At 34.9% G+C, this 144,179-nt stretch overlaps 3 pseudogenes; 2 read left to right on the top strand and 1 right to left on the bottom strand.

Moving 5' to 3' along the window:
* Positions 1 to 4,259: 4,259 nt before the first annotated feature.
* LOC137839016 (uncharacterized) lies at positions 4,260 to 23,916 on the top strand (annotated as a pseudogene).
* Positions 23,917 to 33,931: 10,015 nt separating this feature from the next.
* On the bottom strand, positions 33,932 to 104,132 carry LOC150023167 (uncharacterized; annotated as a pseudogene).
* Positions 104,133 to 122,254: 18,122 nt separating this feature from the next.
* Positions 122,255 to 123,475, top strand: LOC150023166 (uncharacterized; annotated as a pseudogene).
* Positions 123,476 to 144,179: the final 20,704 nt, after the last annotated feature.

The following is a 144,179-nucleotide window of genomic DNA, read 5'->3' as shown; positions in this document are numbered from 1 at the left end:
AGAAGTTAGTGTGTTACTAAAATAGTGTGTTTCAGCTTGTGATCTTGGTTCTTTGAGGGTTCAAAAACTAAGAGGTTTTGTAAAGATTCCTTTGCTTTATGGAATCCATCTTGGTATAAAGTGGGACTAGATGTAGCTCTTATTGAGTCAACCAATATAAAATTGTGTATGCTTTTCTCCTTTCTTGATCACTGCTTTAAATCTGAAATCTGAAAATCTGTGATAAAATAAACCTGATATTTCAAAATTGAATATGTTGTTTTAACTGTTAGGTTAAATCATTTCTGGTTTTCAAGATTCTGATAAGGATTTAATCTTTCTCAATATTAAAATTACCTTTAACCTCTGTTTAAGTAATACATGTGTTAAGATTCAAATAAGCAATCTAGTTCAAAATTCTATCATTTTGAAACTGTTTTCAAAAAGATTTTGAAAGTTGCTTGTTGAACTTAATTTCTCCACTTCTCTTCAACATAATTGTTTCAAGTGAAATCTTTTTTAACTGGTTTTGTTAAAGGTATTAGATCGAAAATCAAATTGAAACGTCTTGTATTTCTTGGTTTTAATCATCAGAGTGTTCCCTTGTTAACTCTTATGTTAAAGGACTAACATTGTCATTAATAATTTCTTTGAACAAAAGTCTTAAACTGATAAAGAAATCAATTTGTTCATTCTAAAACCAATATGTTATATTTCTGAAACTGCTTCTTAAAATCAAGAAATAAGTTTGTCTTTTATTAAACCAATCTGTTCTTTTTCTGTCAGGATTTCTTAAATTGTATTCTTTGCAAAAAAATTATTAGTCCAATTCACCCTCCTCTTGAACTTAGACTCTAATAATCTCAACACTATGATCACTCACAACTATCCCCCCCTTTAACCATCATTGTTCTTTTACTTGGGCAATTAGCAACAATGTGTTTAAAACCTAGACATTTAAAGCATTTTTTACTTGAGATTTTGGTGGGTGATTTAGGAGTAGAAGGTTTATCTTTAGAATCTTTATGATGTGGGGTGGTTTCTTTCTCGAAATTGGAAGGAGAATCTTGGTTTTGAAACTTGTTTTTCCCCTTCCAAGATGATTTGTAAAAGCCATCATTATAAGTATTTTTAAAATAATTTTTCTTCAAAACTTGTGATTCAACCTTGATGGCTAGGTGAACCAATTTTTCCAAAGAAGTATACTCAAACAATTCTACAACATCTTGTATTTCTTGTCATAATCCACTCACAAATCTAGCAATCTTTGACTCTTCACTTTCATGGAAATTAATTCTAGTCAAAGTTACTTCTAAATCTTTAAAATACCCGTTTACACTCCTAGATGCTTGATGAAGTCGTTGGAGCTTCAACAAGAGTTCATTCCTATAAAAAGGAGGAACAAAACGCACACGCATGAATAATTTTAAATTATTCCAAGAGACCACGGTTGGCCTCTTGTTTAGCCCAATGTCCATTACAGTTTAATGCCACCATTGCATGGCATAGTCCTCAAATTCTAGGGAAGCTAACTTAACCTTTTGGTCCTCTTCAACCTCATACACATTAAAATTTATTGTTGAACAAGATGCTTTGATGTCTCCAAATCCAAGTGGAAAGCTTGAAGACCTTGTTGCTGTGTGTGTATGTGTGTTGTCTAGTTGTTTGAAACTTGTTAATTCAGTCCTTAAGATGATCCAAGTTTATTTGAATCTTTAACCTTTCGAAAAGATGGGTTTTCTAAAAGGAAGGGAAATTTCAACAGGTTGAAATTTCGAATGAACAGGTTGTTTGACACTTAGTAGATTTTAAAATGATTTGGAAAAGCTTTGTCTTTACCTTTCCTGTCAAACAAATTTCAACAAGTTGAAATTTCGAATCAACGGGTTGTTTGACACTTAGTGGATTTTAAAATGCTTTGGAAAAGCTTTACCTTTGCCTTTGCCTTTGCTGTCTAACAAAAATCAATCGATTGTTTATCTGAAAACCTTAACAAAATTTTGTTATGTGATTTTTCTGTTTTAAATGATTCCAACAACTTTTGGTTTTTTTTGTTTTAACTGTTTTAACCATTTGATTGAAAGATAAAAAGGTTGTTTTACTCTCCTATGAATTAACAAAGTGAGAGAGATCAATCAAAAACAGTTTTCAAGTTTTCAAAGAGCTTTTGGATCATCTAAAGTGTGGAAGAGGATTGGGTCTTGTATTCTAAACTTTGATCTTGTGATTTACCCAGGTGTATTCTAAACTTTGATCTTGTGATTTACCTAGGTGTATTCTATTCCTTTCTTCCTTCATAATTGTATTTTTGTACTTGTGTTTCCAAGAAGTGTTGTGTGTTCTTGAAGGGATCAAGATCAACATTCTTAGTGTCATTTTTTCCAAGTAGTGGTGTGTGTTCTTGAGGGGTTCAAGATCATCACGTTTGGTGTGTGTAGCTTGTAATCTAGGGTTGATTACATAGTGAATTCTCAATGGTTTATGAGGACTGATGTAGCTCTTGGTTAAGACTGAACTAGTATAAACATTTTGTGTGAATCTTCCTATCCTTACACTCTTTAAACAGCTTTAACTATGTTTTTATAAACTGCTGATAAACACAACCAATTGTTTTGCAAAAACAACAGGTTGATTTTCTGCATCAAGCTTAAAAACAATTTTATATTTGGCTGGACAGATTTTCCGTTGATTAATTCTTCATAGCTTTTCACTTTACCTTCAATACTTAAGAAAATCTTTCAAAAACAATCCATCCCCGCTCTTGTTCTAGCCCTATAATTCTAATCTTGAAACTCATTCAAGTTTTCGATCCTAAACCTTTTTTAAATGGCTGAAAAACTACCCTTTGGGGAGGGTACTTCAATAAATAGGTCACCTCTGTTTTGTGGACTGAATTATCAATTATGGAAGGTTAGAATGAAAATATTTGTTGAATCAATTGATAGAAGAATCTGGGATGCTATTGTAAATGGCCCTTTTATTCCTATGCTTGAAAAAGATAAAGTTTTTTCTAAAAAACCTTGGTCCCAATGGATTGAGCATGAAAGTAAAAGAGCTCAATATGATTGCATTGCCAATAACATCATCAATTCTGCTTTGAATTCTTATGAATTTTTCAAGGTCTCAAAATGTGCATCTGCAAAATGTAAGAAAGTATGGCTTTAAACTAGAGGCGGTGAATGGTCTAAAGAGGTTTTTCGCAAACTTTTAAGCAAAGAATGAAATTACTTCGAGAAGCAATTGATAAGGAAATCAGTTTGCCAAAACACAAACCAAAAACAACAGCACCAAAAAAACAATTGGTTGTTTCGTAGAAACAATCGGTTGTTTATACCAGTTTGCAAAAATCAAAACTGAATTTAAAGAGATTAAGGATAGAGAGAATGCACACAGAGGTTTATACTGGTTCACTCTAAACCCAGAGCTACATCCAGTCTTCTCAGAAACCACTTAGGAAATCCACTAAGCAATCAAACCTAGATCACTTACAACACAACCAAAGAAGTGACCTTGATCCCCTCAAGACACACACTTCTCTTGGTCAAACACACCAACACTAAGAATCCTGATCTTGATCCCCTCAAGAACACACAACACTTCTCAGCAACACACAGAAATTTTCTTTCAACAGATACAAGGATTACACTTGTTACAGAACTAATCTGAAATCAATACAAGAGAAAATCCTATCTCACACTCTTTGATCAAAACTCAATCTCTAAGCAATCTCAACTTTTCAAAATCTCAATCTCTTGAAAAACTCAAATTTGTTTTTCTGTATATATTCAAAGTTGTTGTTTGTTATTAAATCTTAACAAACTATTCATTGCATTTAAAGATTGGTCAAAGGATTAAAAACTGGAGCGTAAACAGTTAAAAAAACATTTAATGCTCAGTCAAAGCACAAACCAGTTTTTTGTTATGGTACCAAAACAAACAATCGATTGTTTCCACGAATCAATCAGTTGTTTTGGTTTTGACAGCAAGTCAACCATAAAAACACATTTCAACCTTTTCTAAAAACACTTAAGTATAAAACAATCGGTTGTTTCGACAAAACAACAGGTTGTTTTTCACTTAGTTTGACAAACACTTTTCTTTTAAAAAGATTGAGAATGCCTATGCTTTGGATTCAATCAAGAGTGGATTACATATTAAATCTACACCAGATCCTATATAAAAGGACAGCTCAGCAACAGCAAAAACAACCAGCCTTTCATCATCCTTCAAAGGGTTTGGATTCTTCAAAGCTTGAACACACTTGGTTCAACACAAAAGAGATGTGGGACATCCTTAAGGTTACCCATGAAGGCACAATTGATGTAAAGAACAACAAGGACAAAAACCAGCCATCAAACAGGTACAATAGCAAGAATGTTAATGAATTTAATTCTACAAAATACAATTGTTTTGGATATGGTAAATAGGGACACATCAAGGCTGAATTTCCAAGCAACGTGAGCAAAGAAAAAGGAGGTTACAAGAAGTATAAGAAGAAAGGCAAATCAAGAAGAATATACAATGATGATTCATCTTCAAGTTCTTTATCAAAAGATGATGAGGAAGCCAATCTTTGTTTCATGGCCAAGGAAGAGTCTGAATCAAGCATTGTAAGTTCAAGCTTTTCCATTAATGTTGAAAATTATAGCCAACTTCTTTATGCCTTCAAAGAGACTCATGAAGAAGCTAATAGGTTGGCCCTTTTGAACAACCGGTTGAAAGGTTTAAACAACTGGTTGGAAAATCGAGTCAAAACTTTGGAAGAAAAGTTTAACCGTTCAAAAACTGATTTTGAAACTTTGGAAATGATTTATCAAAACTCTTCTTGCGAGTGTGTTGATTCTAGCTTTTGTGAAAACTGTGAATCTCTTCAAAAGAAAGTTCATTATCTTTCAAAAATTGTGGACAAGTTTTCCAAAGGTCAATCGATTCTTGAAACTGTTCTTGCTTCTCAAAACTTTGTTTTTGGCAAGGTTGGGTTGGGGTTTAATCCAAAAAGCAAGAACAAACCTTTTTCAAGTTTCTTTGAAAAACAACCTGTTGTTTTGTCAAAACAACCTGTTGTTTTGTCAAAACAACCAGTTGAAATTTGTCATTACTGCATGAAAAGGGGTCACACTATTAAATTCTGCAGCATAAGGAGGTTTTCTGTTCCCAAAGGTATTTTGAAATGGGTTCCTAAGGTTCCTACTAACATCATTGGACCCAAATTTATAAGAGAGCCAAATCTTGCTTCTTAACCTTTTCTTGTAGGTATCCTTGAAAACCAAGAATTACATTGGGTGTAAGGAATGAAGTCTCAACGGAAAAAGCCTTAAATTCAGTTATTGTGCCTGCACTTTTCAAATGTGTACATCTAGCACGGTTCTTTGAATGTTAAGAGACATCCTTGGCACATGCATAGTGGTTAGTCAAAAGAGAAACTTCAAGAATAAAAAGAGTATGTGTGTTTTCATTTCTCAATTTATGTAAGTGTGCCTTGTGAGCATATGCACATCTCAAAGTCTTATTTTTGGGTGAATCTATTGGGGTTTTCTGTGCAAAGGTATGAACAAATTGCATACTGCATTTTTCATCAATTTAAAAGGTAATTTTTTGGGTTATGAAAAATGTTCTCTTTGCTGTCACAGTAAAACAACCAATTGGTTTTACGAAACAACCGATTTTTTTGCCTCTGCCACCTCTGCATAATGCTGTCAAATTTGCTTGCAGATGGTTAAACCTATTTCTCTTTTTCAAATCTTGCTTTTGGAGAAATATACATCGAGTGTGCCTCAGAATCTGATAATAAAAGAATATATCCAGTCGTTTACTTGAAAGCTTTATATCATTTTCTATTCTTGAAATGTCAACATTGTTTGTACTGTTGAACTACTGTACTTGATGCATTATGTTGTTGTTGCTCTGCACCTGAAAGCACTTAAACACTTTACTTTTTTTGGCTTTTCTGTTAATGTTGTATATGCATAACTATGGTGCTTTATTCTGATTTATCTGTTGTTGTTATAACTCTATGCACACACTGATTTGCATTAATTTTGCACTAATTTACACTGCTTTTACTGGTCTTTATGCTTATGGCTTATGCAGAAAACTGGTTTGGTGTTCCTTGTTATCCTGCTGCTATACTTGCTGTCAAACAAATTTCAACATGTTGAAATTTCGAATCAACAGGCTGTTTGACACTTAATGGATTTTAAAATGCTTTGGAAAAGCTTTACCTTTGCCTTTGATGTTAAACAAAAATCAATCGATTGTTTCCATAAATCAATCGATTGTTTTTCTGAAAATTTTAACAAAATTTTGTTAAGTGGTTTTTCTGTTTTAAATGATTCCTACAACTTTTGGTTTTTGGTTTTTTGTTTTAACTGTTTTAACCATTTGATTGAAAGATAAAAAAAGTTTGTTTTACCCTCCTTTGAATTAACAAAGTCAGAGAGATCAATCAAAAATAGTTTTCAAGTTTTCAAAGAGCTTTTGGATCTTCTCAATGATGGAATAGGATTCGGTCTTGTATTCATAACTTTGATCTTATGATTTACCCAGGTGTATTCTATTTCTTTCTTCCTTCATAATTGTATTTTTGTACTTATGTTGCCAAGAAGTGTTGTGTGTTCTTGAGGGGATCAAGATCAACATTCTTGGTGTGGTATTTGCTAAAGAGTGGTGTGTGTTCTTGAGGGGTTCAAGATCATTACTCTTGCTGTGTGTAGCTTGTAATCTAGGATTGATTACGTAGTGAATTCTCAGTGGTTTCTGAGAACTTGATGTAGCTTTTGGTTAAGAGTGAACTAGTATAAACATTTTGTGTGTATCTCTTTATCTTTACACTTTTTAAATTTCTTTAACTCTGTTTTTATAAACTGCTGATAAAAACAACCGATTGTTTCGTAAAAATAACAGGTTGATTTTTTTGCAGCAAGCTTAAAAACAATTTTATATTTTGCTGGACAGATTTTCCATTGATTAATTCTTCATAGTTTTTTACTTTACCTTCAATACTTGCGAAAATCTTTCAAAAATTCACCCCCCCCCCTTTTGTTTTAGCCTTATAATTGTAACATGTTCTACCTTAGCTTCCCATCCTAGATATACATTTGAGTCAATATCCCCATTAAAACTAGGTAATTTTACAAAAGGAAAAGAAGTCTTTGGTGGTTGTGTTGGTAGTGCCTAGATCCCCCCTTTTGCACTCTCCAATATTCTTCTTGTTCTTCACTTGCATAGTGCATACGGTACCTTGTAGTTTGTTTAGGATCCCGCCTCCTTTCTCTAAGTAGTCTCTCTTAAGTATCCTTTAGCCTTTGCATTCGTTTCACTAGTTGTCACATTTCCTCATCTTTGTAGGCCAAACTCCTTTTGTCATCCTCAAGCTCCCCCAAAAGATGTTCCTTTTGAGGAGATTGTGGTTTAAAGACTCTCTCGAAGACAAATGAGTCATAATTTTGAACAAAAGAAAGCAAACAATTAGTAAAAATAACAATTTAATGCACTCACTCACGTGTATCACTCAACTGTTTAGTAAAGGATGAAAAAAAAATTAAATTCACTCAAGGAATATTTGAACTCCAAAAGGTGTACACTTGGTAGCAACACTTCTAGTGAAAGAGGTCAAAGCTCTTATCACCCGCTCACCAAAGAACCCCCAACAAAACTAAAGAAAGATTTGAAGACAAGCAAGAAAAGATAAATGAAAGAAAGCTAGACAAATTTAGAATTTAGATGATGACAAAACTTGTAACAAGACAAACAATAAAAGTATTTATGAACACTAAAAGAAACTTAAACTTTTGACTATGAAGCTTTGATTTTCTTAGAAATTGTAAAAGCAAGAAGGATAAAATTCCAGAAATATGAAAACAATTGGCCACATAAAAAGAATCCTCTTTTTAGCAATTTTGAACTTGAAAGTGAACTGCATTCAAATTGTTTTTGTATTTGTTTCTATGGATTTAAAATGTCCACATTCTTGACATGCATATTTTTACTTCACTTTCAAATTTTCACAAAAAGAATGGTATTTAATTCATATGATCAATTGAATTCTTTGTGTGGAGCTAAATCCACTACCACTTAAACAAACTCTAATTACTTTTAGTTCTTCAAAATTAGAAGCAAAGTAAGTACAATGGGTGTAAAGACTCCTAGAAAACTAAGAACATAAGACTCGAGCAAAAGAAGTAAGGTAAAAAGAATTAACACAAATAATTCAAAAGCAAAATTTAAAGTGCTTAATGAATAAAAGGTGGAATTGTAAAGACTGAATTGAAAGGTGATGAATTGTAAAGTGGAATTGAAATTGCTGTAAGATAAAAGCATAATTAAAATGTGTTGGAATTTTAAAGTAGAAATCAACTCAAAAGCAATTAAACACAAGATAACCATGCTCTAAATACCACATGATGTTAGTTGATTTTAAGATTGCATATTTTATGGGTTAGTCTTTTGTTTATGAGTTTTGAGATTAGCAATCATGGTGAGTAACGCAAAGAAGATTCCCACTGGACACGAACTTAACCAAGTGGTTAAGTAAGTGTGAAGGTGCACTTCTAGAGGGAAAAGTTATACAAACCACATCAACCAGCAGATGACTAAGAAGAACCATATATAAACAAAAATATTAGAAGTTCTTCCTTCTTGTCTTTCCACAAGAGAAGTTATGTAAATAAATTGGGCTCACTTTGGGGGGCCAAATAGAAGAGTTAACTAGAGTAGGGTATGCTTAGTAATTTGAGTAGAGTGTGCTTAGTATTTTGGGCTTGTGCCAAGCCCACCTTTCATGACAAGTGCTTCTAGATTTAGGGTTTCTTTGACCTACCTTCTAAAAGGCTTCTCACAAATGACAACCTTACCCCTCTATCTTGTTCTCCAGGATTCCTCATGTATTCACACATTGAAATTGATTATAGAAAAGAAACTTTGTGTGAGTGTTTAGTGAGTCTGAGTACTCCAATTCTCTAGGTCTAATCTTGAGCGTATCACACTTCAAGTGACAGTTCTACACCACTCATTTTGGAGCTTCCCACCCTCCATGTGGCGTAACACCATCTCCATATTCATAAGTTTTCATTCTCTTCATCTTTTCCCTTTTATTCCTTTCGCCTCTTTTTTATTCCATTTGTTTAATTCTCCTTCTTTCCATTTGGTCATTTCTATCTTATGTTCTTTAACTATGCACCTCATCATCATCACACCATATAATTGTCTTTTTCTCTTTTCCCTCTAGAAGTGAACATTCACACTTAACCACTTGGATAATTTCATGTCTAGTGGGAATTTTATTTGGATTTCTCACCGTATCTTGCTTAAAATAAAAACTCATAAAAAAAGTAGAACCCATAAAATGTGCAATCCTACATCATAAAGAGAAAACACAAGTATGGTGATTATGATGATGAAGTTACGGAAATAAAAGACATGAAAAGAAGCATAAGATGATGAAGAAAGACAAACATAAATGAATAAAAGTATGGAAGAATGGCGTAATGAAAAAGAAAGAAAAACATAAAGGTGGATAGATTAATAGATGCTTATGGAATAACGAATCACGCCACTTGGAGGGGGAGGAGACTCCACAATAAGTGGTGAAGAGTCGCCACTTGAAGTGCACAAACACCCAAGATAAGACCCAATTTCTAGCAGACAAAGCTCACTAAACACTCTTTTCCTTTCTATTTCGAATTCAAGTGTGAATTACATGAGGCAAAATATCATTTATATAGGAGAGAGTGACTTAGGGAGCAAGAGTGAGAGGGGTAGCGGTGTCATTTGTGAGAACTAGGTGAACTTTGTCATGCAATGAGGGCTAGGTGAACTGGAAGGTGGGTCAAAAAAACCCTAAACCTAGGTGAACTTGTCATGCAATGAGGGCTTGGTTATGTCCGTGTTTAACAAGGTGTAAAGGAAGAATTTGGGAAAATGATTCTCTCCCAACATAGTTGGAGGTTGATGCGTACTTGTTTTCTGATATTCTTTGGCTTTGTCAGACCCTATCTTTCTCGAGCTTTATTTTGGAATTCTCGTAATTCCTTTAGCTACATAAATTTGGATGTTGAGTTCATCAAGGTCAGTTGTTGACTCTTTGCACAAGTTGTTGACAAACGGATTTGGTCTCAATGTTGTCACTATATGGTGGAGGGCGACCTTAGGACTCAGATTTCAGATGTTCAAAGCGATTCTTCCGAACCTTTTGATATGATTCCACTAGCTAGATATAGATGATTCTTTGACATCTTATGGAATCAACTTGAGTTGGAGAAAGAATAGGCACTTTTAATAGAATTGGATCAATTTTCTATGTTTCAAGAACTCACCAAAACTTGCACCAAACACCAAACTCACATGGAAGATCCATCTATTGCCAATTGAACCGATTAAAAGGTGCACAAATGTAAATGAACCGAATAGAAAGCTTCAAATACATAATTGAGCCGGACAAAACAAGCTAGAAAAGAGAAGAGCCGAATATAAATGAAAAGGAAGCAAAACACCGAATAGAATGAAGCTAAGACATGTTTTATAGTTCGTAAAGCATGGAAAATGAAATGGAAGATGAAGGAGAGAAGAACTTAGGAAGATGGAGAGCTTGGTTAATGGTCACGCCACTTGAAGTGTGAAGGCTCCAAGATAAGTGAGCAAATGCCGCCACTTGAGAGAACCAAGGCACTCAAGATAAGACAAGGTATAGGAGAAGACAAAGTTCTCACAATTCTCTCTCAATTTGAGTAGAGTTTCTCTATAGCCAAATTCCAATCTGAAATGTGAAGGACCTAAGTCCTCCTTTTATAGGAGCAAGGGCCGGTCATATACAAGCTTATGATAGAAGCTACCTAAACTACTCCTACAAACACGCCCCTTACTAAGCTCACTCCTCTAGCTCACGCTCCCTACTAAGCTCACACCCCCAAGCTTCTATATTTTCCTAAACTAAGGCCTAGAGATGCTTTTACAAAAGAGGTGTCTAATGTTTCCCTCTAAGCACCTTTTATTACACAAGAAACTATAAAAAGAGAAAACAACCTTCCATTATTTCCTAATGCCTTGAACTTGCTCCTTGTAAGCCTATGAGGTGGGCTAATGACTCCTTGAGCGTCTATCTCTTCTTGTACTTGTTTATTGGCTTCCATTTCGTCTTGATCTTGATATCCATCATACTCCCCGAGTTGGAGAGAATTCTACCACGAATTCTGGAGACCTACAAAAAAAGGAGTTAGATCACTGATATTAAATGTATGTATCAGGCAAATCTAACTCATAAGCATTGTTATTAATCCTCTTTAGGACTTGGAAAGGTCCATCACCACGAGGCATTAGTTTGGACTTCCTTTGAGTAGGAAAATGATCTTTCCTCAAGAGAAGCCAAACCCAATCACCCTCATCAAACAACAATGCTTTTCTCCTTTTATTGGCAAGTTCAGCATACTTGCCAACCTTCTTCTCAATTCTCAACTTGATGTCTTTATGCAAAGTTTTCACAAAAGAAGCCTTTTCATCCCCAACTTTGCACAAGACATCCTCAAGTATGGGAATAGGAAGAAGATCAAGAGGTGTTAAGGGGTTAAACCCATAGAGAACCTCAAAAGGAGAATGTGAGGTGGTAAAATTTACTACACGGTTATAGGCAAATTCAACATGGGGTAGTAAATTCTCCCACACTCTAGGATTCCCGGAAATGAAGCATCTCAATAGTTGTCCCAAAGTTCTATTTACCACTTCGGTTTGACCATCGGTTTGTGGGTGACAAGTGGTAGAAAATAAAAGTTTAGTACCAAGCTTACCCCACAAGGTCTTCCAAAAGTGACTCAAGAACTTGGAATCTCTATCGGACACAATAGTTCTAGGAATCCCATGCAAACGCACCACTTCTTGAAACAAGAGGTTAGCAATATGACACGAATCATCCACTTTGTGGCAAGGAATAAAGTGAGCCATCTATGAAAAACGATCCACTACCACAAAAATGGAATCCTTTCCCGTTGATGTCTTGGATAATCCTAAGATGAAATCCATACATATGTCAACCCAAGGCATTGAAGGGATAGGGAGAGGAGTATATAAACCATGGGGATGCATCCTAGATTTAGCTTTGCGGCAAGCTATGCATTTATCACACAAGCTATGAACATGTTTTTGCATATAAGGCCAATAGAAATGTTCATGCAACACATCCAAAGTTTTAGCAACCCCACAGTGACCCATCAAACCTCCCTCATGTGCTTCTCTAACAAGAGATAATCTAATAGAGCTTTGAGGCACACAAAGACGTTTTCCTTTAAAAAGAAAGCCATCTTGGATAAAAAAAATCTTTGTGTCCTCCTTTGAGACACTCTTGATAGAAAAGAGAAAAATCAAGGTCATCATGATAAAGATCCTTAATGTGATCAAAGCCAAGAAATTGAGAACCCAAAAGATTTAGCAAGGCATATCTTCTAGAAAGAGCATCTGCCACAACATTTATTTTGCCTTGCTTATGTTTGATCACATAAGGAAATTGCTCAAGGAATTCCACCCACTTAGCATGCCTCTTGTTAAGTTTGTTTTGGCTTTTCAAATATTTAAGAGACTCATGATCACTATGAATCACAAACTCTTTAGGAAAAAGATAATGTTGCCAAGTAAACAAAGCTCTAACAAGTGCATATAATTCTTTATCATAAGTGGAATAGTTGAGATGACTCCCCTTCAATTTCTCACTAAAATAAGCTATGGGGTGGCCCTCTTGAAGAAGAACAACCCCAATGCCTATACTTGAAGCATCACACTCAATCTCAAATGTTTTTGCAAAATTAGGAAGGGCTAAAATGGGGGCATTAGTCAATTTTTCTTTTAAAATCTCAAAAGCTTTTTGTTGTGCTTCTCCCCATTGAAAAACCACATCCGTTTTTACTATATCATTGAGAGGTGAGGCTATTGTACCAAAGTTGGGTACAAATCTTCTATAAAAAGAAGCAAGTCCATGAAAACTTCGGACTTCATTCATACATGTAGGCGTAGGCCAATTTTGAATGGCCACCACCTTAGCTTGATCCACATGGACCCCTTTGATACTCACAACAAACCCTAGGAATTCTATATGATCAAGTGCAAACATACATTTAGCAAGGTTAGCATACAAATGTTCCTTCCTAAGGGTTTCTAAGACTTGTCTAACATGCAACCTATGGTTATTCAAAGATAAGCTATAAATGAGGATATCATCAAAATAAACAACAAACTTACCAATGAAAGGTCTCAAAACATGATGCATGAGGCGCATGAAAGTACTTGGAGCATTAGTTAAACCAAAGGGCATAACTAACCACTCATATAAACCAAAGTTGGCCTTAAAAGCCGTCTTCCATTCATCACCCGGTTTTATACGGATTTGATTGTAGCCGCTTTTAAGATCAATCTTTGTAAAAAATTGAGAACCATGCAATTCATCCAACAAATCATCAAGCCGAGGTATGGGATGCCTATACTTAATTGTAATGTTATTGATAGCCCTACAATCCGAACACATTCTCCATGTGCCATCTTTTTTAGGGACAAGGATAATAGGCATAGCACAAGGGCTCATGCTATCTTGGACCCAACCTTTTTCAATCAAAGCCTCAATTTGTTGGCGAATTTCCTTGGTTTCACTTGGATTGGTCCTATAGGCCGGACGATTTGGTAAAGAAGATCCCGGAATCAAATCAATTTGGTGCTCAATCCCTCTTAAAGGTGGAAGGCCGTTTGGAGGATCTTGAAACACATCTTGAAATTCCTTTACCAAATTATCCAAGCAATGAGGACTATCAACAAGTGGTTCTATCTTAAGAGGTCTAGGGATAGCTAAGAAAATAGGATTGTGAGCCACTATCTCCCTTTGGACCTCATGCCTAGACACAAGAAGTGTAGGCTTAGGACTTTTTTCTTTTTCACTCTCCCTCTTTTTCTTCATTAGAATTTGGTCCTCATGGACTTCTCTTGGAGAGAGAGATTTCAAAGTAACCTTGTGACCATGGAAATCAAAAGAAAGTTTGTTGGTAAAGCCATCATGAAAAACTTTTCTATCATATTGCCAAGGCCTTCCCAAAAGAACATGTGTTGCTTCCATGGGCACAACATCACATAATACCTCATCTTTGTATTTTCCAATAGAGAAATGGATGAGGACTTGCTTATTCACAACTATTTCCCCTACTTCACTAAGCCATTGCAATTTGTAGGGCTTTGTATGAGAGATAGTAGGCAATCCAAGTTTATCTACTACTCTTGTACTAGCCACATTAGCACAACTACCCCCATCCACTATTAAAGAACAAATGTTGTTTTGAATAAGACATCTTGTATGGAAAATATTTTCCCTTTGACTTTCATCAAAAGGTTGTGAAACTTGTCCAAGAAGTTTTCTCACAACTAACAAATCTCCTTCAAGTGGACTCTCACTCTCATTCTCACTAGATGCCCTAGAATGTGAAGAATGCCTAGGTGAATCCAAATCATGCTCACTCATGACAATGCCATTATGCACAAACATATTCCTTTTAGAAGGACAATTAGCCGCAATGTGACCATAACCCATACACTTAAAGCATTTCTTACTAGACGATTTAGTTGGTGATTTAGGCATAGAAGTAGAAGGCTTAGATTCCTTTGGTTTGAAAGAAGAATCTTTAGAAGGAAATTTAGAAAAAGACTTTTTGTTCTTCCAAGAATTGTTGTAGTAACCATCATTGGGAACATTTTTAAAAGTATTTTTCTTAGCAAGTTGGACTTCCACCTTCATTGCAAGATGCACCAAAGAACCCAATGATGAATACTCTTGGAGCTCAACAATATCTTGAATATCCTTCCTTAGACCACTCACAAACCTAGCTACCAAAGCTTCCTCACTCTCACGTCTATCTACCTTAAGCAAAAGCATTTCTAATTCCTTGAAATAAGCATCCACACTTAGCGTGCCTTGTTGAAACCGTTGGAGTTTCAACATGAGGTCTTTCCTAAAGTGTGGTGGCACAAACCTAAGGCGCATTTGATCCTTTAAAGAGTTCCAAGAGTCCACGGGAGGACCCTTGTGATAGATAATGTCCTTTACAACACCATGCCACCATTTCATGGCATAATCACTAAACTCTAAGGTGGCTAGCTTAAACTTGTATTCATCTTGGACCTCATGGATCTCAAAAATTTGTTCACATTTAGCCTCCCAATCTAGGTACACATTAGGATCATTATCCCCATTGAAACTAGGAATTTTGACCGAAGGAAGCTTAGCTTTTGCGTCTTGGTAGTATCCATCTTCACGGTGATGCCTATCTCCATGAGCATGAGGTCTATATCCATGAAAGTGGGGTTGAGGTCTCCTTCTTCTATGTTCCTCTTCACGGCCATGATCATTGGAAGAGCCTCTAGATGAAGGTCTATGAAAATGACGTTCTCCATGGATAGAATGAGAGAACCTAGCTTGCTTCATTTCAATGCTTTGCAATTTTTCCTCCAACCGTCTAATAGCTTCATCTTGGAGTGTAATGGTTCGCTTTGCCTCTTTTAATTCACCAAGAACAGAAGCTTTGCTAGGAAAATGCTGTTTGTAAGACTCACCACTGGAATATGAAGCCATTTATAAAAGAAAACAGCAAACAAAGTTAAGAAAACAAGGTTAGCAAAAAGAAATTAGAACCAAAATGCTGAAGTGAAGTGTCACTTAAATCACTCCAACGAAAGAATACTCCTCTTTACCAATCTGATCTTGAGGCCTTGAGTAACCTCAAATGAAATATGTCAAAGCAAGAGCACACAATCTCAAAGCAAATCACCACAAAACCAATGAATAATGAAAGACAAGCAAGAAAAGGTATAAGTAAGAAAAGGCTATAACAAAAGGAATACTAGATGTATGACAAACTCAAAGAGTATTGAAGAAAAGACAAGCAAGAAAATAAGGTACTCAATGAAAAAGAAGGCACACAAAAGAGACCTAAAGAAAAGCACTAGATTAGATGAAGAAAACAAAAAACAGAACTACTGAAAAAAAAAATTATGCAAACTGTGCTTGATGTTTACCGATTTATCTGGAATGATATAAAGCGAACTGGATTATGAAATTGTAACCACAGAAAGTTCAAGATCTTAGCTCAACAATGGCACTGGAATTAATTAAAAACAGTAAGCCAATTAATTGAGATAAATTTTCCAAAATCACTGCCAGATTACCGTATTTTTTTCGGCAGAATTACACACTTTTTGTTTTTGATTTATCATATTTTTTGTACTTTGAATTTTGAAGTACTTCTTTTTTTTCTACTCTTTTATAACACTTTAAAGAACAAAAATCCAGAATTTCAGAAATTTCCAGTGAGTAAATCAATTGCAATAAATCGAAACAGTAAGCACAATTTCTGAAAAACAGAGGAATCCTTATAGGAATGAAAAACAGAATTAAGAACTAGCAAAGACATAATGGAAATTATGTATAAGAACTTGTATAGGTCTAAAGTACAAGTATGAACTCAATACTAAAACAGAAAATGCACAAAGGATCAAGACACAAGTTCAAAAAAATTGTATTACACCAAAGCAAGAAACAAAAAATACAATAAAAGTACTAGAAGTGATGACATTCTTGGAAAAACATGACTATGACAAAACTTGAATGGATTCAAAAAGGAAAAGACACAAACACATGATAGGCACAAATAACAAAACAGCAATAAAACTCAAAATTAGCCTAAAAACAAAAAGATAAACAACAAGGATTATAGAGCTCTTGAATTAAAAGTGCAACACAACTCAAAATTAAACAAGAACAAACCTAAACTCTAGATACCACATGATATGATTCCACTAGCTAGATATAGATGATTCTTTGACATCTTATGGAATAAACTTGAGTTGGAGAAAGAATAGGCACTTTTAATAGAATTGGATCAATGTTCTATGTTTCAAGAACTCACCAAAACTTGCACCAAACACCAAACTCACATGGAAGATCCATCTATTGCCAAATGAACCGATTAAAAGGTGCACAAATGTAAATGAACCGAATAGAACGCTTCAAATACAGAATTGAGCTGAACAAAACAAGCTAGAAAAGAGAAGAGTCAAACATAAATGAAAAGGAAGCAAAACACCGAATAGAATGAAGCTAAGACATGTTTTATAGTTCGTAAAGCATGGAAAATGAAATGGAAGATGAAGGAGAGAAGAACTTAGGAAGATGGAGAGCTTGGTTAATGGTCACGCCACTTGAAATGTGAAGGCTCCAAGATAAGTGAGCAAATGTCGCCACTTGAGAGAACCAAGGCACTCAAGATAAGACAAGGTATAGGAGAAGATAAAGTTCTCACAATTCTCTCTCAATTTGAGTAGAGTTTCTCTATAGCCAAATTCCAATCTGAATTGTGAAGGACCTAAGCCCTCCTTTTATAGGAGCAAGGGCCGGTCATATACAAGCTTATTCTAGAAGCTACCTAAACTACTCCTACAAACACGCCCCTTACTAAGCTCACTCCTCTAGCTCACGCTCCCTACTAAGCTCACACCCCCAAGCTTCTATATTTTCCTAAACTAAGGCCTAGATATGCTTTTACAAAAGAGGTGTCTAATGTTTCCCTCTAGCACCTTTTATTACAAGAAACTATAAAAAGAGAAAACAACCTTCCATTATTTCCTAATGCCTTGAACTTGCTCCTTGTAAGCCTATGAGGTGGGATAATGACTCCTTGAGCGTCTATCACTTGAGCTTCTACCTCTTCTTGTCCTTGTTTATTGGCTTCCATTTCGTCTTGATCTTGATCTCCATCACCTTTCTATAAACTATCTTAAGCGCTTACCTTTCACTTGTCGAATATTCCCAAGGACGATGATTGTCAAATGATATGACCATCACGTTGCAAACTGCATTCCAAATTTAGCTACTAAGATTATGATAGACAAATAAGAAACTAAAGTAGTTTTTTCATAATAAAGTTTTTCCAAAACTTTGTGTAAGAATTGTGTAACAAATAAAAGGGTCATTTATTAAAAAAAACACATATTAATCTAAATATTAAAACAAGTAAAACATATTTAGACACTAAGAGTCTAATATCTAATAATTTTGACTTACTACTATATAACAATGAGTCTTTGTTTTAAAGAGATTTAATGATATAAATATGATTAAATTTGAAATTACTCCTTATAATATATTATGTCTTACTAAAGTGTTAATGCAACTGTACCTAATATGTTACAACACATTGGACTCATTTCTACTTACAAATGTATATGTAAACACAGGCATGGAAACTTAAATTAAATCCGTAACATAGAATATAAAAACTAAAGAAATATAATATCAAAATTACAAAACAATGTCAAGACGAAGATTGTTCTACAATAGTCTTAAATAACTTTTAATAAATACAAGATAAAAATGAATTAAAAAACACACAACAACCATTATACTTAATGAAAAAAAAATCATGTTTTGAAGTATATTTTCTCTATCTTAGTATTTATATGTATTTATATAAGTGAGAGAGAAAAATAACTTTATATTATTTATTGTATAAAGTCACACTCCTAAAATCTTAACAGTACACTCTATTTAAAAGAATTATTCCTTAGTTTCCTCTTTGTTTATCTATACTCAATTATTAAAAGTAAAAAAAAAAACACTTAAATTTCAAATCTCAAAAAGGATTATAAAATAATAGTAATAAATAATTTGTTGTACTTTTATTTGTCAAGAATTACATTATATACTTCTCTGTCTGAAATAACATTGTGTATTTGTTTATATTTGATTTCGATTAAAATAAAATAAAAATTAAGAGCTTTTTAGAAGAAAAAAAACCTTACACATAGTAACTATCATATTTTATTCTTGTTTTGTAAATCATCTAAAAAATTACCATTATATATAACTGTTCTTGCCGGCTCTAAGTCGGTCAGAGTATGGATAAGCTCTTCTCGGATTCCTTTTTGGTGGTCAGTCAGCTAGTGGATGAGGAGCTTAGGAATGACCTCCAGGTTTCAGCAAACCGATCTTTTGGGGATGAGGGGGGCTCCACCTGCGATTACACTCCGACGCTCAAGTCAGTGAGAGCATAAAATATAATGTGTATGGTAAAATATACTGCAAAGATGCAAGTTAGATACTCCCTGTAGGTGATTGTCTATTTATAAACATACATGAGCTTGGATTTCTGACATTGGTCTTTCCTGGCATTAATGTGTCATTTCACAGTAACTTTATATAAAATCTGGATATAAAGTATATAAATCGAAATAGTTAAACAATGTAATCAGGGATACTGGGGATAATATTTATTACGTTATCAGGGATATAACATTTATATTCATTACGCTATCGGGAATATGATATTTATATTTATTATGCTATCGGGAATATGTGTGTAGGAAAAACGTTATACTTTCCTTTAGTGGAATTTGTCCCTTGTTGGCGTTGCGCAGTACTAAGCCAAGGCCAAAACAGGTTGTGTTTTTGGGCCTGTTAGGTCGGTTCGCGACCCATGCCAAGTTCTCACTTCCCCTAGATGGGCCCTTAGTGAGCTCGGCCAAATACCTACCCAATTCGGGACAGGACAATAACTATTTCGGATTGTTTCTTTAAAATAAAATGTGGTTGGAAGAGAAACATACCATTCCAGAATGAGATTATTAATTGAAAAAACTTGAGATTAACCTATGTCAATAGTAGGATTATAATAATAAAAAAACAAGTATTTTAAACTTCGTTACTTGTGCCTCTATGGGTATAAACTAAATAAACATGATTTAAATTTAGCTCATCAGGTACACAATTTAGATGTAGCATGTCACATAATGCAATTCTTTGCATTTGTTCCCAACTAATAATATAATTTCTTTAATCAAATAAAAAATAATAATAATATAATTCCCTCAAAAGGGAGGGAAGTTGCAGAATGAAGAGCAGGTGCAGTACAACAAAAGTAGTAGAGAACAAATTCTAAATCTAAAAATTCTGATTCAGAACACATTATTTGCGCCTCTTCTCATACTAATGATTTCAATTGAATTCAAATTAATTGCAAAATTGAAGGAAATTTTGATAATATGCAAACTTCACCCCACAAAACTGTACACAACAACTACTGGACACAACAAGTATTATCTGAATCTCATCCTTAATGTTTTGGAGGAAGAGGGTGTTCTCTTAGTAATAATAGAAACCCCAATTTGTTGGTGGTGGTGGTGGCTGAGATTGAAGACATCTGTGGCAGAATTATTGAAGAGATTGGTGACATCAGCAAGAGGCAACCTCTTAGGCTTTCGTGTACTGCGCTTCTTGTTCTGGAAAGATAGGGACTTAATGTGAGGAACTGGGGTCTTACCCTTATCCTTGTTCACATGTGAAGCTCGGATACGGTGAAAATCAGGCCATTTGTGCTTCCGACACGTCGCCAACACAGATATTTGGCAGGTGCGTGCACGACACGGTATCGGACGCAGCTGTATGGGCCGGATACGGCCTGTTTTCAGAACACATCGGAGGAGACGCAGTCCACTCTTTGACACGCCGGAGGGGGATGCGGTTCACTCTAAACCCTTATTTCACATAAAATCTTAACTAACATCTCAAATAAAAAATTTATTTCACAGAAAATCTTAACTAAAATCTCAAATAAAACTCTATTTCACATAAAATCTTAACTAAAATCTCAAATAAAACTCTTATTTCAGAAAATCTTAACTAAAATCTCAAATAAATTCTATAAATATGAATTAGAACAAGTAGTATAGCATTGGTGAACCATAGAAGACGTAAAGTGGTGAGAAGAAGAAGAAGAAGGAAAGAAAGAAAGAAAAAGGACTACTTGGTGGAGAGAGGTAAATAACTATCCTTAATTTTAATATTATAATATTACTTTCACACTGCTCAATTGTCCATTCAATAAATTCATTTGGGTTCCAATGTTAAAATTCTTAAATTTTTTTTCTTTGCCATTAAAATGCATACCTACTACCATTGTTACAGAGAGAGAAAGGTAATAAGGTATACTCTTTCATATAATTTACATACAATACAATATTAATTTGAATTTAATTTTTTTAATTGAATTTTTAATATTTTCAAATAATTTATATATAATTATATTTATTAGGATTATTTTTTATTCAATATTTTAATCAGCATTGTAGATCTGAATAAAAATACAGTAATTTTGAATTTAAGTTTTAATATTTTCAAATAATTTATTATATAAATATATCATTGTAATTATGAATAAAGATACAGTAATTTAGAATTTGTGTTTTTATTTAATTTTTAATATTTTCAAATAATTTAAATATAATTATATAATATTATGTATTCTTATATAATTTAAATATTTTATTTTAGTTTTTAAATTACTAACATGAAAATAATTTTTTTATATTTTAAATATTCACTTAAATTTTTATTAAAAAAATAATATTTTATAAAAGTAAATTAAACTTTTAACCTAAAAATATTAAATATTGAAGATAATTTATTTTCTAATAATTATATTGAAACAAAAAATATAAAATAACCTTAAATAAATAACATAATAATTGAATATTTTAAAAAAATAAAATATATTATAATTCATCTTTAATTTCTTACATATTTTATTTTTTATATTTATAATTTGATTTCTATTAAATGAATTTATTTGATTTCTATTTAATGAATTTATTTGATTTCTATTAAATTAATTTATTTGATTTCTATTAAATGAATTTATTTGATTTTTATATGTAAGTAAATCTTTTATATTTAATTTATTTTGTTATAGGAAATTAAGATGAATATATCCAATCAAAGGAACAAGAAGATGAAACAAAACCTTTGTGGAGATATGTTTCAAAGTTTAGGAAAACTCCTGGTGGTGAAAATAATATGATCAAGTGTAGTTTGTGTGATTTTTCATTCAATGGATCTTACACTTGAGTAAGAGCTCATTTGTTAAGAATTACAAGGGGAGGAGTTAGAATTTGTGCGAATGTGACCCCGTCAAAACTGGTTGAGTTCAAGAAATTAGACAATGAAGCATCATTGAAAATAGAATATTCAAAAAAGAAGAATGTTCCTTTGCCACCTGTATCTGATGAAGGAAAGCAGGCCAACAACAATGATCTTAACCCAAAACTGAAAGGTTCTTTACAAGCTGCTTTCAATATTCAAGCGAGGGATACTCTTGATTGTGAAGTTGCGAGGATGTTTTATTCTTCAGGACTACCATTTCATTTAGCAAGAAGTCCTTATTATAGGAGTGCCTTTTCTTTTGCAGCTAATACTTCTAATCTTAGTGGGTATGTACCGCCAACATATAATAAACTGAGAGGTCCTTTACTTTCATAGGAAAGAAGACACGTAGAAAACCTTCTGCAACCTATAAGAAACTCATGGAATCAGAAAGGTGTAACCATTGTTACTGATGGGTGGAGTGATCCTCAAAGAAGACCACTTATAAATTTTATGGCTATCACTGAGAGTGGACCAATGTTTTTGAAGTCAGTAGATGGGTCTGGTGAAATAAAGGACAAAGATTTTATTGCTAAACACATGAGAGATGCAATTATGGAGGTTGGGCCAAAAAATGTGGTACAAATTATAACTGATAATGCATTTGTATGTGAGGCAGCAGGTATGCTCATAGAATTAGAATTTCCTTCAATCTATTGGACTCCTTGTGTAGTGCACACCGAATCTTGCATTGAAAAATATATGTGCAGCAAAAAATACAGAAAAAAATAGTGATACTTATCAACAATGGTCTTGGATCTTACAAATTGTTGATGATGCAACCTTTATTAAAACCTTTATTATGGGGCACTCTATGAGATTATCAATGTTCAATAACTTCAACTCATTGAAGTTGCTTTTTGTTGCTTCAACAAGATTTGCTTCAACCATAGTCATGCTAAAATGGTTTAGAAGTTTGAAGAAAGGGCTCCAAGAGATGGTTATTAGTAATGAATGGTCTTCTTACAAAGAGGATAATGTCGATAGTGCACAATTTGTGAAAGAAACTTTGTTGAATGATAATTGGTAGATGAAGGTTGATTACATACTTGCTTTTACTACTCCTATTTATGATGTACTCAGAAAAACAGATACGGATATGGCTACTCTTCACTTAGTATATGAAATGTGGAATTCAATGATTGAAAATGTGAAAGAGGTCATATACCATCATGAAAGGAAGACAGAAGTTGAATACTCATCATTTTTCGAGGTAGTCAAGTTAATATTAATTGATCGTTGGACTAAGATTAGCACATCACTTCATTGCCTGACTCATTCTTTAAATCCAAGGTAATACAATATAGTTATATTATTTTATAATTATATTTTATTAGTACATAATATTATGTTAATTTATGTTTTTATATTTTTTATGTAGATATTATAGTCATGAATGGTTAAGTGAAGATTCACACAGAGTTGCCCCACATCTAGATAAGGAACTTACTCAGGAAAGGAAGAAATGTTTTATAAGGTACTTTGATGATGCGGATGTAAGGAGACAAGTAAATATAGAGTTTGCAAACTTTTCAGATGGAAGAGAATATTTTGCCGATGTTGACTCTTTAAGGGATAGAGGTCAAATGGATGCAAAATCATGGTGGATTGTTCATGGAGTTCATGCACCAACACTTCAGAAGATAGCTCTTAAACTACTTGGACAACCATGTTCTTCTTCTTGTTGTGAGAGGAATTGGAGTACCTACTCCTTTATACATTCTTTAAAAAGAAATAAGATGACACCTAAAAGGGCAGAAGATCTAGTATTTGTCCATAGTAATCTTCGTCTTCTCTCAAGGAACTCCTCACATTACAAAGAAGATGAAACTAAATTATGGGATATTGCAAGAGATGACTTTTCATTGGATGACAATGGAATTCTCGATATTGCTAGCATATCTCTTGATGAACCAAAATTAGAAATTGTATTTTTTAATGAAGATGAATAAATGTAAAAGTTAAACATTATGGTTTACATAAATACATCTTTTTTTTATACTATTTTATTAAATGTTTTTCTTGATTTTTTTCATATAACAAAATATATTACTACATTTTAATTTATACATAGTCGTGTCCTGTTTCCTATAATTTTCAATTTAGCCGTATTTTTGTGTCCGTGTCGTATCCGTACCCGTATCCGTGTCTGGGCTTCACATTACTGTTACAAAATGGAGGAACATTTTCCTTGTTACCAAGGTCGGAAATGATAGTGGCAGTGTTAAAAACCTCCATTTGTAACAAAGTAGAGGTTGTTGTTTAGGAACAGAAAAAGAGAAGAGTTGGTGTGATTGGTTGATGGTTGGGGGTTGGGGGTTGTGGGGGTGGTGGTATATATTCATTGTTGAGTGAAACTAAAAAGAGGGAGAAAATGAACATAGATAAAAGGGAAAACTAGATATGTACATTTTTTGTATCCCATCATAACACACTTTTCTTTATTTCTATATGTTCTGATTGACTATTTAACCATCAATTGTCCTAACAAATATGCTAATCAAATCACAAATCGTCCCTCAAATCTGCTAATCAAATCCTAAAACTTTAGGATGTAACACATTCTTGGACATAACAAACGCAACAACAGTAGTAGCAACACCACCAGGCATGCCTCCACCAACCACAAAATTTCATCCGTCACGCGCAATAATTTATTGGCTAAATCATTAAAGCACACAAATTCATTGGGGCAATAACCTTAAAAAAAAAACCCTTCCTCAGATACTAATTGTGCAACACTACCCTATCCAGAATACAAATTTGTATTCTGAATTGTACAATATGGAACGTAAAATTTTATTTTGGATTTAAAAACATTTTCATATTGTATCGTCTAGCATAATGCATTATGGATTGTAATCCATAAGATAATTCTAGATTAGAAAATACCTTCCAGATTATACAATCCAAAATTCATCAGGCTATGCAATACAATTCATAAGGTTCTTTTTAAATCCAAAATTAGTTTATTGTACAATCTAAAAAGTCATTTTTTTTAAACGTATTCTGAATTGTGTACTTTAAAACATATTCCTAAATCTGAAAAAACTTTCAGATCGGACAATTTGAAATAAAAAAATCTATTATGAATTGTAGAATCTAGAATATAATTTTTTATTTTAGATTGTATAATTTAAAATACATCAAATATAATATATTTTAGATTATATAATCTGAAAAATTTCTAAATTCTACAGTACAGAATTGAAAAAAAAAAGCTTGGATTTAGAAGAAATTTGTGAAATTTACATAATTATACTGCTGCAGAAGGAAATTATGGGGTGCGTGGAGAATTTACCAGAGTAAAATTTTGTCATGGGCCAAAACCCCAAACCAAAAACCGGGTCGCAGCTGCCTATATTTTGACGAGCTTTTATTTTTCCAACTAGAATTATATTTTTATAATTAAATAGCATTTATCAGTGACAAAACAAATTAACATTTAGAGTAAATATTAATACCAATAAAAAATAGAGTAATGTTTAATCAATTCTAATCCGACGATATGGACGAATTGGATTGACTTTATTCGTTAAACGTTGAAAATAAAATAAAAGACGTTCAATTTTTGTTGTTGTTTAATCTTTCAAGAAGCAAATTCCATATGATCCCTTAATTGGCATATCATATAAAAATTAATTTTTCTGATTGTAATGTTTTTTCGTACCTTTAAATTTTTATTTCATTTATTTTTTAAAATTTTGCTACGTGTAACTTTACATCCTTTATTTTTGGTATTTGTCAGATTTGATACATAATGTTTTTATTTTAATTTTTTTTTTAATTTTGTTATGTGCAAGTTTTCATCCTTTCATGTTTTGGTATTTGTTTATTCATAATGTTCTCGAATGGAATTTGAACTAAGAGAACGATTTGAACCACTCCTTGGTGGGTCGGTTGGTTTGCACCTCACTCCTTTCTCTCAGCTGAACTCCCACGCTCTCGCTCTCCCAGTCCTCCTCCTCGCTAGCTCCGAACTCGGATGGTACCTGCGAAAGGTACTCTGATACTCAAGTCAGATTTCAGCACTCGACACTCTGTATTTAGGATTAGATGATTGCGTACTTAATCCTTTGGGATTTGTGCTAATTTATATGATTATTGTGGGTCATTTGTCGTTATTGGGCCTAATAAAAAAAGATTAACAAGCTTTGGGTCATTAATCAGTTTCGCTGTTGGTCTGGACCGGGTGTCGAGTCAAACGCTCGGTTGTGCAGATCCTACCCGTACACTTGTCCCCTAGGCTCGAGGATGCTCAATCCGAAGAGTCTTTATCTGAGGTTGTTGTGATGGTTGGGCTTCCCGAGGTAGGACGTGACGTTAGTGGCGCCAAACACGTGATGTGACACATGATGATAACTTAGGCTTTTTGGCGCCATTCGGTGTGAGCTATTGGATCAAGGAAGATCCAATCAGTTGAGATGGGAGTGGCACTCAACCTTCCTCTCTCTTCAAAGGCTATAAATAGTGGTCCCCCATCGTTCCGTCTTACTTCTCTCTTGTGTTGAACCAAGGGTGTTCAAACTTTTAAGAATCCAAATCCCTTTGAAGGATGTTGAAGGATAGGTTGTGCTTGTTGTTGCTGAGTTGTCTTAGATAGGATCTAGGGCAGATTGAGTATTGTAATCCACTCTTGATTGAATCCAAAGCATAGGCATTCTCAATCTTTTTAAAAGAAAAGTGTTTTTCAAACTAAGTGAAAAATAATCGATTGTTTTGTTGAAACAACCGATTGTTTTGTCGAAACAACCGATTGTTTTGTCGAAACAACCGATTGTTTTGTCGAAACAACCGATTGTTTTGTCGAAACAACCGATTGTTTTATACTTAGGTGTTGTTAGAAAAGGTTGAAAACTGTTTTTCAAATGGTTGAGTTGTCAAAACCAAAACAACCGATTGATTCGTGGAAACAACCGATTGTTTGTTTTGGTACCATAACAGAAAAATGGTTTGTGCTTTGATTGAGCATTAAATGATTTTCTAACTATTTACGCTCCAGTTTTTAATGCTTTGACCAATCTTTAATTGCAATGAATAGTTTGTTAAGATTTGATAACAAACAACATCTTTTAATATAAAATAGTAAAACAGATTTTGGTTTAAAAAAAAAAACAAGTTTTTAGATTTTGAAAGAGTTGAGATTGCTTAGAGATTGAGATTGATCAAAGAGTGTGAGATAGGATTTTCTCTTGTATTGATTTCAGATTTGTTCTATAACAAGTGTAATCCTTGTATCTGTTGAAAGAAACCTTTGTGTGTTTGCTGAGAAGTGTTGTGTGTTCTTAAGGGGATCAAAATCAACATTCTTAGTGTTGGTGTGTTGACCAAGAGAAGTGTGTGTCTTGAGGGGATCAAGGTCACTTCTTTGGTTGTGGTGTAAGTGATCTAGGTTTGATTGCTTAGTGGAATTCCTCAGTGGTTTCTGAGAAGACTGGATGTAGCTCTGGGTTTAGAGTGAACCAGTATAAATCTCTGTGTGCATTTTCTCTATCCCTTAACTCTTTAAATTCAGTGTTTATATTTGCAAACTGGTATAAACAACCGATTGTTTCTGCGAAACAACCGATTGTTTTTCTGGTCCTGTGCTTTTTGCTTTGTGTTTTGAAAAACTGATTTCTTTATCAAGATATTCTCGAAGCAATTTCATTCAAGGCTTAAAAGTTTTCGAAATCCTTCTTTAAAGCCATACATTCTAACATCTTGCTCCGAATTCCAAGACCGATACATACTGGCAAGGTGTTTTCCCTTCATCCCGAAAGCTTAGTCATGTCCTCCCTTGGCTCTTCGTCTTCTTCTTCTTCTTATTCTTCTTCTTCTTCTTCTTCTTTGTCTTCGTCTCAATCTTTCTCTTCTCCCGGTTCCTGCACGACCTAGCCTTTTTCAGTCCGGGAAATTCAAACATTTCCCCTCGCAGAGACCTGTGTAAGGGTCAATGATCCAGAGGATGCTGCCGACCGGGCAGGTCCTGCCGAAGAGTCGTCCCATTGTTCAAGATTTGAATAGGTCGATCCCAAGGTGACCGAGTTCATCATTGTTTATAGGGATTCGTCCTCAATTGGCTCCTTTATGGACAACCATAATATGTTGCAGCTGGATGCCGCTCAGGACATCTTGGTTATCGATTTTTGTCTTCCGACCGATACCATCTGCATGGGTCGGTCTACCTCTGGGGGTCCTTTCTTCTTCATTTACTCTTCTCTTTTTTATGATCTACATGTCGCATTGTCTTTCGATGATTTTACAATGGTGTCCTTCAAGCACTCAATTTTGCTCCTTCACAACTCCACCCAAACACATGGGCCTCCCTTTAAACCTTTCGCCTCAATTGTGATATATTTTGTCTCCGTCCAACTCCATCCACTTCCTCCATTATTATTCATCCGATCTGACTGGCCCCGTCAGTTGGTTGTCTCTTGTCAGCTGGTCGGGTAACAAGCTCTTCGCCCTTTTCACATCCTCTTACAAAAACTTCAAGGGGAAATTTCTCAATTTTTTTATTAAGCCCTAGAGTAGGGAGCTCTTTACTAACGAGCTCGGGCAGTCCAAATTCCCCTTGTATTGAACCAAGACCCTTACTCGCATCAAGAAATGGCCTCGTCCGATTGCCAGTGTCGAGGAGCGGGAGGTCTATGCCTTATTCGATAGCTTCCTGAGAAGGCTTCCTACCCGAAAGCTCTTATCTGTATATTAGTCATCCAAGCGGTGGAGTAATTTTCAAGGTATGCTTATTTACTTTGTTGCTTCATTTCTCGATCGTCATATTATGTTAACTGATGAGTCTTTTTTGTTGCAAATATCATGACAAAAGAAGCTCCTCAGGCGGTTGATGTGCTCACTGCTTTTCATAATAAGTTGGTCGGTATGGCTAGAGGAAGCTTAGAGAAGGTTGCAGCCGGCAACCCCTCCACTGTCGAGGTCCCGAAAGAGAAGAAGAGGAAGAGGAGGGACATTGCAACCACCACCCTATCCCTGTCCATGACGACCCCCTCATCCTTTTCCAATTCGGGTTAAGGCCCCCTCGTCGACTAAGGCTTCTCCAACCGAAGTTGCTGCTGTCGGCCACCCCTTGGTGCTCTTTGGGGGAGACTCCAAGTTCTCAGGGGCGTTTGGATCGGGCTGACACCAATCGAGGAGAATCTTTCATCGATTCCTGAAGAAGAACTCCTCTTGGTCGCCATCAAGTTGCACTACCAAGGAGTTGTGATGTCAAGAATGGTCGTTGATACTCGCAACTGGAAGGTTGAAGAGATATCTCAGCTGGAGCACAAGCTCTCGAAAGCCACCACCTCTTTGAAGTCATCGCTGGAAGCGGTGACAGCTTACTGTTGGGTTTAATAGTGCCAAAGTTCAAGAGGGGGGGTGAATTGACCTTTTAAAACTTCTTCGCAGAAACAGTGTTTAATCCAGTTTTACAGAAAATAAATCGATTTATGTAAAAATGAACAGATTTATTTCAGCACTGTTTTTGTTTGAAAAGCTTTTAATTCAGCAAGATTAATCACAAGATCATGCAGTGAACATTTTCAGCAGCACACACACAAATATCAGATTTGAAAAACAGTGAAACACAAAACTGCAAGCTTCAATTTCAAGCAAGTGATTAAGGTTCAATTGGTAGCATGCTAATTAATTGAGTGATCTTTGCAAACAAGCTGTTTCAGTGGCTTTTAACAGACTATGAATGTTCTTCTTGATGTTAAGCAATTTTCCAGAAATTAAGAACACTTAATCACAGAACAGCAAGCTTTAATTTTAAGCAATTGTTTAAGGTTCAATTAATGACGTTGACAGTTTTCTTGAGCAACCTATCACGATCAATCTGTTCCAGTGGCTTTTAGCAGATTTTATATGTTCTTATCAGATTAAAACAGCTTTTTCAGAAATCAAGAACAGTATGCACTGTGCCCAGAAAGAACAGATTTATTTTCAATTGAACAGATTTATTTCTTCGCTGTTTTATCAATTATGCAGAAACGAAATTGCAGAGAGAGAGAGAGAATGAACACAAGCAATTATACTGGTTCACTCAACCTGAGCTACATCCAGTCTTCACCAACAACAGGTGGAATTCACTAACACACAGTACAATCAAGTACACTTCCCACTGTTCTTGAAACCTACAAGAACTTAGGTACTCTTGCTGAAAAAACCTATTTCAGCACTCATACACACACATCCACTCTCCAAGAACACCTATCAAGAAGAGGATTCAACCAAACTTTTGCAAGTAATAAGAAGTGAAACGACTACACCTGATTGAGGTAACAAAGATCAGCCTTAAACCAGTAGGCAAGATTGCTAGAACAGTAGCTGCACCTCACACCAAGCTTTTGGAACCAAACCAAGAACAAGCACTTTGTGATTTTTGAAATCTTTGAAGAACAAATGCTAATCCTTGAAAACACTTAACTCTCTGCTGTCAAAACTTGTTTTTTGTAAATGTATAAACTGTTTGAATCGTTATTTAACTCAGAAACAAGTTTGCATTTTATAGACAACCAGCTTATAACAGAATTTTGAAAAACAGTTAAAGCTGTTATAAAATGAACAGATTGAAAATAAAATGAACAGATTTATTTTCAAAAGCAGTTAGAGAATCTGTTAAGTGAGGAGACTTAGTCAACCATTCTGGTGCTGAGATAAAACTGAAAAACGTTTAAGCATGACATGGCACCAGAGGCAAAAAGAGTCTATTCATTTACAGATGAACAGATTTATTTTTCAAAACGAAAACAGAGGAAGTTTAACTATTTGAAACTCAGTCGTTTTGAAAAGAAGAAGACTTAGTCAAAATACCTGATGCACAAAATCCAATTTTTACAAGACTTTAGCCAAGACATCAGTGAAGAAAATGAATCTGTTTATTTGGAAAAGAACAGATTTATTTTTATGCAGTAAAACGTGTTTTTGTGTAAAACATGTGAAAAACAGTTTTAGAAAACTTATGCTTGTTCTTATCACATGGCCAGTGATTATGAGGTGAGTTACCCAGCAAAAAGCTACTCTTAGACAACCTCTAAGCACTAACTAAGACACACTTAAAGCAAAGCACAAATACATGGAAAGTACATACAAGTCTTCATCAAACACTACATATAAGTCTTCATCAAACATAATCTTGAAGGGGCAGCAACCATCTTCAACACTTACGAGTAATGTTGGGTAGGTCGGGATGAGGCCAAGCTTGAGTTGAGTAATGCGGGGTGCGTTAAGGCTATGGCTCGAAAGGAGGCCGAGAGGAAGAAAGTGTCAAACTGGAGAAGGCCATGGAGGCGCTAAGGGTGGAGAACTCAACCTTAGAAGCCAAAAAGGCTTTTGTGGAGGACGAGCTCTACACTGAGCAAGGGAACATCATCTTGATGTTGGGCGAGACCTTCAACCAGGCTGTTCGACAGGACCACTTGTTGTATAAGGGTCCACCTACAAATGGTGCCATTAACGTCGACAAAGATGTTTATGAGGGTCGGATGGTGAACTTTCTTGAGTTAGCCGAGGTCCGGGCATCGCCGTCGAGGACTGCTAATGAAGATGTTGAAGAAGAAGACCACTAGGTTTAGTCTTTAATGCTTTTTTTCCTCGGGGTTGGGATGTGGCCACGGGTGTGGTCTCCTCATCTTCTTTGATGAATGTCTCGGTCGTTAATCCTCATTCCTGTTTTACATAATGCACAAGTTATTATAATTAACCTTTTAACTGTTAATCGGTCAGAACACCCGTAAATAAGATTTATCTTGCTTAAGTAGTTGAATGTTGGGCAATATGACAAATCGGGGTGAGCGTTGTTGATCACACTAAGTCTTTTGGTGTCAGGAGGGAATATTGTTAAGGTATCATCCTTGGCTGAACCGAGTCTTTAGGTGTCGGAAGGGAATATCAGTTAAGGTATCATCCTTGGCCGAATCGAGTCTTTAGGTGTCGGGAGGGAATATCGGTTAAGGTATCATCCTTGGTCGAACCGAGTCTTTAGGTGTAGGGAGGGAATACCGGTTAAGGTATCATCCTTGGTCGAACTGAGTCTTTAGATGTCAGGAGCGAATACCAGTTAAGGTACCATCCTTGGCCGATTCGAGTCTTTAGGTTTCGGGAGGGAATACTGGTTAATGTATCATCCTTGGTCGAATCGAGTCTTTAGGTGTCGGGAGGAAATACCAGTTAAGGTATCATCTTAATTAAAACCTTCATAAATACTAATAATTCAACAATTTATACACAAATTTATAAATTTATAATAAAAGAAAAGTTCATTCATTCTTAAATCAAAATTGAAATGTCATTTCAAAGTATACCAAACTTATATATTAAATTGTTACAGATATGGGAATACACAACTAGAAATTGGGGAGGGGTATAAGTCCATCCAGGGTGGAAAATATGTTCTTTGCGCTTTGCGGGAAGCCTTCCAATTTGCGAGAGCTAATTCAGAAAAACCATTAAATATGTTCATTATCTTTGTCCTAATGGAAAGTGAAACCATCTTTCACTATTTTTGGTGCATTTCAGTCCTCAAGAACAAACTTGCAAATGGCTATGATTATAATTTTGACTGTCTTGAATATGTAGACAAAGAAGTTCCTCCTAATCAGCAGCCACTCCTTGTACCAACATGCTTTAAAAAGATCCATTATGGGAACACATAGGTTTTGCGGTATACAAGAGCTGTTCTATATGCAGTTGACTTATCAAATAGAACATATAACTCACTCTCAAGCCTCATTCCAACACGGAACTGCTGGAACTTGTTTGGAAACTGTCACTGTAACATAACAGTATGACTTGTGTTTGTCTGCCCAGTATTACTCCTGGTCCTTCCTCGAGGTAACCTGTTCAAAATTTCCAATTAACATTGTAATTATAGTTCCCCTCACACTATTGTTTTCAATTAGGAAAAACCTATTGTAGAAATTAAGTGAAAATAAATAGAGTTTTTACTCAATCATTCATATAAAGTTTAACTTCATGATTTCTGATTGATTGCACGTAGAAATTAAACTCAATAATACTAATTACCTTAAATGAGGTTTTGTTTTTCAGTTAACACATCATAAAAAAAATGTTCCTAGATTGGAATGTGGTCGTAAGTTATGTGCACAAGTTATCACTATGCAAAAAAAAACTTTTTATGACGGTTCTACAGGACTTTTTATGACAGTTCTGATGGCGACATAGAATCAGGAGTCATAAAAACTCTGCACTTTCTATGTTGGTTGAAAAACTGACATAGTAAGTTGACTTACTATGACTGTTGTCTGTGAATCGTCATAAAATGTACAAAATACCTGTCATAATATGTTTATCCAAAACTTTCTATGACTGGTATTTCTAGAACCGTCATAGAAAATACGACGTACTATGACAAATATTCAAAAACCCGTCATAGTAAGTGGTTTTCTATGACAAATATTCAAACACCCGTCATAATAAATAAGTTTTTTTTATGTCATCTATTGCAATAACCATCATAATAAATTTATTTTTTTAGAAAAACAAATGCTTTATAAATTTTTCAGCATTCATTAATAACAATGATTTACATATAAATTTCAGACAAACTCATTCATTAATCAATTTTCTTCCATTCATTATTAACAATCACCTACATATCAATTTACATAAAAACTCATTCATTGATACATTTTCCCCATTCATTAATAACAATCACTTGCATATTAATATTATCCAAACAAACCCTTTCATAGATTAATTTTCTTTCATTCATTAATAACAATCACCTGCATATCAATGTTATTCAGACAATTGCATATAATTTACAGACAAATCCATTCATTGATCAAATTTTCCCCATTCATTAATAACAATCACCTGCATATCAATGTTATCCAGACAATTGCATATAATATACAGACAAATCCATTCATTGATCAAAATTTTCCCCATTCATTAATAACAATCACCTACATATTAATGTTATCCAAACAATTGCATATAATTTACAGACAAATTCATTCATTGATCAAATTTTCCCCATTCATTAATAACAGTCACCTGCATATCAATGTTTCCAGACAATTGCATACAATTTCCAGACAAATCCATTCATTGATCAAATTTTCCCCATTCATTAATAACAATCACCTGCATATCAATGTTTCCAGACAATTGCATACAATTTTCAGAAAAACTTAATAATTGATCACTTTTACTCTATTCATTGATAACAATCACCTGCATATCAATAATATCCAGACAATTGTATACAATTTACAGACAAACTCATTCATTGATTAAAAAACTAACAAAATTTACATCTTATCATAAACACTTAAAAAGAATGAAGCCCAATGCATTTTAATGTCTTCTATATCTTATCCTTGAATTGGGATGGATCGTTGAATAAATACAAAAATAATTGACTTAATCAATAAAAAGTGAAATTCACAACTAAATAATTAAGGTATTTGAGTAAATTTTCTATTACCTCTTTCCATGAATCAGTAATGTTTGTAGATATGATTGTGTGCATGTGCTTCATTACATAATATCTACACTCATAGCTTCCCGATTGATGTGAACACTGCAAATTAAAACATAATTATAAAATATTTATATCATAATTAAATAGTGGTGGGACAAATAAATTACATTGGGTGCAATTAATTGTATCTTCTTCCTAGCTACATGTGGAAGTCCTTGTAATCTCCAATGAGCCTCTAAAGCCCTATAGAAAGGTAGACATTCGTTAATTCATATTAATCATTAAGGTAGGAAATATAATACAATAGAAAACTTACGCGTCTAGTAAATGTTTGATGGCCAAAGTGTTTGTTTTCTTATGCAATGAACACAAGATAACCACGAGAAAATGACGAGGAATAATGACCAACAACTGCCAATGACCCCTACAAGTTATAATAATATTAATAATAAATAAGTTCCAAATTAATTAATTGTAATTTAAAATTATATACTTACTGATGCAAGTAAGGTGCTAAATACACTTCTTTGCCTACATTTTGAAATGTCTCTATTAAGTATGTTTGCACTTCACTCGCTTTATTTCCTACATTCTGAATGACAACTGGGTCAAGAAATCCATAAATATAAGAATTCTTCTTCTCGATGCAGAAGTGATGTAAATACCTTAAACATTGAAAAAATAATGTTAGAGTAAGATATAAATATATTAAACTATTTTAAAGGTTAATGAAAGTATACTTACAACAGCCAAAGTTGTAGAACCGATATAGATAGTTGATCGGTGCCAGTAACAATCTCACAAATATCCTTATGACATCTAAAAAAAAGGGACGCTACTGGTCCTGCCTACAACATCAAGAGGCATATCTAATTGGACTATTTGCTTTCCAATTGTCACTACCATTGCACCAAGTTGTTGAAGAGAAGACATTTGTGATCCTTGAGGGTTGGCAACTTTTGAATTTTTAGACTTATCCTAAATTTAAATAAAATTAGTAAAAAAATATAATTCATGTGAAGATATTAAAAAGGATAAAAACTACCTTTACTACAATCGGCTTTGCCAATCTAGTTGGCCAAATGATAAAATTCCCAGGGACCTGTCCTACTATTTGAACCTCCTCAGTGGGCACAGGAACTCGAGCAGAAGAATCTCGAACATCTATAACCACCACCCGTATCATATCATCCTTAATCGTCTGGTGGTTGGATGGTCGATCCTAACTTATAGATTTTACCTAAAACCACATAAATATATGAGAATAAACAAAATATAAACCAAAAAATATAATTGGAATAAAAAATACCTAAGGCCACCAAATGTTGGGGAGGATCATCAACGTACAATTCGCAGTCAACAGGGATATCAACACCACCATCCTCTGATTCTTCAACAGTATGACAACTTCCCTTTGTGCTGACAAGATTAGGGGAAACCTCTGGAGGTGAAGGGGCAGTAGGATGTTGAATGGACACTCCCATGGATACTAACTCTGCTCGCATTTCCGACAACAATTCATCCCTCAATGTGGGGAATAAGTCCTTCTTAAACTCATCTTTGAGAAGTTTCTTGTCGACCTCACTAAGTTGTGATAAAGTAACATGTCGAGCTGGAGTACCAAAAAATTGTCTAATGCCTATCCCTCGTCCAGTTCCACGAACACGTCCTGGATGCTCTGGACGACCAATGGCAACTGCTAATATGTCTTCACGTCCTTGTGTAGCGAATGTTCCTTAAGATCTTTGCTCCACCAAGTCATCCTACAAAAAAAAAACATTTTAATGTAGATTTCAACACTACAAAACAAACATTTTAATTTATGTCATGAGTTACTTACAATCCACTCAGCTATGATCCACGTTTCTTCAGATGTGTAATCTCCTGATAATTTTTTGCGAGCTCTCTTCCACTTTTCGTGGCGGAGAGGTGGGGGTATCAAACTCAAACTTGACTCATCAGTGGGAGCTGAGGAACAAAGCAAGGCTAGTTGCCAAAGGCTACAATCAAGAGGAGAACATAGATTATGGTGAAACCTTTGCCCCTGTTGCAAGGTTGGAGGTTGTGAGGCTGCTGTTGGCTTTTGCTTGTATGAGTGGTTTCAAACTCTTTTAAATGGATGTCAAGAGTGCCTTCTTGAATGGCTACATCAATGAGGAAGTGTATGTGGATCAACCACCGGGCTTTGAAGATCATCAACATCCCAACTATGTCTTCAAGTTGAAGAAAGCTTTGTGTGGACTGAAGCAAGCTCCAAGGCAGTGGTATGAGAGGCTTAGCAACTTTCTGCTATCTCATGGTTATGAAAGGGGAATGGTAGACAAGACTCTCTTCATCAAAAAGTCAAATTCAGAAATAATTCTTGTGCAAATCTATGTTGATGACATCATCTTTGGTGCTACACAAGATAGTTTGTGTGCAATGAAAGGTGAGTTTGAAATTTCTATGATGGGAGAACTGTCTTTCTTTCTTGGATTGTAGGTTAACCAAACAAAGGATAGGATCTTTCTATGTCAATCAAAGTATTGCAAGGAGATTCTTAAGAAATTTGAAATGGAGAATTGCAAAGAAGCAAGCACTTCAATGCCATCAAGATGCTACATGGATGCTGATGCTGCTGGAAAGGGTGTAGATCAAACCAAATACAGAGGATTGATTGACTCTTTGCTATTTCTAACAGCTAGTAGGCCGGACATCATGTTTGCGGTGTGTCTTTGTGCAAGATATCAAGCAAATCCTAAAGAGTCACACTTCAAAGCTGCAAAAAGAATTCTGAAATATCTCAAAGGAACATCAATTGTTGGGTTATGGTATCCTTCTCACTCTCTAATTCATTTAATTGGTTATTTAGATTCTGACTTTGCAGGTTGCAAGCTAGATAGGAAGAGCAAAAGTGGTGCTTGTCACCTTCTTGGCTCAAGCCTAATCTCATGGCATAGCAAGAAGCAAGCATGTGTTGCTCTCTCTACTACTGAGGCTGAGTATATAGCTTCTGAGAGCTGTTGTGCACAGATTTTGTGGCTCAAACAACAACTAGCAGACTTTGGATTACAAATCAGCAAAGTCCCTTTGATGTGTGATAACACAAGTGCCATCAATCTTACCAAAAATCAGATTCAGCACTCAAGGACCAAACATATTGAGATAAGGCATCATTTCATCAGGGATCATGTAAGCAATGGGAACTGTGAAGTGAAGTTTGTGGAAACCAAACTGCAGTTAGTTGATATCTTCACTAAACCACTACCAAAAGAGAGGTTCTTCTTTCTAAGAAATGAGTTAGGTATCCTTGATCTAAATATTCTCTTTTAAATATATTTTGATACATGTTAAAGTCTATTTGTGAAGACAAATAGGGGGAGAATTAATTGGTTCTTGTGTATCCTTATCTGAAACTGGTAAAATCTATTAAAATCTCTAATATAAAACTGTTTTCTGCTGTTGCTGATAGAAACAACTGATTGTTTCGAGTAAACAACCAATTGTTTATCAGGAAATATGCTTTCAATGTGTGAAAATCTAACCTGCTGATGTAAGAAGCATTGGACTGTATATATGTTATTCTTGCAGGTACTGCTTCAGATTCAATCAGATCAAACACAAGCACCAGGGATTTGTCTTCATCAAATAGGGGGAGATTGTTGAACCTAGTGGTGTTCAAGCTTTGAAGAATCCAAACCCTTTGAAGGATGATGAAGGCTGGTTGTGCTTGTTGTTGATGTGTTGTCCTTTTAGATAGGATCTGGGGTAGATTTAATATGTAATCCACTCTTGATTGAATCCAAAGCCTAATTTTAAAAGAAATTTGTTTTTCAAACTAAGTGAAAAACAACCTGTTGTTTTGTCGAAACAACCGATTGTTTTATACTTAGGTGTTTTAAGAAAAGGTTGAAAATTGTTTTTCAAATGGTTGAGCTGTCAAAACCAAAACAACTGATTGATTCGAGGAAACAACCGATTGTTTGTTTTGGTACCATAACAGAAAAATGGTTTGTGCTTTGACTGAGCATTAAATGTTTTTCTAACTGTTTACGCTCTAGTTTTTAATGTTTTGACTAATCTTTAAAGGCAATTAATAGTTTGTTAAGATTTGATAACTAACAACAACGTTTATTATATACAGAAAAATAGATTTGAGTTTTTCACTGATTTTGCTTAAGAGAAAAAGTTGAAATTGCTTAGAGACTGAGATTGATCAAAGAGTGTGAGCTAGGATTTTCTACTTGTATTGATTTCAGATTTGTTCTGTAACAAGTGTAATCCTTGTATCTGTTGAAAGAAACCTTGTGTGTTTGCTGAGAAGTGTTGTGTGTTCTTGAGGGGATCAAGATCAGCATTCTTAGTGTTGGTGTGTTGACCAAGAGAAGTGTGTGTCTTGAGGGGATCAAGGTCACTTCTTTGGTTGTGGTATAAGTGATCTAGGTTTGATTGCTTAGTGGAATTCCTTAGTGGTTTCTGAGAAGACTGGATGTAGCTCTGGGTTTAGAGTGAACAAGTATAAATCTCTGTGTGCATTTTCTCTATCCCTTAACTCCTTAAATTCAGTTTTTATATTTGTAAACTGGTATAAACAACCGATTGTTTCTGCGAAACAACCGATTGTTTTTCTAGTGTTGTGCTTTTTACTTTGTGTTTTGAAAAAACTGATTTCTTAATCAAGATATTCTCAAAGTAATTTCATTCAAGGCTAAAAGGTTTTCGAAAACCCTCTTTAAACCATTCACCCCCCCTCTAGTTTAAAGCCATACATTCTAACACCTATTACTTATCTAAATTCAGGGATTAAGAAAGAGCAAATTTGACTACTCAATTATGAACAAGAAATGGAATTTCGTTGGAGAATTGTTTAGTATGAAAACAGATAGAGATAATAGCAACATGGGATGTCATCCTCAACTTTGTTGTTGGTTTGTTGAAATGGGGGCAGGACCATGCATATAAGTGTTCTCCAACCATAATTTGTGATATGATTCCACTAGCCAAATAGAGATGATTCTTTGACATTCTATGGAATCAACTTGAGTTGGAGATAGCTTAGGCACTTTTAATAGAATTGGATCAATGTTCTATGTTTCAAGAACTCACCAAAACTTGCACCAAACACCAAACTCATATGGAAGATCCATCTATTGCCAATTGAACCGATTAATTTGTGTATAAAAGAAAAAGGACCGAATAGAAAGCTACAAAACTGAAATTGAACCGAACAAAATACAAGAAATGAAGAATAATCAAATAGAAACAGCCAAGGAGAAGATAAACCGAAGCAAATTCAGAAACAAGCTGAAATACCGAATGAAAATGCTAGAAAAGTAAACTGAGACATGTTTTAGCTTCAAATGAACTAGGAGATGAAAGAAAGAAGAACTTATGGAGATGAAGGACTTGGTTTGGTGATCACGCCACTTGGATGGTGAAGGCTCCAAGATAAGTGAGCTAGTGTCGCCACTTGTTGAAGTTCCAAAGGCTTCCTTAAGGACATAGGATGGTAGATGAATACTTTAAAGATTTTGAAACAACTTTGACTAAAATGAATATGCATGCTAATGAAGAGTCAAAGATTAAATGGTTTGTACGTGGTTTGAAAAGAGAAATTAGAGACTTTGTAGAATTAAATGAGTATTCTTCTTTAAAGAAAATGTTTCGCAAAGCCATCAAAGTAGAATCATATCTTTTGAAAAAAACTTTCAAAAATACTCATGATGATGATTTCTACAACTCTTCTAGGAAGGATGCAAACAAAATTTCTACTCAAATTTCTCCTTCCAATTTTTCCAAACAAACCATGTTTCCAAAGAAAGTTTCTACTACAAATCCTTCTACTCCTAAGTCACCTACCAAAACTTCAAATATCAAATGTTTTAAATGTTTAGGTTTTGGGCACAGCTCTTCATTGTCCACAAAAGCAAATCTTAAAGATAAACCAAGACCTAACTCACCCACCTACCACAAGTAAAAATGAAAAATACAAAGAAGGCCAAGTTGACATAGGTCTTATACTTTCACATCTAAGGTGTTTTCCTTCCTTATCTTTTTCATTACCGAAGGTTCTTACTTCATCACCATCTTGGTTAAAAAATGTTAGGGATGATTTTTTCATACCTCCTAATGGTTGTCACCATTTAAGAGGCCTTTTTCCAAAAGATATCACCATTCCCAAACAAATTTTTCCACCTTGGTCAATTTATAGAACTTCCTTTTCTGAACTTCCTATGCTTCTAACTTCTAAGTCATGTTTGCCTTTTTATTCAACTTTTAATTGTAAAAATAAACTGACTTTGTTATATGCAGGGATTCAGAATTCGTGGACGAATTCTCTCCAACTCGAGGAGTATGATGAGAATCAAATAAAGGACGTTTTTATTAATGAAGGAAGAGGACATTCACCCTCACATTTGAAGTTCTTCCTTCTAGTCTTCTCAAAATTAAAAGAAGACATAAAATAAAGATGAGGCCCAAGCCCAAGAAGGCCAAAGCCCAAAAAGCCCAAGTCCATCCCATGAGGGGCAAGGCCAAGCATTAAATAAAAGAGCATCATTTGATTTACTCTTGTAGGAGGTGTGGATATTAAATAAAGGAGTATGAATATGTAAAATAAAGTCACATTGTCCATGTGACTTAGGAGAGTAGGTGTAGGTGTAGTTTTTAGGAGGTGTCATAGTAGAAAAAGGTCACACCTCCCATGTGACTTGTTTTTGGTGGGAATTTCAAATGAGTTTTATTTGAATTTTCCCACCTATTTTTCAGCACCCTCACACTATAAATAGAGGTGTGAGCTCTTATAAAATTCAGAATTGAAATTGGTAATAGAGAAACTGTACTCAATTTGAGAGAGAATTGTGAGAACTTTGTCTTCTCCTTCACCTTGTCTTATCTTGTCATGCAACAACATAATTTGAAATCGAAGATTAAATAACTCACTTTAGGAGAACCCCATGGCCATGAGGGAGCAGGATATAGAAAGGATGTCACTTCTACTAGTGGAAATTGTGTGGTTTGCTTGAGAAACCTACATCTCCACTCTGAATTTTATGTAACTTTTGAGTTCCATTCTATTATCAGTTACAATAGAGTTAACTTGGTTTTCTCTACAAACTCCACAATTTAATTACATCCAATTGGTAATGGTCTTTTTAGCAAGTTAATTGTGTTTTCTTTTTTCATATAAAGCTGTTTCCAATCAGTGATTTTTCCTCTAACCCGAGCATTGCATCTGGACTATTTGATTCAACTTTATGCCAAGCTCTGCAACCATATCCTTTGTACCGACCTATCCTCGGACATCGACGTTAGGGATCAACATCAGACCTCGCCAACAGAGGGAGAGATCGGACGTTGGTGGTTTGAACAACTATATTGGGCCACGTAAGGTGGGCCCCATAATTATACTAGTTACAAGTTAAAACATCAGATATGAGAGGAAGCTCTAAGACACGAAGGATCCATGCAGGTGGTGTGTATAACACATTCAGGCGCGACACGAGTAAATAGCCCTTGGAGGCGCTAAGGCTCGATTAGGGTTAGGGTTTCCAAGGGAAGCTACATGCATGACACGTGAATACTTAGGGCACCCACACAACAGATGGCCCTAGAGATTTGGTGCACAAGTTGGTACCCAGGCGGCCATTCTATTAATCGTTGCACTCCAGTTAAGGGAAGTCTTATGTGCCAGATTACGCTAAGATTACGTAATAGTGACGCAGGGACATTCTCCAAGGAACCCTAAACATGGGTAACAGAACAGAGGTTGTACCGACCAGGTCATCGAGTGTGATGATGTGTCTAGCACGTGACTATGTGGGGCGTGCTCAGCAAAACATGTGGACAAGAGAAAGATGAATAGTTCAGAAGTGAGCATAGTCGCCGATTCGTGGAACTGGCGTTCTATAGTAAACATGGTCGGATGTCGTCGGGGTTGCGTGTCATCGACGTAGTAGATAATGGAAGATCAGGTGGTCTGACATCGCCACAAGAAGCACATCTCCGAATCTTCCAGTAAGCTTAGTTAAAGCTGCTGGAGGCTGAGAAGAGTAAGTTCAAGCGTATAAGTTCAGTAAGATGATTGTTGCGCCGGCATGGGGCGTGAAGGTCGTGTGGGTTGAAGGGAACAACTTGCCCATCAGCGAAAGGATTCCCAGAGTGGACATTCGTTGGTGGCAAGGTTTCCTCAGCTAGAACATGCATGGCGTAGCAATAAGGAGGGTGCCACTTGCGACAAGCGATGTCACAAAGATGGTGCACTTTGTTGCATCCGATACTCGCCTAGTCAGGTGGTGTTCCAGAGTGTATTACATGCTAGATTACTCCTTGAATAGGAGACTTAGCCGCGCGACTGGTTACTACACATAAATAACACTCAAGTTACCCCAGCCCAGATGACGACATGTGTAGGGTTGGATGCTACCTGTTACCCCAACCCAGATGATGACACGCGTAGGGTTGGATGTAATATATAAATGACGCTCGAGTTACCCTAGCTCAGATGATGACACGTGTAGGGTTGGGTACTACCTGCTACCCTAGCTCAGATGGTGACACGTGCAGGGTTGGATGCGAACCACGCGTCCAAAGCGTAACTGCCTGGAGAGAGACAAAACCTAACTATAAAGGTAAACTTAACAGAATTTGCAGGGGTACGTTTTCATTACGGCTCATTGTTTTGGGTTGAGTGCACTTTAGTACGGTTCTGCAGAGTATAGTTTTCTCTTATTTTTTGGGTGTTCTTGTCACTGACTTGAGCGTCGAAGCGCCACCGGCCGCAGAGGCGCCACCTTGTGTTTTTCAGGTTCTTAGAGAGGCTATCTGTGGTGTGGACTTGAAGGGCACGTGGTGCCAAGCTGGTGAGGAAGATCGTGACGAGGCAACGCTCTTGCGCTAGGTCAACTAGCAGGATCATAGGTAAACCCTAGTTTCAACCTATATAAAGGGTGCTAAGAACCCTAACAAGGTACACACTTTCTAAGACTGAAACTACTTTATACATTTATTGTTTCTTTGTCCTAATACTGACTTGAGTGTTAGAATGCAAATGGCCACTAAGGCGCCCTTTGTCTTTGCAGGTGAGAGGTTTCTTGACCAAGAAGGCACAATTCTTAGGCAAGATTGAAGGGCGAAAGCAGCTGTTGGAGTCAACTGGCGAAGCGAGTCAACCGGCAAGAACATCCTTTAACTCAAAAATCTTCAATTTTTTGCTATTTAATTTTGGCTTTTCTTGCTTAAAGGTTGTGTTGTGTGTACTATATATTCCTCTCATCCAGAAATAAGCAAAGTTAAGAAACAATAAGTAAAAGTAGCTGTAAAAAAAAAATCATGTGTGAATTTGAAGAAGTCAAGAAATAAGTCCAATTAAGCAACAACGTTTGTTATGCTAAACCCACAAATATTGGAAGCCAGTTTTCCTGCAATACTGGTATAGTGGTGTGTGTTATGTTAGTCCAAGGAACATGTTCTTTTACAAAGACAAACCATATTGTTTCTTCTAAAGCTGTCTAATTCAATTATGGTTCCACCACCAATGGTTGGACAACACTGAAGTCATTGATGCTACAAAAGTCATCAATGCATGATACACATTATGTTGAAATGCTGACTCGGGTTCCAAAAACACAGCAGAGAACACTGAATTCAGAATTAAAGTATCAGCTAAACAAAACCTTAAGGGTGAAAGTGTGTCCTGCACTCCAGAACACTATAATCTAAATGAGACCTCATTTGCCGCTTACCCTCCGACGAATGTCGCTTACCCTCCAATGAAGACCTTAAACCCTCTAACAAAAAACCTAAACCCTCTGACGAATGCCGCTTACATATCAACGACTGCACCAGCAACCGCCTGATTCCAACACCATTGCACCAGTAACTGCACGATTCCAACATTGTCGCACCATCAACCACCGATTCCAACACTGCCACGCCAGCAACCGCCCGATTCCAACATCGTCGTCATGACAAAGTCCAACTTCTCACATCGTTCTCAAACCCTACTTCCGTGCGCTCTCTCTCCCTTAAAGCCAAATTTTAACCCTCTCGAAAACCTTTCCCAAAAATTACCTCAGCAATAATTTACAACGTTACAAAATTTTCCTTGCATGATAACCATCCATGACTTACAATAATGCCCTTTGCCATGTTAAGAAAACATTTTCGTTAAAATAATGGAGCTCTCTTGGACTCAGTTACGTTTGCTGCTTCCTTATATATACCCATCTCACTTCCCTTAACCTCCACAATTCCTTCCATTCTGTTGTCCTTAACCTCCACGTGCTCCTTTGTTGTTCAAAAAAGACTCAATTAAAACCCATCTTCAGCCTCTAACTCAGACCATTGTTGCAGCATAACAAGAGTGCTTCCTTCACTTGGTGCCTCAACATAACAAACAACATCTTTGTGGACTCCATTCGGATAACAAACTGAACTGAACCCTCCACTACTTAAAGAGATTCTACCCTGCTGCTACAAAAACATCAAAACACCCTACCATGGACTCTTCTCCAACTCCCCTACCATCAATGTCTTCACTTTCCACAAACTTTTTGCCAAGAGAGTCCTTTTACAAGAGGTTAAGTTTTAGTAATCGGTTTGTTATAGTCCTCCTCTTCGTCATCCTATTCTTCATCGTACTCGTATATATTTACCTCCAATATTCCTCCTCATTCGACCCCGAATCCGGTGACATCCATGGACAAGCGGCGTTGAGGTCTCCGGTTGTGGTGACGGTGGTGGCAGAGACTGCTGGAAAATGCCCAATATGTTTGGAGGAGGTGGGAGAGGGAGAGCCCGTAAAAAAGATTGCATACTGCAAGCATATATTTCACGCGGAATGCATTGACAAGTGGTTGGAGACCAAGGTCACGTGCCCATATGCCGATACTACGAGACGAGTCCAGAGATGGAGTTGGTGACAGTGTGAGGAGGAGGAGAAGAAGATGCATAATAGGATGAAATTGTCCATTTATAATTGCTCTTGTAATATTTGAAGTATTCATAATCAAATTTTACTTTATATTATTTGTATATGGGTGAAAATCATTTGTGCTTCCTATCTATACTATTTATTTTACCACTAAAAAAAATATCTGAATAAGAATTGAATCTAGGTATAGTTATATTAGATATTTGACTTTTTAAATTGAGTACTAGATAAAAATAAATATATACATCCGTTTTTTTTATCATATTTAATTTTATCTTAAATAATTAAAATATTATTTGTTTATTTTGTACTTTAATGTTGTTTAGGGTTTAGGATTTTTTGTTTGACACTATTTTTTTTCTTTTATTTCTAATTTACAATACTTTTTAATAATAAAATATAGAAATAAAAATAAATAAAATAAAAATATATTTTTAAGTATGTAGGGGCATGTGAAAATATATTAATGTAATATTAAAAATTATTAAAATTAAAAAATTATTATAATATTAAAAAAATTAAAATAAATACAATAAACAAGTATAAATAGTTACATGAGGGTGTATAAATTAAATAAGGGCATCCAAGAGTAAAATATCAGGGCAGCAGATTGGGCCATATAATTATAAATTAAATAAATCTTTATTATTTGTAATTATTATATATGTTATCAATACTATTATTAATGTTAGACACAAACTACAATGGTCATAACACTCGAACCCAAGTTCCTTCACTGACCAAAGAAGTTTTAACCATTACACCAGACTAGTTCTTTTATCATATTATAATTTTTATTATACTTATTATTATCATTAATATTATTAATGTGGGGAATGTGAAAATTTTCTTAAGTATGTAGCTTAAATATAATTTAATAAAAATTATATTAAAAATTTCAAAAATTTAATTCATTTTATTTTAAATTTATACAACAAAAAAATAAATTTAATGTATAAAAGAAATGTATATAATTTATAAAAAAAAACTTTCTTTAATTTATACAAAAAAATTAAATTAAATTTATAAAAAAAATAATTCATTTCATTTATACAACAAAAACTTATTTTAATTTATACAAAAAACACTTAATTTCATTTATTGAACAAAACATATTTAATTTATACAACAAAAAATAAATACACAATATTTTTAAAATTTAAATATGTATTTTTTTTACCCAATTTTATTTTTCTACATCTTTTAATTCTTTTAATTTATACAAATTAAGATGGTGTGTAGTGATGGAGGAGGTGAGTACAAGTCTAACGAGTAAAAGAGGCATTGTGAAGAACTTGGGTTGCAACATAACATAACTTGTCCCTACACACCTCAACACAACGGAGTTGTCGAGAGAAAGAATAGAACAATCATGGACATGGCGAGGAGCATGCTTAAAGCGAAAGGTATGCCAAATTATTTTTGGGTTGAGTCCGTAACATGTGTGATATATTTGATAAACAAATCACCCACTCAGAGTGTTCCTAACACAACTCCAATTGAGGCATGGAGTGGATTCAAACCCAATGTGCAACACTTGAAGGTATTTGGGTCAATTACTTATGCTCATGTTCCCAAGGCAGCAAGATCGAAGTTGGATGATAAGGCAGTGAAGACCATTTTCATTGGATATAAGCATGGGGGATACAAACTGTACAATCCAATGACAAAGAAGGTGATTGTTAGTCGTGATGTTACATTTGCCGAAGAAGAGGAATGGCAATGGAATGCAGCAGTTGAAATGGATTCAAAAAAATAATATATTTACGTTTGCAACGATGATGTGGAAGATGGAGTCACTCTTGAAGCACCTACAGTTCAACCTGAACTTGTAATTCAACCTGAAGTTGCAACACCAATTGCAACTATGATGGAGCGACCAAGAAGGCAGCAACGAAAACCTATACATCTTCAAGATTGTGAAGTAAATCTTGATGATGAAGTTGATGACAATGGAGATTTGGTTCACTTTGCTTTTCTTGCAAAATCAGAACCTGTGAGACTTGCCAATGCCATTCAACACCCCAAATGGCAAAAAGACTATGAATGAAGAATTGATGGCGATTGAGAAAAACAAATTTCATGACTCAAATTGGGAAGGTTGTTCCAAATCAGAATTAAGGGAGGATGTTGGTTATAAATTCAAATTTTATTATTATTAATTCAGATTTTATTACCCTTAAACTATTTTACCGTTATATTGCATTAATGGTCAATTTACAAGAGTGTTAGTATTCCTCTTTTATAGCTACCAGTAATTGTAATTTTATTATATATTATATATATGATTGAGTAAATCAAAATGAACTAATTGAAGGAAATAAGAGAAGGCAAAAGGTTGTAGCAACTGATTGAACATAATTGCACAAAATTGCAAAACTGATCTTATTCATTTTGATTTACTCAATTAAATATATAATAAAATTACAATTACTGAAAGCTATAAAATAGGAATACTAACACGCCTGTAAACTGACCATTAATGCAATATAACGGTAAAATAGTTTAAGGGTAATAAAATTTGAATTAATAATAATAAAATCTGAATTAATTTCCAACATAAAGTACATTAAATAAATCTAAAAAAAATATCTTTTAGTGAAAAGGTAAATGTATATACAAATATATATAAATGCATGTTCTTTTGACCACAATTGTCCCTTCCTCTCTCCCAAAGTTGAGTTTGTTATTTAGACATACTGGCTATGAAGTTGTAGGATTACAAGCTTATTCCCCTGATTCAATACCCCTGGATGTTGATTTTTCCAGTCACGGAGTTCCCCAATCAATACCTGATGTTGATTTGCACGAAGCAGAGTGTTGATTTGTAGCACGGAGCACACTGCCAACGTCCCCACGTGATTTTATTTTTATTTTTATTTTTATTTATTTCTTAAACGTCCCCACGAGATTTTATTTTTATTTATTTCTTACAATGTGACTTTTATTTTTAATTTTTTTCTTATTATTATTTATAATTATTATATATGTTATCAATACTATTATTAATGTTTAGGGTTTAAGGTTTAGGGTTTAGGGTTGTAGGAACTAATTGAAGGAAATAAGAGGAGGCAAAAGGTTGTAGCAACTAATTGAACGTAATTGCACAAAATTGCAAAACTAATCTTATTCATTTTGATTTACTCAATCATATATATAATAAAATTACAATTACTGGAAGCTATAAAATAGGAATACTAACACGCCTGTAAACTGACCATTCACTAGTGCAGACAAGCCAAACGAGTGCGGCTATTTTACATTTACAAAGGCGGTTATATAGCTGCACTTGATCAGCACGCATTCTTAAATCGAAGATTTACAAGAACTTACAATGGCACAAAAAATAACGAAGGCTCATAGAAAACAAGAGGAAGCACGAGAGCATAAACAAAAGAGAAAATGAAGCGTCAGAGAACCCTTCGCCAATGCAAGAAAAAAAACAAAGTTGAGTACTTTTGGCCAGTTTCGTCCCTTCCTCTCTCACAAAGTTGAGTTTGTTATTTAGACAGACTGGCTATGAATTTGTAGGATTACAGGCTTATTCCCATGATTCAATAACCCTGGATGTTGATTTTTCCAGTCATGGAGTTCCCCAATCAATACCTGATGTTGATTTGCACGGAGAAGAGTGTTGATATGTAGCACGGAGCACACTGCCAACGTCCCCACATCATTTAATTTTTATTTTTATTTTTATCTTTAATTTTTATTTATTTCTTAAACGTCCCCACGAGATTTAATTTTAATTTTTATTTATTTCTTACCATGTGACTTTTATTTTTATTTTTTTTATTATTATTATTTATAATTATTATATATGTTATCAATACTATTACTAATGTTTAGAGTTTAAGGTTTAGGGTTTATGGTTTAGGGTTGTAGGAACTAATTGAAGGAAATAAGAGAAGGCAAAAGGTTGTAGCAACTGATTGAACGTAATTGCACAAAATTGCAATTACGTTCAAAAGGTTGTAGCAACATATTGAACGTAATAGCACAAAATTGCAAAACTGATCTTATTCATTTTGATTTACTCAATCATATATATATAATAAAATTACAATTACTGGAAGCTATAAAATAGAAATACAAACACGCTTGTAAACTGACCACTAATGCAATATAACGGTAAAATATTTTAAGGGTAATAAAATCTGAATTAATAATAATAAAACCTTAATTAATAACCTACATAAAATACATTAAATAAATCTAAACAAATATCTTTTAGTGAAAAGGTAAATATACATATATATATATATATATGCACGTACTTTTTGTACTTTTGACCACAATTCCCTTCCTCTCTCCCGAAGCTGGGTTTGTTATTTAGACAAACTGGCTATGAAGTTGTAGGATGACAAGCTTATTCCCTTGATTCAATATCCCTGGATGTTGATTTTTCCAGTCACGGAGTTCCCCAATCAATACCTGATGTCGATTTGCACGGAGCAGAGTGTTGATTTGTAGCACGGAGCACACTTCCAACGTCCCCACGTGATTTTATTTTTATTTTTATTTTTATCTTTTATTTTTATTTATTTCTTAAACGTCCCCACGAGATTTAATTTTAATTTTAATTTTTGTCTTTTATTTTTATTTATTTCTTACCATATGACTTTTATATTTAATTTTTTTCTTATTATTATTTATAACTATTATATATGTTATCAATATTATTCTTAATGTTTAGGGTTTAGGGTTTAGGGTTGTAGGAACTAATTGAAGAAAATAAGGGAAGGCAAAAGGTTATAGCAAATGATTGAACGTAATTGCACAAAATTGCAAAACTGATCTTATTCATTTTGATTTACTCAATCATATGTATAAAAAAAATTACAATTACTGGAACCTATAAATAGGAATACTAACACGCCTGTAAACAGACCATTAATGCACAATATAACAGTAAAATAGTTTAAGGGTAATAAAATATGAATTAATAACCAACATAAAGTACATCAAATAAATCTTAAAAAAATATCTTTTAATGAAAAGGTACATATATATATATATATACATATATATATATACATATATATATATATATCTATATATATATATATATCTACATATATATATATATATCTACATATATATATATACATATATATATACATATACATATATATATATATATATATGTATATACATATACATATATATATATATATATGCATGTGCTTTTTTACTCTTGGCCACTTTTGTCCCTTCCTCACTCACAAAGTTGAGTTTGTTATTTAGACAAACTAGATGTTGATTTTTCCAGTCACGTAGTTCCCCAATCAATACCTGATGTTGATTTGTATGGAGTAGAGTGTTGATTTGTAGCACGGAGCACACTGCCAACGTCCCACGTGATTTAATTTTAATTTTAATTTTTATCTTTTATTTTTATTTATTTCTTAAACGTCCCCACGAGATTTTATTTTTATTTTTATTTTTATTTATTTCATACCATGTGACTTTTATTTTTAATTTTTTTTCTTATTATTATTTATAATTATTATATATGTTATCAATACTATTATTAATGTTTAGGGTTTAAGGTTTAAGGTTTAGGGTTTAGGATTTAGGGTTGTAGGAACTAATTGAAGAAAATAAGAGAAGGTAAAAGGTTGTAGCTACTAATTGAAAGTAATTGCACAAAATTGCAATTACGTTCAAAAGGTTGTAGCTACTAATTGAACGTAATTACACAAAATTGAAAAACTGATCTTATTCATTTTGATTTACTCAATAATATATATAATAAAATTACAATTACTGGAAGCTATAAAATAGTAATACTAACACTCCTGTAAATTGACCATTAATGCAATATAACGGGTAAAATAGTTTAAGAGTAATAAAATCTGAATTAATAATAATAAAATCTGAATTAATAACCAACATAAAGAACATTAAATAAATATAAAAAAAAATATTTTAGTGAAAAGGTAAATATATATAAATATCTGTCCTGTCCCGAATCGGGTAGGTATTTGGCCGAGCTGACTAAAGGCCCATTTAGGGGAAGTGACGATGTGAGAACTTGGCATGGGTCGCGAACCGACCTAACAGGCCCAAAAACACAACCTGTTTTGGCCTTGGCTTAGTATTGCGCAACGCCAACAAGGGACAAATTCCACTAAAGGAAAGTATAACGTTTTTCCTACACACACATATTCCTGATAACGTCATAAATATAAATATCATATTCCCGATAGCGTAATGAATATAAATGTTATATCCCCGATAACGTAATAAATATTATCCCCAGTATCCCTGATTACATTGTTTAACTATTCCGATTTATATACTTTATATCCAGATTTTATAGAAAGTTACTGTGAAATGATATATTAATGCCAGGAAAGACCAACGTCAGAAATCCAAGCTCATGAATGTTTATAAATAGACAACCACCTACAGGGAGTATCTAACTTGCATCTTTGCAGTATATTTTATCATACACATTATATTTTGTGCTCTCACTGACTTGAGCGTTGGAGTGTAATCGTAGGTGGAACCCCCCTCATCCCCAAAAGATCGGTTTGCTGAAACCTGGAGGTCATTCCTAAGCACCTCATCCACTAGCTGACCGACCACCAAAAAGGAATCCAAGAAGAGCTCATCCATACTCCGACCGACTTCGAGCCGGCGAGAACATTTGGCGCCCACCGTGGGGCAGGTAAAACTGTCCCTACTACCACCAATCACTTAAGATATACACATGATTTTGATATTGATTCTGCAAATCTTATTTCAACATTTAAATCTATTGAGAGATTATTCTTGTAAGAAAAAAAAGACGAATTGGAAGAGATTAGACAAATCTCTATAAATAGAACATGAATCCCAAAAAATAAGGTAAGTATTGTTTTATGTAATATATATTTCAGTGACATATTGTTTGCTCTTACCCACTTGAATGTTGGAGTATTGACAACACGTGGAATCTAAGGAGGGTACTTTACAATTATATATTCTTGCTTATTTATACTGTTCAACAGGAATCCTACCGACTCATTATCGCCTTGCACGACCAGAGAATATTATTATCACCCCGTGCGATCAAAATTATTGTTGTCCTAATATAATTGTTGTTATTTGGATCTATTATAATTATCGTTATTTAAATCTGTTGAGATTTTATCCTGAAAATAGCTAACATAATGGTTGTTATTTAGATCTATTATGATTATGATCATTTAAATTTGGTTGTCGTCACTTCGGACCTGAGTAGTCAGATCGAAAAATAATGAGTTTTTAATTTGGTTACTACAATAACGAACTTGAGTAGTTCGGTCGCCACTAACCAAAGTTTTTAATCTGGTCGCTACAATAACGAACCCGAGCAGTTCGGTATTTTGCACAACGAACCTGAGCAGTTCGATAATCTGCATAACGACCCAAGCAGTTCGGTATTTTGCACAACGAACCCGAGTAGTTCGGTAGCCCACATAACGAACCTGAGCAGTTCGGTAATCTGCATAACGAACCCGAGCAGTTCGGTATTTTGCACAACAAACCTGAGCAGTTCGGTAATCTGCATAGCGAACCCGAGCAGTTCAGTAGCCCACATAACGAACCCGAGTAGTTCGGTAGTTTGCACAACGAACCTGAGCAGTTCGGTAATCTGCATAACGAACCCGAGCAGTTCAGTAGCCAACACAACGAACCCGAGCAGTTCGATAGTTTGCACAACGAACTTTAGCAGTTTGGTAATCTGCGTACCGAACCCGAGCAGTTCGGTAGTTTTCACAACAAACTCGAATAGTTCGATCTAAATCTGACACCAAAATTCAATCTGGTGGCGTACATAACGAACCCGAGCAGTTCAGTCAAAATCTGATACCAAAATTCAATCTGGTAGCGTACATAACGAACCCGAGTAGTTCGGTTGAAATCTGACACTAGAATTCAAACTGGTAGCGCATATAACGAGCACGAGTAGTCCGACCAAGACCAAGCATTAGAGTTGTCAACTTGGCTAGTTTAACCACAAACCTTAGACTGTCAGGAATTGGGCCGACGTGGTTGACCCTGAATTTTTAATAAGCTATTCCTTTTGAAAATGAGTTAATGCTAGGAATTAGGTCGATGTGGCCGACCTGCAAGGGTTTAGGCCGAGTTGACCGATCTGCCAGGCGTTTCGGTTTCCAAGTCTGCAGGATCAACGTTCCAAGCCTTTTCGCCTCGTTAATTCAACTCAAGGCTGGGGAGCTGTGTACCGTCATGGTGAGCCAGGTAGCTTGCCGACCTCTCCACATACTCACACTCATGGTGAGCCAGGAAGTTTGTCGACCTCTCCACATACTCACACTCATAGTAAGCCAGGTAGTTTGTCGACCTTTCCACATACTCACACTCATTGTGAGCCAGGTAATATGCCGACCTCTCCACATACGCACACTCATGGTGAGCCAAGAAGCTTGCCGATTTTCTCACAGACCCACGCGAAGTGAAATGTGGACGGACCACTGTCCATCACATAGATAGGAAATTTTCCGACCTATCCATAATGGTGGTTTGCTCGGATAGCCCAATAACGCTTTAGCCTTTACGCCTCGTAGGCTCGGCCCAAGGCTGAGGGGTTGTGTCCTGTCCCGAATCGGGTAGGTATTTGGCGGAGCTCACTAAGGGCCCATCTAGGGGAAGTGACGATGTGAGAACTTGGCATGGGTCGCAAACCGACCTAACAGGCCCAAAAACACAACCTGTTTTGGCCTTGGCTTAGTATTGCGCAACGCCAACAAGGGACAAATTCCACTAAAGGAAAGTATAACGTTTTTCCTACACACACATATTCCTGGTAGCGTAATAAATATAAATATCATATTCCCGATAGCGTAATGAATATAAATGTTATATCCCCGATAACGTAATAAATATTATCCCCAGTATCCCTGATTACATTGTTTAACTATTCCGATTTATATACTTTATATACAGATTTTATAGAAAGTTACTGTGAAATGATATATTAATGCCAGGAAAGACCAACGTCAGAAATCCAAGCTCATGAATGTTTATAAATAGACAACCACCTACAGGGAGTATCTATCTTGCATCTTTGCAGTATATTTTATCATACACATTATCTTTTGTGCTCTCACTGACTTGAGCGTTGGAGTGTAATCGCAGGTGGAACCCCCCTCATCCCCAGAAGATCGGTTTCCTGAAACCTGGAGGTCAATCCTAAGCACCTCATCCACTAGCTGACCGACCACCAAAAAGGAATCCGAGAAGAGCTCATCCATACTCCGACCGACTTCGAGCCGGCGAGAACAATATCTATATATATATATATGTGTGTACTTTTTATACTTTTGGACACGGTCCCTTCCTCTCTCACAACGTTGAGTTTGTTATTTAGACATACTGGCTATGAAGTTGTAGGATTACACGCTTATTCCCCTGATTCAATACCCCTGGATGTTGATTTTTCCAGTCACGGAGTTGCCCAATCAATACTTGATGTTGATTTGCACGGAGCAGAGTGTTGATTTGTAGCACGGAGCACACTGCCAACGTCCCCACGTGGTTTAATTTTTATTTTTATTTTTATCTTTTATTTTTATTTATTTCTTAAATGTCCCCACGAGATTTAATTTTTATTTTTATTGTTTTCTTTTACTTTTATTTATTTCTTACCATGTGACTTTTATTTTTAATTTTTTCTTATTATTATTATATATGTTATCAATACTATTATTAATGTTTAGGGCTTAAGGTTTAGGGTTTAGGGTTGTACCAACTGATTGAACGTAATTACACAAAATTGCAATTACGTTCAAAAGGTTGTAGCTACTAATTGAACGTAATTGCAAAACTGATCTTATTCATTTTGATTTACACAATCATATATATAATAAAATTACAATTACTGGAAGCTATAAAATAGTAATACTAACATGCCTGTAAACGGATCATTAATGCAATATAACGGTAAAATAGTTTAAGGGTAATAAAATCTGAATTAATAATAATAAAATCTGAATTAATAACCAACATAAAGTACATTAAATAAATCTAAAAAAAATATGTTTCAGTGAACAGGTAAATATATATATGCATGTACTTTTTGTACTTTTGGCCACTGTCCCTTCCTCTCTCACAAAGTTGAGTTTGTTATTTAGACAGACTGGCTATGAAGTCGTAGGATTACACGCTTATTCCCCTGATTCAATACCCCTGTATGTTGATTTTTCCAGTCACGGAGTTCCCCAATTAATACCTGATGTTGATTTGCACGGAGCAGAGTGTTGATTTGTAGCACGGAGCACACTGCCAACGTCCCCGCGTGATTTAATTTTGTTTTTAATTTTTATCTTTTATATTTATTTATTTCTTAAACGAACCCACGAGATTTAATTTTTATTTTTATTTTTTTCTATTATTTTTATTTATTTCATACTATATGACTTTTATTTTTAATTTTTTTATTATTATTATTATTTATAATTATTATATATGTTATCAATACTATTATTAATGTTTAGGGTTTAAGGTTTAGGGTTTAGGGTTGTAGGAACTAATTGAAGAAAATAAGAGAAGGCAAAAGGTTGTAGCAACTAATTGAACATAATTGCACAAAATTGCAATTACGTTCAAAAGGTTGTAGGAACTAATTGAACGTAATTGCACAAAATTGAAAAACTGATCTTAACCATTTTGATTTACTCAATCATATATATTATAAAATTACAATTACTGGAAGCTATAAAATAGAAATACTAACACGCCTGTAAACTGACCATTAATGCAATATAACGGTAAAATAATTTAAGGGTAATAAAATCTGAATTAATAATAATAAGATCTGAATTAATAACCAACATAAAGTACATCAAATAAATCTAAAAAAAATATCTTTTAGTGAAGAGGTAAATATATATACAAATATATATATATATATATATATATGCATGTACTTTTTGTACTTTTGGCCACTGTCCATTCCTCTCTCACAAAGTTGAATTTGTTATTTAGACAAACTGGTTATGAAGTTGTAGGATTACAGGTTTATTCCCCTAATTCAATACCTCTGGATGTTGATTTTTCCAGTCACGTAGTTCCCCAATCAATACCTGATGTTGATTTGCACGGAGCAGAGTGTTGATTTGCACGGAGCAGAGTGTTGATTTGCACGGAGCAGAGTGTTGATTTGTAGCACGGAGCACACTGCCAACGTCCCCGCGTGATTTAATTTTAATTTTAATTTTTATCTTTTATATTTATTTATTTCATAAACGTCCACACGAGATTTAATTTTTATTTTTATTTTTATTTATTTCATACCATGTGACTTTTATTTTTAATTTTTTTATTCTTAATATTTATAATTATTATATATGTTATCAATACTATTATTAATGTTTAGAGTTTAAAGTTTAGGGTTTAGGGTTGTAGGAACTAATTGAAGAAAATAAGAAAAGGCAAAAGGTTGTAGCAACTGATTGAACATAATTGCACAAAATTTCAATTACGTTCAAAAGGTTGTAGCAACTAATTGAACGTAATTGCACAAAATTGCAAAACTGATCTTAATCATTTTGATTTACTCAATCATATATATTATAAAATTACAATTACTGGAAGCTATAAAATAGAAATACTAACATGCCTGTAAAGTGACCATTAATGCAATATAACGGTAAAATAATTTAAGGGTAATAAAATCTGAATTAATAATAATAAGATTTGAATTAATAACCAACATACAGTACATCAAATAAATCTAAAAAAAAAATATCTTTTAGTGAATAGGTAAATATATATACATATATATATATATATGCACGTACTTTTTGTACTTTTGGCCACTGTCCCTTCCTCTCTCACAAAGTTGATTGTTTTATTTAGAGAAACTGGCTATGAAGTTGTAGGATTAGAGGTTTATTCTCCTAATTCAATACCTCTGGATGTTGATTTTTCCAGTCACGTAGTTCCCCAATCAATACCTGATGTTGATTTGCACGGAGCAGAGTGTTGATTTGTAGCACGGAGCACACTACCAACGTCCCCGCGTAATTTAATTTTAATTTTTATCTTTTATTTTTATTTATTTCTAAACGTCTCCACGAGATTTAATTTTAATTTTAATTTTTTTCTTTTATTTTTATTTATTTCTTACCATGTGACTTTATTTTTAATTTTTTTATTATTATTATTTATAAATATTATATATGTTATCAATACTATTATTAATGTTTACGGTTTACGATTTAGGGTTTAGAATTGTAGGAACTGATTGAACATAATTGCACAAAATTGCAATTACGTTCAAAAGGTTGTAGCAACTAATTGAACGTAATTGCACAAAATTGCAAAACTGATCTTAATCATTTTGATTTACTCAATCATATATATAATAAAATTACTATTATTGGAAGCTATAAAATAGGAATACTAACACGCCTGTAAACTGACCATTAATGTAATATAACGGTAAAATAATGTAAGGGTAATAAAATCTGAATTAATAATAATAAGATCTGAATTAATAACCAACATAAAGTACATCAAATAAATCTAAAAAAAAATATCTTTTAGTGAAAAGGTAAATATATATATATATATATGCATCTACTTTTTGTACTTTTGGCCACTGTCCCTTCCTCTCTCACAAAGTTGATTTTGTTATTTAGACAAACTGGCTATGAAGTTGTAGGATTACAGGTTTATTCCCCTAATTCAATACCTCTGGATGTTGATTTTTCCAGTCACGTAGTTCCCCAATCAATACCTCTGGATGTTGATTTGCACAGAGCATAGTGTTGATATGCACGGAGCAGAGTGTTGATTTGTAGCACGGAGCACACTGCCAACGTCCCCGCGTGATTTAATTTTATTTTTAATTTCTATCTTTAATATTTATTTATTTCTTAATCGTCCCCACAAGATTTAATTTTTATTTATTTCTTACCATGTGACTTTTATTTTTAATTTTTTTATTATTATTATTTATAATTATTATATATGTTATCAATACTATTCTTAATGTTTAGGGTTAAAGGTTTAGGGTTTAGGGTTGTAGGAACTAATTGAAGAAAATAAGAGAAGGCAAAAGGTTGTAGCAACTGATTGAACATAATTGCACAAAATTTCAATTACGTTCAAAAGGTTGTAGCAACTAATTGAACGTAATTGCACAAAATTGCAAAACTGATCTTAATCATTTTGATTTACTCAATCATATATATTATAAAATTACAATTACTGGAAGCTATAAAATAGAAATACTAACATGCCTGTAAAGTGACCATTAATGCAATATAACGGTAAAATAATTTAAGGGTAATAAAATCTGAATTAATAATAATAAGATTTGAATTAATAACCAACATAAAGTACATCAAATAAATCTAAAAAAAAAATATCTTTTAGTGAATAGGTAAATATATATACAAATATATATATATATATGCACGTACTTTTTGTACTTTTGGCCACTGTCCCTTCCTCTCTCACAAAGTTGAGTTTGTTATTTAGACAAACTGACTATGAAGTTGTAGGATTACAGGTTTATTCCCCTGATTCAATACCCCTGGATGTTGATTTTTCCAGTCACGTAGTTCCGCAATCAATACCTGATGTTGATTTGGACGGAGCAGAGTGTTGATTTGTAGCATAGAGCAGACTGCCAACGTCCCCACGTGATTTAATTTTTATTTGTTATTCTTATTTATTTCTTAAAGGTCCCATGAGATTTAATTTTTACTTTTTTTCTTATATTTTTATTTATTTCTTACCATGTGACTTTTATTTTTAATTTTTTTTCTTATTATTATTTATAATTATTATATATGTTATCAATACTATTATTAATGTTTAGGGTTTAGGGTTGTAGGAACTTATTGAAGAAAATAAGAGTAGACAAAAAGTTGTAGCAACTGATTGAACCGTAATTGCACAAAATTGCAAAATGGATCTTATTCATTTTGATTTACTCAATCATATATATAATAAAATTACAATTACTGGACCCTATAAAATAGTAATACGAACTTGTAAAGTTACCATTAATGCAATATAACGGTAAAATAGTTTAAGGGTAATAAAATTTGAATTAATAATAATAAAATCTGAATTAATAACCAATATAAAGTACATTAAATAAATCTTAAAAAAATATCTTTTAGTGAAAAGGAAAATATAGATACATATATATATATACAATTATATATATATATATATATATATATATATATATGCATGTACTTTTTGTACTTTTAGCAACTGTCCCTTCCTCTCTCTGAGTTTGTTATTTAGACAGACTGGCTATGAAGTTGTAGGATTACAGGTTTATTCCCCTGATTCAATACCCTTGGATGTTGATTTTTCTAGTCACGAAGTTTCCCAATCAATACCTGATGTTGATTTGCACAGAGCAGAGTGTTGATTTGTAGCACGAAGCACACTACCAACGTTCCCACGTGATTTAATTTTTATTTTTATTTATTTCTTAAACATCCCCACGAGATTTAATTTTTATTTTTATTTTTGTCTTTTATTTTTATTTATTTCTTACCATGTGACTTTTATTTTTAATTTTTTTCTTATTATTATTTATAATTATTATATATGTTATCAATAGTATTATTAATGTTAGACACAAACTGCAATGGACAGAACACTCAAACCCAAGTTTCTTCTGTGACCAAAGAAACTTTAACCACCAAGTTCTTTTATCATATTATAATTTTTATTATACTTATTATTATTATTGGTATTATTAATGTGGGGCATGTGAAAATTTTCTTAAGTATGTAGCTTAAATATAATTTAATAAAAATTATATTAAAACTTTCAAAAATTTAATTTATTTTATTTTAAATTTATACAACAAATAAATAAATTTAATGTATAAAAGAAATGTATATAATTTATTAAAAAACTTACTTTCATTTATACAAAATAATTAAATTCAATTTATACACAAAAAAATAATTCATTTCATTTATACAACAAAAAGTCGTTTTAATTTATACAACAAAAACTTAATTTCATTTATTGAACAAAACATATATTTAATTTATACAACAAAAAATAAATACACAATATTTTTAAATTTTAAATATGTATTATTTTTCCCCAATTATTATTTTTCTACATCTTTCAATTCTTTATAAACTTTATAAGATAATTTCTTTAAATAATTTTAAATTAAACACTTAATCAATTTAATAAATTTAGTTTAACTATTTTATATATAAATACTTATTATAATATTATAAATTAAATTAAATTAAATTAATTAATTTTTAGAAAATTTAAGAATTTTATATAACATTTACAAATTTAATTACATTTTTTCTTTTACTGAATTATTATTTTTTAACATTTTTCAATTCTTTTTAAATTGTTTAAGATAATTTTTAAAATAATTTAAAAACTAATTTAATTGACCTAACATATAGAAAAATTATTAAAATTAAAAAATTATTATAATATTAAAAAAATTAAAATAAATACAATAAACAAGTATATATACTATAAACAAGTATGACATAGTTACATGGGTGTATAAATTAAATAAGGGCTACAGATAGGAAAATAAATGGGTAGCAGATTGGGCCAGATAATTATACATAGTCACGTGGGGTGTAGATATTAAACAGAGGTTGCAGAGAGTTAAAAATATGGGCAGTAGAATGGGCTAGAAAATTACAAATAGTTACATGGTGGTTTCTTTATCATATTTAATTTTATCTTAAATAATTAAAATCTTATTTGTTTATTTTGTATTTTAATGATGTTTAGGGTTTAGGATTTTTTGTTTGACACTATTTTTTTTCTTTTATTTCTACTTTACAATACTTTTTAATAATAAAATATAGAAATAAAAATAAAAATATTATTGGTTATCAAGTGAAACTATAAAAAAATTATATGATCAAATATCATTGTTTGAATTGTAAATTTTTTTAAAGTACATTAAATAAATCTTAAAAAATATCTTTTAGTGAAAAGGTAAATATATATACAGATATATTTATGCATGTACTTTTTGTACTTTTGGCCACAATTGTCCCTTCCTCTCTCACAAAGCTGAGTTTTTTATTTAGACAGATTCACTATAAAGTTGTAGGATTACACGCTTATTCCTCTAATTCAATACCCCTTATTCCCTTAATTCAATACTCCTGATGTTGATTTTTCCAGTCACAAAATTTCCCACTCAATACCTGATGTTGATTTGCACGGCAGAATGTTGATTTGTAGCACGGAGCTGCCAACGTCCCCATGTGATTTAATTTTACCAAAATTATTAAAATTAAAAAAATTATTATAATATTAAAAAAAATAAAAGAAATACAATAAACAAGTATAAAAAGTAAAACGAGGTTTAAAAATTAAATAGAGATTGCTGAGAGTAAAAAATATGGGAAGTAGATTGGGTTAGAAAATTACATATAGTTACATAAGGGTATATAAATTAAATAAGAGCTACAGAGAGTAAAATAAATGGGTAGCAGATTGGACCTGAAAATTATAAATATTCACGTGATATGTAGACATTAAACCGAGGTGGCAGAGAGTAAAAAATATGGGCAGTAGATTGGGCTAGAAAAATACAAATAGTTACATTGCGGGGTATAAATTAATTAATGGTTGCAGAGAGTATTATATATGGGGAGCAGATTGGGCCAGAAAATTACAAATAGTCTCGCGGGGTTTTGAATTTAAATAGAGGGTCTTGAGAGTAAAAAATATGGGCAGTACATTGGGCCTAAAATTATAAATAGTTACATGGGGGTGTATATATTAAATCAGGGATTGCATGAGTAAAATATCAGGGCAGCAGATTGGGCTAGAAAATTACAAATAGTCACGCGGGGTGTAGAAATTAAATAGAGGTTGCTGAAAGTAGAAAGCATGGGCAATAGATTGGGTTAGAAAATTACAAATAGTTACAAAGGGGTGTATAATTAAATAAGGGCTGCAGAAAGTCAAATATATGGACAGCAGATTGGGCTAGAAAATTACAAATAGTCACGTTGCGTGTAGAAATTAAATAGAGGTTGCAGAGAGTAAAAAATATGGGCAATAGATTGGGCTAGAAAATTGCAAATAGTTACATAGGGGTATATAAATAAAATAAGGGATGCAAAGAGTAAAATATATGGGCAGCAGATTGGGCAAGAAAATTACAAATAGTCACGTGGGGTTTACAAAATAAATAGAGGTTGTAGAGAGTAAAAAATATGGGCAGTAGATTGGGCAATATAATTACAAATAGTTACATGGGGATGTAAAAGTTAAATAAGGGCAGCAGAGAGTAAAATATATGCGTAGCAGATTGGGCCAGAAATTACAAATAGTCTCGAGGGTTGTATAAATTAAATAGAGGATGCAGAGCGTAAAAAATATGAGCAGTACATTGGGCTAGAAAATTACAAATCGTTACATCGTGGTGTATAAACTAAACAAGGGCTGTAGAGAGTAAAATATATGGGCAGCTGATTGGGCAAGACAATTACAAATAGTCATGTGGGGTGTAGAATTTAAATAGAGGTTGCAGAGAATAAAAAATATGGGGTGTAGATTGGGCTAGAAAATTACAAAGTTACATGGGGGTGTGTAAATTAAATAAGGGGTCAGAGAGTAAAATATATGGGCAGCAGATTGGGCTAGAAAATTACAAATAGTCATGTGGGGTGTAGAAATTTTATAGAGGTTGTAGAGGGAAAAAATATGGGCAGTAGATTGGGGTAGAAAATTACAAATTGTTACATGGGCGTGTATAAATTAAATATGGGCTGCATAGTGTAAAATATATTGGGCCAGAAAACTTCAAAATAGTAACGTGTCGTGTAGAAATTAAATAGAAGTTGCAGAGAGTAAAAAATATGTGCAATAGATTGGGCTAAAAAATTACAAATCGGTACATTGGGGTGTATAAATTAAATTAGGGATGCCGAGAGTAAAATATATGGGCAGCAGATTGGGCCAGAAAATTACAACTAGTCACGTGTGGTGTAGATATTAAATAGAGGTTGCTCAGAGTAAAAATGATGGGCAGTACAGTGGGCCTGAAAATTACAAATAGTTACGTGGGGGTGTATAAATTAAATAAGGGCATCCAAGAGTGAAATATCAGGGCAGCAGATTGGGCTAGAAAATTACAAATAGTCACACGGGGTGTAGAAATTAAATAGAGGTTTCTGAGAGTAAAAAATATTGGTATAGATTGGGTTAGAAAATTTCAAATAGTTACATAGGGGTGTATAATTAAATAAGGGCTACAGATAGTAAAATAAATGGGTAACAGATTGGGCCAGATAATTATAAATAGTCATGTGGGATGTAGATATTAAACAGAGGTTGCAGAGAGTAAAAATATGGGCAGTAGATTGGGCTACAAAATTACAAATAGTTACATGGTGGTGTATAAACTAAATTAGGGCTGCAGAGAGTAAAAATATGGGCAGTAGATTGGGCTACAAAATTACAAATAGTTACATGGTGGTGTATAAACTAAATAAGGGCTGCAGAGAGTAAAATATATGGGGAGCAGATTGGGCCAGAAAATAGAGGTTACTACTGTCTTGAGCATAGTGCAATTTGCTAAAACTAGCTGGAAAATAAATAATAGATCATTGATGAAAAAGTGATTACTTGTTTAAGATACTCTCTTCATCAAGATTAACTTCTGAAGAAAATTCTTCAATTAATGATCTTATGGCATTCTCATCACCAGAATTCAAGCTAATCAGGCGCTTCTCTAGCTCACCAATTTTCTGGTACACCAAAAATGTAAGCATCATCGTTCAAAGTAACACTTAAAACCCCTACATGTAACAAACACCCAGTGACGTGGATGCTAAGAAGCACTTTTAAAAGAAACATTTTGGTGTTTTTTTACTAATTTTTCTCCTTTTTCATAAACATTTGACAAGACATTGTTTCAGTGGACCAATGTTCTGAGATCAATAAACAGAAAATGTAAACAAATCTATTAGAGCTGTTTACCATAGGCCTAAAACAATATTAGGTCTTTTTAAACTAATAATGCATATTTATTATAATTGAAATTTGTTATTATTTTGGATGAAAACTTTATAAAAGAGAAAGTCATAGATTGTAGAGATTAAATATAATTAAACCTCAGAAGGGATAAAATGGGTTGCCAGTCCAGCAACAACTATTTCCTTCCCACTCAACCTTCCTCCAATCAGTGCCAAGTATTCACCTGTAATACTACATGCATGATTACAACTCCGAAGTTTTCTGTGTAATTCTCTAATGAATTTTTCTTCACTTTTATAACCATTTATGCTAACTCAGTAAAATTTTAAAGACACTTCTACTGTCATTGAAGAATAAACAGCTACGAACATAGAAATTGTAAAGAGGGAAACAAATGAAGAGATTCAACTCTACCTAGATAATCTTCTTCAGTGAAGAGTTTTGCTCCACAAATTACAAATTGTTAGAGTTAATTTATCAATCCATTAAGACAGCAAACTGGAATGAAATTCACCACAACTGAAATCTCTAAGACCCAAAAATCAATAGAAGAAAACCATACCAATCCAAACCAATAAGAGAACACTCGATAAATCAAACTCAGAAAGAATGTGAACAAATCCTTTGGCGGAGGCGTTGATGGTGGCGATTTCGGATAATCGCGAAATGATTTCATACAACTTGGATGTATCAAATCCACACGAAGCCTGAAGAAAATTTAACCGCTATTCTAGACAAATTTTTTAGTATTATTATGATTTTTATTATACTTATTATTATTAATAATATTAATAATATTAATAATGTTAATAATATGAATAATGTTAATAATATGAATAATGTTAATAATATGAATAATATTATTAATATTTAATAATATTAATAATAGTTAATAATAGTTAATAATATTTATAATATTTAATGATATTAATAATAATTAATAATATTAATAATAATTAATAATATTAATAATAATTAATAATATTAATAATAATTAATAATATTAATAATAATTAATAATATTAATAATAATTAATAATAATTAATAATAATTAATAATAATTAATAATATTAATAATAATTAATAATATTAATAATAATTAATAATATTAATAATAATTAATAATATTAATAATAATTAATAATATTAATAATAATTAATAATATTAATAATAATTAATAATATTAATAATAATTAACAATATTTAATAATATTAATAATATAAATATTTATAATCATACTAATAAGTAGAATAATAATCATAACTTGACAACAAAATTTGACTGGTGTAATGGTTAAAGCTTCTTTGGTCATTTCTCAAGGAGTTTCGAGTCCCACCTACTGCAGTTTACTTCTAGCTTTAATAATAAGTTTTCATTACCAACGGATGCACATATGGCTTCCTTAAGCCACCATACTCACTATAGTTAAGTTTACTTAACTAGAGTTATGGTAGCTTAAGGAGCAAGCTACCTTCATCTATAAATACTCTCAACCCCACTCATGTATTCAAATTTGCAATTTATTGAATCAAAAGTTCTGAATTAGTACAATCATTCTTTCCCAAATCTTTGTTGCTAGTGAGCCTCTTTGGCCTAGTGAACTTAGGAAGGTTGGCCAAACTTCCTTCCCCTTCATTGCACCATCAAACATCCAAAACCTAGCACGTCTTGGTTATGTTTGAAAATAATATTTGGGGATGAAATGACTTTTTGGTGAGAATCTTTATGAGGTTTTTGAATATCATCCCTAACTTCTTTATCGAAGATGTCAAGTATTTAGAATGGTTAGGTAATGAAAAAGATAAGAAAGAAGAACACCTTGGAGGTGCAATTTGTATTTTTGTACGGGTCAACATGATTGTTTTTACGACGGGAGGTGAGGTATTGATACCCGTTTTATCTTTTCTTTCTTTATTCTTTTTATTTTCTCTTTTTGTTTTCATTTTTATTTGATCCGCATTAACCTCTTTTGGAGAAAGAGGTTTTAACATAATCTTGTGCCCTTGAAAGAAATTTTATTGGTATGACCATCATGTAAAATATCATAGTGCCAAGGCATTTCTATAAGCACTTGTGTGCCTTCCATTGGCACAACATCACATAAAACTTCATCTTTATATTTTCCAATGGCAAATATTATAAGAACTTGTTTATTAACCATTATTTCACCCTCTTCACTAAGCCATTGTAATTTATAGGGCTTTGTATGAGAGATAGTGGGCAATCCAAGCTTCTCCACAACTCTTGTACCTGCCACATTAACATAACTACCCCCATCTATGATCATGGAACATAAGTTGTTGTTGATAAGGCATCGGGTGTGAAAAATATTTTCTCTTTGAGTGTTATCAAAAGGTTTTTGAATAGTACCCAACATTCGCCTTACCACCAATAAGTAACCTTCACAAGGTATCTCACACTCGTCCTCACTTGGGGTTTTTGAAGAGGAAGGGGAACTAGCTATAGATGATTGGGAACTATGTGTTGAGGATAAGTGAAGATTATACTAAACTTGCATGAATAAGTGTTTGATGAAGACAACTTGTTTGAAGGTTTATGAAAAATGTAATTCATGGTCTTAGTTAGGTTTGAGTTGTTTAAATATCCTTTTGCACTCTGAATCTACCTTATATCTCACACCCATAGTGATGAGCTTAAGCACAAAGTATTGTTATTAAAGCTTTGATGTCTCCAAATCCATGAAGATTGCTTGAAGACTAGGTTGTTGCCTGTGGGCATGGGTTCTGGGTAGATTAGAATTTGTCAATCCACTCTTAGCTTAATCCAAAACTGAATCAATCAAGTTCTTTCAAAAGAAAAGTGTTTTTCAAAGTAGTGAAAAACAACTTGTTGATTTATCGTTTCAATCGATTGTTTTACACTTGGTGGTTTTGATTTGAAAAAAAATAAAATTGGTTGATCTCACAATCAAGGCCAATTCAATCGGTTGAATCAAGCTTTCAATCGATTGTTTTTTAAAAATCTTAACATAATTGGTTTAGTTTGGTAAATCTGTTTTCCATGATTCTAAACTGTTTTGGCCCCTGATTAAAAGTCTTAAACGACTATTTTTGAGGATATATAACTAGTGTTTACATCGCTGAAATTAAGAGAGATCAGATTACCAAAAAGATTAAAAGTTTTTCAAGATTGCAAGATTGCTTAAGGCTTTGCTTTGCTTAATAGTGGAATAGGGAGCTGCTGTAATCCTTTAGTATCAGGCGTGATCTTTCTAGTTCTTACTTGTATTTCATTTCATATTTGTTAAACATGTAAGGTACTAGTGTCTACAGTCAGAGGGTGTTCTGACTTGTAGTGTTTGTGTTTCAAAGAGGGTGGGTGTTCTTTAAGGGTTTAAGATCACCTCTTTGGTGTTAGTGTTGTGTAATCTGTGGTTGATTACCTAGTGGAATACCCAGGGGTTTCTAGGGACTAGATGTAGCTCAAGTTAAGAGTGAACCAGTATAAACATTGTGTGTGAATCTATCTATCTCTCACTCCTTAAAACTGTTTGAACTGTGTTTTGATAAACTGCTGATAAAAACAATTGGTTGATTCGCATAAACAATCGACTGATTTTCTGGAATCAATTTAAAATACTTTTGTTTCTTGGCTGATCTGATTGCTTTTTCTGTGCTTCTTCATTAATCTTCATTCTTGTCCAGTATTTTCGAAAATCTTTCATTAAACAATTCACCCCCTTTTGTTTAAAGCCTTTAATTCTAACACAAGGGTCTCTTAAAATGAATTTTAAGAATTTATTTCATGTTTTTCAAAACATTGTTTTACTGCATAAAAATTTAATCTGTTATTTGACAAAACAATTGATTCTTTGGCACTGCATCAAAGTTGCTTGACTTTTTTTGAAATTCAGTTTTAACTCCAAATTCGATTTTGTTCACATTTTCAGTTTTCAACTAATCAGAAAGTGGTTATGTTACTACCAAGAGTATTTTTAAAAAAAAAAATTGTTCTTTTGAACTTTAATTTATTATTTTTGTAATAGTTCTTAACTATTTTTTGAAAATATTTTTTGATCTGAAACCTATAAAAAGGGAGGTTGATCTCAGGTCCAAACACCCTTTACAATTACGATTTGATACAGTTTTCAAGTGTTTTCATTGAGATTTTGAAGTGAGTTTTAGTTTTTGGAAGTTTTTCTTAAAAACTTTAATTGCTCATGTGTTGGTGCCTTTGGCTTGAAATTCAAGGTTCTTTCAAGTGCTGCAGCTATGAGGGTCCTGGTTCGAACTTTTGTGTCTGCAATCAAGATGTTTTCCTTGCTAAAATTTTCCTTTTGTAAAAGTGTTTGTATTTGTACTTCTTAATAGAGTTTGTAGAAGTTAGTGTGTTACTAAAATAGTGTGTTTCAGCTTGTGATCTTGGTTTTTTAAGGGTTAAAAAATTAAGAGGTTTTGTAAAGATTGCTTTGCTTTAGTGGAATCTATCTTGGTATAAAGTGAGACTAGATGTAGCTCTTATTGAGTCAACCAGTATAAAACTGTGTGTGCCTTTCTCCTTTCTTGATCACTACTTTAAATATGAAATTTGAAAATCTGTGATAAAATAAACCTGATATTTCAAAATTGAATCTTTTGTTTTAACTGCTGCTAGGTTAAATTATATTCTGGGTTTCAAGATTCTGATAAGGATTTAATCTTTCTCAATATTCAAATTACCTTTAAGTAATACGTGTGTTAAGATTCAAATAAGCAATCTAGTTCAAGATTCTATCATTTTGAAAACTGTTTTCAAAAAGATTTTTGAAAGTTGCTTGTTGAACTTAATTTCTCCACTTCTCTTCAACAGAACTGTTTCAAGTGAAATCTTTTTGACTTGGTTTTGTTAAAGGTATTAGATCGGAAATCAAATTGAAACGTCTTGTATTTCTTGGTTTTAACCATCAAAGTGTTCCCTTGTTAACTCTTATGCTAAAGGACTAACATTGTCATTAATAATTTCTTTGAACAAAAGTCGTAAACTGATAAAGAAATAAATTTTTTGATTCTAAAACCAATCTGTTATATTTCTGAAACTGCATCTTAAAATCAAGAAATAAATTTGTCTTTCACTAAACCAATCTGTTCTTTTTCTGTCAGGATTTCTTAAATTGCATTCTTTCCAAAAATTTTATTAGTCCAATTCACCCCCCTCTTGAACTTAGACTCTAATAATCTCAACACTACGATCACTCACGACTATCCCCCCTTTAACCATCATTGTTCTTTTACTTGGTCAAATAGAAACAATGTGTTTAAAACCTAGACATTTAAAGCATTTTTTACTTCAGATTTTGGTGAGTGATTTAGGAGTAGAAGGTTTATCTTTAGAATCTTTATGATGTGGGGTGGTTTCTTTCTCGAATTTGGAAGGAGAATCTTGGTTTTGAAATTTGTTTTTCCCCTTCCAAGAAGATTTGTAAAAGCCATCATTATAAGTATTTTTAAAAGAATTTTTCTTCAAAACTTGTGATTCAACCTTGATGGCTAGGTGAACCAATTTTTGTAAAGAAATATACTCAGACAATTCTACAACAACTTGTATTTCTCGTCGTAATCCACTCACAAATCTAGCAATCTTTGATTCTTCACTTTCATGGAAATCAATTCTACTCAAAGTTACTTATAAATCTTTAAAATACTCGTTTACATTCCTAGATCCTTGTTGAAGCCGTTGGAGCTTCAACAAGAGTTCCTTCCTATAAAAAGGAGGAACAAACCGCACATGCATGCATAATTTTAAATTATTCCAAGAGACCATGGTTGGCCTCTTGTTTAGCCCAATGTCCATTACAGTTTAATGCCACCATTGCATGGCATAGTCCTCAAATTCTAGGGAAGCTAACTTAACCTTTTGGTCCTCTTCAACCTCATACACATTAAAAGTTATTGTTGAACAAGATGCTTTGATGTCTCTAAATCCAAGTGGAAAGCTTGAAGACCTTGCTGTTGTGTGTGTATGTGTGTTGTCTAGTTGTTTGAAACTTGTTAATGCACTCCTTACGATGATCCAAGTTTATTTGAATCTTTAACCTTTTGAAAAGATGGGTTTTCTAAAAGGAAGTTAAATTTCAACAGGTTGAAATTTTGAATGAACAAGTTGTTTGACACTTAGTGGATTTTAAAATGATTTGGAAAAGCTTTGTCTTTGCCTTTGTTGGCAAACAAATTTCAACAAGTTGAAATTTCGAATCAACAGGTTGTTTGACACTTAGTGTATTTTAAAATGCTTTGGAAAAGCTTTGCCTTTGCCTTTGCTCTCAAACAAAAATCAATCGATTGTTTTGATAAATCAATCGATTGTTTTTCTGAAAACCTTAACAAAATTTTGTGAAGTGATTTTTCTGTTTTAAATGATTCTAACAACTTTTGGTTTTTTTGTTTTAACTATTTTAACCATTAGATTGAAAGATAAAAAGGTTGCTTTACGCTCCTATGAATTAACAAAGTGAGAGAGATCAATCAAAAACAGTTTTCCAGTTTTCAAAGAGCTTTTGGATCATCTCAAATGTGGAATAGGATTGGGTCTTGTATTCTGAACGTTGCCCTTGTTATTTTCCCAGGTGTATTCTATTCCTTTCTTCCTTCATAATTGTATTTCTGTACTTGTGTTGCCAAGAAGTGTTTTGTGTTCTTGTGGGGATCAAGATCAACATTCTTGGTGTCGTTTTTTCCAAGGAGTGGTGTGTGTTCTTGAAGGGTTCAAGATCACTATTGGTGTGCGTAGCTTGTAATCTAGGGTTGATTACATAGTGAATTCTCAGTGGTTTCTGAGGACTGGATGTAGCTCTCTATTAAGATTGAACTAGTATAACCATTATGTGTGAATCTCCCTATCCTTACACTCTTTAAACAACTTTAACTATGTTTTTATAAACTACTGATAAAAAAAAATGATTGTTTCGTAAAATCAACAGGTTGATTTTCTACATCAAGCTTAAAAACAGTTTTATATTTGGCTGGACAAATTTTCCGTTTATTAATTCTATATAGCTTTTCACTTTACCTTCAATACTTAAGAAAATATTTCAAAAAAAATTCAACACCCCTCTTGTTTAAGCCCTATAATTCTAACAATTGGCATCAAGAGTTAGGTTCTTAAAACTCATTTAAGTTTTCGATCCTAAACCTTTTTTAAATGGATGAAAAACTACCCTTTGGGGAGGGTACTTCAATAAACAGGCCACCTCTGTTTTGTGGACTGAATTATCAATTCTAGAAGGTTAAAATGAAAATCTTTGTTGAATCAATTGATAGAGGAATCTGGGATTCTATTGTAAATGGCCCTTTTATTCCTATGCTTGAAAAAGATAAAGTTTTTTCTAAAAAACCTTGGTCTCAATATGATTGCATTGCCAAGAACATCATCACTTCTGCTTTGAATTCTTATGAATTTTTCAAGGTCTCAAAATGTGCGTCTGCAAAAGAGATGTGGGACATCCTTGAGGTTACCCACAAAAGCACAATTGATGTGAAGAAAAACAAGGACAAAAACCAGCTATCAAATAGGTACAATAACAAGAATGTTAATGAATTTAATTCTACAACTACACTTGTTTTGGATATGGTAAACAAGGACACATCAAGGCTGGGTTTCCAAGCAATGTGAGCAAAGAAAAAGGAGGTCACAAGAAGTATAAGAAGAAAGGAAAATAAAGAAGAACATACAATGATGATTCATCTTCAAGTTCTTCATCAAAAGATGATGAGGAAGCCAATCTTTGTTTCATGGCCAAGGAAGAATCTGAATCAAGCAGTGTAAGTTCAAGCTTTTCCATTAATGTTTGAAATTATAGCCAACTTCTTGAGGCCTTCAAAGTGACTCATTAAGAAGCTAATAGGTTGACCCTTTTGAACAACCAGTTGAAAGGTTTAAACAACTGGTTGGAAAATCGAGTCAAGACTTTGGAAGAAGAGTTTAACCATTCAAAAACTGATTTTGAAACTTTGGAAATGATTTATCAAAACTCTTCTTGCGAGTGTGTTGATTCTAGCTTTTGTGAAAACCGTGAATCTCTTCAATTGAAAGTTCATTATCTTTTAAAAATTGTGGACAAGTTTCCCTAAGGCTAATAGAATCTTGAAACTGTTCTTGCTTCTCAAAACTGTGTTTTCGGCAAGGCTGGGTTGGGGTTTAATCCAAAAATCAAGAACAAACCTTTTTCAAGTTTCTTTAAAAAACAACCTATTGTTTTGTCGAAACAACCGGTTGAAATTTGTCATTACTGCATGAAAATGGGCCACACCATTAAATTTTGCAACATAAGGAGGTTTTTTGTTCCCAAAGGTATTTTGAAATGGGTTCCTAAGGTTTCTACTAACATCATTGGATCCAAATTTATAAGGGGACCAAATCTTGCTTCTTAACATTTTCTTGTAGGTATCCTTGAAAGCCAAGAATTACATTGGGTGTAAGGAATGAAGTCTCAACAGAAAAAGCCTTAAAGTCAGTTCTTGTGCCTGCACTTTTCAAATGTGTACATCTAGCAGGGTTCTTTGAATGTTAAGAGACATTCTTGGTACATGCATAGTGGTTGGTCAAAAGAGAAACTTCAAGAATAAAAAGAGTATGTGTGTTTTCATTTATCAATTTATGTAAGTGTGCCTTGTGAGCATATGAACATCTCAAAGTCTTCTTTTTGGGTGAATCTATTGGGGTTCTCTGTGCAAAGGTATGAACAAATTACATACTGCATTTTTTATCAATTTAAAAGGTAATTTTTTGGGTTCTGAAAAATGTTCTCTTTGCTGTCACAGTAAAACAACCAATTGTTTTATGAAACAACCGATTGTTTTGCCTCTGGCACCTCTGCATAATGCTGCCAAATTTGCTTGCACATGGTTAAACCTATTTCTCTTTTTCAACTTTTAGACAAATATACATCGAGTGTGCCTCTGAATCTGATAATAAAAGAATATATCCAGTTGTTTCCTTGAAAGCTTTATATCATTTTCTATTCTTGAAATGTCAACATTCTGGTTTATGCTTTGTACAAACCTTCTCATCGTTTATTTGTGAGAACAAATAGGGGGAGATGTTTATGCTTGATTTGGTTGTATTGATAGCTTTAAGACTAATGCATTATGTTGTTGCTGCTCTGCACTTGAAAGCACTTAAACACTTTACTTTTTCTAGTTTTTCTGCTAATGTTGTATATGCATAACTATGGTGCTTTATTCTAATTTATCTGTTGTTACTATAACTCTATGCACACACTGATTTGCATTAATTCTGCACTGATTTACACTGCTTTTACTGGTTTTTAAGCTTATGGCTTATGCAGAAAACTGGTTTGGTGATCCTTGTTATCCTACTGCTATACTTCTTGTCAAACAAATTTCAACATGTTGAAATTTCGAATCAACATGTTGTTTGACACTTAGTGGATTTTAAAATGCTTTGGAAAAGCTTTGCCTTTGCCTTTGTTGTCAAACAAAAATCAATCGATTGTTTCCATAAATCAATCAATTGTTTTTCTGAAAACCTTAACAAAATTTTGTTAAGTGGTTTTTCTGTTTTAAATGATTCCAACAGAATTTTTAAAAGATAAAAGGGTTGTTTTACCCTCATACGAATTAACAAAGTGAGAGAGATCAATCAAAAATAGTTTTCAAAGAGCTTTTGGATCATCTCAAGTGTGGAATACGATTGGGTCTTGTATTCTTAACTTTGATCTTGTGATTTACCTAGGAGTATTCTATTCCTTTCTTCCTTGATAATTGTATTCCTGTACTTTAAAGACTCTCTAGAAGACAAATGAGTCATAATTTTGAACAAAAGAAAGCAAACAATTAGTAAAAATAACAATTTAATGCACTCACTCACGTGTATCACTCGACTATTTAGTAAAAGATGGAAAAAAATTTAAATTCACTCAAGGAATATTTGAACTTCAAAAGGTCTACACTTTGTAGCAACACTTCTAGTGAATGAGGTGAAAGCTCTTATCACCCGCTCACCAAAGAATCCCCAACAAAACTAAAGAAAGATTTGAAGACAAGCAAGAAAAGATAAATGAAAGAAAGCTAAACAAACTTAGAATTTAGAGGATGACAAAAATTGTAACAAGAAAAACAATAAAAGCATTTATGAAGACTAAAAGAAACTTACTTAAACTTTTGACTATGAAGTTTTGATTTTCTTAGAAATTGTAAAAGAAAGAAGGATAAAATTCCAGAAATATGAAAACAATTGGCCACATAAAAAGAATCCTCTTTTTAGCAATTGTGAACTTGAAAAGTGAACTGCATTCAAATTGTTTTTGTATTTGTTTCTATAGATTTAAAATGTACACATTCTTGACATGCATATTTTTACTTCACTTTCAAATTTTCACAAAAAGAATGATATTCAATTCATATGATCAATTGAATTCTTTGTGTGGAGCTAAATCGACTACCACTTAAAAAAACTCTAATTACTTTTAGTTCTTCAAAATTAGAAGAAAAATAAGTAGAATGGATGTAAAGACTCGTAGAACACTAAGAGCATAAGACTCAAGCAAAAGAAGTAAGGTAAACATAATTAACACAAATAATTCAAAAACAGAATTTAAAGTGCTTAATGAATAAAAAGTGGAATTGTAAATGATAAAGAATTTAAAGACTGAATTGAAAGGTGATGAATTGTAAAATGGAATTGAAATTGCAGGAAGATAAAAGCATAATTAAAATGTGCTAGAATTTTGAAGTAGAAATCAACTCAAAAGAAATTAAACACAAGATAACCATGCTCTGAATACCACATGATGTTAGTTAATTTTAAGATTGCACATTTTATGGGTTACTCTTTTGTTTATGAGTTTTGAGATTAGCTGGTGAGCAACCCAAAGAAGATTCCCACTGGACACGAACTTAACCAAGTGGTTAAGTAAGTGTGAAGGTCCACTTCTAGAGGGCAAAGTTATACAAACCACATCAACCAGCAGATGACTAAAGAAACATCAAGCACTTCACAAATAGGCCAGTCATCTCAGTATACAAAGTCAGGCCTCACCAAACCTCGAGAGAGCATCAGTAGAAGAAGAAACAGATATAAACAAAAATATTAGAAGTTCTTCCTTCTTGTCTTTCCACAAGAGAAGTTATGTAAATAAATTGGGCTCACTTTGGGGGGCCAAATAGAAGAATTAACTAGAGTAGTGTGTGCTTAGTGATTTGAGTAGAGTGTGCTTAGTAATTTGGGCTTGTGCCAAGCCCACCCTAAACCTACCTTCGAGAAGGCTACTCACAAATGACACCCATACCCCTCTATCTTGTTCTCCAAGACACTCTTTCCTATAAATAGAGTGTCTTGCCTCATGTATTCACACATTGAAATTGATTATAGAAAAGAAACTTTGTGTGAGTGTTTAGTGAGTCTGAGTACTCCAATTCTATAGGTCTTATCTTGAGTGTATCACACTTCAAGTGACAACTCTGCACCACTCATCTTGGAGCTTCCCACCCTCCATGTGGCATGACACCATCTCCATATTCATAAGTTTTCTTTCTCTTTAACTTTTCCCTTTTATTCCTTTCGCCTCTTTTTCATTCCATTTGTTTAATTCTCCTTCTTTCCATTTGGTCCTTTCTATCTTATGTTCTTTAACTATAAACCTCATCATCATCACACCATATAATTGTTTTTTTCTCTTTTTCCTCCATAAGTGAACCTTCACACTTACTTAACCACTTGGCTAATTTCGTGTCTAAAGGGAATTTTCTTTGGGTTTCTCACCATATCTTGCTTAAAATAAAAACTCATAAACAAAGTAGAACCCATAAAATGTGCAATCTTACATCACAAAGAGAAAACACAAGTCTGGTGATTAGGATGATGAAGTTGTGGAAATAAAAGATATGAAAAGAAGCATAAGATGATGAAGAAAGACAAACATAAATGAATAAAAGTATGGAAAAATGGCGTAAGGAAAAGGAAAGAAAAACACAAAGGTGGAGAGATTAATAGATGCTTATGGAATAACGAATCACGCCACTTGGAGGAGGAGGAGACTCTAAGATTAGTGGTGAAGAGCCGCCACTTGAAGTGCACAAACACCCAAGATAAAACCCAATTTCTAGCAGACAAAGCTCACTAAACACTCTTGTAGACTTTCCTTTCTATTTCGAATTCAAGTGTGAATTACATGAGGCAAGATATTTTTTATATAGGAGAGAGTGATTTAGGGAGCAAGAGTGAGAGGGGTAGCGGTGTCATTTATGAGAAACCTTCTAGAAGGTGGGTCAAAAAAACCCTAAACCTAGGTGCACTTGTCATTCAATGTGGGCTTGACACATACCCAATTTATGCTAAGTACACCCCAATTTATGCTAAGTGAACCCTACTTTAGCTTATTCTTCTATTTGGACCCCTAAAGTGAGTCCAATTTATTTACATAAAATTGTCTTTTAAAAAGACCAGAAGACAGAGCCTTCTGGTGAGCCCAATTTATGCTAAGTGAACCCTACTCTAACTTATTCTTCTATTTAATTCTCTGGCCTATGTCCAATTCTTCTTCTGTTGAGGTGGGGCTTCTTTTGTCTTGGATGCTGAGATGACTGAGTTAATTGTAAAGTGTTTGTTGTGTCCTTGGTTATCTCCTTGTCTAATTGGGTTGTATCACTTTGTCAGGCCCTATCTTAGCTCGTTCTTGATTTTGGAATTCTTGTAATTCCTCTAGCTACATAAATTTGGATGCCCTTCTCTTGAGCTCATCAAGGCCAACTATCGACTTTTTGCACAAGTTGTTGACAAACGGGTCTGGTCTCAATGTTGTCATCATATGGTGGAGAGTAACCTCATTACTCAAGTTTCAAATTTTTAAAGCAATTCTCCCAAACCTTTCCATAAATTATTTTAAGGGCTTACCCTTCTGCCGAATATTGACAAGGACAATAAATGTCAAATAATATGGAAGGCTTGTTGTGAACTACATTTCAGATTTAGCTACTAAGGTTGTGACCTACAAATAAGCAATAAAGTAGTTTGTTCACAATAAAATTACACTCCTAAATTATTTTATATCGATTCATCGCATATAAAATTATTAAGAGAGTCTCCTAAATATCGATTCCTCACATATTTATAAAAAATCTATCATTAGGATTAAATGTTGATAGCAATTAACATTTCAAATATATTCCTAACATTCAAATATGTTAAGCATTATCATTTGGGTCAGAAACTTAGACATACTTTTCAGTCAAATCTAAGGATCTAAATCATGATAAACAAGCATTACAAATAAAATGATAATACCAATCATCAATAAAGAACAAAATATTATATTTAAATATCACCTCAATGCATAAGATTTTGAATAGATTACCCAAATCCCAAAGGATAGAATTAGCCACTCATGTTGGCCATCACAAGCATGGAAAGTAAGAAAAGAAGATCCAGGATGTTTCTCCTTGATGGTTGCTTCCTCTAGGGTTTTATATCACCTCATATTCTCCCAATTGATGTTTAGGGTTGTGGCTCATGCCTCATATTTAACCTAGTTGGGGTTGGGCTAAGTGACTTCTCGTCAAGGCATGATTGGGCTCGCTTGGGCAATTTAGAGAAAAAAAGGCATAGCGTGTCTGGAGTGATCTCGCCTAGGCGTAACTCAGCTCACTTGGGTGAGATCCTCTAGGAGATTCTGTCTTAAGCAAGTTTTTGGAGCGTTCCAACTTTCCCTTTTTATCTTATATATTATCATTTTGCCCTTTCATCTCCATTTATCCCTATAATCATGAAATTAACACAAATTTGGGAATAAATCGTTCTGATTCATATTATAATTACAAAATATGTAAAAAGGTATAAATTCATAAATTAGGGGTTATATTATAGTTATCTTATCAATTAATATCCATAAATGTTTGTATTTTAATATAAAATATTACTGAAATAAGGCACTTATCAGTGTTGCAGTGCTTTTTGTACGACCCATTTTCTGTAACACTATAAGTATAACAAATTCTCAAACATATCAATAATCACAATTTGTTTTCTACTTTCATAATGTTGCATCTAATGAAAATTACCAAGGATTCACATAATTAACACTAAAATCTTTCCTTTAAGAATTTTATCAAACCCTTGATGGGCACTCCTAAAAATGAATTTAATGAGCAATTAGAACCTATTCAACCATCTAATTTATCAACATCTTTCAAATGGTATTCAACCAAAACTATGCAATAAAAAATGTACCAGAAATTTAAGACCGTCATCATGAACCCTAAAACCCCCAGACTACAAAAAATGTAATACAAAACAATAATCAATAGTTTGAAATAAGAATTAAAGCATAGAATAGATACAAGAACACTTATATGGCACAAATTAAGCTAGATATTCGGAACTTGGAAGAGAAAAACTTGAGATTTAGCAAATATTTAAGGAGAAAAATTGCAAGTTAGGATTAATCTCACCAAGGGTTTATGAAATTGGGACAAAATGGTCCCTTTCTCATGTTTTTAAAAACACTGTAAGTGGAATCTCGCCTGAGCAAGATTTATCTCCTTTGGGCGAGATTGCTCCAGAGAGCATCCCTCTTAAAATGCCTAACTCGCCCAAGCGAGCTATATCACGCTTGGGCGAGTTTCCCTGCACAAAAAATCTTGAATTTTCCCAAAAACATGGATTTATCAACAAAAAAATCAAAATAGAAATTAAAATAACAAATCAATAATAAAAAAATAAAAATATATATAGGTTACCTCCTAATAAGCGCTTTGTTTAACGTCATATAACTTGATGACTTTTGTACCGACCAGTCCTCGGACGTAGTTGACCGTTAGTAATGATGATGGGGCCACGTAAGCTGGGTCCCACAAGCAGCGAGAACCAGTGTCTCACAAGGCACGTGAGTCAAGGTGTCGAGGAGTGGTCAGGCGTCGATCACCGGGATGTACTGATGTGTCCTGGGCAATATATTGAGGGCGATGAGACGTCAAACATTAGTGACTCAAACAACGGGGCTGGGCCACGAGAAGTGTAACTACAAGAACACATGATTCTTGACATTCTTAGGAACAACTTGAGCTGGATTTGAAAGGCACTTTACTTTAGAATTGGATCAATGTTCTAAATTCAAGAACTCACCAAAACTAAGCACCAACCATGACTTATATGGAAGTCCATGTATTGTCAAATTGAATCAAAACAAAAGGAAAGAAGAACAAGAATTAAAACTGGACAGAATTTAAAAGATAGCTACTGAACCAAAACAGAATTAAGAACACAATGCTGGAAACACAAAATTAAACGGTAGAAAAAGAAGTAAACTCTAGGAATCAAAACTACCGAATGGAAAATTGAAGAAAAGGGAAGAAGAACACTTATAGAAGAAGATGCTTGCTGGATTTTGAGAATTGGAAGAAGCCATTCACGCCACTTGGAACCTTGAACCAAGATAAGTGATGGAGTGCCACCACTTGAAGCTCACCATAGCTCACAAGATAAGGCAAAGAAGAAGAAGACTCAAAACTCACAAATTCTCACCAAATTTGAGTATAGTCTCTCTACTATAAAATTCCAATCTGAATTGTGAAGGACCTAAGCCCTCCTTTTATAGGAGTAAGGGCTGGTCATTTACATAGCTTATTCCCTAAGCTACCTAAAAAACTCCTAAGATCACACCCCCCTTACTAAGCTCACTCCCCAAGCTTCTAGAATTTGCTAAACTAAAGCCTAAAGATGCTTTTACAAAAGAGGTGTCTCATGTTTCCCTCTAAGCACCTTTCTAAACATTATTCTATATTATTTACAATTTAAAAGAAACTATAAAGAGAGATATTTAATATGAAGCCTATTATTTGAGAGTTTGTAGACTTCTTTATCTTTAGGCGTGATCTTCTCTTTGACTTCTTTTAATTTGTGAGAAGACTAGAAGGAAGAACTTCAAATGTGTAGGTGAAAATCCTCTTCCTTCATTAATAAAATCCTCTCCTAGTGGATATCCATCACAGACCACACACCGATTATCAGTTAGGGAGAAGCCTCGATCATGAGGGACCCATGCGTGTGGTGTGGATGACGCGTTCAGGCGTAACACAAGTAAAGAGCCATTGGAAGAGATACGACCTGTGAGGGTCATGTTCCAGGGGTGAGCTGCATGCATGGTACGTGAACAACTAGGGCACTCCCAGGGCGGATGGCCCTAGAGATTAGGTGCACAAGTTGGTACCCAGGTGGTCATCCCGTCAGAGGTTGCATTCCAGTAAGGGAGCCTTACGCGCTAGATTGCCCTAAGAGTGGGTGATACCGGCGCTAAGGCACACCCTCAGTAAACCTAATTTTGGGTGGCAGAAATAGCAGAAACCCTAGAGTATATAAAGGGTAGTGACAAACCTAATAAGGTACGCGATTGATACGCAACACACAGTTTTACGCTCGTGAGATTTGGTGTTTCCTAGTCCTATATTGACTTGAACGTCGGAATGCAAATGACCTCTAGGGCGCCCGTTGTCTCTGTGATTTCAGGTGTTTGATCGAAGGAGGCACGAATGAAAGTAGGGATAATTGGGCATGCGATCGTCGTAGTCGCACAAAGATAATCGAGTCAACATTTGGCGCCCACCGGGGGGCACGATTTAAAACACTGTCCCATTCACAAGAACAAGAAAGATCCATCAAGATGAGAAACACGAGGCAAGGATCCGTTGCACCGAACGGAGTCGAAAGCCTCACCCTGTAACAGATCATGGAAACGATGCAGGCTCTACAAGAAATGGTGGCTGCATCAAGGGCAGATCAAGAGCGCATCTAGATTGATCTGGCCGGGTCACTAGGAAGGAATGAAGAATTGCAAAGAACCAATGAAGAATTGCGCAGGGGGTTGCAGAATCAGGCTGGGGAACGTGAGGTGGAAGATCAAGAACCTGCGATACCACCCAGGGATTTCCCAATGCCATTCTTGCAAGTGATCATGGACACCGTGATACCAACCATGTTCGTGGGTCCTAAAGCCACTTTCATAGGTGTAGAGGATCTAGAGGCTCACCTCACGGCCTTCCATACGCTGATGATGTTGGTTGGACGCTCTAACGCGGTGCGATGCGAACTGTTCATGAGCACACTAGTGGAGACAGCGATGGATTGGTTCATCAGCCTCCCTGATGGCCACGTGACGTCGTTCGCTCAACTTTATAAGTTGTTCAGAGAGCAATACATAGCGAATCGGGCTCCCCCACCTATCTCTTATGATGTTTTTGACGTAAGATAATATCAGGGAGAGTCCCTGAAGGAGTTCCTTAACTGTTTTAGGGCACATGTGGTGAGGTGAAACATCAAGGATGAAACAATGATGGTGCACGCGTTCAGGAAAGGCATCGTGCCAGGACCTTTCAGCGAGTCACTCATCAAGAACCACCCCAAAACTTTCGGCGAGATAAGGCGTCGAGCAGTGGCTCATATTGCTGCGGAGGGAGAAGTCAACGAGAAGCACACGTGCGTTGTTCCCATGCACCCACGAGCACTAGGTTGACCTCAACCCCTGAGTGTACATGAGGCAACGACAGAGAAGAGGGCTCCAACGAAGCAGCAGCCTTACGAGCCCAGAAAGCCCCAAACCAGGGGACGCACAAGGGAGAATGTGCCACCAAGGCACAACTTCGTGGTAGAACTGAAAGACCTGATTGTCATCCCCAATATAGCGGAGAGATTGAAGATGCTCGCTAAGTCCGACAAGAAGTTAGGGCATAACAAGAACGCGTGGTGCGAGTTCCACCAAGCATTTGGCCATCCCATACGCAACTGCTTGACGTTGGGACATCAGTTAGACGAACTGGTGAAGAGCGGTTTCCTGAAAGATTACTTGGTGGAGTCGTAGGGAGACCAGAACATGACCGCACCAGGAGGAGACCAGGGACACGAGACTTGTGCATGGCGAAATCCACACCATTGTTGGGGGTTTCTCAGGTGGAGGGTGTACCGCTTTTTAGCGGAAGAAGTATGCCCGAGCAGTGATGTCAGTAGAGGCACAAGTTGCAGATGAGGCCCTTGACGTCGATCTTGTCTTCACCAAGGCCGACCTTCGAGATGTCGTCCCACATGACAATGACCCGGTGGTGATATCAGTAGTAACTGCAGGGAGGAAAGTACAACGTGTACTGGTGGATCAAGGAAGCTCGGCAGACGTGATGTTTTGGACGACCTTCAACAAGCTGCAGTTGTCCCCTGATCAACTGAGGCCTTATACTGGTTGTTTGTACGGATTTGCAGGAGATCAGGTGGAGGTGCGCGGGCACTTAGAGCTGAGGACCCCCTTCACAGATGGTGTCGCATCCCGTACAGAGAATATCAGGTACCTCGTCATCAATGCCCCTTCCGCTTATAACATACTATTGGGCAGACCTACATTGAACAGGCTAAGAGCGGTGGCGTCGACGAGGCACATGAAGATGAAGTTGCCTGACTTGGGGAGAAATGTGATTACCATCAAGTCAAATCAGAAGGAGGCTAAAAGGTGTTATGAGAACAACCTCAAGACGAAGAGAGGGGTGTTCATGGTCACCACTAGAGCACCAAGTGAAGAAGGGGTCACCCCAGCAGAGATCGCCCGGGAGAGGCGACCTGAGCCAGCAGGGTAAGTCCTGGAGAGGGAGATTGGAGGTAGGATGTTCAAGCTTGGCAAATCACTAGGCCAAGCAACACAGGACCAGATCGCCGAGGTCATAGCACGGCATCTGGATGCCTTCGCATGGTCTGCCTCGGACATGCCAGGCATAGACCCACACTTCCTGTGCCACCGCCTCACCATGGACCCCAAAGTCAGGCCGGTCCGCCAGAGAAGAAGGAAGTTCAATGAAGAGAGGCGGCAGGTCATTAAAGAAGAGACGAAGAAGCTGCTGAGCGCCGGCCACACAAGGGAGATCCAGTACCCTGAGTGGTTGGCCAACGTGGTCTTGGTGAAGAAGGTCAACGGAAAATGAAGGATGTGCGTTGACTTCACCGACCTCAATAAGGCATGTCCGAAGGACTCTTATCCTCTACCAAGCATTGACGCCTTGGTAGACAGCGCCTCGGGCTGCAAGATTCTCAACTTCCTGGATGCTTTTTCTGGGTACAACCAGATCAAGATGCACCCCAGGGACGAGTGCAAGAAACCGGATGTGGCGGGAAGGATGGTACGATGGGCAATGGAACTTTCAGAGTTCGATGTCGAGTACGATCCCCGAGGTCCTATCAAAGGCCAAGTCTATGCAGATTTTGTGGTAGAGCTCTCCTCGGCAGATGCACACCAAAAGGAAGCCAACTTTCGGTGGGTGCTCTCTGTAGATGGGTCCTCTAACCAACAAGGCAGCGGGGCAGGTGTCATCTTGGAGGGGCCGAACGGGCTGTTGATCGAGCAGGCCCTACGGTTCGCCTTCAAGGCCAGCAACAACCAAGTAGAGTACAAAGCCCTCATCGCTGGCATGCTACTTGCCAAGGAGATGGGTGCGCAAAGTCAGTCGACGAAAAATGACTCTTTATTAGTCACAGGTCAGGTAACCGGGGAGTACCAGGCCAAGGACCCGCATATGGCAGTTTATCTGGGATACGTCCAGGCCTTGAAGGGATCATTTGCGGCGTTCGAGTTGGTGCATGTCCCCCGAGAGCAGAATGCCCGAGCTGACTTGCTAGCTAAGCTCGCCAGCTCAGGCAAGGGGGCCAGGAAGATGGCCATCATCCAGGAGACCCTGAAGACGCCTCGAACCTTCACCGCAGATAATCTGGTGGAGGTCCATCAGGTCAGCACGTCGAGAGGGTTAGCGAGGAGTCATCGGTCACTGACTCAGGAGACGCTGCAGACGCCCAAGATAAGCACATATCCGATTCTGGGGGAAGAATCAATGCAAATCTACCTAGTCAAAGGAGGAGAGACATGGTTGACGCCCTACAAGCGCTACCTGGCTGATGGTATACTCCCATTGGAACCCACGAAAGCCAAAAAAATAAAGAAAAATGCTGCCAAATACACTTTCATCGACAGGGAGTTGTTCAAACACAGGTTCACCCACCCGATCTTGGTATGTGTAAGCGGAGACCAATGCGCACGCATAATGGCAGAGCTCCACGAAGGGATATGTTGGAGTCACATCGGTGGACGATCTCTAGCATCAAAAGTCATTCGTGCAGGATACTATTGGCCAATCGTAAGGGAAGACTGCACGAGGTACGCACAATAGTGCAAGTAGTGTCAGCAACACGCTGACTGGCACAAGGCGCCGCCAAAGGAGCTCAGGTCGATTTACAGCCCTTGGCCTTTCCATACATGGGGAATCGATATCCTGGGACGCTTTCCTTTGGCGATAAGGCAGATGAAGTACCTCGTGGTCGCCATAGAGTACTTCACGAAGTGGATCGAGGATGAGCCCGTGGCCCAGATCACAACCCACAAGATCACGCACTTCGTGTGGAAGAACATAGTGTGCCGCTTCGGGGTACCAAAGTGGTTGGTGTCTGACGATGGCACACAGTTTGCAAGCCAACAACTGGGCAAGTTATGCTCAAAGGTTGGAATAAAGCAGGTGTTCACATCGGTTGAGCACCCGCAGACAAATGGGCAGGTCGAGTCTGCCAACATAGTCCTGCTTAGAGGTTTGAAGAGGAGGCTTGAGAAGGCTAAAGGAACCTGGGCAAAGGAGGTTCCTAGAATAGTGTGGGCTTACCACACCACTCTTCAGTCCACCACTAGAGAGACACCCTTCAGCTTGGTGTATGGGTCGGACGCGATGATTCTAGTGGAGATCCAGGAGAGTTCGCCACGCTTCCAGAACTTTGTGCCTGAAGAGTCCAACGAAGAGAGAAGGGTGAACCTGGACCTACTGGATGAAGTCAGGGAGGAAGCAAGAATTCAAGCTAAAGCTTCGAAGAGAAGGGTGAAGTACAAACACAGGTCATAGCTGAAGCCTAAACCAGTTAGAACCCCTTGACTTTATACAGCAAGGGTGAGATCAGCTAAGGTTTCACGTGCACAAGTGTTAGAATGTATGGCTTTAAACTAGACGGGGTAAATGGTTTAAAGAGGGTTTTCGCAAACTTTTAAACCAAGAATGAAATTACTTCGAGAAACAAATGACAAGGAAATCAGTTTGCCAAAACACAAAGCAAAAACAACAGCACCAGAAAAACAATCGGTTGTTTCGCAAAAACAATAGAATGTTTATACCAGTTTGCAAAAATCAAAACTGAATTTAAAGAGTTAAGGGATACAGAAAATGCACATAGAGATTTATACTGGTTCACTCTAAACCCAGAGCTACATCCAGTCTTCTCAGAAACCACTGAGGAAATCCACTAAGCAATCAAACCTAGAACACTTACACCACAACAAAAGAAGTGACCTTAATCCCCTCAAGACACACATTTCTCTTGGTCAACACACCAACACTAAGAATGCTGATCTTGATCCCCTCAAGAACAGACAACACTTCTCAGCAAACACACAAGGTTTCTTTCAACAGATACAAGGATTACACTTGTTACAGAAACAAATATGAAAATACAAGATAAAATCCTATCTCACACTCTTTGATCAAACTCAATCTCTAAGCAATCTCAACTCTTTCAAAATCTCAAAACTTGTATAAAACCCAAATCTGTTTTACTGTATATAATCAGAGTTGTTTGTTATCAAATCTTAACAAACTATTAATTGCATTTAAAGATTTATCAAAGCATTAAAAACTGGAGCGTAAACAATTGAAAAAACATTTAATGCTCAGTCAAAGCACAAAACAGTTTTCTGTTATGGTACCAAAACAAACAATCGGTTGTTTGCACGAGTCAATCGGTTGTTTTGGTTTTGACAACTCAACCATTTGAAAAACAATTTTCAACCTTTTCTAAAAACACCTAAGTATAAAACAATCGGTTGTTTTTCACTTAGTTTGAAAAACACTTTTCTTTTAATAGATTGAGAGTGCTTATGCTTTGGATTCAATCAAGAGTGGATTACATATTAAATCTACCCCAGATCCTATCTAAAAGGACAGCACAACAACAACAAGCACAACCAGCCTTCATCATCCTTCAAAGGGTTTGGATTCTTCAAAGCTTGAACACCACTTGGTTCAACAATCTCCCCCTATTTGATGAAGAAAATCCCTGATGCTTATGTTATATTTGATTGAATCTGAAGCAGTTCCTGCAAGGCACAATTTTAAGCAAAGCATGGAACTTTTGATATTTGGTTAGCACAAAAACAAATACAGAAATTCAGAACATAATATCAGAGCGAACAACAAACAAATATAAGAGCAAAAACCTATAAGGTTTCACCCATACAAACTGTTTTGCAGAAAATAAAAACTGAAACCAAACACAACATATGATATGATTCCACTAGCCAAATAGAGATGATTCTTTGACATTCTATTGAATCAACTTGAGTTGGAGATAGCTTAGGCACTTTTAATAGAATTGGATCAATGTTCTATGTTTCAAGAACTCACCAAAACTTGCACCAAATACCAAACTCATATGGAAGATCCATCTATTGCCAATTGAACCGATTAAAATGTGTATAAAAGCAAAAACACCGTTTAAAAAGCTCAAGAACAGAATTGAACCGAACAAAACAACTAGAAATGAAGAAGAAACAAATGGAAACAGCCAAGGAGAAGATGAATCGAAGCAAATTTAGAAACAAACTAAAATACCGAATGAAAATGCTAGAAAAGTAAACTAAGACATGTTTTAGATTAAAATGAGCTAGGAGATGAAAGAAAGAAGAACTTATGGAGATGAAGGACTTGGTTTGATGATCACGCCACTTGGATGGTGAAGGCTCCAAGATAAGTGAGCTAGTGCCGCCACTTGAGATAACCAAATGCACTCAAGATAAGACAAGGTGAAGGAGAAGACAAGTTCTCACAATTCTCTCTCAAATTGAGTAGAGTTTCTCTATTACGAATTGCAATTCTGAATTGTGAAGGACCTAAGCCCTCCTTTTATAGGAGCAAGGGCTGGTCATTTACATAGCTTATTCCCTAAGCTACCCAAAATGCTCCTAAGCTCACGCCCTCCTTACTAAGCTCACTCCCCAAGCTTCTAGAATTTTCTAAACAAAAGCCTAAAGATGCTTTTACAAAAGAGGTGTCTAATGTTTCCCTCTAAGCACCTTTCTAAACACTATTCTCTATTATTTACAATTTAAAAGAAACTATAAAGAGAGATATTTAATTGAAGCCCATTCTTGAAAGCTTGTAGACTTCTTTGGCGTTAGGCTTGATCCTCTCTTTATTTTATGTCTACTTTTAATTTTGAGAAGACTAGAAGGAAGTGTTGAACCAAGTGGTGTTCAATGTTTTGAAGAATCCAAATCCTTTGAAGGATAATGAAGCCTCTGCTTTGCTTGATGCTGCTGTGCTGGGTTTAGCCTTGTTCTGGGGTAGTTCTTTGTTGTAATCAACACTTAGATTAAATCTCAAAGCAATTAGCATCTCAATTTTATCAAAGCAATATGATTTTCAAATTAAGTTGAAACAACCGATTGTTTTTTCGAAACAACCGATTGTTTACACTTAGGTGTTTTGAGAAAGTTTGAAAACTGTTTTTGAATGGTGTATTTTGTTAAGTAACAAAACAACCGATTGATTCGAGGAAACAATCGATTGTTTGTTTTAAAACCATAACAGAAAAACTGTTTTCTTTGACTGAGCTTTAAATGCTTTAACTAAATACGCTCCAGTTATTAAATGCTTTGACCAATCAGTTTTAAATGCAATTAAGAGTTTGTTAAGATTTGATAACAAACTATATTCTTAGATATATTCTGAAAAACAGTTTTGATATATTAAGAATCTTGAAACAAAGTTTTTCATCTAAGAGTTTTTCAAAGTTTCTGAGATTGCTAAAGAGTTGAGAGATTGATCAAAGTGCTGAATAGGATTCTCTTGTATTGATTTCAGATTTCCATCTGTAACAAGTGTAATCTTTGTAAACTGCTGAACAATTTGTTTGTGTGTGTTGCTGAGATTGGCTGTGTGTTCTTGAGGTGTTCAAGATCAACAATCTTAGTGTTGGCAAAGGAGAGTGTGTGTCTTGAGGTTTTCAAGGTCAAGTTGCAATCATTTAGTTAAGTAATACGCTTGTTTTCAATAGTTAAGATACTTTTAAACTATTATTACACAGAACATTCACTTTCTTATAGTTTCCTAGGTTAACTATAAAACCTTAGATTGTAAATGAAAGAAGTATTATATATATCAAAACACAATTTTAACACATCTCTTGGTTGTGGTGTAAGTGATCAAGTGGTGATTGCTTAGTGGATATCCTCAGGGTTTTTGAGAAGACTGGATGTAGCTCTGGATTGGAGTGAACCAGTATAAACAACTGTGTACAATTTCTCTATCCCTATCTCTTTAATTCAGTTTTGATATTTTGGAACTGGTATAAACAACCGATTGTTTCGCTAAAACAACCGATTGTTTTTCCAGCTTTGTGCTTTTGCTGTTTGTTTTGGAAAAACTGAATCCTTAATCAAGGTTCTTCTGAAGTATTTTCATTCTAAGCTTAAAAGTTTTCAAAAATCCTTCTTAAACAATTCATCCCCCCTCTCGTTTAAGGCCATATATTCTAACAATTGGCATCAAGAGCTTGGTTCTTGAAAGTTATTCAAGTTGATCCAAAAATCTTTTTTCTATGGCTGGAAAACTATCTTTTGAGGAGGGTGCTTCAATCTACAAACCACCTTTATTCTGTGGATTGAATTACAAGTTTTGGGAAGCAAGAATGAAAATCTTTATTGAATCTATTGATCAAAGAATTTGGGACTCAATTGAGAATGGTCCTTACATTCCAAAGTTCAAAATGGAAAATGCTTTCTTTACAAAACCTTTGTCCAAATGGACATATGATGAATATAAGATGGCTCAGGTCGATAAGTCTGCCCAAAATATTATAGCTTCTGCACTAGAGACTAATGAATTTTTCAGAATATCAAAGTGCAAAACTGCTAACGAAATGTGGGAGACACTCAAAGCTGCTCATGAACCAAATGAAACAATGACAAAGAGTCAAGCAAGAAGAAAGAAAAGGAAAAACAAGAAAAGCCTCAATCTTTGCTTAATGGCCAGAAGGGAAGATGACTCATGTAGTGTAAGTTCATCAAACTCTTTAAACTCTGAAAATTATGGTCAATTGCTTCAAGTCTTTCAAGAAACTCATGAAGAAGCCAACCGATTGGCTCTCTTGAACAATCGGTTGAAAGAAAAGAATAGCTGGCTTGAAAACAGAGTAAAGGCACTGGAAGAGGATTTAGAAAACTCAAAAATGGATTTTGAAAATCTGGAAATCATTTACAAAAACTTCTCTTGCAAGTGTGATACTCTAGTTTGTGAAAATTGCGAAAATCTTGAAAAGAAGGTCCACTATCTTGTTAAAACAGTGGATAAGCTTTCTAAAGGCCAATCTAACTTTGAGAGTGTGTTAGCATCTCAAAATTGTGTTTTTGGAAAATCTGTATTGGGTTTTAATCCACAACACAAGCAAGATAGATTTTCAAAATCATTTTCGAAAATGCCAGAAAAACAATCGATTGGACCATCGAAACAACCGATTGTTACATGCTTCTATTGCATGAAAAGAGGTCATTCTGTGCGATTCATTAAAATCAGAAAACATGTTGTTCCTAGAGGGCTTATGAAGTGGATTCCCAAGAAAAATAAAGCTTGTATTGATGAGTATAAACGAAATGGACCCACATTCATAAGGGGACCAAACCTATGTACTTGATAATCTTTTTGTAGGACATCTTGGAGGAAAGAAAACATCTTTGGTACTTGGACAGTGGATGCTCCAAGCATATGACAGGGGACAAATCAAAGTTCCTGAGAATATCCTTCAAGCAAGAGGGTTATGTCACCTATGGAGACAACAACAAAGGAAGAATTCTAGGAAGAGGATCCATAGGAGATGAAAGCATCTTGGTGATTCATGATGTGCTCTTTGTTGAGGGCCTAAAGCATAATCTTCTGAGTATTAGCCAACTATGTGACAAGGGATATCAAGTGATGTTCAAGACAAACACATGTGAAATCTGTCTACCCAACACCAAAGAGGTAATGTTGGTAGGTAAGAGAGTTAATAATGTGTATGTTCTAGATATCTCTACACCATGTTCAATTGGATGTCTTCTATCCAAGCAAGATGAATCTTGGCTTTGGCATAGAAGAATTGCTCATATTCACATGAATCATTTGAACAAGCTAATATCAAAAGATCTTGTGATTGGGCTACCAAAACTCAAGTTTGAGAGGAATCACATTTGTGAAGCTTGCCAAAAGGGGAAACAAGTGAAGAGTTCTTTTAAAACCAAAAATCTTGTCTCTTCATTGAGACCTCTTGAACTCCTTCACATGGATCTCTTTGGACCCTCTAGAACTATGAGTCTTGGTGGAAATTATTATGCTCTTGTTATTGTTGATGATTTCTCTAGGTACACTTGGACTTTGTTCTTGGAATCAAAGAGTGATGCCTTTGCTGCATTCAAAAAGCTAGCAAGAAGGCTTCAAAACACAAAGAACAGCAACATTGGCTCCATAAGAAGTGACCATGGAGGAGAATTCCAAAATGAGAAGTTTGCAAAGTTCTGTGAGAAGTTGGGGATCCTACACAATTTCTCAGCTCCAAGAACACCACGACAGAATGGAGTGGTTGAGAGGAAGAACAGATCTCTTGAAGAGCTTGCAAGGACAATGCTTAGTGAATCATCACTTCCTAAGTATTTTTGGGCAGAGTGAGCACCTCTTGCTATGTGATGAATAGGGTGCTTATAAGGCCCATCTTGAAGAAAACCCCATATGAGCTGTTCAATGGAAGGAAGCCTAACATCAGTCACCTCAAAGTATTTGGTTGTAGCTGTTTTGTTCTCAACAATGGAAAGGAAAGCTTGGGAAAGTTTGATGAAAAAGATGACCTTGGCATTTTCATTGGTTATTCTCTCACAAGCCATGCATATAGAGTCTACAACAAAAGATTGATGACTGTAGAAGAATCAGTACATGTAGTCTTTGATGAGGTAGATCGCCGAATCAGTGAGAACCCAAATATCAGTGCTGAGGAAGACGAACAGAGCATCAGTTTGGAGAAGCTAGATATCTGTGCAGAAAAACAACCGGTTGATTCGCAGAAACAACCGATTGAAATTCTGCAACAGAGTGAGCTGCCCAAAGAGTGGAGGATTCCTAGAGATCTGTCAGTAGATAACATCATAGGGCAGATAAAGGAAGGTGTCTCCACACGTAGCTCCATCTCAAACTACTGCAGGCACACAACCTTTGTTTCTCAAATTGAACCAAAGTCAATTGAAGAAACTCTCAAGGATGAGAAATGGGTTGAGGCTATGCATGAAGAGCTAAACCAATTTGAAAGAAATGAGGTATGGTTTCTTGTCCCTAAAACTAATGAATTGAATATTATTGGTTCAAAATGGGTTTTCAGGAACAAGCTAGATGAGGATGGAGTGATCACTAGAAATAAAGCAAGGCTTGTTGCCAAAGGCTACAATCAAGAAAAGGGCATAGACTATGGTGAAACCTTTGCTCCTGTGGCTAGATTGGAGGCTGTGAGGCTGCTGCTGGCTTTTGCTTGTATGAGTGGCTTCAAACTCTTCCAAATGGATGTAAAGAGTGCCTTCTTGAATGGCTACATCAATGAGGAAGTCTATGTAGATCAACCACCGGGTTTTGAAGATCACAAGTTTCCTAACCATGTCTTCAAGTTGAAGAAAGCTTTGTATGGTCTGAAACAAGCTTCAAGGCAGTGGTATGAGAGGCTTAGCAACTTTCTGCTATCTCATGGTTATGAAAGAGGAATGGTAGACAAGACTCTCTTCATCAAAAAGTCTAATGCAGAAATTATTCTTGTGCAAATCTATGCTGATGACATCATCTTTGGTGCTACACAAGATAGGCTATGTGAAGAATTTGTGGCTGCAATGAAAGGTGAGTTTGAAATGTCTATGATGGGAGAACTATCTTTCTTTCTTGGATTGCAGGTTAAACAAAAAAAGGATGGGATCTTCCTAAGTCAATCAAAGTATTGCAAGGAAATTCTCAAAAAGTTTGACATGGAAAATTGCAAAGAGGCAAGCACTCCAATGCCATCAAGCTGCTATATGGATGCAGATGCTGCTGGAAAGAGTATTGATCAATCAAAATACAGAGGTTTGATTGGATCATTGCTTTATCTCACAGCAAGTAGACCGGACATCATGTTTGCGGTGTGTTTATGTGCAAGATATCAAACAAATCCTAAGGAGTCACACTTCAAAGCTGCAAAAAGGATTCTGAAATATCTCAAAGGAACATCTTCTGTAGGACTATGGTATCCTTCTCATTCTCCTATACACTTAATTGGTTATTCAGATTTTGATTTTGCAAGTTGCAAACTAGATAGAAAGAGCACAAGTGGCACATGTCACCTTCTTGGCTCAAGCCTAATCTCATGGCATAGCAAGAAGCAAGCATGTGTTGCTCTCTCTACTGCTGAGGCAGAATATATAGTTGCAGGTAGCTGCGGTGCACAGATCATATGGCTTAAGCAACAACTTGCAGATTTTGGTTTACAAATCAGCAAAGTTCCTTTGATGTGTGATAACACAAGTGCAATAAATCTTACCAAAAATCAAATTCAGCACTCAAGGACAAAACATATTGAAATAAGACATCATTTCATCAGAGATCATGTGCAAAATGGGAACTGTGAAGTGAAGTTTGTGGAGACCAAACTGCAGCTAGCTGACATCTTCACAAAGCCTTTGCCAAAAGAAAGGTTTTTCTTCTTGAGAAATGAGTTAGGTATTCTTGATCTTAATAATCTCTCTTAAATATGTTTTTAATACATGTTAAAGTCTATTTGTGAAGACAAATAGGGGGAGAATTATTGGTTCTTGTATATCTATATCTATGTCTTATATGCATAAAATGTTTAAATCTCTGAATTTAAAATTGCTTTCTGCTGCTGCTGATAGAAACAACCGATTGTTTCGTGTAAACAACCGATTGTTTATTATGCTTAATGAGTGAAATCCAACTTGTTGCTGTAAGAAGCTTTGGATAGTATGAATGCTTTCTCTGCAGGAACTGCTTCAGATTTAATCAGTACAACACAAGCACCAGGGATTTGTCTTCATCAAATAGGGGGAGATTGTTGAAACAAGTGGTGTTCAATGTTTTGAAGAATCCAAATCCTTTGAAGGATGATGAAGCCTCTGCTTTGCTTGATGCTGCTGTGTTGGGTTTAGCCTTGTTCTGGGGTAGTTCTTTGTTGTAATCAACACTTAGATTAAATCTCAAAGCAATTAGCATATCAATTTTATCAAAGCAATATGATTTTCAAACTAAGTTGAAACAACCGATTGTTTTGTCGAAACAACCGATTGTTTACACTTAGGTGTTTTGAGAAAGTTTGGAAACTGTTTTTGAATGGTGTATTTTGTTAAGTAACAAAACAACCGATTGATTCGAGGAAACAATCGATTGTTTGTTTTAAAACCATAACAGAAAAACTGTTTTCTTTGACTGAGCTTTAAATGCTTTAACTAAATACGCTCCAGTCATTAAATGCTTTGACCAATTAGTTTTAAATGCAATTAAGAGTTTGTTAAGATTTGATAACAAACTATATTCTTAGATATATTCTGAAAAACAGTTTTGATATATTAAGAATCTTGAAACAAAGTTTTTCATCTAAGAGTTTTTCACAGTTTCTGAGATTGCTAAAGAGTTGAGAGATTGATCAAAGTGCTGAATAGGATTCTCTTGTATTGATTTCAGATTTCCATCTGTAACAAGTGTAATCTTTGTAAACTGCTGAACAATTTGTTTGTGTGTGTTGCTGAGATTGGTTGTGTGTTCTTGAGGTGTTCAAGATCAACAATCTTAGTGTTGGCCAAGGAGAGTGTGTGTCTTGAGGTTTTCAAGGTCATTCTCTTGGTTGTGGTGTAAGTGATCAAGTGGTGATTGCTTAGTGGATGTCCTCAGGGTTTCTGAGAAGACTGGATGTAGCTCTGGATTGGAGTGAACCAGTATAAACAACTGTGTACAATTTCTCTATCCCTATCTCTTTAATTCAGTTTTGATATTTTGGAACTGGTATAAACAACCGATTGTTTCGCTAAAACAACCGATTGTTTTTCCAGCTTTGTGCTTTTGCTGTTTGTTTTGGAAAAACTGAATCCTTAATCAAGGTTCTTCTGAAGTATTTTCATTCTAAGCTTAAAAGTTTTCAAAAATCCTTCTTAGACAATTCACCCCCCTCTCGTTTAAGGCCATATATTCTAACAGGAAAACTTCAAATGTGAGGGTGAATGCCTTATTCCTTCATTAATAAAAGCCTCCTTTATTTGATTCTCATCATACTCCTCGAGTTGGAGAGAATTCGTCCACGAATTCTGAATCCCTGCATATAACAAAGTCAGTTTATTTTTACAATTAAAAGTGGAAGAAAAAGGTAAACATGACTTAGCATTTGTAAACAAAGGGATTTCAGAAAAGGAGGTTCTAGAAATCGACCAAGTTGGAAAAATTTGTTTGGGAATGATGATATGTTTTGGAAAAAGACCTCTTAAATGGTGAAAACCATTAGGAGGTATGAAATCATCCCTAACATTTTTTAACCAAGATGGTGTTGAAATAGGAACCTTGGGTAATGAAAAAGATAAGGAAGGAAAACACCTTGGAGGTGAAAGGATAAGACCCATGTCAACTTGGCCTTCTTTGTCTTTTTCATTCTTACGTGAGATAGGTGGGTGAGTTAGGTCTTGTTTTACCTTGTTTGTCATTAAGGTTTTTTGTGGATAATGAAGAGCTATGTGCCCAAAACCTAAACATTTTAAACATTTTATATTTGAAGTTTTGGTAGGTGACTTAGGAGTAGAAGGATTTGTAGTAGAAACTCTTCTTGGAGAAGTGGTTTTCAAAAGATATAATTCCACCTTGATGGTTATGCGAAGCACTTTCTTTAAAGAAGAGTACTCATTCAATTCTACAAAGTCTCTAATATCTCTTCTCAAACCACGTACAAACCATTTAATCTTTGACTCTTCATTAGCATGCATATTCATTTTAGTCAAAGTTGTTTCAAAATCTTTAAAGTATTCATCTACCATCCTATGTCCTTGAGGAAGCCTTTGGAACTTCAACAAGTGTTCCTTCCTAGAAGGAGGAACAAACCTCGCGTGCATACACTCTTTCAAAGCATTCCAAGAAACCACGGGAGGTTTCTTGCGATATATAATGTCCATTACAATTTTATGCCACCATTCTTTGGCATAGCCCAAAAAGGATAAAGAAACTAACCTAAGTTTATCGTCATCTTGGACCTTATACACATGAAAATAATGGTCAACCTTAGCCTCCCAATCTAAATACACATTAGGATCACTATCACCATTAAAACTAGGGACTTTTTCACAAGAAATGTTGAACACTTGGTGATATCTTTGGTCACGGTTATAGCTCTCTTCATGAGAATGATGGTGATGCCTCCTTCTTCTATGTTCTTCTTCACGGCCATGATCATTGGAAGAACCTCTAGATGAAGGTGTATGAGAATGACGTTCTCCATTGATTGATTTAGAGGACCTAGTTTGCTTCATTTCAACTATTTGTAATCTTTCCTCCAATTTTCTTATAGCTTCATCTTGGAGATTAATGGTTCGTTTTGCCTTTTTTAATTCATCAAGAGCAGAAGCTTTGCTAGAAGAATGTTGTTTGGAAGAACCACTGCTGCAATATGAAGCCATTTATAAAAGAAAATAGCAAACAAAACCGCAAACATTGTTAAGAAATCAAGGTTAGCAAAATAAAAAAGAAATTGTAGCAAAATGCCAAAGTGAAGTGTCACTTAAATCACTCCAAAGAAAAAATACTCCCTTTACCAAGCTGATCTTGAGGCCTTGAGTAACCTCAAATGAAATATGTCAAATCAAGAGCACACAATCTCAAAGCAAATCACCACAAAACCAATGAATAATGAAAGACAAGCAAGAAAAGGTATAAGCAAGAAAATGCTATAACAAAAGGAATACTAGATGTATGACAAACTCAAAGAGTAATGAATAAAAGACAAGCAAGAAAATAAGGTACTCAATGAAAAAGAAGGCACACAAAAGATACCTAAAGAAAAGCACTAGAGTAGATGAAGAAAACAAAAACAGAGCTACTGGAAAATATTTTTTTTATGCAAACTGTGCTTGATGTTCACTGATTTAACTGGAACGATATAAAGTGAACTGGATTATGAAATTTTAACCACAGAAAGTTCAAGATCTTAGCTCAACAATGGCACTGGAATTACTCAAAAACAGTAAGCCAATTAATTGAGATAAATTTTCTAAAATCGCTGCCAGATTATCGTATTTTTTTCGGCAGAACTGCACACTTTTTGTTTTTGATTTATCATTTTTTTTGTACTTTGAATTTTGAAGTACTTCATTTTTCTACTCTTTTATAACACTTTGAAGAACACAAATCCAGAATTTCAGAAATTTCCAGTGAGTAAATCAATTGCAATAAATCGAAACAGTGAGGATGTTTTCAGAAAAACAGAGGAATCCTAACAGGAATGAAAAATATAATTAAGAACTAGCAAAGACATAATGGAAATGATGTAGAAGAACTTATATAGATCTAAAATACAAGTATGAACTCAATAATAAAACAGAAAATGCACAAAGGATCAAGTATCAAACTCAGAAAACTGTATTACACCAAAGCAAGAAACAAAAAATTCAATAAAAGTACTACAAAAAGTGATGACATTCTTGGAAAAACATGACTATGACAAAACTTGTATGGATTCAAAAAGGAAAAGACACAAACACATGATAGGCACAATTAAGAAAACAACAATAAAACTCAAAATAAGCCTAAAAACATAAAGATAAACAACAAGAATTATAGAGCTCTTGAATTAAAAGTGCAACACAACTCAAAATTAAACAAGAACAAACCTAAACTCTAGATACCACATGATATGATTCCACTAGCCAAATAGAGATGATTCTTTGACATTCTATGGAATCAACTTGAGTTGGAGATAGCTTAGGCACTTTTAATAGAATTGGATCAATGTTCTATGTTTCAAGAACTCACCAAAACTTGCACCAAATACCAAACTCATATGGAAGATCCATCTATTGCCAATTGAACCGATTAAAATGTGTATAAAAGCAAAAGCACCGTTTAAAAAGCTCAAGAACAGAATTGAACCGAACAAAACAACTAGAAATGAAGAAGAAACAAATGGAAACAGCCAAGGAGAAGATGAACCGAAGCAAATTCAGAAACAAACTAAAATACCGAATGAAAATGCTAGAAAAGTAAACTAAGACATGTTTTAGATTAAAATGAGCTAGGAGATGAAAGAAAGAAGAACTTATGGAGATGAAGGACTTGGTTTGATGATCACGCCACTTGGATGGTGAAGGCTCCAAGATAAGTGAGCTAGTGCCGCCACTTGAGAGAACCAAATGCACTCCAGATAAGACAAGGTGAAGGAGAAGACAAGTTCTCACAATTCTCTCTCAAATTGAGTAGAGTTTCTCTATTACCAATTGCAATTCTGAATTGTTAAGGACCTAAGCCCTCCTTTTATAGGAGCAAGGGTTGGTCATTTACATAGCTTATTCCCTAAGCTACCCAAAATGCTCCTAAGCTCACGCCCTCCTTACTAAGCTCACTCCTCAAGCTTCTAGAATTTTCTAAACTAAAGCCTAAAGATACTTTTACAAAAGAGGTGTCTAATGTTTCCCTCTAAGCACCTTTCTAAACACTATTCTCTATTATTTACAATTTAAAAGAAACTATAAAGAGAGATATTTAATTGAAGCCCATTCTTGAAAGCTTGTAGACTTCTTTGACGTTAGGCTTGATCCTCTCTTTATTTTATGTCTTCTTTTAATTTTGAGAAGACTAGAAGGAAGAACTTCAAATGTGAGGGTGAATGCCCTCTTCCTTCATTAATAAAAGCCTCCTTTATTTGATTCTCATCAGCATAAAATCTCCCCCTATTTGTCTTCACAAATAGACAAAAAGAAGAGATGAAAAAGATAATTGTTCTTAATACATCATAGTTAAAAAGCAGAAGCAGAAAACAGAAAAATTGATAAAAACACCAAAAACACTCGGGTGTTTCGATATATCAACCGGTTGTTTTTCTCTTCATTCATCATCAGCATATTGAAGATCAAAGATCTGGTTTTGGACAACCTCAATCTGTTAATCTAAATTCATAAAGTGTGCATTCATGCTGTTAAACCTATTATCAATGCTCTGGAAGTTGCTGATACATAAATCATGGAGATTCCTTTGGTTCTCCGCAAAGCTATCAAGCCTATTGACCATGTATCTCTCAAAAGAAGACATGGTGCATTCCATCTTCCTGATTTTCAGCAACAACACTAGGTCCAACATCTTGATTTGTTTCATGATGTTCTTCATGTTAAAACTCCATATCAGCAGCATGTTCACCTTCTTCAAGATCAGCAGCAACACTTGATGAGGCATCATGGTCACCATCTTTGTTTATCCCTTTTCCACCTATTTTGGTGAATCCCATTTTGCTGAGAGATCCATTGTTCATTTCTTGAGTTGACTTGACCAACTCTGATGTTTCATCTTCCAGGTTCACTTCAAAATATAACAGAAATTTAGAAATCAAAACAGCATATGGATAGTGATAGTCACTTAACCTCATTGCCTTTTGCATGTTCACTTTGATGATGTGGATCCAATTTATTTTGATCTTCTTCATAATGCAGTAGATGTACACCAGGTCCTCCTCTGTAAGAACAAAATGATTGCTCCCCCTTGGAGTTAGAATCCAAGTCACAATAAGGGCCAACAACCTTTCATCAAGCTTCAAGCCACCAACCGAACAAGTCCTAACTTGAGCATTTTGATTCTTCAAGCAGCTCTTGTAGTATTGGACTTTGTTGAAGTTCTCCACTACACTAAGGTTCCCCTTGTTGATTCCGAGGCCAGAGTACTTTAGACCAGCTACTGCAATCCACACATCATATGTGATCTCCTTATCTACACCTTTTACATGAGAAACAAGGTTGTTTCCCTCAAACTTGAGATTTATGTAGAAAACTCTTATCAAATCTGGGTAGATGTTGCCCTTCATCCCCAAGAAATTTATGAGGGATTGATCTTTGAGGAGCCTTCTGACATTGTCCAGCTTTTGGCTTTTCAGCCAATCAAAGCAAACAACCTTGGGGTTGTTTATCACTTTGGTGCTAGTCTCAAACCTATACTTCTCAATTAGATCATTATCACCAGAAAACCATCCTTCTAGCCTTCCTCCAGACCTTACTGCTCTAGTTTTGACTCTCTTTGAGGTGGGAGGAGTTGAGTTCATGATGGCAGAGAAGAAACAGAGAGAAGCTCACACAAGAATTGCAAGAGATGTTGCAATTGGTTGTTCTTGTGAAAGAGATCAGCTGCAACAGATTTTATAGCAACAACAGAATCATAAAGCATTCAATCACATGAGTGGGTACCAGATTTTCAGAGAGAAAAGAATTGACCAAGCCCTGCACAGAAAACGTTAGAAAAAGCAAAAAATCACATGGTCATCACATGTGATCTTTGACTAGTCATTAAAGCTCTTAAAATTTTCAAGATTTTGGAATATATTCCTTTATGACTGTTGTAACTTCCTTCTGAGCGTGATCAACTTTCAACACAGGTTCATTGACCAAGAATTCTTTCTTTAATTTGATCTGCAACGAATAGAAATTCAAAAAAGAAATTAAATTGATTTCTTCACAGTGTTGTCAAACACAAAACAATCGGTTGTTTCGAAGAAACAATCGATTGTTTTTCTGCAACAATAAAATTGATTTTGAGTTTTTAAGCATGAGCAGAAAGAATTCAAAGCTGATGAAATTGAACATTTTAAAGAGGTTATACAAACATGAAAATGAACTTAAAACATGAATTAAGAACAGAGATAAGGAAGGTCTTATCCTTTATGTTGTTCTTTCAATGAGTCATGTGCTTTTGTGATCAAGAAGCTTCATTTAACTGTTGAGGGCCTTTGGACAGATACAGAACATTGATTCAGCTTCAATGTTGGTCTTTTTCTTCCAAGAACTTGATCAGATGACTCACTCCTTCACACTTCTTTAGATTTCCTCCACAAACATGAGTTCAAGCAACAAGATTTGGTCCCTTCACAAATGTGGGTCCAATTGATTTCTTTTTCTCATTTGGAACCTCACATCCTTTAGGAATCCATTTCATGAAGCCCCTGGGAACAAAAAACTTTCTTATTTTGCAGAATCTAACCAAATGGCCCTTTTTCATGCAATAGAAGCATGTAACAACCGGTTGTTTCGCCTTAACAATCGGTTGTTTTACTGGCTTTCTTGAAAAAGTTTTTGAAAACTTATCTTGTTGTTTTGTGGATTAAAACCTAAACCAACCTTTCCAAAAACACAGTTTTGAGATGCCAAGACATTCTTCAAGAATTTGCTAAATTTTCTGGATAGCAAGCTAAGGTTTTCTTCATCACTATCATCGTTGGATTCTTGTTTGCCTTTGTGCTTGGAAACTTTTAAGGCTATACTCCTTACATGCTTGATGGGGATCAAATAAGAGAGGATTTTACCAATAGAGGAAGAGGTCATTCACCCACACATTTGAAGTTCTTCCTTCTAGTCTTCTAAAAAAATTAAAGAAGAATTAAATAAAGAGAGGACCAAGCTTAAAGCCAAAGAAGACTACAAGCTTTCAAGAATGGGCTTCAATTAATATATCTCTTTATAGTTGCTTTCAATTTGTAAATAATATAGAATAGTGTTTAGGTAGGTACTAAGAGGGAAACCTAAAGATACCTCTTATGTAAAGCATCTTTAGATATTAGTTTTAGAACATTCTAGTTGATTGACTCTTCATAGCTCACTATAGGCGCTAAAAGTGAGACATGTGCAAGGGACCTTAGGTAGCTTCCTTTGTAAGCTTCTTTACACTTTCATGACCGGTCATCCTTCTATAAAAGGAGGGGCTAGAGTCTTCATAAAACAGAATTGATTTGATAACTACCGAAACTCTCCCAAATTGGTGATTGAGTGAGTGAGATTTGTCTTCTCCTCTTCTAGTCTTATCTTGAGTGCATCTTGGAACCTCAAGTGGCGGCATCTACACTCAGCTTGAAGCCTAACATCCTTCAAGTGGCGTGTTCATCTCCAAGAACTCCAACCACATAAGTTTCCTTCTCTTTTCCATCTTATTCATCCATTTCCATGTCCTTATAAACTCTATAAACATTTCTTAGGCTTTTCTTGCACTTTTGTTTGGTTCTTTTGGTTCTTATCTTGTTTTGTTCGGTTCATCTCATTTCTTTACTGTTTTAATCGATTCAAATGATGTCTTTCATGGTTTTGTTCGATTCAATTGATTTCTAGTTAGTTTTAATCGGTTCCTTTGCTTTCTTGTGCATTTCAATCGGTTCATTTGTCAAAAAATGGGTTTCTACATGAGTTTGGCTTGGTTACTTGTGTTTTGGTGAGTTCTTGAATATTAAGAACATTGATCCAATTCTTGAAAAGTGCCTAATCATATTCCAACTCAAGTTGATTCCATATAATGACTATGAAACATCTCTATCTTGTTATTGGAATCATATCAATGCTTGTCTTCGCTTTCTTGAACGTTGAGTCGATTCCTCTCTAACTCATGTTCCCTAAGCTTGTCAAACAAAGAAGCCATACTCAAGGATGTTAGATTTTTAGATTCGGATATAGCAGTTGCCTTAGGTTGCCATGCTCTATCAAGACATTTCAAAATCTAGATGTTTAGCTCTTCCTTTTCAAAGGTCTTGTCAAGGCTCATGAGATGATTGATGATGTGCGTGAATCTTTTCTGCACTTCAGCAATTGTTTCACCTTTGAGCATTCTGAACATCTCATACTCTTGGATTAGAGTATGCTTCCTAGCTCTCTTCACCTCATTTGTACCTTCATGAGTTACCTCTAAAGTGTCCCACATTTCTTTTGCTGATTTGCATTGAGAGACCCTGAAAAACTCATATGAATTCAAAGCAGAGGTTATTACGTTTTTAGCAATGTAATCAAATTTGACCTTCTTACTTTCAGAATCAGTCCATTGAGACCAAGGCTTTTCAATGGAAGATCCATCTTTTTCAAACTTAGGGACAAAAGGACCATTTTCAATTGCATCCCAAATTCCTTTGTCAAGTGATTCCACAAACATTTTCATTCTCACTTTCCAAAATTGGTAGTTCAAACCACAAAACAGAAGTGCTCTGTTGATTGAAGCACCTTCCCCAAAAGGTAGTCTATCAGCCATTAAAAAAATAGTTTTAGGATCAACTTGAATAACTTTCAAGAACCAAGCTCTTGATGCCAATTGTTAGAATGTATGGCTTTAAACTAGAAGGGGGTTGAATGGTTTAAAGACGGTTTTCACAAAATTTTAAGCCAAGAATGAAATTACTTCGAGAAACAAATGACAAGGAAATCAGTTTGCCAAAACACAAAGCAAAAATAACAGCACCAGAAAAACAATCGGTTGTTTCGCAGAAACAATCGGTTGTTTATACCAGTTGGCAGAAATCAAAACTGAATTTAAAGAGTTAAGGGATAGAGAAAATGCACACAGAGATTTATACTGGTTCACTCTAAACCCAGAGCTACATCCAGTCTTCTCAAAAACCACTGAGGAAATCCACTAAGCAATCAAACCTAGATCACTTACACCACAACCAAAGAAGTGACCTTGATCCCCTCAAGACACACACTTCTCTTGGTCAACACACCAACACTAAGAATGTTGATCTTGATCCCCTCAAGAACACACAACACTTCTCAGCAAACACACAAGGTTTCTTTCAACAGATACAATGATTACACTTGTTACAGAAACAAATCTGAAATCAATACAAGAGAAAATCCTATCTCACACTCTTTGATCAAACTCAATCTCTAAGCAATCTCAACTCTTTCAAAATCTCAAAACTTGTGTAAAACCCAAATCTGTTTTACTGTATATAATCAGAGTTGTTTGTTATCAAATCTTAACAAACTATTCATTGCATTTAAAGATTGGTCAAAGCATTAAAAACTGGAGCGTAAACAGTTGGAAAAACATTTAATGCTCAGTCAGAGCACAAAACAGTTTTATGTTATGGTACCAAAACAAACAATCGATTGTTTCCACGAATCAATCGGTTGTTTTGGTTTTGACAGCTCAACCATTTGAAAAACAGTTTTCAACCTTTTCTAAAAAACCTAAGTATAAAACAATCGGTAGTTTTTCACTTAGTTTGAAAAACACTTTTCTTTTAAAAGATTGAGAGTGCTTATGCTTTGGATTCAATCAAGAGTGGATTACATATTAAATCTACCCCAGATCCTATCTAAAAGGACAACACAGCAACAACAAGCACAATCAGCCTTCATCATCCTTCAAAGGGTTTGGATTCTTCAAAGCTTGAACACCACTTGGTTCAACATCATGTACTTGAAAAAATTGGTCAACTTTTGCCTCCCATCCCAAATACACATTAGGATCTCCCTCACCACTAAAGCTAGGTAATTTTACATAAGGCAAATAAGGCTTAGCCACATTTTGGCGCCTTTCTTCATGATTATGGTGCCTCCTCCATTCGATTTCTTCATGATAGCCATAAGAACTTTGAGAAGTCCTTGAAGAATGCCTATGATGATGATGATGTCTTCTTTCTCGGTTTTGATAAGCATCTTCACGGTCCATCTCCAATCTTTGGAGCCTTGCCTCCATTTGTCTTATCATCTCATTATTTTGTGCAATTGTTTGTTTAGCATCCTTTAATTCACCAATGAGGTATGCCTTTTGAGGTGATTGAGGTTTATATGATTCTCCACTAGAAATATTAGCCATGATAATAAAGAAACACAAAACACAAAGAGAAAACAATGAAAGAAAACTTGTTAGCAAAAGAAAGAAAAATAAAGCTTGTTGTAATAGGCCAAAAGAATGCACTCAAACCACTCCAAGAAAATTTTCTTTCCTTAACCAAGCCTCTTTTGTGGATTGGATGAGCTTCAAGTGAAAAATGTCAAAGCAAACCACACTTACTCAAAGAACAATTCACCACAAAACTAGAGGAAACAAGAAAGACAAGCAAGAAAAGGTATAAGTAAGAAAAGCTAAACCAAAAACAGAATAAAAGATATGACAAAACTTGGAGAAGAATATGAAATGAAAAAGACAAGCAAGAAAATAAGGCACACAATGAAAGGATAGCACACAAAAGAATCCTAAAGAAGAGTACTAGAATAGATGAGAAAAACCAAAAACAGTGCTACTGGAACTTGTGTAAAAACTGTGCGTGACTTAAAACATTTAACTAGAACTAAATAAGGCAAACTGGAATGTGAAATTTAAACCACTGTAAATTCAAGATGTTATCTAAAAATTGGCACTGGAATCACTTAAAAACAGTAAGCCAATTAATTGCGATAAATTTCCGAAAATTACTACCGCATCACTGTTTTTTCCAGAGTCAGAATTTTACACTTTGTACGTATTTCATTTATCATTTTTGTTGTATTTTGATTTTTGATGTAATTCTTTTTTTAAATCTTTTTTAACACTTCAAAATACTTAAATCCAAAATTTTAGAATTTTCCAGTAACCACAAAAATTTTGATAAACCAAACAGTCAGCACGTTTTCAAGAAAAACAGAGGAAACCTATTCTGGAATTAAAAAACAGAATTAAGAAACTTCAAAAACACAATGGAATTGATGTATAGAACTAATACAAAAGCATGAACTCGAAACTAAAAATAAAAATGCAGCAAAGGATCAAGAAAAAACAGAAATATAAAATTGTACTCAAATAAAATCAATCAACCAAAATGACAATAAAAGTACTACAAGGAATTGATGACATTTGAGGAAAAAACATGACTAGACAAAACATGTATGGATTCAAAAATTAAAATGACACAAACACAATGATTTATACCAATTAAAACAGCAAGAAATACTCAAAATAAAGCAAAAAACAAAATCAACTAACACAAAAACAGAATCAAAGTGCCAATCAACTAAAAAAAATAATTCCACACAACCTTAGCTCTAGATACCACATGATGTGAGTTGAATCTAGCATAGACACTTTAATACACTTGAACACAACATTATATTTGAAGGAAGACCACAATTCAAGGATCAAATGAGTGCTAAAACAAAGAAAGCGAAATTAACATCGCCAAAACAGAAAGTTGAAACAAAATTGAAGTCAAGGAAGCTTAAGGAATCATCAATGGAGACATAGCCTTCCAAAATGATGAACCAAACTCAAATAAGAGTGCTATTTCCTTGTGAACAACAATTGGAACAAGATTACCGAACAAAATTGAAAAGGAAAGCAAATGAACCGATTAATTTGAAGAACAAACACAAAACACAACATAGAATTGAAAAATAAGCAATTCTACCGATTGAAATTGAAAATAGGTTGCGGAAATGGAAAAAGGAACATGAAAGAAGATGAAACTTATGTGGATGAAGACTTGAATGAGATGGAGTTGGAGATGAAAACGCCACTTGGTGGTGAAAGCTCCAAGATGAGTGTGTGATTGCCGCCACTTGTAGCTCTCCAAAAGCACACAAGATAAGACTAGGAAGGAGATCAAATCTCACAAAGCTCTCTCTCAAATTGAGTAGAGTTTCTTTACTACAAATTCCAATTCTGAATTTTACAAAAGCATGGCCCTCTATTTATAGGATGAGGGTGCTGAATTTGAAAAGGCAAAAACACACACCAAAGAATTCACAATTGGCACCAAAAACAAGTCACATGGGAGGTGTGACTTGCATCCCTACTTTGGCACCTCCTAAAACTATGTCTACACCTCCTTTTAATAACATATGGAAAGTGTGACTTACATTTGTATATTAGCACCCCTAATATCTATAACTACACTCTCCTTTTAAGTTCTACTAAAAACTACAAAAGAAATTACAAATAGAGATATCCAATGATGCTCATTTATTTAATGTTTGGTCTTGCCCCTTATGAGTTCGACTTGGGCTTTCTTGGGCTTGGCCTTCTTGGGTTTGGACTTTGGACTTGGACTTTAGACTTGGGCCTCCATATTAGTTTCGTCTTTCTTTATCTATACTCATTATGAAAAAAACACTTAAATTTCAAATTTCAAAAAGGATTAAAACATAATAGTAATAAATAATTTGTTGTACTGTTATTTGCCAAGAATTACATTATATACTTGTCTGAAATAACATTGTGTACTTGTTTATATTGGATTTCGATTAAAGTAAAATAAAAATTAAGAGTTTTTTAGAAAAAAAAATCAAACATAATAACTATCATATTTTGTTCTTGTTTTATAAATCATCTAAAAATTTACCATTATATATAACTCCTTCAGATTGTTTCTTAAAAATAAAACGTGGTTAGAAGAAAAACGATACCATTCGAAATTGAGATTATTAATTGACAAAACTTGAGATTAACCTATGTCAATAGTAGGATTATAATAATAAAAAAAACAAGTATTTTAAACTTCGTTACTTGTGCCTATATGGATATAAACTAAATAAATATGATTTAAATTTAGCTCATCAGGGTACAAAATTTAGATGTAGATGTCACATAATGCAATTCTTTGCATTTGTTCCCAACTAATAATATAATTTCCTTAATCAAATAAATAATAATAATAATATAATTCCCTCAAAAGGGCACCTTAAGGGAGGGAATTCTGATTCAGAACACATTATTTGCGCCTCTTCTCAAACTAATGATATTGATTGAATTCAAATTAATTGCAAAATTGAAGCCAATTTTGATAATATGCAACCCCACAAAACTGTACACAACAACTACTGGACACAACAAGTATTATCTGAATCTCATCCTTAATGTTTTGGAGGAAGAGGGTGTTCTCTTAGGAATAATAGAAACCCCAATTTGTTGGTGGTGGTGGTGGCTGAGATTGAAGACATCTGTGGCAGAATTATTGAAGAGATTGGTGACATCAGCAAGAGGCAACCTCTTAGGCTTTCGTGTACTGCGCTTCTTGTTCTTGAAAGATAGGGACTTAATGTGAGGAACTGGGGTCTTACCCTTATCCTTGTTCACATTACTGTTACAAAATGGAGGAACATTTTCCTTGTTACCAAGGTCGGAAATGATAGTGGCAGTGTTAAAAACCTCCATTTGTAACAAAGTAGAGGTTGTTGTTTAGGAACAGAAAAAGAGAAGAGTTGGTGTGATTGGTTGAGGGTTGGGGGTTGTGGGGTGGTGGTATATATTCATTGTTGAGTGAAACTAAAAAGAGGGAGAAAATGAAAATTTTGGTTGAGATATGAAAGATGCGAAATTTGTCGATGGCGCTTTTTGTTATATTGTGAATTCAGGGTAGAGAGGGAAAAGTGAAACTTCAAGGCGCCTAGAAGAATCAGAATTAAGAATAAAAGGGATTTTCTTCCTGCACCTGGATTTTCCTTTTACATCTTCGTGATTTCTTCATACACCTCCGGGGTTAGTGATATTTATTTCCATTTTACCCTTAATAAAATAAATAAATAAATTCATAATACCCCCTTTTTATCTCTTTCATATTTTCAATTTTCATGATATTTTAGTAAATGTCAATTGTCAAATAAAGCCTTCTTAACTAGTTCTGTCACAATTGCAGATTGATAACAAAAAAAACTTTTCAATTCTTCTCATTTTCTCATTTTGGAGAGTACATACATCCTTATAAAAGGGAGTGTTTATTGCAAGAAAGAAGAAGAGTGTTCATGTGAGTGTTTACGTGACAAGGCTGAGCACCTAATGCGAGCATTTAATATGAGTGTTTAACCCAATAAAGATGATCTTTTAGGGGAGAGAGATCACTTGATGGTCACCAAAAACATGTAGGACCTCTCATGAAATATTCCAAAGAATACTAGCACCATGAAAAAAGGAATCCTAAATAGATTCAGATTACATCAAGGAGAAGACACACAAAAAAGGAAGAGCGCGAGAGAGAACATAGATAAAAAGAAAAACTAGATATGTACATTTTTTGTATCCCTTCATTACACACATTTTTTCATTTCTATATGTTCTGATTGACTATTTAACCATCAATCGTCCTTAAAAAATATGCTAATCAAATCACAAATTGTCCCTTAAATCTGCAAATCAAATCCCAAATCTTTAGGATGTAACACATCCTTGGACATAACAAACGCAACAACAGTAGTAGCAACACCACAACCAGACATGCCTCCACCAACCACAAAATCTCATCTGTCACGCGCAATAATTAATTGGCTAAATCATTAAAGCACGCAAATTCATTGGGACAATAACCTTCAAAAAACCTCTCCAGATACTTGTGCAATACTTCCCTATCCAGAATACAAAATTGTATTATGAATTGTACAATATGGAATGTAAATTTTTATGTTGGATTTAAAAACACTTCCATATTGTATTGTCTAGCATGATGCATTATGGATTGTAAAATCCATAAGATAATTCTATATTAGAAAATACCTTTCAGATTATACAATCCAAAATTCATCACACTATACTATACAATTCAGAAGGTTCTTTTTTAAAATCCAAATTTAGTTTTCAAATTATACAATCTAAAAAGTCATTTTTTATAAACGTATTCTGAATTGTGTAATTTGAAACATATTCCCAAATCTAAATTTTTTTTCCAGATTAGACAATTTGAAATACAAAAATCTATTATGGATTGTACAATCTAGATTATAATTTTTTTTATTTTAGATTGTACAATTTAAAATGCATAAAATTTAAATTTTTATATTTTAGATCATATAATCCGAAAAGTTTCTGAATTCTACAGTACAGAATTGAAATAAAAAAAACTTGGATTTAGAAGAAATTTGTGAAATTTACATAATTATACTGGTGCAGAAGGAAATTATGGGGTGCGTGGAGAATTTACAAGAATAAAATTTTGTCATGGGTCAAAACCCCAAACCAAAAACCGGGTCGCAGCTGCCTATATTTTGACGAGCTTTTTTTTTTCCAACTAGAATTATATTTTTATAATTAAATAACATTTATCAGTGACAAAACAAATTAACATTTAGAGTAAATATTAATACCATTAAAAAACAGAGTAATGTTTAATCAATTCTAATCCGACGATATGGACGAATTGGATTGACTTTATTCGTTAAACGTTGAAAATAAAATAAAAGACGTTTAATTTTTATTGTTGTTAAATCTTTCAAGAAGCAAATTCCATATGATCCCTTAATTGACATATCATATAAAAATTAATTTTTCTGATTGTAATGTTTTTTCGTACCTTTAAGTTTTTATTTCATTTATTTTTTAAAATTTTCTATGTGTAACTTTACATCCTTTATGTTTTGGTATTTGTCATTTTTGATACATAATGTTTTTTATTTGTTTTTTTTTTAAATTTTGTTATGTGCAAGTTTTCATCCTTTATGTTTTGGTATTTGTCAGTTTTGGAAAATAATGTTTTTGAATGGGATTGGAACCAAGAGAATGATTTGAACCACTCATTGGTCGGTTGGTTGGTTTGCACCTCACTCCTTCCTCTCAGCTGAACTCCCACGCTCTCACTCTCCCACTCCTCCTCCTTGTAAGCTCCGAACTCGGATGGTACCTGCAAAAGGTACTCCGATACTTAAGTCAGATTTCAGCGCTCGACACTTAGTATTTAGGATTAGATGATTGCATACCTGATCCTTTGGGATTTGTGCTAATTTATATGATTATTGTGGGTTCTTTGTCGTTATTAGGCCTAATAAATAAAAGATTAACAAGCGTTGGGTCATTAATCAGTTTCGTTGTTGGTTTAGCCGGGTGTCGAGTCAAACGCTCGGTGTGACGCATGATGATGACTTAGCCTTTTTGACGCCATTCGGAGTGACTCGAACGACAGTCTCTAGCCCGCCTGTCTCCACCATAGAATCGAACTTCCTTAGATTGAAGAACTTCTCACCTGCAAAGACAAAAGGGCGCCTTGGCGGTCGTTTGCACTCCAACGCTCAAGTCATTATTGGGGCAAAGAAACAGTAAGTGAATAAAGTAGTTCTAGTCTCAGAAACAGTGTACCTTGCTAGGGTTCTTACCACCCTTTATATAGGTTGTAACTAGGGTTACTTCTGTTCCGTTACCCATATATAGGGTTCTTGGGAGAACGTCCTTGCGCCGCTATTACACAATTTTAACGTAATCTGGCACATAAGACTTTCCTTTACTGGAGTGCAACGACTAACAATATGGCTGCCAAGGTACCACCTCTTGCATTAATGCTGCAGGGCCATCTGTTCTATGGGTGCCCTAAGTCTTCCCTTGGAAACCCTAACCCTAACGGGCTTTAGCGCCTCCAAGGAACACTTGCTTGTGTCGTACCTGAATGCACCATACACACCCCATCCATGATCCTCTCGTGACTTAGGTCTTTATCTGGTATCTGGGTGTTAACTTCATGTTAACTCATTACTATCAGACTACCGATGTTCGATGTCTTTCTCTCAGGCCGAGGATTAAGGTTTGGCCTATACACAAGCCCCCCAGTCTCGAGCTGTGACTTGTTTAAGTGAAAAGACTAAGTGATCGCCCATGGCGACCTACGTGGCACTTGAGTGACGGGATGTGAACAGTACACCGAAGCGACGTCAATGTGAGTGAATCTCTTTTGTACATCAGCAATGGTCTCCCCTTTCAGCATTCTGAACATCTCATACTCCTCAATTAGAGCATGTTTTCTTGCTCCCTTGACATCGATGGTTCCTTCATGTGTAACCTCAAGAATATCCCACATCTCTTTTACTGAAGCACATTGTGAGACCTTGAAAAACTCATCAGAATTTAGAGTAGATGTGATGATGTTTTTAGCAATACAATCAAATTGAGCTCTTTTGCTTTCAGTCTCAGTCCATTGGGACCAAGGTTTTTCTATGAAAACATCATCTTTTTTAAACTTTGGAATAAAAGGGCCATTTACAATGGCATCCCAGATTCCTCAGTCAATTGATTTCGCAAAGATTTTCAATTTGACCTTCCAGAACTGTTAATTCATACCACAAAATAGTGGTGACATGTTTATTGAATTTCCCTCCCCAAAGGGTAATTTTCGACCATGAAAAAGGTTTTAAGGATCGCAAACTTGAATGACTTTCAAGAACTTAACTCCTGATGCCAATTGTTAGAATTATAGGCCTTAAACAAGAGAGGATGAATTGTTTATAAAATATTTTCGCAAATACTGAAGGTGGATTGAAAGACAATGAAGAATCAATCAATTAGAAATCAATTCAACCAATTAGAAATCTGTTTTTGATTGCAGAAAATCAACTGATTGTTTTTGCGAAATAATCAGTTGTTTATATCGACAGTGTTGAAAATCAAAGCAAAAGCAAATTGAAAGAGTGTAAGGATAAAGAGATTAACACATAATGTAAATAATGGTTCACTCTTTACCAGGAGCTACATCCACTCCTCAGCAACCACTGAGAATTCACTAAGTAATCAAACCTTAATTACAAACAACACACCAAAGTGGTGATCAAGAACACACACCACCTTTGGCAAATACCACACAATTTTCACAACCTCTGAAACTACACAACACCAATTCACACAGAATTACAGTGATCAAGAAAGAAAGGAATGGAATACACCTAGATACAATCAAAGATTTAAGCACAGTGAATACTGAACAATCCTATTCCACACTTGAGAATGATCCAAAGCTCTTTGAAATCTTGAAAACTTATTTGAATGATTTCTCTTAGTTGATTAACAACTAGGAGTGTAAAATAACTTATTTAAAATGCAATCAGTTGGTCAAAACATTTAATACAAGATTCAAAATTAGTTTAAATCATTTAAAACAGATTAAAGCCACTTAACACAATTCTGTTAAGGTTTTCAAAAAATCAGTCGATTGAAAACATGAATCAACCGATTGAATTAGTTTGACAGCAAAGTCAAACAAAGTCAAGTCTTTTCAAATCCTTTTCAAAATACACTAAGTGTAAAACAACCGGTTGAATCGACATTTTAACAAGTTGAATTTTCACTTTCTTTAGAAAACACATCTTTTCCAAAAGGATTGAAATGAAACCACCTTGGATCATTCCAGAGAGTGGATTAACAAATTCAAATACATGTAGACACATACACACAATCAGTAGCAAGGATCTTCATACATTCCATTTGGATTTGGAGAAATCAAAGTACCTTGTTCAACAGGTAGTAACTCTAAGGAGGATATTTTTGGGGATATGCCTTCCTTGGAGAGTGTTCATGAATCTCCCGTTGTGCCTGCTACAATTTTTTCTCAACGTAATTCAACGAACAATGTTAAACAAACTCAATTTGATGATGCGAAACGGGTTATTTCTATGTCTATTTCTCAATATTTGATCTTGCAAAATTTTTTTGAATCTCTTTTAGATGAAAAGGATGAGAAATTTTGAGTTGATTGGGCTTATTGGGTGGATGAGAGAGAATCCTTGAGTAAGGCACATGATAAATAAGTTCAAACCACCAAGAAGTCATGACGTCCTTTAAAAGCTAGAACGAAGGTAATAAGAAGACCTCCAAAGTAGGTCAAACAAAGAAAAAGTAATGGAAATGGTTTGTTTGTTTTGGATTGTTAGAGGTGTTGTTAGTAAAAAATGAGTGGTTATGTTGGGGAGACTTCTCAAATAGATGTGCCCTTGCATTTTGTTTGTTGTTAAACCAATGGTTGCTTTCTCTACTCTCATTTGGCTTCCTTTTTCCAAAAATATAATCTTTCCTTTATAGTAGAGTCTCAAATTAATCAATGATCTCCTAGGTTTTGATGTCTTGCTAACCCTAATTTGTTATCCCTAATTTGTTATGTAATTTCTCTATGCATTCACAATTTATTGTTGTTTTAGGAAATATGCAAGGAAAGGATTTTAATTTTTCTGGTATCTGTGGAGCTAATTCTTATTCTACTAGGAGAACCCTTTAGAATTATTTGAATAACCTTAAAGGTCCTTGGTGCCTACTGGGGTTTTTTAATGTTGTCGTTTATTGGATGAATGCAAAGCGGGCTCGGTCCCTAATCATGTTTCTTGCACTGAATTCTTAGATTGGATTAGAACCAATAATCTTTTAGACTTGCCTTTTTCTGGCGTTACATTCATTTGGTGTAATGGGAGAATTGGGAATAGTGGGATTTACAGAAAGCTTGACAAGGATTTTTGTAACTTGGAGTCCTTAAATGAGTAGCCTTCTTGTAAATATCAGGTTATGGTTAAGATTTGTTTTGATCATGTTGTTCTCTTAGTTAAAATATCTAATGATAATTCTTGCCATAGACTTTCCTCTTTCAGGTTTATGAAAATGTGGCTTCAATACCCTAGTTGTTTAGATGTTATTGAACAGTCCTGGGTGGTTCCTGTTAGTAGATGTCCGGTGTTGATTCTTCAGAGAAAATTGCAGGGTCTGAAGATTGCTCTTAAAAGTTGGAATAAATATGATTTTGAAAATATTCATGCGGTGGTGGCTGATAAACAAAAAAGTCTCTTTTCCATTCAACAACAATCAGACTAAGCCTCCTTACAGGATATGGATGACCTTCTTCCTTAGGAACAAAAGGCGAGAGATGAACTTAGGCATGCTTTGGATTGTCAACACAATTTTTTTGGAAAGATAAGGCTAACATGCTTTGGATTGTCAACACAATTTTTTTGAAAGATAAGGCTAACATGCTTTGGTTTAATGATGGTAACCGAAACATAGCTTTTTTCATATTATGGATAAGAAAAGAAACCATGTACGTGGTCTTCATAAGCTCATGATTAATGGTAACATATTGGAAGACTCTCAAATGATCAAGGATCATATTCTATCATTCCATAAATACCTTTATTTTGATTTATATTTTACTTCTACTATGGAAAATATGAATGTTTTTATTGCAAAATATATTCCTTCCTAGATTTCTAATGAGAAAAATTAAATGTTGATTAAATGTCCTAACTCAGGAAATTAAGTAGACAGTATTTAAACTTAATGTTAATAGTGCTCCTCACCCCGATGGTTTTGGAGGTTTTTTTGGAAAATTATGGTGTGGATATGTGTAATATACTGTTAAGCAGTTTTTTTGTGCAAGGTTGTATTTTGCTTGAGATGAACTCCAATGTGGTCTCTTTGGTTCCTAAAATTTATGAAGCTATTTCTATTAAAGATTTTAGGCCCATTGTAGTTGCTAAGTTTAGTTTTAAAATTATTTCTAAAATATTGACTGATAGGCTAGGTACCATTGCCTCTCAAATCATCTCGGCTAATCAATCGGGTTTTGTTCAGGGCAAGCACATTTAAGATTGTATATGTCTTACCTCGGAAGCTATCAATTTGCTTTCAAAAAAGTCCACAAAAGGTAATGTGGCATACAAAATTGATATTCAAAAAGCATTTGATCATCCGAGTTAGGCAGGGAGATGGCACTCTCCTTTTTTCTATTTTGCATTGTTGAAGAGGTTTTTAATAGATGTATTTTTCATCTGGTTGATAGTAAGAAGATGCTCCATATGGCCAGTTCAAAAGGGATTTCTTTCCCTACTCATGTTTTATATGTTGATGATATCTTCATGTTCTGCAGAGTTGATAATAAATCTTTGAATAGTTGGAAAATAATTTTGACTACTTATGGATATTTTTCTAGTCAACACATTACTCATGATAAAAGTAATTTTTATTCATCTGATAATTATTATAATTTTGTCATATGCGTTACAAGCATCCTTAATGGTAATCATCATAGTTATGTTCCTTTCTCTTATCTGGGTGTTCCAATTTTTGTGGGTGCCCCCAAAAAGAAATTTCTTCAACTATTAGATGACCAAGTTAATTTTAAACTAACTTTTTTGGAAAGGTAAAGTTTTGAGAATGATGGAGAGAATTCAATTGGTGAATACAATTATATCTGGTTTTTTCTCATAAGCTTTAATGTATACAATTGGCATGTTTCTTTGATGAAATATATTAACCATAGGCTAGGAATTTTATATGAATTGTTGATATTTTGAAGAAGGTCATTATCACGGTAAACTGGCATACTCTTTGTTTACCTAAGTTGGAAGGTGGGTTGCAAGTCACTAATTTTTAAATGAAAAATAATGCTTATCTTCTAAAGCTGACACATAATTTTTCTTATAGTCGCAATGTCATGGTTTCGTGTTTTGAAAGCTAGATTCCTTAGATCTAAGTATATTTATTTATTTAGATTTTGTCCTTCTTCGATTTGGTTAGGGATAAGAGACTTATATGATATTATCATTGAAATACTACTTAAAATGTGGAATCTAGGGTTGATATTAATTTCTGGAATAATATATGGTGCTCTTCTAAATGTATATCTCTTATTGTAGGGTTTCCCTTCAATGAACGAATTAAACTCTTTGCTAATGTTGCACGTGCTTGGACCGATTCTTCTTGGTTAGTCCCTTATCCTTTATTTGTATTGGCTAAAATTCAGAATTTAAAAATATGGTTATTGTTGTTGGGAGGGACGTCTCTAATTGGATGCTAGAGGATTAAGCTATTCTTAATAAAAAGTTGCTCGGTCATTTTCCTCTCATACTTGAGTTTCTTATGATTGGGGAACTTATATTTGGTCTTATACTATTTTTCCAGCCAAAACCTTGGTTCTATGGAAAATTTTACAAAATAGATTGCCCATTGATAGGGAGGTGCAATAAAGAGGTGCGAATCTTTTTTCTATGTGTTGGCTATGTAATAATCATAAGAAGTCTCTTTCTCATCTGTTTTTTGAATGTTCTGTTGCTCGACAAGTTTGGTCTTGGTTTCAGCAAGTATTTCCTACAATGGCTTTTTCTTCTCTTGAGGATTTAATCCATTCTATTAAATCTCCGGGAAGTTCATTACTTCAGCTTATTATACTTGCAGCTATTACTTTCTCAGTCTTGATGATTTGGACGATGAGATATTACCTTAGGTTTCAACAAAAAATTAGTATTCATATGGTTATTAAGATAATAAAGAACTATGTTATACTTTGTAGAAACTCCTCTTAGAAATCCATTAACAATGACATATCTAATTTTTCTATTTTGAATTTTTTTACGATTAATGTGAGGCTAACAAAAATCTTGTAGCCTATCCGGGTTGTTTGGAGTTTTCTGTAGGTTGGCTGGATTAAATCCAATACAGATGGTGTTGCCAAGGATTCTCCAGGTCTTGCTGCCTATGTTAGGATTTTTAGAGGCAGTATGAAAGAGTTTGTTGGTGGGTTTTCTTCCTTCCTTGGTGTTCAATCGTCTATTTTATTGAATTCATGGGAGCTATAATTGTTATTGAACAAGCTCAACATGATGAATATTTTCGCTTATGGCTGGAGTGTGAGTGATAAAATAAATATTTTTCTATAAAAGGATTGAGTTTAAAGGTTCTCATAATTTTAGGGAGGGTATTCATTGTGCTGATAAGCTCGCCTATATAGGTTTTCTGAATTAGCTTTAGTTTGTCTGGTATTCTAGTTTTCCCTCTAGTCTTTACTTAGACTTTTTTCACAATAGGTATAAACTTTCTATGTATCGTTTTTGTCTAGGCTCTATGTGTTGGAATTATAGGCCTTAAACAAGAGGGGGGTGAATTGTTTATAAACTTTTTTCGCAAATATTGAAGGTAGAAAGAAAGCCAATGAAGAATCAAAGCTAAATGAATCAAGAGATCCAAGATACAAAACTGTTTTAGTTGATTTCCAGAAAATCAATCGATTGTTTATGCGATTCAAATGGTTATTTTTATCAGCAGTTAATAAAAACAAGTTAAAACAGATTTAACAGAGATAAGGGAAAGAGAAAATCACATAAACAGATTAATACTGATTCACTCTTACACCAAGAGCTACATTCAGTCCCCCGAAACCACTAGGTATTTCACTATGCAATCAACCACAGGTTACAAACCACACACACCAAAGAAGTGATCTTGAACCCCTCAAGAACACACACTTTCTTTGGCACTCACAACACACACAGATCAGAACACCCTATGACTCTGTGCAACAGCAGTTCTTTACAGAAATACAAATCAAAGAGAGAAAAGGAACGATCACACCTGATACAGATTGAATTCAAAAAATTACACAGCAATCCTATTCCACTCTTAGACAAGTCAAATCAAAACTTGATGTAAATCTTGGAGAAAAGCTTATTTCAAAAGATTAATCTGATATCATTACTACGAGGAGCGTAAAAAAAACTATTTAAACTCCAAAAAGGCAGTTAAAACATTTAATGAAGGAGCCAAATCAATTTTGAATCAATTAAAATAGATATACCAAACTTAACAAATTATGTTAAGAATTTAAAAAAAACAATCGGTTGAAATGTCGAAACAACCTATTGAATTGGCTTGACACCTGTTTCAAAAACACTAAGTGTAAAACAACCGATTGAAACGATAAAACAACTGGTTGGTTTTCCACTTCTTTGGTTTAAATCAACTTTGGATCCTAACTAAGAGTAGATTTAAAAATTTAAATAACCCAGAACCTACACACACAAGCAAAAACAAGCCTTCAAGCAATCCACACAGATTTGGAGACATCAAAGCTCTTGTTCAACACTGTGGAGTTGTTTTGTTTTTCATTGCGTGGGTCTGGTCTAGCCCCATGTTTGCTTGTTTTATTTTTCTATTTAATGGATTGTTTCATGTGATGAAAAGTGATTGTTGATGTTTGGGGTGTTATCCTAGCTGAGATGTCAAATTTCTATATGGAGGATGTTAAGGAATAAACAAGGTATGATAAGACATAAGTTTTAATAATAAAAAATAGTGACTTATTTTGGTGTGTTTAACCATCCACATAAGTTTGGATCAGGTATTGGACAAAGTGTAACACAATGCAAAACACTTTTAAAAGTTTAAATATAGACCTTGAAGATTGGATAAAAGTGTTAAACACATATTAAGACTAAACAAAATCAAACATGATGCCATAAAAGCTTAGACAAAGACCTTGAAGATTGAACAAAAGCAGTAAATGCATATAAGTACTAGACAAAGTCTCCAAGCAAAAGGCATACAAAAACCTTAGACAAAATCTCTTGAAGTCTTAGAGGAAGACACAAGATAAGAATCTCAAACACAAACTACAAATACTCAACACTATATGCATATTTATTAAGATAGTACGTTTAAAGGATACAATTTGACCAACAAACATTCCAATGATGATTCTAATTTAATGCATCAACCACTAGAGTTTGTATGCTAAAAATGGTGTTGTCCAAAAAGTAAAGAAGTAACAAAAAAAAAAAAGAGCAACAACAAAATCTATGTTGTATAATCATTTCAAAGGTTAATAGTTGCTAATCATTGAGTGGAGTAACTCTCGGTTAGCAAAAGTTAAATCCATTTTTTTGTTCGCTCTTTTCCCCTAGGCCGAGTTGCTCCCCTATATACCAGGTGCTCTCTTAGTTGTAAAAACATCAATTAACAGAAAGTCTCCTTTGTGAAATTTTGGGTTGTTCTCTTCTTTTGTTTTAGTTCTTATCTTGAGAAGCTTTCTCAAGTGGTGAACCTTATTGCATTTATCCTTTGATTCTTGGATTAAAGGTGGTGTGTTCTTAATCATTTTCTCCACTCAACCAATTTTTACTTTCATTTCTTTACTTGTTCTTGTTTTTCTTTGAATTCTAATAAAAAACAAATTGGTTTTCTCCATGAATGATTCTTGCTTTTGTCCTTTGTGTTGTAATTTCATGGAGTTTTCCTTCTTTAACACCTCTTGATTTGATCATAATCATAACAAACACATCAAGATTAACTTGTATTTTAATCTCCTTTGTCTCCTTAGGAGTACCTTTATTAGGTAATGATGATCCAGGAATGAGGTCTATTTCATGTTCAATTTCTCTTAAGGGTTGAAGTCCCTTAGAAGGATCTTGAAAAACTCCTCAAATTCCTCTAGGATTTTTTCCAAGCCTAAAGAAGGTGAAGGGAGAAGTTGAGAAAAAATGGAGCAAACATTAGTAGGTAAAAGAAGAAGCAAAGGTTTATGAGTTTTTTTTTTTACCTTTTTGACTTCTTTGTAAGAAGTCAGGAGTGCCTCCGTGTCTTCTTTTTCTTTGTCCTTTTATCTTGACTTTTACCTTTCCTTTGATTCCCTCATTACCATTTGATATCTTCTTACTTTTTTTGGGGTGAGAGATTTAAAGGAGTAAGTCCTTCCTTTTCTTTCAAATGTGATTTATTTGGTTTGGTCATCATGATAAACTCGCTTATCAAATTGACACCGCCCCTTCAACAACACATAATTTGCTTCTATTGGTACAAACAAAGTACCTCATATTTATACTTACCAATGGAGAAGTTGATAAGTACTTGTTTGGCCACTTTGATATCTCCATCTTCACTCAACCATTGTTGATGGAAGAGGGCCAAGCACCACTACAACTGAAAGCCCACCATCTTGTCATATTGGGCCAATCACTAGGGTCATGGCTAGAAAGCTTGAAGAGGATTGGAACACTGCTACTGATGGCAGAGAGACCTATCTCTACATGCTCAAAGATGCCAAAGTCCTAGCGTAGAATAGCTTTTAATTTCTTGTTAAAAGTAGCATAGACTATTTCTTTTGTAATTTTGTTGAACATGCAAATTGGTACCTAAAATGCTAACCTAAGTTTAATTAGAGTTCTCTAAACTCATAATTAAACTTAGGACCGACCCACATTAGCCCAAGGAGGAGCGTAAGTTCTAGATCTACTTGCACATGCTAGATTCTAGAACTTACTTCCCATGTGCTGAATTTTAAGCGCCATTCACACTTGTATAGAATTTGAATTTCCCTCTCATTTTCTACCTTGTGTAAATCGGCCTCCTAAGCTATTTAAGGAGTGCCTTGGCTCTTAGTTTTGCAAGATTAATATACTTAGTGAATTGCTGCCAAATTGTGCCAATTTCACTTCTTGCCCAAAAACCTCTTAGGTTAGGCTATTGATCTTCACAAATCCCCTTTTCCAAGTAGAGTTGGCCTCACCACTCTCAATCCCTACATCTCATGCACCTTCAAGGTCACCATCACTCTTAGGAGGACCTTGTTTCATCTTCAATCCATGATGCTTCCGCCATTCACCAACAAAACTCCAAAATCATGAAGGCACTTCTCCATCATTTGGTATCTAGAGCCATGGTCTTCAAGAGATAAGTGCCTTATTTCGTTTTAATTTTTGTGTTCATTCAAATTCGTGTTGTTCTTCATGAATCCTTGATTGTCTTTCTGTTTTTGAGTTTGATTTTGGGTTAGATGTTGTTTTGGTTCAATCCAATCGGTGCATTCATGTTCAATTTGTTCTTGAGCTTCTATTTTGCAAATTTTGTGTAGGATCCATATAGATTTGTGTTGCTGTTCTGTTTTTGGTTTATTTGAGTCTTATTTGAAATTCTAATCAATTCATATTGTGTGTTTTGAGTCACTTTGATTTTTGAATCCACTTGTGTTTTGTCTAGTCATGTTTCTCCTAAATTGTCATCAATTTCATGTAGTGCTATTTTTGATAATTTTGGTTTCTTGATTTGATTTGAGTCCAGTTTTAATCTGAGTTTGTTTGATCATTTGGTGCATTTTTATTTTTAGATTTGAGTTCATATTTGTGTGTTAGATCCATACAAATTCATATACATCAATTCCATCGTGTTCTTGAAGTTTCTTCAAACTGTTTTTAATTCTAGAATTAGGATCACTCTGTTTTCAATTCTGTGCTGGCTGAATTTTCTTATCAAATTAAAATACGTTGAAGAAAAATTATGAAACTCTGGATTTATACATATTGTTGTATTAGAAAAACAATAAAAAAAGAATCAAAATCAAAAGACAAAATAGAAAAAAAATTATAAATCAAACAAAAAAAGTGTACATCCTGGCGCCAACAGAGACGGTAATTTGACAATATATTTGAAAAATTTATCACAATTATTTGGTGCATTATTTTGGTGTGATTCCAACACCAAAAGTTTTCTAAGATCTTGAATTGTTTGTGGTTCAAATTTCAGATTCAAATTTCAAATAGCCAGCTCAACATAAATTTTATAAGTCATGCTTTTTGTGCCTAAAATTTCCAGTAGTACTGTTTTGGTTTTTTTAATCAATTCTAGTGTCATTCTCTAGGTTCAATTTGTGTGCCACCTTTTATTGAGTGCCTATTTGATTGCTTGTCAAATTTATTCAACATTCCTTCTAGTTGTATCATACAAATTAATCCATTTGCTGTTGTCGTATTCTAAATTTGAATTGTTCTTTGCTTTAATTTGTTGACCTCTAATTGTTGGTGAAAAAATTTCAAATTGGTGCTTGTTAAGTTGGAATTAACCATTGTGGTGAGTCCAACCCTACTTAGTAGGTACTGTTTTGAAGATTTTAATTGACTAACCATAAGAGGTTAAGGCAAGGAGCTGCAGCAAATAGAAATACAAACACATACACATTGTAGATCACATCAAGGAAGATCAACCGCAAGCCAAGGAGTGCATAATTTAGGAAATCTGAATTTTATTTTGTGTAATTCAATTTCTTTTGTATTTCCTTTGAGTTGTATTTACATTCAACTTTGATTAATTAGTGGAATAATTACGTATTAGACGATGAGTGTGTCTTCAATGGCTTTAAGTGTCTAGAAGCCTCACCTTAGGAATCGTCTAGTTTAAAGCTTTTTAGTTAGTACTCTTTAATTGTGCTTAGTTAATTGCTTTGCTTTAATTACTTGTTTTGTGTTGTTAATTGCTTTGCATTGTTTTCTTTGCATAAAAATTGTGTTTTCATTCCTACTTGTGATTTACGTAGTTTACTTAGAAAAAGGTTTGTGACAAGTCTTGAGGGATATGTTTTGGCAAGAAAAGACTTGGTACTTAAGAGGTTCTAGTGACCCACCTCTCTTTCCTGGAAAGCTACGTTCACTACTATCCTTATCTTTTTTGGGGTAAAGTACTTATAACACAAGTCTTTAACCATGTCTTCTCCATCTCACAACTCTAATGAAAGTGAAGGGACAATTCTTAAAAATCTTATGGAAAAAATTGCTCAAGATGTCCAAGCACTTTCATATAGACAATTGCATCATGAGGCCCAACTTAAGGAAAGGGATGCTCAATTTGCTCTAATGCGAGATTATTTGAAAATGGTTAAAGATGAATTCACTAAATCCAAAAAAAGTTTGCATACATCTAGCTCTAGGGATAATGAATCATTTGGAGAACAAAGTCTTAGGATCAATGAATATTATCAACCACCCCCAAGAAGAGTTAGAAAAGAAAAGAAAGAAAGCCGTAGAGAGGTTAGTATAGATCTACCTCATTTCCATGGTAAAGAGAATGTAGAAACCTATCTAGATTGGGAGATGAAAGTAGAACAATTGTTCGCTTGTCACAATGTGAGTGAAGAAAACAAAGTATCCTTAGCCACTCTAAGTTTTCAAGGCAATGCTATGTATTGGTGGACGGCCCTTGAGAGAGAAAGGCGTCTTCATAAGGATCTTCCCATAGAATATTGGAATGATCTTAGGGGAGCCTTAAGACGTCGCCATATTCCCTCCTACTATAATAGGGAGTTAATGGACAAGCTCCAAAGACTCCAACAAAGGACCATGAGTGTATAGGAATATAGGCAGAAAATGGAACTATATATGATGAGAGCCTTCATTAGGGAAACCGAATCCACTACCATAGCAAGATTTCTAAGTGGGCTTAATCTTGAGATTAGAGATAGAGTTGAACTCTTACCCTACCAAGACTTGAATGATTTGGTTCAACTATGTATCAAGGTTGAACAACAAAATTTAAGGAAAACTTCAAGTCATAAGGAAGGTTCATACTCTAACTCCTATCCAAGAAGAAACTTTAAAAGGGAGGAGAGTACACCTAAAGAAAAACCAAGAGAGACTCCCAAAAGTGTAGGTAAAGATATGCTCACTCAACCCATTCGCACTAGGGATGTTAAGTGTTTTAAATGTTTTGGAAGAGGTCATGAACAAACTCAATGCCCAAATCAAAGAACTTTGTTTTTAAGGGGGGTAGATGAGTATAGTAGTTGTGATGATGCACCTAGTCGGAAAGAAGAGGAGGATAATAACGAGAGAGTATATCCTTATGAGGGGGAATTAATGATGATTAGAAGGACCCTCAGCAACCAAACTAGCGTGAACCTAGAAACACAAAGAGAGAATATCTTTTGACATTCCTTTGAGCTCTTCTTTGCGTTTTGGTGATGAACTTGCGGAAGCTTGTGGAGGAGATTAAGCAAGGCCTTCCTAGGAAGTATGGGTGCCTTGAAGGTGCATGAGAGTGGGGAATTGGGGAGGTTCGGCCAGCCCCTTTGAAGGTGATGAAGTGAAGATTAAAACCTAGATGCTAGGCAAAGAGTAGTGTATGGCACAAATTTGGCAGCATAACAATACTCTGTTCAATCTTGCAAATACATGAGCCAAGCACCTCAATTTATAGGATTGGAGGGCTGGAATTTGAAGAGCCAAATACAAATGAAATGCTAGCCAAATTACATGCAAGTGTGAGCACATGGAAGCACATGGAGCACATGGGATGGTGGCTTCCAAAATTCAGCACATGTGAGGTAGGTTCTAGAATTCTTCCATGTGCTAGGAGTTCTAGAACCTTATGCTCCACTTAGGCTAATTGTGGGCTGGACCTAAGTTTAATTAGGAGTAGGAAACTCTAATTAAACTTAGGTTAGCATTTTAGGTACCACTTTGCATGTTTCAACACATTTACAAAAATATTTAAACTATGCTACTTTGACTAGAAAAATAAGAAAAACTATGACACACTAGAGTCTATGACATGTAAAATGTGTCCTCTTGACCCCTCTTTGACTATGACTCTAGTGGTTGCCTCAAGGTAGCATTTTGGTGGCCTCTCAAAGGGTTGGTGTTGGGGCCTCCTCCATCATCCCCTCCCTCTTGAAAAGGATTTGTCCTCAAATCCATTGTTTCTTCTTCTTCATGGCTAGGGAGATGGATGTATATGGCTGGATGGTGTCCATCATCTCCTCCTTCTTGAGAAAATCTATCCTCAAATCCACAATGTTGATCTCGGATAGCAGCCTCTTGCTTCTTCAACTATGCTTGTCCTCTCGGATCAAACTTCCATCTAGGGGAATTATCAAATAAAGCAAATGAGTTAGTTGAAGTAGTTATATATAAATCAATTTTATGAAGTTGCCATTTTTGTTTTTCTTTTGCTTTTGGCAACTTTTTACAATATTTCTCTTTTGATCGTTGTATGTGTTCTCTAATCCTCATTTTAAAATTTTCAATCTTTGTTACTTTTTCCTTAGGCACAAATCCTTTAGGAAATGGTAACAACTTAAAAGGAGAAAGAGAATTAAGTCCACATAAAATTTCAAATGTAGAAATATTAGTAGTCTTGTGGACTACTCTATTGTATGCATGCTCATCTCTAGAGTTGTGTGTGCACTTCATGATTACTCTAGATATAGTAGAAAGAGCTATATTTTCAATTTCAGTTTGACCATTCTTTTGAGGATGATAAGAATTTGAAGAGTATAACTTAGTTCCAAGTTTTTCTAAAAGTATCCTAAAAAAATGCTTTTCAAAGTTTGGAGCTCTTTTCAATACTATGCTTAGAGGTAAACTATGAAGTCTCATTACTTCTCTAGAGAAGAGCTTATCCACAAAAATGTAATCAATACCTTTTATGGTCCAAGAAAGCTCTAATATAAAATCTAGTTTTATATCTTCCCATGGATCATTTGCAAAAAGTAAAGGAGTATAGAGTTCATGAGACATCGCCTTAGATGTATTTTTAAAACAAGGAATGTATCTAGGGTAATGTCTTTGAACATCTTTCCTCATGGGTGACAAGAGTTTTCCTTTTAAAAGCTCTAGAGTTTTATCAACTCTAATTTGGCCCATGAGTTCTCCTTCATGAAGAATTTTTCTCTTATGTGTAAAGGTAGTCTTGTTGTTACAACCATTGTTTATGAGAATTTGTACATTTTGCAATGGTTGTCTCAATAAGACATGACAAGTTTCTTTAGGCACTAGCTCACATAAAAATTTGTCTTTGTAGATGCCTATAGATAACTTGACCTTCACTTGGTGATATCTTAGCACATATGAGAAATAATCTACTTCATCTTTATCTATGCAAGCCTCTTTCAAGGATTCTTCTTTTGTGACTATGCTTGCAAGTGTTCCTTCACAAAAGGTAAGGCTAGGTTTTTCAACAAGAAGCATGTTTTCAAAGGTATTTTCAAATTTTCTTTCTTGTTGAAGGACCTTGTGGGAAGGAACACTCTTTTCCCACGCCTTTTGATTCTCAAGGGTTTTCTCTTGATTTTCTATTTTTAATATGCTTGTAAGGGGTATTATAAGATATTCCTCATTCTTTCTAGATTCACACCACCCCTCACTTGGCTTTTCTTTTTCTTTTTCTTTAGCTTCCCTTTCGTCTTCCTCTATTTTCTTTTGTATCTTTCTTTCCTTCTTTACTTTATGGGAAGCAAACAATTTTTCTACCCTAATTTCTCAATCTAAGCAAGCTTCTACATTTTCTTTTCCATGGAAATGGGGTAGGTCTACCCTAGCCTCTCTTGGGCCTTCTTGTTCTCTTTTATCTCTTCTATGTCTTCTAGGGGGTGCTTGATAATAATGTTTTTTTCTAAGGCTTCCCTCCCCAAAAGAATCATGATCTTTAGAGATAGATGCATGAGAAGGTAATTTTTTTGAAATGTGAGACTTCTCATCCTTTGCTTTAGTCAATTCATTAGTTTTGGTCTCATTCTCCAATTGTTTAGATGAAATTGATTTAATATCCTTGGAAAGTTGTTTTAAAAGAGATTTCAAGGATTTCACATCACTTTTAAGAGATTTAGAGGAGTGAGAAGACATGACTAAAAATTTGTGTTTAGAAATGTTTTACTTTAAGAAAGATGAGGAAAGTTAATGAAGGTAGTTTTCCAGGTAAGAGAGGGGAGTCACAGTGGACTACTTAAATACCAAGTCTTTGCCTTAGCCAAAAACTATCCCTCAAGATCTTCACACAAATCTTTCTTTAGGTAAATCACTTAAAACACAATGAGGATGTAGAAATCAAGTTTTTTATGCAACAAAAACAATGCAAGCTATCTAGCAAATTATCAAAGCTTTAAACAAGACAAAAACAAAAGCAATTAAGCGTAGCTAACTAAAGGCAATTGGCGTAATTAAAGCAATTAACAAATGCTATGCTAGAAAGTTTAAGCTAGTCGGCCCTAGGTGAGGCTTCTTGGACACTTGGAGCCCTTGAAGACACACTCACCGTCTAATTGCGTGATTAACAAGTAATTAACAAGAGTTAAATTGCAAAGAAATTAAATGACACTCCCTTTGTTGTTTTTCTAATTGCACTCCCTTTGTTGTTTCTTCTTTGTTGGGCCTTCCAAGGTGTGTGGTGTATTTAGTATGTGTTTGTTGCTGCCCCTTGCCTTTGATCCTCTTGGAATTAGGTAATTAAATTCTTCAATCCAGCACCTATTAAGCAAAGCTAGACTCCCCTCAAGTCAATTCCCACTCAACAAATACCAATTGATATTTAATCCACCACAAAGATTAGAGGTCAAAGAAATAAAGCAAGAAACAAATTAATTTGAAAAAACAGCACCATACAAATGGAATTAAATGTGACACAACTTAGAAAGAGTTCAAATGAAATTAGACAAGCAAATAAAAAGGCACTCAAAGAAATTGATGGCACACAAAAAGGAACCTAAGGAATAGCACTAGATTTGATTTAAAAACCAAAAACAACACCACTGAAACAAAATGTTGTGGTCCAGAATGCATGACTTTTACAGATTTATACTGATCTGGATCTTTGATATTTGCTTCTGAAAATTGATACTCAAACAAATCAAGATCTTAAAAAAATTTTGGCGTTGGTTTCACTCCAAACGCATGCACCAATTAATTTTAATAATTTTTTTTAAAATCAGTGCTCAGAACCGCCAGATGTAACGTCAGGATTGCACACTTTTTTTGTAAGATTTATCTTTTTTTTCTATTTCTTTTTTTCAATTGATTATTTTTTTGGTCTTTTGCTAACACCTCAATCTAGTGAAATCCAGAGGCTCAGAATTTTCTTATGATGTATTTGATTTTCATAAAGAAAAACAGCCAAAACAGATTTGTGAAAACAGGGGATTCTGAAATCTGGAAACAAAAACAGAATGATATACCAACAAAAACACAATGGAATTAGTGTAATGGAATTTGTGTGGATCTAACACACAAATATGAACTCAAACTAAAAGAAAAATGCACCAAAGGATCAAAACAATATAGATTTCAGATCAAGCATTCAAACAAAAAAAAACAAGAAACAAATAAATCAAGAAGAGTACTACTAGGATTTGTTGACAAATATGGAAACACATGACTTAGAAAAAACTTATGAATTCATAAAATGAAAAGACTCAAGAACATCATATGACCCAAATGAAATTTCAAGCAAGACTCAAATACCTAAAAATAAAAACAACAACACAAAGATATCAAGAATCCTACACAAAATTGAAAATAAGTGTTCAAGCACAATTTTGAACAAAACCCACTGATTGAAATGAATAAACAAGCATTCAAATCATATTAAAACACAAAAACAGCAAGACAACTTGGAATAAAGATGAACAACTTGGAGAAAGAAGAACTCAAAAATAAAATTGCAAAGAGATACTCATCTTTGAAGAACCTTAGCTCATGATACCAAATGATGGCATTCCTTTGAGCTCTTCTTTGCGTTTTGGTGATGAACTTGCAGAAGCTTGTGGAGGAGATGAAGCAAGGCCTTCCTAGGAAGTATGGGTGGCTTGAAGGTGCATGAGAGTGGGGAATTGGGAAGGTTCGGCCAGCCCCTTTGAAGGTGATGAAGTGAAGATTAAAACCTTGATGCTAGGCAAAGAGTAGTGTATGGCACAAATTTGGCAGCATAACAATACTCTATTCAATCTTGCAAATACATGAGCCAAGCACCTCAATTTATAGGATTGGAGGGCTGGAATTTGAAGAGCCAAATTACATGCAAGTGTGAGCACATGGAAGCACATGGAGCACATGGCACATGGGAGCAAATGGGATGGTGGCTTCCAAAATTCAGCACATGTGAGGTAGGTTCTGTTGGGTTTAATAGTGCCAAAGTTCAAGAGGGGGGGTGAATTGACCTTTTAAAACTTCTTCGCAGAAACAGTGTTTAATCCAGTTTTACAGAAAATAAATTGATTTATGTAAAAATGAACAGATTTATTTCAGCACTGTTTTTGTTTGAAAAGCTTTTAATTCAGCAAGATTAATCACAAGATCATGCAGTGAAAATTTTCAGCAGCACACACACAAATATCAGATTTGAAAAACAGTGAAACACAAAACTGCAAGCTTCAATTTCAAGCAAGTGATTAAGGTTCAATTGGTAGCATGCTAATTAATTGAGTGATCTTTGCAAACAAGCTGTTTCAGTGGCTTTTAACAGACTATGAATGTTCTTCTTGATGTTAAGCAATTTTCCAGAAATTAAGAACACTTAATCACAGAACAGCAAGCTTTAATTTTAAGCAATTGTTTAAGGTTCAATTAATGACGTTGACAGTTTTCTTGAGCAACCTATCACGATCAATCTGTTCCAGTGGCTTTTAGCAGATTTTATATGTTCTTATCAGATTAAAACAGTTTTTTCAGAAATCAAGAACAGTATGCACTGTGCCCAGAAAGAACAGATTTATTTTCAATTGAACAGATTTATTTCTTCGCTGTTTTATCAATTATGCAGAAACGAAATTGCAGAGAGAGAGAGAATGAACACAAGCAATTATACTGGTTCACTCAACCTGAGCTACATCCAGTCTTCACCAACAACAGGTGGAATTCACTAACACACAGTACAATCAAGTACACTTCCCACTGTTCTTGAAACCTACAAGAACTTAGGTACTCTTGCTGAAAAAACCTATTTCAGCACTCAGACACACACATCCACTCTCCAAGAACACCTATCAAGAAGAGGATTCAACCAAACTTTTGCAAGTAATAAGAAGTGAAACGACTACACCTGATTGAGGTAACAAAGATCAGCCTTAAACCAGTAGGCAAGATTGCTAGAACAGTAGCTGCACCTCACACCAAGCTTTTGGAACCAAACCAAGAACAAGCACTTTGTGATTTTTGAAATCTTTGAAGAACAAATGCTAATCCTTGAAAACACTTAACTCTCTGCTGTCAAAACTTGTTTTTTGTAAATGTATAAACTGTTTGAATCGTTATTTAACTCAGAAACAAGTTTGCATTTTATAGACAACCAGCTTATAACAGAATTTTGAAAAACAGTTAAAGCTGTTATAAAATGAACAGATTGAAACTAAAATGAACAGATTTATTTTCAAAAGCAGTTAGAGAATCTGTTAAGTGAGGAGACTTAGTCAACCATTCTGGTGCTGAGATAAAACTGAAAAACGTTTAAGCATGACATGGCACCAGAGGCAAAAAGAGTCTATTCATTTACAGATGAACAGATTTATTTTTCAAAACGAAAACAGAGGAAGTTTAACTATTTGAAACTCAGTCGTTTTGAAAAGAAGAAGACTTAGTCAAAATACCTGATGCACAAAATCCAATTTTTACAAGACTTTAGCCAAGACATCAGTGAAGAAAATGAATCTGTTTATTTGGAAAAGAACAGATTTATTTTTATGCAGTAAAACGTGTTTTTGTGTAAAACATGTGAAAAACAGTTTTAGAAAACTTATGCTTGTTCTTATCACATGGCCAGTGATTATGAGGTGAGTTACCCAGCAAAAAGCTACTCTTAGACAACCTCTAAGCACTAACTAAGACACACTTAAAGCAAAGCACAAATACATGGAAAGTACATACAAGTCTTCATCAAACACTACATATAAGTCTTCATCAAACATAATCTTGAAGGGGCAGCAACCATCTTCAACAATCTCCCCCTGTTTGATGGAGACAAATCCCCATAGCTAACCTCATAGCATTGTTGCTTTAAGCACTTGTACTGCACCAGATTTTAAACCAAAATAGCACCTGCACTGCACCAGATTTTAAACCAGAAAAAACAGCAGTATTGCATAGCATATGAATTGATTTAAAGGTGCAGAATTAACTCCCTGTTACAGCTAGCATCACCTAGCATGGTGAGCTATTTTTCTCCCCCTTTGGATTCATCAAACAGCATATAAGCATAGGGAATAAAGGGATATAAAGCAGAAACCACAATCATAATAGTTCAGAAACAAAAAACCAAATTGTTCAACATTACAGAAACTTGAAAACTGATAATGAAAGCATTAAAAACAGAAAACTACTAATCCTTGTAGTAAAGCTCTGCAAGTTGTGCCTGAACTCCTTCAATCTGATTAGCAAGATGTTGGAACCTTGCATGAGTAGCCTCAAAGTGTGTCATTTGTTCTGCAGACATGACATCAAGACGGTACAACACTTGCCTCTCAAACATAGACATTGGTTCTCCACGGTATTCTGGACTTTGATAGGCAACTATGGCATTTGCAGCAACTTCCTCATGTTCAGATTGGGCAGCAGGTGAGTCATCATCCATAGGAATAGCTTCATCCTCATCTTCATGTTCTGCTGGAGTGTCCTTCTCCTTGAGGACCACCCACTTGTTTTCAATCTTGTGGAAACCCATTTTGGTGAGAGTTGAAGTATCAATCTCACTTACAGCTTTGATAGGGTCATTTCTCTCATTTGTAACATCAATACCAAAGTAATCAATTAATTTGGAAACAAGAATAGCATAGGGAAATCTGTAATCAGCCAACCTTTTTTACTTGAGCATGTGTTCGTTGACAATGAACACCCAGTTTACCTTAATCTGGTTCATGATGCAATATAGGAGAATGAGATCCTCTTCATGTAGGACAGCATGGTTTGTTCCTCTTGGAATCAGTTGCCAAGCTATGATGTATGCAACTAGACGTGGAGTGAGGTTCAAATGCCCTGCATGGAATCTGTTTATGCTTTCTGTAGGATTCCTCATGCAACTTTTGTAATATTGCAGCTTGTTGAATTCTGAAATTCCACTGGTGTTCCCTTTCCCTACTTTCAGTCCAACATATTTTATTCCAGCCACAGAATTCCACACCTCACTTGTGATCTTCATCTTTGTCCCTTTCACATAAGAGACAACATTCTTCCCATCCAATGTGAGGTTAGTATAAAACACCTTAACCAAGTCAGGATAGACATTACCCGTTAATTCCAGCATCTTTTTCAGTTTCTGGTGCTTCAACACAGCCCTTGTTTCTACCAGTTTTTCAGATTTCAGCCAGTTGAAATCCAGCACCTTGGGTATGTTGATCTGCTTCCTGCTTGTTTCATGAATGTAGGCATTGATGCCTTCTTCATTTCCAGCGAACCATCCTTCTAACACACCTTGAGAAGTGGTTTGCTTTCCCTTGCCTTTCTGTTTTTGTCTTGAAGACGAAGCCATGGTAACCTGAATTCTTTTCTTGATTTCAAATGGTGAGAATAGAAAGAGAATGGCCAATGTGGGTAGCAAGTATTCACACAGATTTATAGCAGAATAAATGGATTGATATGGCAGTTATGAGAAGATATGCATGAAGATTTTATGCTTCTGAATTTTGTGCAGAGTATCTTTGAAAATAAGCACCAAATCTTTAGGGTCACGATGCATACACTCAAATTCTTATTGAGCACCCAAACCATCAAATCGGTTACATAACCATGACCAAAACCGTCAAAGGTACAGAGGTTAATGCCCACTAAGTCAGTAAAGCAGTCAAAGATCAGAATTTCTCTCTCCTAGTCATCAATGCGTATCAGTGCAGAAAATAAACACATTTAATTGCGAATAAACAGATTTAATTTTTCACTGCTAGGTACAATTGACATTTAAAATACCCAATTCATTAAGCAGAAAATTAAACCTATCTTTGGCTAATGGTTTTGTGAACAAATCAGCAAGTTGTAAATCAGTACCAATGAACTTAATATCACATGTTCCATTAGATATGTGTTCTCTTAGAAAATGATGCCTTATTTCAATGTGTTTGGTTCTTGAATGCATGACAGGATTTTTGGTTAAGTTGATTGCACTTGTATTATCACACAGCAGAGGTATATGGTTAAGTAAGATACCAAAATCATTCAATTGTTGTCTTAGCCATATAGTTTGAGCACAGCAACTCCCTGCTGCAATGTATTCTGCTTCAGCAGTGGAAAGAGCTACACAAGCCTGTTTTTTGCATTGCCATGAGATCAAGCTTGATCCAAGCAAATGACAGGTTCCACTTGTGCTCTTCCTATCAATTTTGCAACCTGCAAAATCTGAATCAGAATAACCAGTTAAGCTTAATGAAATATTACCTGGATACCACAAGCCAACTTCTTTAGTTCCTTGCAAATACTTCAAAATCCTTTTGACAGCATTGTAGTGTGATTCTTTAGGAGCAGACTGAAACCTTGCACACATGCACACTGCAAACATTATATCTGGCCTGCTGGCAGTAAGATACAGCAGTGATCCTATGAGTCCTCTGTATTTGGTTTCATCAACAGAAATTCCAGCTTCATCATGATCCAAATGACAGCTTGTTGAGAAGGGTGTGCTGATTGGTTTACACTTGTCCATTTCAAATTTCTTCAGCAAATCCTTGCAATACTTGGCTTGACTTAGGAAAATGCCATCCTTGAGTTGTTTGACCTGCAAGCCTAGAAAATAGTTCAACTCACCCATCATTGACATTTCAAACTCACTCTTCATGACCTTCATGAAAGCTTCACACAATTCTCCATTGTTTGAACCAAAAATGATGTCATCCACATATACTTGGACTAGAATTGAGTCATCTCCTTTCTTCTTAATGAACAGGGTCTTATCTGATGTGCCCCTGTCATAGCCTTGAGAGGTGAGAAAATCACTTAGCCTCTCATACCATTGCCTAGGAGCTTGCTTGAGTCCATAGAGAGCCTTTTGGAGTTTGAACACATATTCTGGATGTTGATGGTCTTCAAAACCTGGTGGTTGTGAGACAAATACCTCTTCATTTATATAACCATTTAGAAAGGCACTCTTCACGTCCATTTGAAATAACTTGAACCCTTTGATGCAAGAAAAGGCAAGCAGCAGTCTAACAGCTTCTAACCGAGCCACTGGTGCATATGTCTCATCATAGTCTATTCCTTCTTCTTGATTGTACCCTTTAGCTACAAGCCTAGCCTTGTTTCTGGTGATCACTCCATGCTCATCCATTTTGTTTCTAAATACCCATTTTGTTCCAATAACATTCATCTCAGGTATTCTAGGAATAAGAGTCCAGACCTCATTGAGAGCAAACTGATTCAGTTCCTCTTGCATAGCTAAAATCCAGTTACTGTCCTTGAGAGCTTCCTTCAAATTCTTGGGTTCAACTTGAGATACAAAAGCCATTGCTTCACAGAAATTGTTCAAGGATTTTCTAGTTGACACTCCTTTCTCAATGTTCCCAATGACATTATCAAGGGTTAAGTCTCTTGGGGTTTTCCACTCTTTTGGCAAACCTGCAGCTGCAGTAGATTCTTGTACAGTATGTGTATCAGCAGTATCAAAATGAATCGATTCATTTTGATTTAAAACAGATTTAAATTCATTACTGTCAGGTTCATCAGCAGTTTTAGATAGGCTATGATCAGTTTCATCAAAAACAACATGCATTGATTCTTCTACTATAAGCAGCCTTTTATTGAAGACTCTATATGCATGACCATTCAAAGCATAACCAATCTTCAATAAGCAGCCTTTTATTGAAGACTCTATATGCAAGGAGAGACTCAAGGTTTTCAGCAAATATTCCACTTGTTTTTCCAATCTTTTGCAGTTCTCACAGTTTTTAATAGAGGCATGCAAGCAAGTCAGTTCAAGGCTTACCAAATCTGTTTTGGCCTTATGCAATTCTTCCTCAAGTGTTTTTACTTTAGGTGCAAGCACATTATTTACCTTTTGCAGCTTATTGCATATTACAGCTAGCCTATTGGCTTCCTCATGTGTTTCCTTGAAGGCAGCAAGCAAATCATCATAGTTATCAGAATCAGCAGAAAAATTACTTACTAATTCAGAGCTTGACTCCTCATCCTTCATCATGAAGCACAAATTATTCTCCTCATCTTCTGTTGAAGAGCTGCTAGTTGAGGATACTTCATTTTCCTCCCATGAGATGTAGGCTCTTCTTCCTTTGTTCCTTTCAAATTTCTTGCTGGCAGATTTGTCCCTTGTTTGATTGTCTGGACAATCTGTTTTGATATGCCCTGTTTTGCCACATCCAAAGCAAGTATATTTAGAGGAATTTAAATCATTGGGTTTAGGATACCTTCTTTTCTGCTGGTTCCTATTCTTGCTTTTCTTCCTCAGGAATTTGCTGAATCTTTTTGTAAGAAGGTTGATTGTATCATCATCTTCAGCATCTTCCTTTTCTTCCTTGATCTCATCCAATTCAGTTGCTTTTAGTGCAAGACCTTTGGGTTTTCTCTCTGTTGTTTCCTGCTCTTTAAGTCTTTTAAGCTCTAGCTCATGCTCCATCAGCTTTCCAAACAGTGCAGCAGTTCCCACTTTTGACATATCACGGCTTTCAGAGATAGCTGTCACCTTTGGTTGCCAGCTTCTGTCGAGGCACTTCAATATCTTTATGTTGAGCTCCTCTCTATCAAATTCTTTTCCCAAGCCAGTGAGGTGATTCACAATGTGGGTGAATCTTTTCTGCACATCAGCAATGCTCTCTTCGGGTTGCATTCTGAACAGCTCATATTCTTGGATGAGTGCATGTTTCCTTGACCTTTTCACATCTTCAGTACCTTCATGAGTCACTTCTAAGACTTCCCACATCTCCTTAGCTGACTTACATTGAGATATCCTGAAGAACTCATCCATTGTCAATGCAGAGGTTATGATGTTCTTGGCCACAAGATCATGTTGAGCCTTCCTCCTTTCGGTCTCATTCCATTCTGATCTTGGCTTTTCCACTTGTTCATCCTTGACAACCTGCATTGGCACATAAGGTCCATTGACCACAACTTCCCAAATTAATGCATCAATGGATTCCATAAAAATTCTCATTCTAACTTTCCAAAATGCATAATTCATTCCATTAAACATAGGTGGTCTATTAACAGCAGAACCTTCAGCAAAAAGCACATTGAACTCAGACATTATTACAAACAAACTTGATTAAAATACAAGTCCTAGCTCTTGATACCAATTGTTGGGTTTAATAGTGCCAAAGTTCAAGAGGGGGGGTGAATTGACCTTTTAAAACTTTCTCGCAGAAACAGTGTTTAACCCAGTTTTACAGAAAATAAATCGATTTATGTTAAAATGAACAGATTTATTTCAGTGAAACACAAAGCAGCAAGCTTCAATTTCAAGCAAGTAATTAAGGTTCAATTGATAGTATGCTAATTAATTGAGTGACCTTTGCAAACAAGTTGTTCCTGTGACTTTTAACAGACTATGAGTGTTCTTCTTGATGTCAAGAAATTTTCCAGAAATTAAGAACAATGAATCACAACACAGCAAGCTTCAACTTTAAGCAATTTGTTTAAGGTTCAATTAATAGCATTGACAGTTTCTTGAACAGCCTATCACAGTCAATCTGTTCCAATGGTTTTAGCAGATTACGTATGTTCTTATCAGATTCAAATACCTTTTTCAGAAATCAAGAACAGTATGCACAGTGCCCAGAAAGAACAGATTTATTTTCAATTGAACAGATTTATTTCTTTGCTGTTTTATCAATTATGCAGAAACGAAATTGCAGAGAGAGAGAGAGAATGAACACAAGCAATTATACTGGTTCACTCAACCTGAGCTACATCCAGTCTTCACCAACAACAGGTGGAATTCACTAACACACAGTACAATCAAGTACACTTCCCACTGTTCTTGAAACCTACAAGAACTTAGGTACTCTTGCTGAAAAAAACCTATTTCAGCACTCACACACACACATCCACTCTCCAAGAACACCTATCAAGAAGAGGATTCAACCAAACTATTACAAGTAATAAGAAGTGAAACGACTACACCTGATTGAGGTAACAAAGATCAGCCTTAAACCAGTAGGCAAGATTGCTAGAACAGTAGCTGCACCTCACACCAAGCTTTTGGAACCAAACCAAGAACAAGCACTTTGTGATTTTTGAAATCTTTGAAGAACAAATGCTAATCCTTGAAAACACTTAACTCTCTGCTGTCAAAACTTGTTTTTGCAAATGTATGAACTGTTTGATTCGTTGATAAACTCAGAAAACAAGTTTGCACTTTATAGAAAGCCAGCTTATAACAGAATTTTGAAAAACAGTTAAAGCTGTTATAAAATGAACAGATTGAAAATAAAATAAACTGATTTATTTTCAAAAGCAGTTAGAGAATCTGTTAAGTGAGGAGACTTAGTCAACCATTCTGGTGCTGAGATAAAATTGAAAAACGTTTAAGCATGACATGGCACCAGAGGCAAAAAGAATCTATTCATTTACAGATGAACAGATTTATTTTTCAAAATGAAAACAGAGAAAGTTTAACTATTTGAAACTCAGTCGTTTTGAAAAGAAGAAGACTTAGTCAAAATACCTGATGCACAAAATCAAATTTTTACAAGACTTTAGCCAAGGCATCAGTGAAGAAAATGAATCTGTTTATTTAGAAAAGAACAGATTTATTTTTATGCAGTAAAACGTGTTTTTGTGTAAAACATGTGAAAAACAGTTTTAGAAAACTTATGCTTGTTCTTATCACATGGCAGTGGTTATGAGGTGAGTTACTCAGCAAAAAGCTACTCTTAGACAACCTCTAAGCACTAACTAAGACAACTTAAAGCAAAGCACAAATACATGGAAAGTACATAAATGTCTTCATCAAACACTACATACAAGTCTTCATCAAACACAATCTTGAAGGGGCAGCAACCATCTTCAACATAGGAAACTCTAATTAAACTTAGTTTAGCATTTTAGGTACCACTTTGCATGTTTCAACACATTTACAAAAATATTTAAACTATGCTACTTTGACTAGAAAAATAAGAAAACTATGACATACTAGAGTCTATGACATGTAAAATGTGTCCTCTTGACCCCTCTTTGACTATGACTCTAGTGGTTGCCTCAAGGTAGCATTTTGGTGGCCTCTCAAAGGGCTGGTGTTGGGGCCTCTTCCATCAATATCTTTCACACAAGATGCAAAGTTTTTGAAAACATATGTTCTCTCATTGTGGATAGTGGCTCTTTCTGCAATTGTTGTAGCGTTAGGATGGTTGAAAAGCTAAATCTACAAGTAGTCCCTCATCCAAAACCTTACAAATTTCAATGGATCAATGAAGATGGGGAACTAACTGTAGACAAGCAAGTGAAAGTCGAGTTTTCTGTGGGTAGCTACAAAGATAATGTTTTATGTAATGTACTTCCCATGGAAGCTTGCCACATCTTATTGGGTAGACCTTGGCAATTTCACAAGAAAACCATGCATAATGGTCTAACCAATGAAATTACCTTCACCCATAATGAAAAGAAGTTTATACTCAATCCTTTACCACATTCACAAGTGGTAAGAGATCAAGTACAAATGAAACAAAAGAGGGATGAAGAGAAAAAAAAAAGCAAATTAGAAAAAGAGCGAACCCTTAAGGAGCAAAAGGCGTGGGAGAAGAGTGTTCCTTCTCACAAGGTCATTCAACAAGACCATTCATCTAAAAATACCTTTGAAAATATGTTTCTTGTTGAAAAAACTCAAAGCCTTATCTTTTGTAAAGGAACACTTACATGCACTGCCACTAATCTTGAGACTTTGACTCTATCTCCTCAAGTAAAAGAGCTTTTACAAGAATTTGATGATATATTGTCTAAGGAAGGCCCCATAGGACTTCCTCCTTTTAGAGGTATAGAACATCAAATTGATTTAGTTCCGGGGGCTAGTCTACCTAATAGACCAGCCTATAGAACTAATCCTGAGGAAACTAAGGAGATAGAATCTCAAGTACAAGATTTGTTGGAGAAGGGTTGGGTTCAAAAGAGCTTAAGCCCTTGTGTTGTACCTGTCTTGTTGGTGCCAAAAAAAGATGGCAAATGGAGAATGTGCTATGATTGTAGAGCCATCAACGATATCACCATCAAGTATAGGCATCCAATCCCAAGACTGGACGATATGTTTGATGAATTACATGGGTCCATCATATTTTCCAAAATTGATCTTAAAAGTGGATATCACCAAATTAGAATCAAAGAGGGTGATGAATGGAAAACCGCTTTTAAAACCAAATTTGGACTATATGAGTGGTTGGTGATGCCTTTTGGTCTCACTAATGCACCTAGTACTCTCATGAGGCTCATGAATCATGTCTTAAGGGATTGCATAGGTAAATATGTAGTAGTTCACTTTGATGATATCCTAGTTGTTAGAATGTATGGCTTTAAACTAGAGGGGGGTGAATGGTTTAAAGAGGGTTTTTGAAAATTTTAAGCCTTGAATGAAATTACTTCGAGAATATCTTGATTAAGAAACCAGTTTTTCAAAACACAAAGCAAAAAGCACAGCACCAGAAAAACAATCGGTTGTTTCGAAGAAACAATCGGTTGTTTATACCAGTTTACAAATATAAAAACTGAATTTAAAGAGTTAAGGGATAGAGAAAATGCACACAGAGATTTATATTGGTTCACTCTAAACCCAGAGCTACATCCAGTCTTCTCAGAAACCACTGAGGAATTCCACTAAGCAATCAAACCTAGATGAATTACACCACATCCAAAGAAGTGACCTTGATCCCCTCAAGACACACACTTCTCTTGGTCAACACACCAACACTAAGAATGTTGATCTTGATCCCCTCAAGAACACACAACACTTCTCAGCAAAAACACAAGGTTTCTTTCAACAGATTCAAGGATTACACTTGTTACAGAACGAATCTGAAATCAATACAAGAGAAAATCCTATTTCACACTCTTTGATCAATCTCAATCTCTAAGCAATCTCAACTTTTCAAAATCTCAAAATCAGTGAAAAACTCAAATATGTTTTTCTGTATATATCAAAGTTTTTTTTTGTTATCAAATCTTAACAAACTATTAATTGCATTTAAAGATTTGTCAAAGCATTAAAAACTGGAGCGTAAACAGTTAGAAAATCATTTAATGCTCAGTCAAAGCACAAACCATTTTTCTGTTATGGTACCAAAACAAACAATCGGTTGTTTCCTCAAATCAATCGATTGTTTTGGTGTTGACAGCTCAACCATTTCAAAAATAGCTTTCAACATTTTCTAAAAACACCTAAGTATAAAACAATTGGTTGTTTCGACAAAACAATAGGTTGTTTTTCACTTAGCTTGAAAAACACTTTTCTTTTAAAAGGATTGAGAGTGCTTATGCTTTGGATTCAATCAAGAGTGGATTACATATTAAATCTACCCCAGATCCTATCTAAGACAGCTCAGCAACAACAAGCACAACCAGCCTTCATCATCCTTCAAAGGGTTTGGATTCTTCAAAGCTTGAACACCACTTGGTTCAACAATCTCCCCCTATTTGATGAAGACAAATCCCTGGTGTTTGTGTTTGATATGATTGAATCTGAAGCAGTACCTGCAAAAATAACATATATACAGTCCAATGCTTCTTATAGCAGCAGGTTAGATTTTCACACATTGAAAGCATATTTCCTGATAAACAATCGGTTGTTTACTCGGAACAATCGGTTGTTTCTATCAGCAGCAACAAAAAATAGTTTTATATCAGAGATTTTAACAAATTTAACCAGTTTGAGATAAGGATACACAAGAACCAATTAATTCTCCCCCTATTTGTCTTCACAAATAGACTCTAACATGTATCAAAACAATTTTAAAAGAGATTATTAAGATCAAGGATACCTAACTCATTTCTTAGAAAGAAGAACCTCTCTTTTGGTAGTGGTTTAGTGAAGATATCAGCTAACTGCAGTTTGGTCTCCACAAACTTCACTTCACAATTCCCATTGTTTACATGATCCCTAATGAAATGATGCCTTATCTCAATATGTTTGGTCCTTGAGTGCTGAATCTGATTTTTGGTAAGATTGATGGCACTTGTGTTATCACACATCAAAGGGACTTTGCTGATTTTTAATCCAAAGTTTGCTAGTTGTTGTTTTAGCCACAAAATTTGTGCACAATAGCTCCCAGCAGCTATGTACTCAGCCTCAGCAGTAGAGAGAGCAACACATGCTTGCTTCTTGCTATGCCATGAGATTAGGCTTGAGTCAAGAAGGTGGCAAGTGCCACTTGTGCTCTTCCTATCTAGCTTGCAACCTGCAAAATCAGAATCTGAATAACCAATTAAATGAATTGGAGAGTGAGAAGGATACCATAACCCAACAGTTGATGTTCCTTTGAGATATTTCAGAATTCTTTTTGTAGCTTTGAAGTGTGACTCTTTAGGATTTGCTTGATATCTTGCACAAAGACACACCGCAAACATGATGTCCGACCTACTAGCTGTTAGATATAGCAAAGAGTCAATCAATCCTCTATATTTGGTTTGATCTACACCCTTTCCAGCAACATCAACATCCATGTAGCAGCTTGATGGCATTGGAGTGCTTGCTTCTTTGCAATTCTCCATTTCAAATTTCTTGAGAATCTCCTTGCAATACTTTGATTGACATAGAAAGATCCCATCCTTTGTTTGCTTAACCTGCAATCCAAGAAAGAAAGACAGTTCTTCCATCATAGACATTTCAAACTCACATTTCATTGCAGCCACAAATTCTTCACACAAACTATCTTGTGTAGCACCAAAGATGATGTCATCAACATAGATTTGCACAAGAATTATTTCTGAATTTGACTTTTTGATGAAGAGAGTCTTGTCTACCATTCCCTTTTCATAACCATGAGATAGCAGAAAGTTGCTAAGTCTCTCATACCACTGCCTTGGAGCTTGCTTCAGTCCATACAAAGCTTTCTTCAACTTGAAGACATGGTTGAGATGTTGATGATCTTCAAAGCCCGGTGGTTAATCCACATACACTTCCTTATTGATGTAGCCATTCAAGAAGGCACTCTTGACATCCATTTGGAAGAGTTTGAAACCACTCATACAAGCAAAAGCTAGTAGCAGCCTCACAACCTCCAACCTTGCAACAAGGGCAAAGGTTTCACCATAATATATGCCCTCCTCTTGATTGTAGCCTTTGGCAACTAGCCTTGTTTTGTTCCTTGTGATCACACCATCTTCATCCAACTTATTTTTGAATACCCACTTCGAACCTATAATGTTCATCTCAGCTGTTCCAGGGACAAGAAACCATACCTCATTCCTTGCAAACTGATTCAACTCTTCATGCATAGCTTCAACCCACTTTTCATCCTTGAGAGCTTCATCAATTGACTTTGGTTCAATTTGTGAGACGAAATTTGTGTGCCTGCAGAGGTTTGAGATGGAGCTACGTGTGGAAACACATTCCTTTATCTGCCCTATGATGTTTTCCACTGACAGATCTCTAGGAATCATCCACTCTTTGGGCAGCTCACTCTATTGCAGAATTTCAATCGGTTGTTTCTGCGAATCAACCGGTTGTTTTTCTACACAGATTTCTAGCTTCTCCAAACTAATGCTTTGTTCATCTTCTTCAGCACTGGTCTTCGGGATTTGGATGTTTCTGCGATCTACCTCATCAAAGACAACGTGAACTGACTCTTCTACAGTCATCAACCTCTTGCTGTAGATTCTGTATGCATGACTTGTGAGAGAATACCCTATGAAGATGCCAAGATCAGCTTTCTCATCAAACTTCCCTAAGATTTCCTTTCCATTGTTGAGAACGAAACAATTGCAACCAAAGACTCTAAGATGATTGATGTTAGGCTTCCTTCCATTGAAGAGTTCATAAGGAGTCTTCTTCATAATAGGCCTAATAAGCACTCTATTCACCACATAACAAGAAGTGCTCACTACATCAGCCCAAAAGTACTTAGGAAGAGATGATTCACTAAGCATTGTCCTTGCTAGTTCTTTAAGAGACCTGTTCTTCCTCTCTACCACACCATTCTGTTGTGGAGTTCTTGGAGCAGAGAAATTGTGCAAAATCCCCATCTTTTCACAGAACTTGCTGAACTTCTCATTTTGGAATTCTCCTCCATGATCACTTCTAATAGAGCCTATGTCGCTGTTCTTTGTATTTTGTAACCTTCTTGCTAGCTTCTTGAATGCAGAAAAGGCATCACTCTTTGATTCCAAGAAAAGAGTCCAAGTGAACCTAGAAAAGTCATCAACAATAACAAGAGCATAGTAATTTCCACCAAGACTCATAGTTCTTGAGGGTCCAAAGAGATCCATGTGAAGTAGCACAAGAGGTTTTAAAGAAGAAACAACATTTTTTATTTTAAAAGAACTTTTCACTTGTTTCCCTTTTTGGCAAGCTTCACAGATGTGATCCCTCTCAAACTTGAGCTTTGGTAGCCCAATCACAAGATCCCTTGAAATTAACTTGTTCAAGTGATTCATGTGAATATGAGCAATTCTTCTATGCCAAACCCAAGATTCATCTTGCTTGGATAGAAGACAACCAATTGAGCATGGTGAAGAGATATCTAGAAGATAAACATTATTGATTCTCTTACCTACCAACATTACCTCTTTGGTGTTGGGTAGACAGATTTCACATGTGTTTGTCTTGAACATCACTTGATATCCCTTGTCACACAGTTGGCTGATGCTTAGCAGATTGTGCTTTAGCCCTTTTACATAGAGCACATCATGGATGACCAAGATGTCTTTGTCTCCTATGGATCCTCTCCCAAGAATCCTTCCCTTGTTGTTGTCCCCATAGGTGACATGCCCTTCTTGCTTAAAGGAGATACTCAGGAACTTTGATTTTTCCCCTGTCATATGCTTGGAGCATCCACTCTCCAAGTACCATTGTTGCTTGCTCTCCTCTAAGTTTTCCTACAAAGAATATTTTCAAGTACAAAGATTTGTCCCCTTATGAATGTGGGTCCATTTGGTTTACATTCATCAATTGAATCTTTACTGCACTTAGGAATCCACTTCATAAAGCCCCTAGGAATAGCATATTTTCTGATTTTACCGAACCTCACAGAATGACCTCTTTTCATGCAGTAGAAGCATGTAACAATCGGTAGTTTCGATGGTCCAATCGGTTGTTTTTCTGGTATTTTCGAAAATGACTTTGAAAATCTATCTTGTTTGTTTTGTGGGTTAAAACCCAATCCAGCTTTTCCAAAAACACAGTTTTGAGATGCCAAGACATTCTCAAAGTTGGATTGACCTTTAGAAAGCTTATCCACAGTTTTAACAAGATAGTGGACTTTCTTTTCAAGATTTTCTCAATTTTCACAAACAAGAGTATCACACTTGCAAGAGGAGTTTTTGTAAACAATTTCAAGGTTTTCAAAATCTGTTTTTGATTTTTCTAATTCCTCTTCCAGTGATTTGACTCTGTTTTCAAGCCAGCTATTCATTCCCTTTAACCAATTTTTCAAGAGAGCTAATCGGTTGGCTTCTTTATGCGTTTCTTAAAAGGCTTGAAGCAATTGACCATAATTTTCAGAGTTTGAGGAGTTAGATGAACTTACACTACTTGAGTCATCTTTCTTTATGGCCATGAAGCAGAGGTTGAGGCTTTTCTTGTTTTGCCTTCTTTTCCTTCTTGCTTGACTCTTTGACCTTGCCTCCTTCGGTTCATTGTTTCCATGAGCAGCCTTGAGTGTGTCCCACATCTCTTTAGCAGTTTTGTATTTTGATACCCTGAAAAACTCATTAGTATCTAGTGCAGAAGCTATTATGTTTTGAGCAGTATAATCAAACTTGGCCATTTTACATTCTTCATTGGTCCATTGGGACTAAG

The sequence above is a fragment of the Phaseolus vulgaris genome, chromosome 11, assembly GCF_051622355.1.
Source record: "Phaseolus vulgaris cultivar YP4 chromosome 11, ASM5162235v1, whole genome shotgun sequence".
Lineage (NCBI taxonomy): Eukaryota > Viridiplantae > Streptophyta > Magnoliopsida > Fabales > Fabaceae > Phaseolus > Phaseolus vulgaris.
This window is presented reverse-complemented; position numbering and strand designations above follow the sequence as displayed.